The 121896-nt window shown below is 41.7% G+C and overlaps 2 protein-coding genes across 4 annotated transcripts; both read left to right on the top strand.

Annotated features, from left to right (window-relative positions):
• The first annotated feature begins 14162 nt into the window (after positions 1–14162).
• On the top strand, positions 14163–80104 carry znf507 (zinc finger protein 507). 3 transcript variants are annotated; one of them, XM_041192004.1, is made up of 7 exons: positions 14163–14247; positions 41084–43441; positions 44053–44164; positions 49782–49893; positions 70004–70108; positions 73842–73976; positions 75851–80104. In XM_041192004.1, the coding sequence occupies exons 2-7, from the start codon at positions 41147–41149 to the stop codon at positions 76239–76241; spliced, it is 3150 nt and encodes a 1049-aa protein (XP_041047938.1). In that variant the 5' UTR covers positions 14163–14247; positions 41084–41146; the 3' UTR covers positions 76242–80104. The 3 variants fall into 3 exon arrangements, with proteins under 3 accessions (XP_041047938.1, XP_041047940.1, XP_041047939.1); XM_041192005.1 differs by lacking the exon at positions 14163–14247 and adding an exon at positions 34633–34690; XM_041192006.1 differs by lacking the exons at positions 70004–70108; positions 73842–73976; positions 75851–80104 and adding an exon at positions 66063–66397.
• A 1973-nt stretch (positions 80105–82077) lies between these two features.
• Positions 82078–120889, top strand: LOC121280135 (dipeptidase 1-like). The gene is made up of 10 exons (XM_041191814.1): positions 82078–82263; positions 89397–89523; positions 91621–91753; positions 92399–92549; positions 99954–100023; positions 113884–114060; positions 118420–118504; positions 118593–118668; positions 118764–118899; positions 120645–120889. The coding sequence occupies exons 1-10, from the start codon at positions 82136–82138 to the stop codon at positions 120825–120827; spliced, it is 1266 nt and encodes a 421-aa protein (XP_041047748.1). The 5' UTR covers positions 82078–82135; the 3' UTR covers positions 120828–120889.
• The last annotated feature ends 1007 nt before the right edge of the window (positions 120890–121896 follow it).

Genomic DNA, 121896 nt, shown 5'->3' on the forward strand with positions numbered 1-121896 from the left:
CTACTAGAACTATTTACACGTGTATAGTAAAGGGTACAGGCGAGGAGCTATCTCCATGTTTAGGTCTTTACATGTCTCTGTCAACATCACACTGACCCCTGGGTTTGGATCATGTGCCTTCTCACACCACTGTGTACTGTACTCAGTCCCACATTAACCCTGTATGTGCCAGACCCTTATACCACACCTCCCCCCAAGTAATTATCCAATGTATGTGGAGTTCCACTAGTTTACTTCATGTCTTACCTTGTTATCAGTCTCATGCATTTACATTGTTGTTACCACATTATTGCTAGTACAGTATTAGCATTATTACAACATTCTCACTATCCCATCTCCCCCCCTTTAAGTCCTTGAATATACAGGTTCAGGCAGTCTGAAGACCTTATAACCCTTCCATATCTCGTTCACTGTTATGTCAGAAGAGTGGTAGGCTCTGGTTCTTCCTGTTGGCTTGGAGGGGGGACTGGCATTCGGGTATGCTTTCATTCTTTTCTTCCATTCCTTCGTGTTGAACGATACTTGGTCAGTTCAGCTGTCGCATTGATCAGTAATTTCTGCTACTCTAAATGGTTTCTTGTGGGGTGGACAAACATTGTGCTTGTCTCTGTATTGCATCTTTTTCTTCTTTTTACATGTAGGTCATCTTGATGCCCTCCATGGCTGAGGAAGAGCATTCCTGTGGTGAGAAGAAAGTTTAGTGGTACACTCACCTCTGTTTTTTGTTGGCGATGGTGGGAGACTGCTACCAGGTTCCAGCTATCCCTTGTGGTCATGGCATGCTGGCTGGAAGCTGCTGTTTGTGCATGATGGTTGCTGTGTTGATCAGCTGTACCATCATTGGGGCTGGAGGTAGAGGTTTCTCACACTGCTGATCACTTTCTTGTACCACTTCTGCAGGAGGCGTCATAGTTATCACATGGACAGTAGGCTCGTCTGACCACTGGGGGTTTCCTAGGGCCTGCAATGAGAATGGACAAAACTACTCCTCAAAGAGAGAAGAGAATTCAGAGTTGAAGTCCAAGTCTAAATACTCTGCAGTGTATGAGCACTCGGCACCAAGAAGTTAGGGTTGGCAAATGACAGTGGTTTTTTTTGACCTCCCCTGTCGTCCGGAGAAGATCTAAGGCTATGCAGGCATCCTGCTAAGGTGAGAGAAAGGCTGGTTACAGATAATGTACGTCAGCTCAAAGACCTGTTTTCCACCATACTTCAGTCGTTCCAGGATCATGCCAATGACCGTTAGATTTCTCCTGCCTGCCAAGTGGAGTGTCCATCATTCAAAGCCAGTGGTCATTGAGGCATGGTTCCATGTCTGACAAGACTGTCACACTGGCACCTAAATCTAACTTAAAATTTGTTAGAGGCAAGTGGCAAAGATGTCTGCATTCCAGAATGAGAAACCACAATCCTTGATCTCACCCAAGAAGCATGGCTGTGTGTCTTCTAGGTTTCAGCCATATCCCAAGGCTGCTCTACATCTAGGTCCCACCGAGGTGTGTGTTGCTGCACTGGTGGAGGGTGTGGGTGAGCACTTTAATGGGTGTTCAATGGTGCTGCCCTCGGGGTCCTCATCCGAGGTGCTCTTGGCACTGGGGTCGGGGTCAAGATTGCCTGATGGTGATGTGGCCGGTGTGTCTAGGACAGGAAGTGGAGATTATTAGTGCTTGGCAGCTGCATTGAACACAGAACAGTGGACAGAGTAGCATTGAGAGAGGGATGATGTGGTGCAGGATCCTTGTGTTTGCCTCACCATCGTTGCAAGAAAGGTCCAGATCCACTCCAGGCACCTCCAACGCGCAACTCTCTAACAGAGTGAGGACCTTGATGTCTGGCACTCTGCCCCAAGTCTGGGATCGCTCCCGTTGATTGTGTGCAATCTTGTCCTCATAAAGACAGATGGAGAGAGTGTGAGCAAAGCACATGCCAGGCCAAATGAGAAGGATGGCAGGCGTGTGTGTGTGCTGAGTGGAGCCACGGATGAGATGAGGAGGCTATCTCCAGAGGAGATGAGGCCAGTTGGAGATGTGAAGGTGTGTGTGAGAGAATGAATGATGATGTCCCTTAAGCTGGCAGTGAATGAGATGCCAATGAATGGCTGATGGGTTTGTGAGTGGGTGAGTTGAGATTGATGAATTGGTTGACTACCCTGGTGGCACAGATGAGATCATTCATCTGTTTTCTGCACTGGATGGTTGACCTCTTGTGTGCAGCATTGGCTCTAGCCACCTCTGCCACCACCTCCCAAGCTGGAATGGTGAGACTGATGGGCTCCTGCAGCCAGAGCGGGAGCAGAGGATATCATGGCAGGCCTCCACCATGTCCGGAAGGTGACCCAGGGATGTGTCACTGAATCAGGAGGATGCACTCATCTTGGCTTTTGAGGCTGTCTTCACCAGAACAGTCCTGGGTTGCAAGCATTGAGAACTGTGACTGCAGCTGCAGTTTAAATATGGCACACAGCATGAGGAAGGAGCAAAGTAACGGCAAAGACAGCCACCAGTAATCCCCATGTTCCCGTGACTGCATAATTTATAAGGCGGGAAAGGGACGATATGGCGCAAAAACCTGCCACTGCAGCCCATGGGTAAAACATCTATTTTTTCACACTCACTACCACACAGTGCAAATCTGGGGCAATTCCACCCTGAGTTTCATTTCTTACCTAGTTTGGCTAGTGGCTGAGCTCTGGTTTATGCTATTTTATCAAGTTTTCAGACTTCAGTCAATAACTAGCCTTGAGTGCTGAAAGCCAGCTGGTAGGAGAGTGTAACTGCCAACAAGTTCTAACAAATCCATGACAGCTGCTTTATTCCCTTCTTCAATTACATTCCATTTTATTAGCTGCAGCATTTCAACTGGACAGAGCATGTCACATCTTTTTTTAGTTTACTTCTTTAATCCTTTTGCAGCCAATGCTTTTCATCATTCCACACCACTCAGTAAACAGATAAAGAGATCACCAAACAACACTTTGGATAGTTAATGTGGATTTGGGAGAACCCAAAAAGGATGAAAACAGACAAGATAAGTTATGCTTGAATTTGCTGCCTCTTGTAAATAAACAGCGCTGCAACACAATTTACTCAAAACCTGTTCTGAACATATTTGGTTTGAACAGGTTGAAAGTTTGAAGCTGCCAAAAGGCTGAGGATTTTTTGTTGCTGTTGGCTTACTTTGTATGCAATGATTAATAAGGCTGAGCAAGATGAACCATATTATTAAGAAAAAGTACTTTTGCGTGGGTGGTAGATTTCATATAACCTTCATTTCCTTCCGCCATTTAACATCTAAAGTGACTGGTTAATAATAATCATCTGGAACATGTGCGCATTTTATGAGATCTCAAATGATAATTATGATTGGGGGAAGTTTTTGTTAACATTTAACATGAGTAATTTTATTACTTTTGAAAGAGTTTGATCTTATGAAAGCTGATATTTAAAAACCAAAGTACAGAAAATTTGAAAAATTGCCAAACCAGAAATACCCTATTCCTGAAAAACTGAGAATCGTGAGCCTGGTACTTAAGTCAGGATCACACTTATCAATGCCCTCCAGAGATGATCCTGATGGAGTTTATACCATTAGTGGCATAGCAACTTATTTCATGGAACAAACACTGGCTCCAGTAGTATGCAAGGCTTCTTCTCAACCAGGGAAACAAGAACTCTCAATCTCTTTGGTATCATTGACTTTGTATGGTGCAAGCAGAGTTGGAGCCCCTTTTAAGCCAACCAAACCTCCTAGAATTGGTAGGGACATGGGTTAATAAGGTCCCTGCCTTTTTTGATGGATTCCTTCCAACTCACACCAGAGTTATGGCTAAAATTTCAAATTCCAGTGAAATCCATGTGTAACTTTGTGTCCTTGTTTAAATCCCCGGTATGTAATTATTGTTGGCTTCCACAAATTATCAAACGCAATAAACAAACTTTTTGATGAATGATTTCTGCACTGGTGAAATTTATTGTAGATATTTGCTTTTCCTTGTTGTTTATGAGTCACGCAAGGACTCTGATCCTTGATGGGTTATTTACAGTTAACTTCTCCTAACCTTGCCCATATAAATCAACATAATTACTTATCATAAACATTAGTAATAACCTAACCCCAACCTAATGAGAGTACTCAAGCCTGCCGTAGTATAAGTTTGAAATGGCTCCTTATTTAGAACTCATGGATTAAACTTAAGCTAGTTGTATACATCAAATAATAAAAAGAAAAAATCCTATGCCTTAAATCTTACATCACTTTTTAAAGATCATCTTCTACTATGGAATTATCAGCATATAAATATACAGCTCCTGGAGTAGACATCTGGGAGACACCCAATTGTCTGCCACCTGTCGGCAATACTCCATCACAAGATCATTTCTGGTGGTAATTAGGAACACCTGAAAGACCACATTCTTCTATATTAAATTTCTCTAACCAGTAAAATGATCCTAACCCTAAAGGCAAATATAAGTACAGCAGCTATCTGTAACTCATAACACACTGAACTTACTCCTGGCAAATTTAATGACCCAGACCTTGATTGAAAAATAACAGCAAGTTCACAATGCACAACATTATTAGTGTGAGAATCTGCTAGAACAAAAAAGAACTAAACTGTGAGTTGTGAATTGCTCTAATTTGTTGGTCAGTTTATGCCACACTGCAGTTTGCCTGGTATAAATGGCAGCTCACCCTCAAATTCCCTGTTATTTTTAAGAACTCCTTGGATTTGCACGTTAAATTAGAACTAAATTCAAATCTATGCAGAAAGCTAGAGCTGGTACATGCAGCCAATGTCCCAAGCGCCTCTATCACTATCCCTCGGTATGTCCTGTCCCATTAACAGGACAGATCCACCAGAGCTGGCAGGAGAATCATGCTATCAGGAGGGACTGATCCTTGGAGTCCTGAACATTCACTCAGCACTCCGTGAAGTGTCATAACATCAGGTAAAATGGGCAAGGAAGCCTCCTGCTGATCATCACCTACCGCCCTTCCTCAGTTGATGGATTAGTACTCTTCCAAGTTGAACATCACTTGAAAGAAGCACTGAGGGTAGCAAGGCACAAAATATACTCTGGGTGGGATCTTCATTTTATTCAGCAAGGGTGGCTCAGTAGCACTACCACTGAACAAACTGGTAGAGTCCTAAAGGTTATATCTGCCAGACTGGACCTGTGGCAGGTGGTGTGGAAACCAGTAAGAGGGAAAAACATGTTTCATTTCGTCCTCATCAATCTACCTGTCATAAGTGCGTCTGTCCATGACAGTATTGGTAAGAGTGACCACCATATAGTCCTTGCAGCCACAAGGTTCCATCTTTACACTAAGGACACACTCTATTGTGTTGTTTGGTACCACTGCCATGTTAAATGGGATAGACTTAGATCTGGCAGCTCAAAACCGGGTGTCCATGAGGCACTGTGGGCCATCAGCGCAGTAGCAGAATTGTATTCAGCCACAATCTGTAATTTCATGGCCCAACATATCCCTTGGTCTACCATTATGATCAAGCCAGGAGATCAATCCTGGTCAATGAGGAGTGTAAGAGGACATGCCAGGATCAGCACCAGTCATACCAAAAAACAAAGTGCCAAGCAGGTGATGCTATAACACAGGACCAAATGCATGCTTAACAATGGAACCAGCATGTTATAGACAGAGCTAAGCGATCCCACAATCAGATAAAATCAAAGTTCTGCAGTATTGCCACATCCAGCCATGAATGAGTGGTGGATAATTAAACAACTAACAGGAGGAGGAGGCTTCACAAACATCCCCACCATCAGTGATGGGGAAGCCCAGCAGGCAGGTATAAGAGACAAAGCTGAAGCATTTGCAAACATCTTCAGCCAGAGGAGTCAAGAGGATGATCCATCTTGGCCTTCCCACCATCATAGATGCCAGTTTTCAGTCAATTTGATTCACCCGATGTGCTATCAAGAAACAGTTAAAGGGACTGTATACAGCAAAGACTATGGGACTCTGTCAAGACCCCAGCTGTATTACTGCAAATTGGTGCTCCAGAACTAGCCACACCCTTAGCCAAACTGTTCTCAGTACAGCTATAACACAGGTATCTACCCGATAATGTGGAAAATTGCCCACAAAAAGCAGGACAAATCTAATCCAAGCAATAACTGTCCCAACAGTCTACTCTCAATCATCAGTAAAGTTGTGGAAGATTTTGTCAACAGTGCTATCAAGTGGCACTTATTTAACTTCAACTGCAGCTCACCATCAACTTCTCAAGGGCGATTAGGAGGTATGGACAATAAATGCTGGTCTTGCCAGTGATGTTTGTATCCCACGAATGAATAAAAAAAATTAACAGCCTGAGTACCCATTTTAAAACAATATTGTTAATGTAATGTAAATCAATCTGTCCAGTCCAGAAAGGGAACTATTTAAACTGTTGAGTTTCATTCCTGCACGTCCTAAATCCTTGGAGATTTAAAAAGTTAAATTTAAACAAAGAAATCTTAGTTTTCATTTCTGCCTCTTATCTTGCTCAATAAAAGCAATTTGCTTTTATATAGAACCGTTAACAGAGTAAAACGCCCCAAGATGTTTCCCGGGGCATATCAAACAAAATCTCACACCGAGTTATGTAAGAGGATATTCGGGCAGATAACCAAAGACCATAGTCAAAGAGCCAGGTTGTAAGGAGAGTCTTAAAGGAGGAAAGAGCAGAAGAGAGGTAGAGAGGTGGACAAGTTAAGGGAAGGAATTCCAGAATTTAGGACCTCAGCAGCTGAAGGTACGACGGTTAAGGGTGGAGCAACTAAAATCGTGATGCTAAAAAGCTAAAATTGGAGCAGTGTACTTGTCTCTCTAGAAATAGCAGGACAATGCAAATGGTCAAAGACGCAGCAACATGGGCTTTCCCAATACAATTTCCCAATACAAAGTCTTTATTAAAGACTTGCATTTATGTAGCATCTTTCATAACCTCAGGACATCCCAAAGAGATTTTTTTTACAGCCAACTAAGTCTTGAAGTGCAGTCACAGTTGTAATGGATGCAGCCAATTTGAATACAGTAAGCTCTAATAAACAGCAATGACATAACCAGACAACCCATTTTTGAGATGTTAGTTGACACAATTCAGCGCATAAACTTATTATAAATGCTAATATGTTTCCATTAATAATTATCACTTTTGTTATAGAAAGTTAACATTAAAAGAAGTGGACAACTCAGTGAGGTGTGAACAATCTTCTGACTCTTGCTGTCTAGGGAATTCAGGTTTGCCATTGCCTGTCCATGCCAGGGCAGAGGTCTTTCAGAAAACTGGACCCAACGAGTTGAAAGACAAACTTTAGGCAACCATATCCCTAGGTTAACTCAATACAAATGTTGCAAAGGTGTATTTTGTTGTTTACAGATAAAGCTTCAGGGAGAAGTCAAGCCACATTCACAAAAAAATGTACCGTGATTTGATCAGTTATATTTATGGACTACAGTTCCTTTTGAATTGAGCAATTTTTAAATCCAACACACTAAAGCAACTGTTTGAGGGACATTTCAATAGATTAATCTATTCAAAGACCCACGCTGGAATTGTCAAAGCAAGTGCAATCTTCGTCAGACTTCAAACATTATTCTGGGAATGAAGACTATCAAGTCTGTCGACCAAAGTGAAAGTCTATAGAGGAATAGTCCTGCCCGCTCCGCTCCAGGTTTACAAGACTTCAACAGTGTGCCAGCGCCATGCCAAGAAGCTCAACCACTTTCACTTGAGCTGCCTACGGAAGCTTCTGAAGACCAGATGACAGGACAAAATACTGAGGTGCTTACCCAAGCTGGCATGCCAAATGTCCCTACCATATTGAGTTTGCCATAACAGAGGTGGGCTGGTCTTGTAGCCAGAATGCCTGACACCAAACAAATCTTCTATGGAGAGCCTGAGCCACCATGGATTGCATTCTCATGGCAGTCAAATGAAGTGCTACAAGGACATTCTGAAGGCTTCATTTAGAAGTTTTGATATCGACTTTGAGTCCTAGAAGCTCATCCAAGGTCACTGCATCTGGCACAACCAAATAAAAAATACAGTGCAACCTCCATCGAAAGCAAGTGCCTATCAGAAGCAGAGTGAAAGCACAAGGAAATCCCAAGCCAGCAACTTGTCCAAACCTCAATCATCTGCAATGTCCTGTCCTACTTGCAGCAGAATGTTTGGTGCAGATCGGCCTTAGCAGTCACCTCAGGAACTCTACCAAACACCACAGATAATGAACATTTGAATCTTTGCCTCAAAGAACAAACAAGCGACAAAACTGAGATAGAAAGCAACTGACAAGGACCAAAAAGTATACAGAGCAACACAAAAAGCACTGACTGCAGTAGAACAATGTAAATGTAAGCTGGAAATAAAATTCACAATCCAGATATTTCTCAAACTTTGTGGAATTTTCTGGAGTGTTCATATGTCAACTATGTTGCTCCCCACTCAATGGACTGTGAAGCACTTTTGGAATATCTCAACAATGTGAAAAGAATTATATAAATGCACTTTCTTTCTTTAGTAATAAGTACAAAAAATGCTGGAAACACTCAGCGAGTCAATCAGTACCTCTAGAAAGGAAGATTGTGTTCTTTGTTTAGTCAGGTCCTGTAGCAGCTCTCTAAGCTCTATAAAATATCTATTAAAAAATTGCTCTGTCTGTGTATGTGCAGACAGCTGCAAAGGGAATCCTTGGTAGCGACCTTTAGAGATCTGTACTCCTGCGAATTGCCTTTACCATGGCAAACATTATCTGAAATCATTGAGAACTAATGTAAAGAGGGTTAAGTTTCAAATTAATGAAATATGACTGAAATGATGGAAATTCCTAGTAGGTGGGGGCAGCACCTGGGGGCAGCTAGACAGATTGCAATTTTTTCTGTGATTGGACCCTTGAAACAAACTGTCCTGGAGGCTGACATGACCAGAAATATTCTGGTGGGGAAGAGACCATTGTTCACCTCCTTCTGGACTGTGCCTTTGCAAAGAAGGTCTGGAGAGTAATGCAGTGGTTTTTGTCAAGGTTCATCCTGAGCAGCTCTGTGACACATGACTCTGTGGTCTACGGGCTGTTCCCAGGGATGCACACCAAGATAAACATTAACTGTGGTTGGAGGATTATCAACTCAGTGAAAGACGCTCTTTGGTCTGCCCAAAACTTGCTGGTCTTCCAGTGCAAAGAGTTATCCTCGACTGAGAGTTGCAGACTGGCACATTCCAAGGTCCAGGACTACATGCATTAAATCTTGGGACAGCCGCTGCAAAGGTGCAATGGGGAAAGGTCACTGTCTAAGGCTTTTCAGCCATTGTACACTAAGGGTCTGGAAAATTTGTAGAACCCCTCAGCCTGTATGACCAAGAGGAGAGTGCAAGAGGAGAACCCTGGGTCAGCCAGTCAGCAGCAACTAGAGGAAAGCAGAGGAGCTATAAAAACAGCGCAAGAAGTGGCGAGGATTCAAGAGCAGAGGTGACTGAGGGAGTTCGGTGAGGAGGGAAGAGGTGCTCCTTTCCTTTTCTACCTTTCCTCAGAAAGAAGAGTGACAGCCTTGGTAAGTAGAACCTGGTGAGTAAGTTAGAAAAGTGTAATATTTTTAGACAAGTAGCTATACTTGGACTTAACTGAGAAGCACCAGGGATAAGGGAAATTTAGGGCCAACATAATAAAGCAAAGTAAATAATCCAAAGTAGGGTAAAGTTAACATAAGGGAAGTAGAGTTAAGGCATAGCAGGGCAGCTCAATTGAATGGAATGTGTGTCCTGTGATATGTGCGAAGTTATGGACACTACTGGTGTCCCAGACGACCACGTGCAGGAAGTACTGCCAGCTGCAGAAACTTAAGGTCTGGGTTTCAGTGCTCGAGCAGTGGCTGGAGTCACTGTGGTTCATCTGTGAGGCTGAGAGCAACGTGGATAGCACATTTGGAGGGGTGGTCACACCACGCTTAAGGGCCTGGAAACAGAAAGGGAATGAATGTCCACCAGCCAGTACAAGAGAAGTAGGCAGGTAGTGCAGGAATCCCCTGGGGTCCTGCTCACAAATCGGTTTTCCATTTTGGAAGCTGGTGAGGGTGCTGATTCTTCAGAGGAATGCAGTCAGAGCCACTTTTATGGCACCATGAGCAGCTTGGCTGTACAGGTTTGGGGTGGAAGAAGAAAGGAAGAGCAGTAGTGATAGGGGATTCACTGGTTAGGCAACAGACAGGCATTTCTGTGGCCATAGATGTGACTCCAGGATGGTATATTGCCTCCCTCATGCCAGGGTCAAGGATGTCACAGAGCGGCTGCAGGACATTCTTCTTGGGGAGAATGAACAGCTAGAGGTCGTGGTCCGCATTGGTACCAATGATTTAAGTAGGAAGGGGAATGTGGTCCTACAATTAGAATTTAGGGTACTAGGTAGAAAACTAGCAAGCAGGACCTCAAATGTAGTAATCTCCAGGTTACTCCCAGTATCATGTGCCAGTGAGTACAGAAATAGAAGGATAAGGCATATGAATGGGTGGCTGGAAAGATGGTACAGGAGGGAGGGCTTTAGATTCCTGGGGTGCTGGGACTGGCTCTGGGGGAGATGGAACTCGTGCAAGCCGGTCGGATTGCACCTGAACAAAGCTGGGCCTGAGTTCCTTGCAGGGTGTTTTGCTAGTGCTGTTGGGAGTGCTTTAAAGTATACTGGCAGGGGTGTAGGATCCAAGAGAAAATATCAGAGAGGAATATCAGGGTGCACAAAATACTGGGAGGGACAGATAGCACTAGTATAGAGAATATTAAGTTAATAGAAGTTAGGGTGAGGGAGAAAGTAACAAAATCTAAATCAGGGTTACTATGCATGTATGTGAATGCACGGAGTATAGTAAATAAGATTGGGGAGTTACAGGTACAGATTGCCATGTGGAAATATGATGTTGTGTCAATAACAGAGACCTTGCTCAAGGAAGGGCAGAACTGGGTGTTAAATATTCCTGGGTACAAGCTGTTCAGAAAAGATAGGAAAGGAGGAGGGGTGGCTGTATTGGTTAAGCAGAGCATTGCAGTGCTGGAGAAAGAGAATGTCCCAGAAGGTTCAAGAACAGAATCAATTTGGCTAGAGCTAAGGAACAAAAAGGTGCAATTACATTGCTCGATGTAGTCTGTAGACTGTCAGCTAGTGAGGAGGACGTAGAAGAACAAATCTGCAGGGAAATTGCAGAGAGATGCAAGCATTATAGAATAGTTTTAATGGGTGACTTTGATTACCCGAATGTAGACTGGGACATTGGTAGTGTAAAGGGTGGAGAGGGGCAAAAGTTCCTGGAATATGTTCAGGAAACTTTCCTACAGCAGTATGTGTCCAATCCAACAAGAAAAGTCGCACTGTTGAACCTGGTTCTTGGAAATCAGGTGGGCCAAGTAGATGAAGTGTCAGTGGGGGAACATTTAGGAGACAGTGATCATTGTATTTTACGTTTTAGGGTAATGATAGAAAAGGACGATAGGCAATCCAGAGTAAGAATAATTAACATGATGGGGGCAAACTTTGATGGGTCAAGAACAGAGCTGGGCCAGATAGACTGGAATAAAAAATTGGCGGGAAAAATTGTAGCTGAACAATAGGCTACTTTCAAAAAAAGAATTGGTTTGGGCACAGTCAAGGTATATTCCATTGAAAGTAAAGGGTAGGGCAAACAAATCCAGAGTTCCCTGGATGAAAAGGAGATAGAAATTAACATAAAGAAGAAAAAGTGTGCCTAATGCAGGTGTCAGGGAGAAAATGCAATTGAGAACCAAGAGGAATCCAGAAGGTTCAGAGGAGATAAGACAAAGCACATTAGAGAAGTGCAGAGAGATTGTGAGAAGAGACTGGCAGCCAACATATGGGAGAATCCCAAAGTCTTCTATAGGCATATAAATAGTAAAAGGGTGATAAAAGGAAGGGTAGGGCCAATTGGGGACCTAAAAGGGAATTTACACATGGATGAAGGGACCATGGCTGAGGTATTAAATGAATACTTTGCATCTGTCTTTACCAAGGAGGTAGATGCTACCCAAGCCATGGTGACAGATGAGGAAACTCTTTCAGTAGAAGGTTCAAAATTGATAAGGAGGAAGTGCTGAATTGATTGTCAGTACTGAAAGTTGACAAGGCACTGGGACCAGATGAGATGCATCCAAGGATATAGAAGGAAGTGACAGTAGAAATTGGAGGGGTACTGACCATAATTTTTCAGTCTTTCCTAGATTCAGGTGAGGTGCCAGAGTACTGACATGACGTCCTTGTTCAAAAAAGATTGTAGGGATAAGCCCAGCAATTACAGACCAGTCAGTTTAACTTCAGTGGTGGGTAAGATTCTAGAAACAATTATTCAAGATAGAATTAGTAGTCACATGGAAAAATATGGATGATAAGGAAGAGCCAGCATGGATTTCTAAAGGGGAAATCATGTTTAACTAACTTGCTGGAGTTTTTTGAAGAGGTGACAGAAAAGATCAATGAGGGTAATGCTGTGATGCAATGTACATGGGTTTTCAAAAGACATTTGATACAGTGCCACACAACACAATTGTGAGAAAAGTTATCGCTCGTGGAATAAAAGGGACAACAGCAACATGGGTACAAAATTGGCTGAAGAATAGGAAGCAGAGAGTATTAGTAAATGGATATTTTTCAGGCTGGAGGAAGGTTTGTAGTGGAGTTTCCCAGGGGCCGATATTGGGACCTTTGCTTTTCCTGATATATATTAATGATCTAGATCTTGGTGTGCAGGGGACAATTTCAAAGTTTGCGGATGATACGAAGCTTGAGAGTGTTGTAAATTGTGGACAGTGTAGAACTTCAAAAGGACGTAGACAAGTTGGTGGAGTGGGCAGATAGGTGGCAGATGAAGTTTAATGTGGAGAAGCGTGAGGTGATGCATTTTGGTAGGAAGAACATTGAGAGACAATATAAAATAAGAGGTAAAATTTTGAAGGGGGTGCAGGAGCAGAAAAACCTGGGTGTATATGTGCATAGATCATTGAAGGTTGCACGATAGGTTAATAAAGTATATAGTATCCTGGGCTTTATTAATAGGGGCATAGAGTACAAGAGTAAGGAGGTTATGCTGAATTTATATAAAACACTCATTAGACCTCAGTAGGATTACTGTGTATTTTTCTGGGCACCACATTATAGGAAGGATGTGAGCACATTGGACAGAGTGCAGAAGAGGTTCACAACAATTGTGCCAGGGATGAGAAACTTCAGTTATGAAGATAGATTAGACAGGTTGGGACTGTTCTCCTTGGAGAGAAGAAGGCTAAGAGGAGATTTGATCGAGATGTTCAAAATCATGAGGGGGCTGGACAGAGTAGATAGGGAGAAGCTGTTCGCACTCATAAAAGGATCAAGAACGAGCAGGCACAGATTTAAAGTGATTTGCAAAATAAGCAAATGTGCAGTGAGAAAAACCTTTTTCACATGAGTGCTTTGGGTATGGAATGCACTGCCTGGAAATGCAGTGGAGGCAGGTCAATCGAGGCATTCAAGAGGGCATTAGACGATTATTTGAATAGAAACAAAGTACAGGGGTACGGGGAAAAGGCAGGGCAATGGCATTAGGTCATAATGCTCATTTGAAGAACCAGTGCTGATGGGCTGAATGGCCTTTTGTGCCGTTAAAATTCTGCGATTCGGTGATTGTATTGAGACACCTCAGAGAGAAATATGCTATATGAAGGAAAGTTGAATTCTGTTGCCCTTTCTGTGTTTTTTTAATTTGAGATGTTTTTGTCCTCAGGCTATATGTCTGACATGGAAAGTATATTGTAAATGTCAAGAGAATAACAATTGCAGAGGCACCTAGGAGTGGAACATACTGTGTGAAGGCAAGTCGAATGTTATTCCACTTTCTGTAATGTTGAAATGCTTTATAATGTACTTTTACAAATTTGATGAATAAAATATATTCGGAGGGGGAGACCTTGGGTTCAGTAAAACTGACTTCATGGGTCAAATACCTGGAAAAATTGGAGGACTGAAATCCTAGAAGCTGCGTCGACCCGAAGTCAGATGTTAACCAGGAGAATTAAACGGTGGACAACGGTTACCGTGACAACCACAGCCCCGCCTCCACCCACTCCGTCGCTCGCTCCGTGACGTGTCCCAGCGGCTCGCGGCGTACGCAGCATCGCGAGATCCCAGCTTCGTGCATGCGCGTTTATGGCAAGTGGTGGCATTTTGTTCCGACTGAAGCGAGCGTGGAGTTGGAGATAGGGTTTATCAGGTAAAAGAAAAGGAAAGCTAACTTTCTGCTTTGGCTAGTGTCCTAGATCGCCTGTTCTTAATTTACACGGGGCATTCAGAGGGAATACTCTCCATATCCCCTTGTAGAGGGGACCCCGCAACCCCGGCCTTCCCGCGGCCTGTGGGGATGGAGGTGGAGTGACAGGCTGGGCACTCCGCACGGTTGAATGGCAGCCCGGACACAGCGTGAACACCTCAAGTTAAATTCCAGAAACTGGATACAAAAACATTCCCAGATGTAGAAGTGAATGTGATCGGGTGTTTATGTTGGATTAGATTTGCCTCTTGACTGCTCTTTGTTTTCTTATTGGAGTTCACTTTACGCCGAAAGTTACTTTTAATGCAAGTTTAATCTGATGGAAGTGTATCCATCCATGTTGGTAATGAGTCAATTGTCTGTAACTTGTAAACCGAATTACGTGAATACCAAAATTTGGGGATTTAAACCTCTATAAGTTCACTGGTGACATTGCATTTTCTTTGGAAAAGAAACTCAAATCTGTTTCGAAATGTAAATTTCAGGTGCTGGGTTAAATACTCTGCCTTTTAATAGTTAAATTTACTTTGGAGAAATTTAGCATTTGGCATTGCATTTCAATAGGATGCTGGTTATGTAACAATCTGTAAATGTTTCTCGAAAGTGACGAGATCCATTGGGTTAAAGTCTCAGCACGTGGAATCCTTGCAGTTGTTGATGTTTTTTCATAGGAAGCATGGCTCTTTTAACGATTACGGGTGTGCAATATGGTTATTATGTTCCGCTTTTAACTCGGTCTGCTCCTTTTAAGACCGCAGTTCTTCTTGGAGAACTGTTAAATATTTATGCCTACTTAAACTCGTGAGGTCAATCAGAGGTTATTTGTAATTGCTTGTACAGTTTTGGGTGGCATATCAATAGCTTGTTTAAATAGTTGTTTCCCACAGAACTTGACAGAAATGCCATAGACCCTTTTTTTGCATTGATGTGAATGTTGATGTAATGTCATATAATAATCCACTAACTTCCCTTAATCTTCTCTCTTTGACCTCAATTCCAAGAAGTTTGAGGATGTTATGAACTTCTCACTAAAATTGAGATCATCTGTTTAGCTGCCTCTGTGCCACCTCCCCATCCCCACCATCCATTTCCCCTTGCCCACCAAACTTCCCCAAGTCCCCTGCCCTAGCAAGAATTGCATATTTCTCTAGCTTCTCTCTTATCATATCCTCTGAGTTTATCTTATCCATGAAACTCACATCCTGCTCTCTCAACCCTATTCTCACTAAACTGCTGATTTCCTTTCCCGATCCACATGTTATCTGACTTAGTAATTGGCTTGTTCACCTTAAGTGTTATCTCCTTTCCCTTCAAAAATGCCGTCATCACCCACTTCCTAAAATCCAACCTCAACCCCCCCTCCCTCCAAAGTCTCTGCAAACCTCTCTTCCTTCTCAATTCTTTGAACATTTTGCCTCCATGAACATCTTTGCCACTCCAGTCTCTCTCCGATGAGGCTTCTGCCACACCATGGTATTGAAACAGCACTAATACAAGTCGCAAGTGATAGTGTATGACTGTGACCACGAAACATTATCCTTCCTCATCTTTCTGACCTCTGCCTTTGATGTGGTTGACCGCATCCTCCTCTATTGTACGCTATTGTACTAGTGAGTGGGACTGCCTTCATTTGGTTCTGCTCTTATCTATCCAGTTGTAGCCAAAGCATCTCCAGCAATGGTTTCTCTTTCCAGCCTGAGACTGGTGCCTATGAAGTCCCCTAGGAATCTATCCTTGGCTACCTCTTCGTTTTTGCATGCTGCATTGCCTAAAGATGTAACATTAGGTTCTAATGTATGCTGTCAATGCTCAGCTCTGCCTCTAGCACCCCTCTCAACGCCCTCCACTGTCTGAGATAAAAGTAAAATACTGTGGATGCTGAAAATCTGAAATAAAAACAGAAAATGCTGGAAAAACTCAGCAGGTCTGATCGCATCCGTGGAGAGAGAAACAGAGAAACACTGCCTGTTGTGTTGCCAGCCTGCTTGTTGGACACATCCTGAATAAGCCACAGCTTCCTCCAGCTAAACATTAAAAAGGCCAAAGCCATAGTATTTGGCCTCTGCCACAAACTCTACCCTCAGCTCTGAAACCCTACCACATTTAGCCACTGTCTGAGGTGGAATCAGACTGTTCTCTACATCTGTGTTCTATTTGACTCTAAGCTGAGCTTTGAAAGCAGGTATTACTGTAATTTCGAATTCACAGCTATCTGTTCTATTTGTAAACTGGAAGGCTGAATAAAGTAGTTTAAATTGGAATTAATTTTATAAAATTCCATAATAGTCTATTTCAGCACAGAACAGTAAGTGAAATTTTTAACCTTTCTGAACTGAATGTCCCAGTGTCACAACATACCTGGGAAGAATAGGGGAGAAATGGCCTATCTCATAACAAAAAGTATTTCAAAAATTTTCCCCAATCATTATTCTTAAAAATGACTTTTCACTTTGACATTGCTTTCAAAGTGCTTTCTGTGCACTCGGGTATTGTCTTGGATGCAATAGTTCAGAGAACCTAATATTTGGGAATTAAAAATATTAAGGTATGTTCACTTTGGGGGTAACAAATTGTAAAGAAACTGCAGTTTCCATTGATATTTTCAGCTGTAGAATTTTGAAAACCAAGCTTTGCTTATGTCATAATTACCTAAACTGAGCCTTTTTCTACTTTACATCTTATTTTCTCTAGGTTCAGTATATAACTTACAACTTCAGACTACTCTGAATATTTATCTAAAATGTCGACCTGTAGTTTCTTTAACCTTGACAGTAAGTCAATATAAGATTTAGATTATTGGCAGCTGTAAGTAAATGCTATTGATGTAAAAGAGGAGCCAGAATATGCATTTCGGATTACAGAATGAACAAAAATCCTAGATGACTGAATAATTTATTTTCAGTCCGCTACAGCTCTGAAGAATGATGAATATACTTGTTAGTACGTATTAGCAGGTTAAATCTAAATGCATGTAAATTGGAGCTAGTTTTCATACTTTTGAACACAAGGAAGAGCTTTCAACCAAAAAAAGTTATCTTTTTGATATCACAAAATACCATGTATAAGAGTTTTACAGTGAAGTAATTTCCATTAAATGTGTTGTATGCAATGAGTTGTGTTGGGAACTAGAACCTTGAGACAGATTGGATATTTTGCGCACACATTTTTAACACACTCCAGCACAATAACTCAGCCTTGTTAGTACTTAAAAGGATTTAAATTCAGAATCTAAATCTGTTTAGTGGCCGTTAATTAGTTGGTTAGGAATAATTCTTATATTTTTGTTTTTCACAATAATCAGTCCAGTACACTAATAGCTCAAGTAAATTACCAAAGCCTAGAGCTATTAATTATTAATTTTTAAGGGCAGATTACTGTTACAGATAATTAATGGATAAAGATTTATAATCACTGGCATCTTACAGCACGGAAGGCGGCATTAAATTTAATACTCAAATTCTTTGTAGCCATTGACTTGTTTGGCTACCTGCCTCCTTCAACACCCCACCACATTGTCCAGTTCAGTATAGAATCATACACCACAGGAGGAGGCCATTCAACCCATCATGCCTGCATCAGCTCTTTGAAAGAGCTATCCAGTTCATTTCTCTCCCCTGCTCTTTCCCCAAAACACAGCAGTTTTTTTTTCCCTTTTCCAATATATATTCAATAACCTTTTGAAAGGTACTGTTGAGTCAGCTTCTCCCATTCTTTCATGCAGTGCATTCTAGATCATTATAACTCACTCCATTGAAAAGAAATTCTACCCATCTACCCGTGGTTCTTTTGCCAGTTGTCTTAAATCTATGTACACAAGTTACTGACTCAACTGCCACTATGCTAGCAAAACCCCTCAAAATTTTGTGCACCTCTTGAAACTCTCCTTGTTCTTCTCATTCTAAAGAGAAGAACCCTAGCTTCTCTAGTCTTTCCACATAACTGACATCCCCCATTCCCGATACCTTTCAAGTAAATCAATCTCTGCACCTTCTCTAAGGTCTTGACATCCTTGCTAAAGGGTGATGCCCAGAATTGGACACACTGCTCCAGCTGAGACATAACCAATGAATTAGAAAGGTTTACACAATTTGTTGCTTTTGTTCTCTGTCTACAAAGACACTTCTAAGGGAAAGCTGGACAGATACAAGGGAGAAAGGAATCTATTGATAGGGTGAGATGAATTACATCAGGCAGGGCTGTAATTGGGTCTGAAGCACTGGTATAGACCTGTTAGGCTAGAAAGCATGTTTCTGTGCTGAAAATTCTATTTAAGCCTCCATTTATAAAACCAAGGATCCTGTATGCAATTTTTAATAACCTTATCAGCCTGTCCCACCAACTTCAAGGCATGTGAACCCTACCCTGTTTCTATCCTTACACACCCTTTTTAGATTGTAGCAATTAGTTTTTATTCCCTCTCCTCATCTCCTTCCAAATTGCATTACTTCACTTTCGCTGCATTGAATTTTGACTGCCATTTACTGCATATTTCATCTGTCTATTTATGTTGTCCTGAAGTTTGCTATATCCTCCTTGTTGTTTACTTTGTTTCCAAGTTTCGTGTCATCTGCAGACATTGAAATTTTGCCTCCTATAAAATAAGTCCAATTTTTAAAAATATTGTTTCATGGGAAGTAAGCATCGCTGACAAGGCCAGCATTTGTTGCCTATCCATAATTGCCGTTGAGAAGGTGATAATGAGCCGCCGTCTTGAACAGCAGCAGTCCATATGGTGTTAGTTCACTCATAGTGCTATTAAGAAGGGAATTCCAGGATTTTGATCCAGTGACAGTGAAGAAACAACGGTCAATATTGTCCTAAGGCAAGAGTGTGACTTGGAGGGGAACTTGTGGTGCTCCCATGCACCTGCTGCCCTTGTCCTAGGTGGCAGAGGTCACAGGTTTGGAAGATGCTGCCAAAGGGCAGCGTCTTGTGTGAATAAATAGTTGTATAAAAAGAACAGTAGTTCTCAGACCAGTGCAAGGGCAACACTGCACTTTTCTCCATTCTGAAAAACTTTCCCACTACTCACTTCTTTATGCGTCTTAGCCATTTTTTTATCTATGCTATCACTGCCACTTTAATCTCATGGGTTTTAATTTGTTAGCCAGGCCATTATTTGACACTTTATCATATGCCTTTTGAACATTCATATACATAACTTCAACTGCACTATCTTCATTAATGCTCTGTTATTTCAGCAAAGAGCTTAAGAATTTATATTTACAGTTATTTCTATGATTCCATACTGATATTTTAACACAGGCTTTACCCTAGTTATTTTAAATAAGTAAATGATTTCACTGAAATAACGGACAAATATACAAAGCCTGCCTCTGCTAATATCTGAAACAACAATTCCTAGATATTTTGAAATGCTTCAAACAATATTTAAACAGTGGCTATTAAAATATAAACATTTCCATAATTCTAATAGTTAAGGTTACTTGTATATCCTAAGCTTCAGTTAAAAATACAAAAGTTTGAAGGCATAAAATTAAATTTTAAAAAAACTTTAATGGTAATTTCAGTATAATCAACATAAAGAAATGCGATGCGTGGAACTGCATTTAATTTAAATATACATGGGTCTGTGTGTGCTTAGGTAATTAGAAGCCATATGGCTATAGTCCTATTGGCAGGAGGCCAAGAAGCCCTAGTACGGGCAGGTGAATGGCAAGGCTTACAGAAGAGGACTGAGGCATGCAGTATTGGGGGAGTACTGCACATTCGGAGGTGTGCCATCTTTCGGATGAGCTATACCAAGACCCCATCTGCCCCCTCAATTTGAAATAGAGGATTACTTGACATTATTTGAAGAAAAACATGAGAGTCCTCAGTGTTCTGGCCAATATTTTTGCCCCAACCAACACCTAAAAATATTTCTTTGCTGTTTATGTGACCTTGTTGTGCACAATTAGCCTGCTGTGCTTCTTACATTACAACAGTTCCTGCACCTTCAAAAGGACTTCATTGGCTGTAAAGCACTTGGGGCAAATGGGGATCATGAAAGGCATTAAATAAATACAAGTCTTTCTCTTCTTTCTTTCGGACTCAGACAATAGAAAACCCAACGATACAATGACAGCATCCTCCTGTGATCAGGACAAGATCTCTCCAAAGGCAGACTGAGTAAACACTCAGTGAGATGAGGCTAGCTGCGAATTGTTAAGCTGTTTTATTTTCTGTTGGATGAGCACACAGAACAATGGTTCTGATTGGCTTCACTTACTCCTTTCAAAACAACTTGTCTTAACATAATAGAAAAGGGATGAATATACTGCTATCACAGTTCATTGGGTCATCTTCCTTGACTTAAATCTAATTTTCTAATTCTCCTTGTATTTAATTCTTCTTGCAGCCCTTAGCTTCTTGACTACTTCCAGCTTTCGCAGCTGCTTTTTGTCTATCTCTAGTGTCAGCTTTAGTCAAACTGCCTACCCTGTTCCCTGCCCACTTTCCCCAGAAGAGAAGAATTCACCAGCGTAACTTGGCAATAGCCTCTGCCAAGTTCAAATGACTCGCGTTGATGCAGAAGTAATTAGCGTGAACGATCTCTGGATAGCAAACTGTTTACTAGTCTCCAGCGGCTGGTTTAGATAACTCTGTCTGATAACTCATTAACACCTGACAGCACTGCTGCCCCGCAGATTTAACACTGCGAGAGTTAAGTTTAGCTCAGTGGTAGCATTTTAACATATTACATCAAGACGCTTCCATGGTGGCATAGTCTGAAATCCTATTCCAAAACATGAGCTTTTTGTCACAATGAGTTTTGTATTTGCTTAAGATGTAAGTACTTTAATTGTTCCTCACTCCTCAAAACTTTTCTTTCCTCAGCTGTTAACCTAATAAAAGGAAACCCCTCCCCTCATCATTGCCAACATTGAGTTTCTAGTTTTCACTGACACTTTTCCATGGCACATCAGTGAAAGACATTTTTCTCTGTTGTGGTTCCACCCAGCACTTTTTGTAGTAGTCTGACCTGACAGGCTACTTGCTTCTGGCCGCAGTGTCTGCGGTCATGCAGACAATCGCGTCACCCTTTGGCTCTGGGGAAAGCATCAGATCCTTAGCAAGACAAGAAAACACATGGACTGCAGTAGTCCAAGAAGGCAGCCCACCTTCCCAAGGGCAATTAGGGATGGGCAATAAATGCTGGCCAAGCCAGCAAAGCCTACATCCCATGAATAAATGAAAAAAACATCCTGATGTCACCATTAACCTGGAACTTCAATTTAATGACTAAACGATACATATATATATTTAAAAAAAAAATCTTTTTGTTCTGTCACTAATTTGTAGATTTTCTGCCTGAGTCACCATTTTTCTGGAAATTGTTGCTCCATGGGGAATAACATTAAAATTATACCTGTTTGAGTCAATACCTGCTTTTTGTTCTTTTACTGTCTGAGATAGGAACAAGAGTAAGCTATTCAGCTCCTTGAGCTTGTACTTCAACTCCACTTAAACTTATTTGTTCCATATTACTCAATACTCTTACCTAATACAAATCTTATCAATTTCAGTCTTAATTTTCAATTTATCCGGTAAACATAATTTTGAGAGAGCAAGTCCCAGATTTCCACTTCCTTTTACGTGAAAACCTGCTTCTCGATTCTATTCCCAAATGGCCTTGCTCAAATGCCAAGATTATGCTCTCTTGTTCTGGATTCCCCACTACAGGAAATAATTTCTCTGTATCTACCTTATCGAATTCTTTTGTTACTTTAAAGACTTTGACTAAGACACCCCTCAACCTACTAAATCCAAGCTAATATAAGACAAGTTTGCGTGAGCTGTTTTCATAATTTAATCCTTTAATCCCTTGTATCATTCTGGTGAACCTGTGCTGTACCCATCCCAAAGCCAATATATTGCTACTTGAAGTTCTGTATCCAGACCTGAATGCAGTACTCCAAATGGAGTCTGACCAAGACCCTCTGAAGCATTGCTTCCTCACTTTTGATTTCCTTGTGATAAAGGCCATCATTCCATTAGTTGTTGGATTACTTCTTGTCCCTGTGCATTAACCTTTAATTAGTTAAACCTAAATCCCTTTGCTCCTTCCACAGTTCGGTGTCTCACCATTAAGCAGATATATTCTGATTTATCTTTCTGGATTTTTAAAAAATTCATTACATGATGTGGGCTTGATTGCCTAGGTCAGCATTTATTGCCTATCCCTAATTGACCTCATAAAAGTGGTGGTAAGCTGCCTTCTTGAACTGCTACAGTCCTTGTGTAGATACACCCACAGTGCTGTTAGGAAGGGAGTTCCAGGATTTTGACCCAGCAACAGTGAAGGAACAGCAATTATATTTCCAAGTCAGGATGGTGAGTAGCTTGCAGGGGAACTTCCAGGTGGTGGTGCTTCCATGTATCTGCTGCTCTTGTCTTCTAGATGGTGGCGGTCATGGGCTTAAAAGGTGCTGTCGAAGGAGCCTTGGTGAGTTTCTGCAGTGCATCTTGTAGATGGTGGTACAACTCTCTATTCCTTTAGCTAAGTCATTAATGTATTTGGTGGAAAACTGAAGCCCCATTACAGATCTCTAAGGAACACTGTTTATCACATCTGGCCAAATGGAGAATGATAATTTTTCATAACCCTCTCCTACCTCCTAACCAATTACCTGCGTGTATCACAAGGTTACTTCTAACTCCATGCTTTCTCATTTTTGCTAATAATCTTTTGCATTGGAAACAAATACATTCTTGAAACATCATCCAGACACTGCCCTGATGCAAAGTATTTTGCCATTCCCTTAATGCATTTGGGAATGTATGTACACAAATCTTTGACGGTGGCAAGACAATCTGAGAGGATTTTAAAAAAGCTTGCAAGATCCTTGGGTTTACATATAGAGATATGGATCGCAAAAGCAAGGAAATTATGCCAAACCTTCATTTAAAAAAAAACACTGTTTAAACTCCATCTGGAATGTCATGTCCAGTTCTGGGCAGCACTTTTTAGGCTGATGTCAAGCCATTAGAGAAGACGCAGAAGTGATTTACTAGAATGATACCATGGTTGAGGAATTTCATTATATGGTGAGATCAGAAAAGCTGAGATTCTCCTTTGAGCAAAAATGGTTAAGAGATTTGAAAGGTGTTCAAAATGGTTTTAATAGAGTAATTAAAGAGAAAGTTTCCAGTGACAGAAGGGTGAATAATCAGGGGTCAGAGATTGAAAGTGTTTGACAAGAGAACTGGAGGTGACATGAAACATTTTTACAGAGCGAGTTATTGTATTCTGGAATGCATTACCTGAAAGGGTGGGTGGGAACAGAGTTAAGAGTAACATTCAAAAGAGAATGGGATAAATGCTTGAAGGGAAAATAATTTCAGGGCTGTGGGGAAAGAATATGGGGGTGATATTACTTAGATTGCTCTACCAGTGAACAGGCACAGACACAATGGACAGAATGGCCTCTTGTGCTTTATCATTCTATGATTTGATATTGTTAAAGACTTTGTCTGTTAGCTTTAATAGCTCTCGCATGTTTCTTTTTGTATTCCTTTTTTGCACCTGTTTGTGTATCCCTTTTGTTGGGAGTCTCCTCGGTTTCCACTTTTTCTTGCATTTATGTTTAACTTGAAATTGTCTCCTATCTATTTGAACTATCTTTTAGTTCTTTTTTGCTGTTGTCCCTTCTCATTTATAGGTTGTTTTTGAGATTGGAAAAGACAATTGAGTAATGGATTGTTGGGGCTTGTATAATGAAAAATGCGATTGAGCTATTTGCTGTGACTCCTAAGTGATGGTGATACGATATGCAAATATCCAGTCTACAATTTGCTGTATTCTTTTCTGCAAATCCAAGTATTAGGGAAAACTCCCAACATATGTCCAATCGATCTGGCATAAGCCATTTTTTTTAATTTACCCTATCCCTTCTCAGGATATTTGTGCATGTCTGTGTTTGTTACATGCTCATGGTTGGTTCCCTCAAGGTCACTTCATCTCTTTCCAGTAATTGGAAGTTTCAGTGACCATAGAAGTGCGATTTATCAACAACATGTTGCAGATATTTTTAATTTTAATGTTATCTGGGTAATTAGCAATATTTTTCTTCTGACAATGCACAAAATGTATAAAGCAAAGGTAATTCAAGTCAATACAAGTTTATTTGCTAACGGAATATGCATCTGTATAAAATTCGTCAAGCACATCCCAGTGTCACCAGGGTATTAATCCATGTAATGTTGCCAGTAGCCTTAATACAAGCACTTGCTAAATGCCACAGATGTCTCATCACATCTTGTTTTTTATGTTATGGAGTCTCTTGTCCATTATTGAGTAAAGTACCTCTGTGAATTTTTAAACACAAGACCATATTTCAAAGGGTTTTATGGATGTAAGAAGCTACTACATTTGATGAAACAGTTTCAACCTAGCTGCAACATACAAAGAAGTTGATTGCACCATCGTAGGTAGAGAACCTTGTGTGATTCCAAGAAAAAGTAAAACAGGTAGACTGCTGCTTCTGGAATGTATTGCCCAGAACTTATTTGAAGGCTTCCTCTTTCATGAGATAAAAACAAAAAAACTGCGGATGCTGGAAATCCAAAACAAAAACAGAATTACCTGGAAAAACTCAGCAGGTCTGGCAGCATCGGCGGAGAAGAAAAGAGTTGACGTTTCGAGTCCTCATGACCCTTCGACAGAACTTGAGTTCGAGTCCAAGAAAGAGTTGAAATATAAGCTGGTTTAAGGTGTGTGTGTTGGGGGGCGGAGAGATAGAGAGAGAGAGAGAGGTGGGGGAGGGGGAGGGTGTGGTTGACATCTTTTGATGATCTGCTTTTATCACTGCTTGTTTGTCCCTACAACCACACCCTCCCCCCCCCCACCCCACCTCTCCCTCTCTCTATCTCTCCGCCCCCCACACACACACCTTAAACCAGCTTATATTTCAACTCTTTCTTGGACTCAAACTCAAGTTCTGTCGAAGGGTCATGAGGACGCGAAACGTCAACTCTTTTCTTCTCCGCCGATGCTGCCAGACCTGCTGAGTTTTTCCAGGTAATTCTGTTTTTGCTCCCTCTTTCATGGTCTGGTTCAAAGCTGCTGTCTTAAACTCACTTAAACAGCTCAGTTATTACTTAGTTTTGCAATGATTGTACCTGTAGTGAACTCTCTTTCTCCACAGACGCTGCCAGACCTGCTGAGTTTTTCCAACATATTCTGTTTTTATTTCAGATTTTCAGCATCTGCAGCATTTTGTATTTATTTCAATGAACCTGTTAAGTTGTTTAATCTGTTAAGTATCTGATGTTATTAATATAAATCATCCTCTGAAACAAATTGGGCATACAGTGGCAACTCAGTATGTAATTCACAGATGCTGAATAGGTCTATTCATCCAAGGCACACCATTCTAGATTACTTTGTACATAATATTTCACTTCAACTCATGAGCTGCCTTTTGTGATAGGCTTGAGAAAAGGTATTTGAAGAAGCCCAAGTCTTAACACTTATCACAAATCCTTGTTCGTGTTTTCAACTTCATTCATGACTTGCTTTCCTCCCAGATGGGATTCCTGATAGAAAATGGTCAATTTAGGAGATCTCTTGACCTTTTTAATGAACACATCATAGAGATTTTAGCATTCCATTCTGCTTGAAGATCCATGGAGCAATTAAAAACATTTAAAGATCTTATTATATGACAAAGAAAAGATCACTTGCAGAATAACTAGCTCGAGATTTTCATTGCAGTCCAATACATGTATTAATTTTTCAATACAATTTTTATGTGAAGGTAAGATAAAAAATACTTGAGCTTGTCATTTTGGTATTGAAGCATTGAAAGATTTATGTTCTTTGAATTGAACCTCGAAGACTGTTACATTGTAATGACTTGCACCCAATCTCAGCAGTATAGATTTAAGGACATGAGTTGTGTTAAAGGTGTTGAGGTTTCAGAAGCTTGATATTTTGTTAGACGTTACAACGCTAAAAAACAGTGGCAGTATTAAATTCTATACAGGTATACCATCAACCAACTTTTCTCAAGAGAATTCAATCTTTTTTAAGCCACATCACATTTGTTGACATGTAATTCCATCTGCTTTTTTGTCCATTCCACTAGTTAGTCAGTATTTGCTTTCTTTGGTCTCAGAATTATGTACATTGTCCTCTGAAAATTTGGATGCCAATCTCTCTAAACCTATATACAAACTATTCATGTACACAGTGAACAGAAGCTCTTCCAGAACGGAATCCTGTGGAATACCTTGACCCAGTTGCCCCCACTCTGAGAAACTTTCCTTAAGTTTTGCTCTGTTTCCTGCCTTCTCTCAGTTCTAATCTAATGATCTACTCATCTCTAATTCTATACCTTTTATCTTCAATATTGTCATATAGGGCACTTTGCCAAATGCTTCCTGAAAGTCCATGTAAACCACAAGTTTTGCATTCCCCCCCATCCACCATATCTGATTTGTAAAGCACAATCTTCCTTTCTGAAATGCATGACATAACCTCACACTACCATTAAATAACAGTAAAACAACTAACAGAAAAAGTGTAATATTGGTTCTACTGAACATGCCCAGGCTTGTTTACGTCAGTAGGATAGAGTTTTATTGTAGTGGAAGCTGTTTAAAGTGTTCTGAAACCAGCCACGTTTACTTCAACACAAAAACAATTACCTGGAGAAACTCAGCAGGTCTGGCAGCATCGGCGGAGAAGAAAAGAGTTGACGTTTCGAGTCCTCATGACCCTTCGACAGAACTTGAGTGAATCCAAGAAAGGGGTGAAATATAAGCTGGTTTAAGGTGTGTGTGGGGTGGGGGGGTGGTTTGGGTGGGGGGAGAGAGAGAGAAGTGGAGGGGGTTGGTGTGGTTGTAGGGACAAACAAGCAGTGATAGAAGCAGATCATCAAAAGATGTCACAAACAACAGAACAAAAGAACACATAGGTATTAAGGTTGGTGATATTATCTAAACGAATGTGCTAATTAAGAATGGATGGTAGGGCACTCAAGGTATAGCTCTAGTGGGGGTGGGGGTAGCATAAAAGATTTAAAAATATTTAAAAATAATGGAAATAGGTGGGAAAAGAAAAATCTATATAATTTATTGGAAAAAACAAAAGGAAGGGGGAAACAGAAAGGGGGTGGGGATGGAGGAGGGAGCTCAAGACCTAAAGTTGTTGAATTCAATATTCAGTCCGGAAGGCTGTAAAGTGCCTAGTCGGAAGATGAGGTGTTGTTCCTCCAGTTTGCGTTGGGCTTCACTGGAACAATGCAACAAGCCAAGGACAGACATGTGGGCAAGAGAGCAGGGTGGAGTGTTAAAATGGCAAGCGACAGGGAGGTTTGGGTCATTCTTGCGGACAGACCGCAGGTGTTCTGCAAAGCGGTCGCCCAGTTTACGTTTGGTCTCTCCAATGTAGAGGAGACCACATTGGGAGCAACGAATGCAGTAGACTAAGTTGGGGGAAATGCAAGTGAAATGCTGCTTCACTTGAAAGGAGTGTTTGGGCCCTTGGACAGTGAGGAGAGAGGAAGTGAAGGGGCAGGTGTTGCATCTTTTGTGTGGGCATGGGGTGGTGCCATAGGAGGGGGTTGAGGAGTAGGGGGTGATGGAGGAGTGGACCAGGGTGTCCCGGAGGGAACGATCCCTACGGAATGCCGATAGGGGGGGTGAAGGGAAGATGTGTTTGGTGGTGGCATCATGCTGGAGTTGGCGGAAATGGCGGAGGATGATCCTTTGAATGCGGAGGCTGGTGGGGTGATAAGTGAGGACAAGGGGGACCCTATCATGTTTCTGGGAGGGAGGAGAAGGCGTGAGGGCGGATGCGCGGGAGATGGGCCGGACACGGTTGAGGGCCCTGTCAACGACCGTGGGTGGAAAACCTTGGTTAAGGAAGAAGGAGGACATGTCAGAGGAACTGTTTTTGAAGGTAGCATCATCGGAACAGATTCGACGGAGGCGAAGGAACTGAGAGAATGGGATGGAGTCCTTACAGGAAGCGGGGTGTGAGGAGCTGTAGTCGAGGTAGCTGTGGGAGTCGGTGGGTTTGTAATGGATATTGGTGGACAGTCTATCACCAGAGATTGAGACAGAGGTGTCAAGGAAGGGAAGGGAAGTGTCAGAGATGGACCACGTGAAAATGATGGAGGGGTGGAGATTGGAAGCAAAATTAATAAATTTTTCCAAGTCCCAACGAGAGCATAAAGCAGCACCGAAGTAATCATCGATGTACCGGAGAAAGAGTTGTGGAAGGGGTCCGGAGTAGGACTGGAACAAGGAATGTTCCATATATCCCTTAAAGAGACAGGCATAGCTGGGGCCCATGCGGGTACCCATTGCCACACCTTTTATTTGGAGGAAATGAGAGGAGTTGAAGGAGAAATTGTTCAGTGTGAGAACAAGTTCAGCCAGATGGAGGAGAGTAGTGGTGGATGGGAATTATTCGGGCCTCTGTTCGAGGAAGAAGCTAAGGGCCCTCAGACCATCTGGTGGGGGATGGAGGTGTAGAGGGATTGGACGTCCATGGTGAAGAGGAAGCGGTTGGGGCCAGGGAACTGGAAATTGTTGATCTGACATAAGGTGTCAGAGGAATCACGGATGTAGGTGGGAAGGGACTGGACAAGGGGAGAGAGAAAGGAGTCAAGATAACGAGAAATGAGTTCTGTGGGGCAGGAGCAAGCTGAGACAATCAGTCTACCGGGGCAGTTCTGTTTGTGGATTTTGGGTTAGAGATAGAAGCGGGCCGTCCAAGGTTGGGCGACTATCAGGTTGGAAGCTGTGGGAGGAAGATCCCCAGAGGAGATGAGGTCAGTGACAGTCCTGGAAACAATGGCTTGATGTTCAGTGGTGGGGTCATGGTCCAGGGAGAGGTAGGAGGAAGTGTCTACGAGTTGACACTCAGCCTCCATGAGGTAGAGGTCCGTGCGCCAGATAACAACAGCACCACCCTTGTCAGCGGGTTTGATGACAATGTCAGGGTTAGACCTGAGAGAATGGAGTGCAGTAAGTTCAGAGAGAGAGAGATTAGAATGAGTGAGAGGAGCAGAGAAATTGAGACGACTAATGTCGTGCCACATTTACCTATTTTCCCAACAGTTATCTAAGCAGCTGTGGTCTTAGCATGAGTTTAAAAGGTGCACGTAAAATCGTGACTGTACAGCCAATGAACAGACTGGAAAATCTGCTACATATTCATTGATGCCAACTCCTGGAGTTGCAGCAGAGCAATTAACTTTTAAAAGGTAGCCTGAAATAGAAAGCTGCATAAATGGAAGTAAATTCTGCACTTGTATTGCTACTTGCTTCTGTTATTGACTATTATACAACTACCACAGGAAGTATTTCTGGTTTGCAATTTCCATGCCCACCCTACTCCTGAAATGGGAAATGAAGAGCCCTTGTCACAAACAAAAATGTATCCATCCTTTCATACTATACTTAGAATCCTGGTTATCTGGAATAGCTAAGTTAACAGTGGTATGGATGAGGGTTTCAGCAGCAGATAAACCAGAGGTAGGCAGGGAACTACACACTCTTTCTGATGGAATGTGGAATTATAACTTCAGTTCAAGGATAGACAGGATGCCTAGGTTGGAAGAAGCCTGATTCAGGCTGAGACAGTGGCTAGAAATGAGAATAGTCAGTGGCAAGCATCAAAAACAATGGTTTTGCTATTACCAGTAGTTAGCTAATATAAATTGTAGCTTATCCAAGGCTGGATGTTAGGCAGGACAGAGATGGTGAAGTGCTCAAGAAAGGAAAGGTTGTGGCAAGGTAAAGCTTGGTAACATCAAAATACATTTGGAAGCTACCCCAAAATTTGCAGATGATGATTGCAAGGAGAATTATGTAGTGAAGAGAAGAGGCAGGAGTGGATCATTTCAAGACTTTGGAGATGGGGAAAGAAGTCATTACTGGAGATGCTCTGCCTGTGATCTGTTAAGTAAGAGTGGAAATAAGCATGGATGTCCTTCTGAACTTGGACAATGGAAGAGAGAGTAGGGGAAGAAGAATGTTGAAGGGGATTGTAACCTTTGATATGCTCAGCTACCAGAACATTTGTGGATAAAGGATAATGTACGACAATCATAGTCATTGAGAATGTCATTCTTGAGTTTGGATAGGGCCTTTCAATTGAAGAGAAACCACAGGTAGGGAATTGGGATTTCTCAGAATTATAGAACTTTTCCAGTGTAGAAGGAAGCCATTCAGCCCACAAAGTCTGAAAAAGAATTCTACTTAGTCCCATTCCCCTGCCCTTTCACTGTAACTTTGCACATTCATTCTTATCAGATAGCAATCCAATTACCTTTTGAAAACCTCAATCCAACCTGCTTCCACCACCTTCTCAAGAAGACCATTCCAGACTCCAGCCACCCTCTGGATGAAAATATTTTTCCTTGCATCACTTTTACTCCCTTTGCTAATTATTTTGAACCTGTGCTCTCTTGAGTGGGAACAGTTTTTCTCTATTTGCCCTGTCCATACTGCTCAGGATCTTGAATACCTCTATCAAGTCTCCTCTCAGCTTTCTTTTCTCCAAGGAAAACAGTCCCAACCTCTCAATCTATCCTCCTAGCTACAGTTATTTATTCCTGGAATCATTCTTGTGAATCTCTTTTGTACTCTCTCTACTGCCTTCATATCCTCCCTCAAGTATGGCACCCAGAACTGAACGCAGTACTCCAGATGAGGCCTAACTAATGTCTTTTATAAGTTCAACAAGACCTCCTTACTATTGTACTCAATGCCCCTATTAATAAATTCTAAGATACTATATGCTTATTAACTGGTCTCTCAACATGCCCTGCCATCTTCAATATGTACATATATACCAAGGTCCCTCTGTTCCTGCACCTCCTTTAGAGTTTTTCCTTTAATGGATATTGTCTTTCCATATTCTTTCTGCCAAAATGAATTACTTCACACTTTTCTGCATTGAACTTGATCTGTCACTTGTCTGTCCAACCACCAACATGTTGATGTCCTCTTGAAGTTCAAGACTTGTCATCACGGTTGACAATGTTTTCAATCTTCGTATCATCTGCAAATTTTGATATCACACCCGGAACACAATAGCTTAGGTCATTAATATAAATCGGGAAGAGCAAGGATCCCTACGCTAACCCCTGGGAAACTCCACTACAAACCTTCCTCCAACCTGAAAAACAACAATTTATCACTATTCTTCTGTTTCCTGTCGCTCAGCCAATTTCTTATCTAAGTGCCTACTTTCCCTTTTGTTCCATGAGCTAGAATTTTGCGCACAAGCCTGTTGTGTGGCATTGTATCAAATGCCTTTCGAAAATCTATATACACCACATCAACAGCATTTCCCATGTCAACCTTCTCTGTTACCTCCTCAAAAAGCTAGTTAAACATTATTTTCTCTTAATGGATCCATGCTGGCTTTGCTTAATTATCCTGCACTTGTCTAAGTGACTATTGATTTTGTCCCAAACTATAGTTTCCAGAAATTTTCCTATCACTGAAGTCAGATTGGCTGGTCTGTAGTTGCTGGCTTTATCTTTACACCCTTTCTTGAACAAAGGTGTAATATTCACAATTCTCCAGTCCTCTAGCACCACCTTTGTGTCTAAGGAAGACTGGAACATTATCACAAGTGCCTCTGCAATTTTCCCTCAGTCCCCTTGAAAGCACCTCATCCGTTCTTGGTACTTTATCAATTTTTAGTAAAGATAGCCTTTCTAACACATCCTTTTTCTCAATTGTAAATTCTTCTAATGTACCAGTTACCTCCTCTCTCTCCTCGGCTTGGGTAGCATCTTCCTCCTTTGTAAAGATAGATCCAAAGTACTCGTTTAATACCTCCACCGTTTTTTTTGCCTCCACGTGCAAGTCCCTTTTTTTATCCCTAATCGGCCCTACTCTTTCTTTTACCACCCTTGTGTTATTTATTGACTTATAGAAGACCATGGGATTCCCTTTCATGTTAGCTGCCAGTCTCTTTTCATGCTCTCCTTGCTTGTCTTATTAATTTGTTCACTTTCCCTCTGGTCCTCTATATTCAGCCTGATTTTCTACCTGACATCTGCTGTACACGCTCTTCTTCCTTTTCAGCTTCACCTGTCTCGTCATCCAGGCACTCTGGATTTATTTGTCCTCCCTTCCACCTTGAAGGGAACATACCTTGACATTGCCTGCAACATCTTTTCTTTTTGATTCATTTGATTCCAACTCACTCAACTCAGATGCATTCTCATCCCATCGAAATTGGCTTCGCTCCAATTAATTATCCCTGCTTTGGATTGTTCCTTGACCTTTTCCATGGCCAACCTAAATCGTATGATATAATGGTCACTGATCCCAAATGCTCCCCCATTGTTATTTGATTTACTTGGGCCGACTCATTCCCCAGAACCAGGTCCAATAGTGCCAGCCCTCTCATTGGACTGGAAACATACTGCTGCAGAAAATTATAATTCCAGGAACTCATGCCCCTCTTGTCCTTTTGCATTATTCCTATCCCAAGCAATTCGATTCACTCCACCTGATAAGAATTGGCTGAAGGCACTGGATACTGCAGAGGCTACAGGCCCTCACAATAATCCAGCAATAGTACTAAAGACTTGTGCTCCAGAACTTGCCGCGCCCCTAGCTATCTTTTTCCAGTACAGCTACAACACTGGCATCTACCGTTATGTGGAAAATTGCCCAGGTATGTCTTGTACACAAAAAGCAGGACAAATCCAACCCAGCCAATTACCGCCCCATCAGTCTGCTCTCGATCATCAGTAAAGTAATGGAAGGGGCCATCAACAGTGCTATCAAGCAGCACTTGCTTAGCAATAACATGCTCACTGAGGAACCATCTCGCTCAACAGAATCCAAAAATGGAAAAGTGGTCAGAGCGCAAGATAGCCTCTGGGGATTCCTGCATTACCTGCCTGTTTCTCTTAGATACTCTGGCGGTCACCCATTCTGCCAGGGCCACTCAGCCACTGACCTCATTATAGACTTGGTTCAAACATGGACAAAAGAGCTGAAGTCCTGAGGTGAGATGAGAGAGACTGCCTTTGACATCATGGCAGCATTTGACCGAGTGTGACATCAAGGACCACGAACAAAACTGGCGTCAATGGAAATCAGAGGGAAAACTCTGCTGGTTGGAGTCATACCTCGCACAAAGGAAGATGGTTGTGGTTATTGGAGGTCAGTCATCTCAGCTCCAGGACATCACTGCAGGAGTTCGTCAGGGTGGTGTCCTAAGCCCAACCATCTTCAGCTGCTTCATCAATGACCTTCCTTCCATCATAAGGTCAGAAGTGGGGATGTTCGCTGATGATTGCACAATGTTCAGCACCACTCACAACTCTTCAGATACTGAAGCAGTCCGTGTCCAAATGCAGCAAGACTTGGACAGTATCCAGGCTTAAGTTGACAACTGGCAAGTAATATTCACGCCACACAAGTGTCAGGGAATGACCATCTCCAACAAGAGAGAATCTAACCATCACCCCTTGATATTCAATGGCATTACCATCACTGAATCCCCCACTATCAACATCCTGGGGGTTACCATTGACCAGAAACTGAACTGGACTAGCCATATAAATGCTGTGGCTACAAGAGCAGGTCAGAGGCCAGGAATCCTGCGACAAGTAATTCACCTCCTGACTCCCCAAAGCATGTCCACCATCAACAAGGCACAAGTCAGGAGTGTGATGGAATACTCCCCACTGGATGAGTGCAGCTCCCATAACACTCGAGAAGTTGGACACCACCCAGAACAAAGCAGCCCACTTGATTGGCACCATACCCACAAACATTCACTCCCTCCAACACTGATGCACAGCAGCAACAGTGTGTACCATCTCCAAGATGCACTGCAGGAATTCACCAAGGCACCTTGGATAACACCGTCCGAACTTACTACCTAGAAGGACAAAGGCAGTAGATAGATGGGAACACTGCCACCTGGAGGTTCCTATCCAAGTAACTCACCATCCTGACTTGGAAATATATCGCCGTGCCTTCACTGTCGCTGGGTCAAAATCCTGGAACTTCCTTCCTAACAGCACTGTGGATGTACCTACACCACATGTACTGCAGTGTTTCAAGAAGGCAGCTCAGTACCACCTTCTCAAGGGCAAGCGGGGATAAGCAATAAATGCTGGCCCTGCCAGTGAAGCCCACATCCCGTGAATGAATTTTTAAAAAATGGATAATTGAAATCCTATTATAATTACTCTAATTCTTGCACCTCTTTTTAATTTCTTTCCAAATTTGTTTCTCTGCAGTTCTTCCACTATCCAAGTAACTCACCGTCCTGACTTGGAAATATATCGCCGCGCCTTCACTGTCGCTGGGTCAAAATCCTGGAACTTCCTTGGAATGGTGCTATCCAAGGTGCCTTGGTGAATTCCTGCAGTGCATCTTGGAGATGGTACACACCGTTGCTACTGTGCGTCAATGGTGGAGGGAGTGAATGTTTGTGGGTGTGGTGCCAATCAAGTGGGCTGCTTTGTTCTGGGTGGTCTATATATTACACTGATCAATATTATTGCACCTTTCTCATTCCTTACCTCTAACCAGAGGGGTTCCGTCATTGACCCCTCTAGAACATCCTCTCTCCGGTACTATAAAGCCATCTTTAACCAATATTGCCATTCCCCCCCCCCCCCCCCCCCCCCCCCACTTCCTTTCCCACTTTTCCTACCTCTCCTAAACATCCTGTACCCAGAAACATTTAATGCTCAGTCCTGCCCTTCTTTGAGCCAGGTCTCCGTTATAACAATAATAACATAATTTCATTTGTCAACCTGTGCCTGTAGTTCATCAATCGTATTAACTGTACTCCATGCATTCACATACATGCACATTAGCTCTGATTTAGGCTTTACTTTCCCCCTTACTCTGACTCCATCTAATGGCTTACTATTGCCTCTAATTCTATCAAACTCTCCAACTATTCATTTTACCTTGATATTACTTTCAGATATATTGTCATTATCAGTTAATACTTCCCACTGCCTGTTTTTTGCCTCTTCACTCTGAATTTCCCCTCAATCTAGTTCAAATCCTCCCTAACACCATGAGCAAACCTCCCTGCAAGGACAGTCATCCCAGTCCTGTTAAGGTGTAATCTGTCCTATAGCTCTTCCACTCTTTCTCCTCCCCTCCTGTGCAACTGAGCCACCTGTGGTGTCATGAACTTGGATCTTACTACAGCCTTCTGAGGAACCATCTCGCTCACCAGAATCCAAAATGGAAAAGTGGTTAGAGCGCAAGATAGCCTCGGAGATTCCTGCATTACCTGCCTGTTTCTCTTAGATACTCTGGCGGTCACCCATTCTCTCTCCACCTGTATACTACTTAGCCGAGGTGTGACCACCTTTCTAAACGTGCTATCCACCACAGTGACTCCAGTCGCCGCTCAAATTTTTAAAATGTATCCTTTCGGGGATGTGGGTATCGCTGGCAAGGCCAACATTTGTTGCTCATCCCCAATTGCCCTTGAACCGAGAGGCTTGCTACACCATTTCAGAGGGTGTGGGTCTGTTGTGGGTTACATGTAGGCCAGACCAGATAAGAATAACAGATTTCTTTCTCTAAAGGACATTAGTGAACCAGATGGTTTTTCCGCCAATGGTTTCATGGTAACGTTTACTGAGACTTGCTTTTCAATTCCAGATTATTTGGATTTAAATTCCACCAGCAGCCATAGTGGGATTTGAACCCTTGTCCCTAGCTTCTGGATTATAGTCCAGTGACATAACCAAGTACGCCACCACCATCAGACCGCCCAAGTTCCACAGCTCGGAGCTCAAGCTTCTGCAGCTGGTGACACTTCCTGCAGACGTAGCCATTGAGGGCACCTTGTGCCTGCACAACTTCCTACTCATTCCATGTGGCTGAGCTGTACTGACATACCTTAAACTTTATATAAAGTGTTTACCACAGTATTGTATAATATAATAACTCACCTGTCACTCACCAATCGTCTCCTCTGTGCTAAATCCGGAAAGGCCTTTTCTTACCAGCCAATCAACTTACGGGGACTCCTGTGATGTCACTTTTAGATTTTTATCTTAAACTCCCAGCTCTCTCTCTCTCTGCTGCTTTAAGCTCTCGGACCTCTCCAGTTAATTAACAGTTACTGATTAACCTACTCCTGCTGCACCAAAGTGAAAATCAAATGCTGGAGGCTGAAAAAGATTAGAAGAAAGGAGCACCCCCACCCCGGCCTCCCTCAGCAAGCTCCCAACTCACAAGCTGTACTTCTTGCAATAAACCCTACCTAAAGCACCTGTTTCCCCCGTGCTCCGAATTCCCACTTTGAATCAAACTACCAAGTACTCACTCTGTCTCCGCCTCACTCAGTTGTAGTCTCCCTTCTACCTTATTCTCTTTAATTGTAAGGTTCCTGATACCTCCATTAGGCTATTTAGTTTATCCACCATTGCTGCAACACCTGCAGACACTTTTGCAGTTTTTTATATTTAGCTAATTTGCAACTAAGACTTCATTTTTAAACAAAACTTTTACAAGGACTTTTTACCACTTTCATTTTATTTTATTAAATTTGTTATACAGTAACAGCTTGATATTAGCTCCATACTCTTCACATGTATTTTCAGTTGGTTACGAAAACATTAGGTTTAGGGGCTGCCTTGAGAACTCAAGGAATATAAAAAGCAGCCAACTGAGGCTGCTCAGTTTCAGTTACTGGCTGTTTACCCAGAATAAGTGAGTGTCTTTTCTACGGAATCAAACTGTTTCCTGCTTGGACAAGAAAATACTCCTCAAGAACCATGGAAGTCTATCCTTCATTCTGTTTTTAAAGATTAAAGACTGTATTTGATGAGTTGTTTGATCTCTGCAGAGGATCATTATGAAATGTGAACTTAAGGCAGATAATTGGATAAGCTTCTGACTAATCGAATGTAAGATTTCAATCATGCCCCCAAATTGAGTAAATAATCTTGGCTTTCTGGAGTTAATTGCATTAATAATTTGTAGAGTCATACATCTTAATGCTTTTCTGTTGGAGGAGAACAAATTCCTCATGCATATATTAATTTTTGCTTTTTTCTTTCTTTCCTCCCTAACCCACTGACTCAAAAAAAATTAGCAATACGTTATCTCTGTAACAATTAGTCCAATTTGCAGGCAAACCCCTTGCTATTGGAAGTGATGGCAAGCTATTTGAGTTCAAATGCATTTAACTAGAAACTAAACACTTAACGGAGTCCCATGTTGTGATTTGCAATCAATGTCCCTTCTGAAGGTGCGTGAGTGCATGGCCAAACAGCAATCTGGAATGAACCGTGCTCAGAACTTTGAGGAATTTCAGTAACTTTTAAAATGCAAGCTGCCTGCAGACAAAAAGAGTAGTGTTCAGAGGTGTTTGGTGCCTATCTAGCGCAAAGAAAATTTATGTGGAATATTAGTTGCAATCCATTTGTAATTATAGTCTTAGAAGAAAAAATATTTTTTAAAAGGAATGTAATATATTAATCCATATCCGAAGTTCTGGCCTGTCCCTATCATATTTGCTTTTGTACTTGAAACAATTGATTTTGCTCTACTAGGCAGACTTTGTTTTAATTATTTTGCTGAGCCAGGCTGCAAAGCATTTCATAATTAGTGTGTATTTAACCGATGGAATTGAAAGGCATTTACAGAGCAAATTAGTCTTTTGGAAGGAAAATAAGAAATAGGAACAGGAGTAGACTATTTGGCCCCTTCAACCTTCTCCACCATTCAACATGATTATAGCTGATCATCTTGTGTTTCGAATTTCACGTTCCCATCTAATCCTGATGACCTTTGATTCCCTTACCTAACAAGAATCTATCTACCTCTGCCTTAAAAAATTTTCAAAGACTGCCTCCACCACCAGTTGTGGCAGAGTTCCAAAGGCACACAACCCTCAACAGAGAAAAAATTTCTCCTCATCTCTGTCCTAAAAGGGTGACCCCTAATTTTAAAACAGTGCCCCTAGTTCTGGACTCACTCAAGAGGAAACATCCTTTCGACATCCACCTTGTCAAGGCTATTCAGGATCTTGTATACTTCATTCAAATCAACCCTGTGCAAAGTAGGAACTCAAAGGAACATCTTCCAATTTAGTGCAAAAGCAGTAGCTCTGTCCTCTGGGTATAGTTGAAATCTAGCTCGAACATGGGCAATAAAAACTTCTGGCAGCTGACATGTATGATACAATGATTATCGCATTCTGGAACAGTTCTCAATCACTAGTCATGAAGCAAAATATTGTGATTCAATATATAATGAAGTGCATCAAAGCAACCTATAAATCCTGTACATCAGAAGAAGTTCCATGAAAGTAGGCAATCCTTTGTTTTGATTGTTATAGTGGATTTATTATTGTGCTCAGTTACAAAAATGTGGCACTTTCTCTACCTATTTACAATTCAATTATTTGAAACAGAAGTAAAAAAACATTTTAAGACACTGCTGGAGGGAACAACAAAATTAAGGAGGAACATGGAGTAAAATTGTTGATTGGGAAGAGCACGAACCTCCAAAGAGAAGTGATTTCTATTTTTTTTAATAAGGAAAGGTCCGAGATAGTTTGGGTACAAATTTGTGATTTTTGAAGAGGAGGAAGATTAACTGGTAATTCCTATGCATGCCCAGAACAAAAAGTGGAAATTGGAATAGAATTCTTTAAACAAATAGAATGTGGTTCAGTTACTCATGCTATCAAATATGATAAACTCACCCGAGTTTTGTGTTGTATGATTTTCCTGTGGCATCATCACCTTTAAAGTAGGAGTCTATTCCAGAAGATTATTATTAAAAAGCAATTAAATAGTTTCATTGTTAAGGTTAGTGTGAAGCATTTCAACAACCCCATTGTTTTAGAACTTTTAACAACTACTATTGTTATAATGACCACCAATTCCTCCTTTAATGGGATTTGTATGATTTTCAGTGTTTAAAACATTTAATTAGGTTGGCAAATTAATCTGGAGTTTGATTACAAAACAAAAATGGTTGAGCATGTAACATTCAATTTACAAATTAGTAAATGCAACTGTCAGCTTCTACATGTATGCTGATGACACCCAGTTCTGCCACAAGCCCACCTCTCTCTATCTATCATTCTTCTGCCTCTGTCCAACATCCAAATTTTGGTAAACACAGTTTACTCCAGCTAACTTCAGAAAGCTGAAAGCCATTGTCTTCACCTTTCACTGCCCTTTCTGGCCCCGTCGCCGGCTAATGTCTCAGTCTGAATCAAAGCGTTAACAACATCTTGAGCTAAACTCCCATCTGCATATCTTCTTCATTGCAAATACACCTTCCATCTTTATAAGATTCTTGTCTTAACACATAGGCCTCCGACACCCTCTGAAGGCCTCTGAAAGAGACCAACCGCAGACTGAGTGACCGCTTTGCGGAACACCTTTGGTCTCTCTACAAGCATGACCCAGACCTTCCTGTCGCGAGCCATTTCAACACACCACCCTGCTCTCATGCCCACATGTCCTTCCTTGGCCTGCTGCAATGTTCCAGTAAAGCTCAATGCAAACTGGAGGAACAGCACTTCACCTTCTGACTAGGCACTTTACAGCCTTCCAGACTTAACATTGAGTTCAACAATTTCAGATCGTGAACTCTCTCCTCCATCCTCACCCCTTTTTGATCCCCTTTTTTCAAATATTTATTTTTTAATTATTATATATTTTTTCCCCACCTATTTCTATTATTATTTTTAAAATTTATTTCCGTTCATTGTTTTATCCCCACCTTTTAGCCTATTATGATCTTTCCTCCCACACTGTCCCCTCCCCCCACCCCACCCCTTACTAGGGCTATCAGTCACTTGCTCATCCTGTTTTCTACTCTTAATCTCACCATTAGCACCTCCTTTAGCCAGTATCACCACCATCAACACCCCTTCAACCTTCTGTTTATGACATCTTTTGCGATCTCTCCTTTGCCTCCACCTATCACTGGCCTTCTATCCAGCTTCACCTGTCCCGTGCCCCTTAAACAGTGTATATTTCACCATATTTCTACTTCTCTTTAGCTCTGAAGAAGAGTCAGTCAGACTCAAAACGTTAATTCTGTCTTTCTTTCCACAAATGCTGTCAGACCTGTTGTGTTTTTCTAGCAATTTTTGTTTTTGTTTCAAATTTCCAGCATCTGCAGTATTTTGCTGAGCCATCTCCAAACTTGACAATTCCAATACTTTCTTGGCAGGCCTCTCACCCTACTTACTTCCTGTAACAATCTACAGCATTACTATCCAGCTCTTCCCTTCCCTCACATTCCGTTCCTCTGACCTTGACTCTTTTCATGTTTTGCGATCCTTTCGCCCCGTTACTAATCGTTGAGCCTTCAGCCACCTAGGACCCACATTTTGGAATTCCATTCCTTAGATCCTTCTGCTTCTTCACCTCCATAAGATTCTCCTAATGTTGCCTTCTTTGACTTGTGCCTTTTTTTTCTAATGACTCCAGAAAAATCATGAGGTGTTTTTCTCTGTTAACTGTGCTATATAAAGGCAAGTTGTCTGTACCTGGACTTGGGTGTATAACAATGAAGTTTGACAATGTAAGCATAGGAAGTTTGAAATCCTTTTTCAAGGAAAGGATTCCCAGAACCTGTTCTTTGTAAACTATGCAGAATTGGAATTGGATCTGGTGAAATATTAAAATATTTAAGCATATGCTTAGCAGGAATTGAAAAAGTAAGTTTTATTTTTAGTATCCACAAAAGTTAATGGTGGTAATGTATGTTCTTCAGAATAATTAACTTATATGTGGATGTTTAAGAGTTAAATGTTTTGTTTCTTTTGTAGGTACACTGGAAAAATCTAGCAGTGGCACACTGTTAATACCAACGCACCAACAGACTGGACAGTATGATTTCAGATGCTGTTGCAGATTCTCAACCACAAAGCCATGGCTGTACAATAAAACATAAGTGTGATGAACATCTCTTGAAGCAGATAGCAACTCATTCGTTTGTGGATAGTAAAATTGTATCAAAAATGGAAAGGTCAGGCTCATTAATTCGGGTTATTGAAAAATTGAGTAAGATTGTGGAGAAAGGAAGATCAAAGCAGTGTTCTCTAGCTGGTCAAAAGAGGCCTTATTCTAGCACCTCTGACACAAAAAGTGCAGCATTTGAGCACGCTGACAGCTGCGAGAACGCAGTCAAAAAACTTGCAGACACAAACGATGATAAATTAAAGGATGACTCCACAGTTAGACAGACCTATTTTAAGACAGAAGATCTGCCTAAGAATTGTAATGGATTAGATCTGAGGACACTTAATTCTGCAACTACAACTGACACTTCAAAGAGCTTCTGTTGTGCTGTCTGTGGCTTTGTTACTGTAGAGCGATCTGTCTTTTATACACATATGCGCAGCCATAACAATATTGAGATCTACACATGCGAACAATGCAACTTTGCCTCTACAGTTTCCAAAGATCTTGTAGAACACAAATATTTGCACAGGAAACTCACTCGATATCAGTGCAATTTATGCAAGTTCAGTTCACTGACTTTCCCACAGTTAAAGGAGCACTTTGAGCAACATGGAAAGTCAAATGAGGTGGTATTGATGTGTTCTGAGTGTTGCTTTGTTTCAAAAAAGGAAGAGGAGCTTGAAGCTCATATTTGGATCCATCTCGAGGATGCACAGATGCAGAGAAAACAGTTGCCACAGGTTCAGCAGCAATTAGAGTCGGGTGCTATAGGTAGGGCAAAATCGGGAAGTGTTGGTTTGGACACTGAACCAGGCTCAAGAAAGTGGTATACATACGACCAGTATGGCATGTATAGATGTTTGATTTGCAGTTACGCCTGTGATCGCCAGCGAATGTTGAAAACGCATGCATGGAAACATGCCGGTGAAGTAGATTGTTCATATCCAATTTTTGAGGAGGTGTGTGAGCCAGCTACCTCAGCAGTTTCTTCTACAGCTCACACAACTCATGAGGATGAACCAATAATTGTTTTTTCACCAACAAATAAATCTGAAAGTGTGCACTGCACTGGTTCAAATCAATTGCAGTTTTGTGGTGTGGCTTCAGTTACTGCAATGAATTCTTTCGATTGCAAAACCTCGCTATCTGAGACAACTGTGAAAGGTTCTGATATTACCTGTTCAAAAGCACCTAGTCCCACAGTAGTGGAGATTATTGAGGAAGAGTCTCTGATACTGGATTGTGAACAGGAAAGCACAATTCCTGATAGCCTTCTTTCCTCAGCACAGAAGATTATTAGCTGCAGTTCTAACAAGGTGGGACATGTCAACGTTATAGTGGAGCGTGTTCCAGGAGCTGGAGACACTGTTCCAGAAAAGCACTTTCTGATTACGCCAGATATTGAAGTTGAGAAGAGACTTATTTCTGAAAAGTCTCACATGATCTATTGCGAAGATTCTTCAGAAATGTATCAACAAAGTAACAGTACAGCTGAAGTGGAAACAGCTGCCTTGGGGTGGAACCCTGAAGAAGGTGATAATGCTTTAAAACCTCCTGAACCTGTGGCAGTTGATGAAAATGTTCCACCAGCACGAAGAAGAACTAATTCTGAATCTTTGAGGCTTCATTCATTGGCTGCTGAAGCTCTTGTTGCAATGCCAACAAGAGCACCAGAATTAATCAGAGCAAATGCTAAAAATCCTGAGCCTGATACAGGGCAGAGAAATATGGAAGTCAGCACTTCCATTTCTCCAGCTCACAGTTATTCTCTAGATGGCACTAGTAATGACTTTCAGCTTGATAAGGCTAAATCTGGTTTTTCTGAAGTACCAATCAAAATGGGCATCAGCATGTCATTACTCACTGTAATTGAAAAATTGAGAGAAAGAACTGACCAAAATGCTTCTGATGAAGATATCCTGAAGGAATTACAGGATAATGCACAATGTCAACCTTCAAATGATCTTAGTTCACCAGGCAACCTAGTGGAGTACGTAGCCAACACAGAGCGGCCTTACCGTTGTCGCCTCTGTCACTATAGCAGTGGTAACAAGGGATACATCAAGCAGCATTTAAGAGTTCACCGTCAACGACAGCCTTACCAGTGTCCAATCTGTGATCATATTGCTGCTGATAGCAATAATCTGGAGAGCCATATGATAAACCACTGCAAGACTAGAATGTATCACTGCAAGCGGTGCAGTGAAGCATTTTATTATAAGGTAAACTGACTTTAATGAAATGGTTTCATTATTTAGATGTGTTATACTTAATGTGTATATATTGAAACTAAAGTAAAACTACAGCCATTTGTTTTAGCTTTGCATATCATTCAAGCTCAGTGATTCAGTAAAGCATTCTCAAAGATGCTGAATTGTTCAAGGTCCAGTTTGGATTGTAATCATTTGTAAATTTGGGGCACTTTTTTAATTAAACTTAAGATTAAGGAACTATTCTATATTTAACAATAGTTTATATTGTGAATTCAGAGGTTTAATCAGATTTTGTTCTTTAAAAAAATCTTATTTAAAAAAGGATGAATTTAACGTAAAATAATTTTATGCCTTTCTGAGAAATTAATTCAGTTTTGATTTTAAAAATGCTCAATATTCTCATTTGGATTAAAGATGTTATAGTATCGTGTCGATGCATACTTTTAAAAATATTCTTTGCTGAATTTAAATCATTGTAATTTGATAAGAGATTACTGAAATGTTTTCTGTTAAGTGAATGATTACCACGTTTAATTTTGGCCCCATGTAGTTTGTTGGATTCGTCCTATGTAAGTATATGGCGAATTGCCTTTTTGACATTCTGAGCAACTTTCTGACAGAGTCAGCTTCGGAACCATGAGTGTGAACAACATGGCCTGTCTGACATTTCTTCAACAAATGATGAAAATACTGACCGTAGTAGAGGAGGAGAAACTGGAAGTACACAAGAGGGTAATATGAATATTTGCATGTATGCATTCTTATGTGCAAAACGTGTCACTAATTGTAGAGATACTTAGATAATTGGATTTTTCTTGGACCTGTAGGTGAAATTAAGAGAATTTATTTCGGAACAGATGGCCTCCTTTCCAACTAGGCATCTGTCCTTTTAGTGCAGAATGTATGGTTGGGAAAAGGGTGCAGATGTCTAAAGTGGAAGAAGTAAGTTACCACTGCAAAGTTTTTATCTGGCCTTGTTTCAACAGTGATAGACTTTCTTAGCCTTTGGCAACATGATATTTGCCCCTTTTGCCAGTTGATTTATCCAGGCTCTATTGTGAGATATTGTTCAGCCTCCTATCCAAGAGTATCAGTGAGGGATATTTTAGCCCCACAGAGATGAGCAGGATAGTGTTGGGGTGGGGTGGTTGTTAAATTGTTCCAAATGTGAAACCTATCTGCCAACCCACTGCAAATGGGTTAACTAGGGTGGATTTGGGATCATCCAAGAACTTACTCTGGACAGGCAGGTCAGTGATCTCAAAATGTTAATGAGGCTGAATTCCTCAAATTTGACAGCTGTTTAAATTTAAATTTGGCTGGGTTCCCAAGGCAGCTGAAAGAAGGCAGGAGTTGCCAGTGCCTGTGCCAGCAGCTGAGTACTTTTCCAACACTACTTGTGGGGAAGAAGGTGCAAGTTTACTTCCCCTACATGAAACAATGTAACTTCATCTGAAACAGATGGAAACGGGTTTGTACTCGAAAGAGTTACATGGTCCATCATGCACACCTGTTATGACTTGCCTCTGATTCCCACAACAGCGTGATCACCCGACCCCCACACGATCTCTACCTCCACCCCCCCTCCCCCACTGTGATTTCTGGCCTACACCTACTTCATTGCACTTTATAGAACCCTCCTCACCCTGAAGATTCCAGATCCCCCTCCCCACTGCGCCACTATTGCCAGACCCCCTTTCCCTCCCCATCACAATCTCCAGTCCCCAGCAGCCCTCATTGCTTTCTTGTGTTGCTGTCTTTCCCACAAAGCGGCCTGACAGTCTTTCAGTCTGGGTGGGAAAGGGAGTTAAAAAAAAAATTCTAATGAGGTCCTGCCCTTAAATTCAGAAAGACCGCTGTGAACCTGGCATTTCAGGACTTGCCAGCTGCTGATACAGTTCACCACCTCTCTGTAAATATCAGATCTAGTGTGCACTGGGAAGATTACGCACACTCTCAAATGTCACAGTAAGAACTTGTAAAGGAGCTTAATTCTAGCTTTTGTTTCACGGAACAATTTCAAGGCCATGTAACTTAAGTATAAATCTCTTTTTATTGTGAGCTCAGAAAGGATGCTGTTGTAGCTGGTTTGAATGTATAAATGCTATTGACTGGATTAATGCCTGCATAAGCTCAAAATTTTAAAATTTTATATGGCTTAATAGACATTTTGTTAGGTTGTCGGAAAATATCTTCAGTTGCTGTACCATTGATTTGAATGTTGCAGTTGGATACGCATATGGAATGCAAATAGGAATACCAGCTGATTGCATAGACTAATTTGTCATCTACAAAATGTGCTGATGCTAGAATTTAAGACCTTTCCTGATATTGCAGTCCAATTATTTTGCTGAATCAAAGGCAACAAGGTCTGCTACAGGAGCTTCTGTAATCTGCAATGAATACTATCCTCTGAATAATTGTGGTCAGTGGCCATGCGGCGTCTCCCTTTCCAGTTCACGTAAAACTATCTAAATCTCTATTAACTATGTTAGGTACTCCAGTACATAATTCAACTTTCCAAAAACACAAATGTTGAGAGTGAACATGGACAAGTCAAGACATCAGAAGTAATGAAAAATTGTTACTTGTTTCAATATAAACATTTCATGTACATACATCAGCTATAGACTTCAGTACGCTATAAGAGTGCTGTTACGGACTACTGAGCAGCAGTGAGCCACAAATTACTTTGCAGGCCCCAATGGAATAATGGCTTCAATATTTTGACAGTCTGATTGGAGACTCATCTCCATTTACGAAAAGCAGGATCATAGCCTTTTTCATGTCTTTTGGAAGAGCATTGGTTTCCTAGCCTTTACTACTGGATGAGGAGTTGATTGATGACTTTGTGTCCAGCTACCTTTTTTGATAGTTACACTGAGATTTCACCCAATCTGAGAGCTATTCAAGATTTTTATTTTGTTGATGGCTTTTTCTGTTTGTCCATATTTGTGGATTTGAATGAATGTTGGCATAAGCACTTAGAGGTTTGGTTCTGTGCAGGAGGACTGAGACATTTATACAGACAATTAACACGCACAAGCAGCTAAATATTCATTTATCTTTAATTGCTCGTTACTTAAAGTAATTCTAACTACAAGTGGCTACTATGCAGTAAAAATTGGGTTGGCAACACTATCCAGCAAAGTTAAATTAAAATTGTGCAATGAGAAGGGGTTAATTAATCATCTTGTTGTGTAGGGTCCTTTAGGGAACAGTGAGCATACCAGGATAGAATCCTTCATGAGGATGGTAAATGAAGTAGTCCGATCTGAAACTAGGGTCCTAAATCTAAACAAAAAAAATTACAAATGTATGAGACATGTGTTGACTAAGATAAATTGGGGAGCTTCATTAAAAGGCAGAATGGTGGATAGTCAATGGCTAACATTTAAGGAACAAATGTATACATTGCAACAGTTATACATTCCTTTCTGGAAAAGAACACAACAGGGAAAGCAGCCAAACCATAGCTAACAAAAGAAATTAAGGATAGTATTAGATCCAAAGAGGAGTCATATAAAGTTGCTAGAAAAAGTAGCAAGCCTGAGGATTGAGAGCTGTTTAGTATTCAGCATAGGACCATGAGATTAATTAAGAGGGGAAAAATTGAGTATGAGAGTAAACTTGCAAGGGACATAAAAGTGGACAGTAAAAGCTTCAAAAATATGTAAAAAGAAAAAGCTTAGTGAAAACAAATGTAGGCCCCTTACAGTCTAAAATGGGAGAATTTATAATAGAGAGCAAGGAAATAGCAGAGCAATTAAACAACTACTTTAGTTCTGCCTTCACAGAGGGAGACACAAATAACTTCCCAGAAATGCTAGGGAACCAATGGTCTAGTGTGAAAGGGGGATTGAAGGAAATTAGTATTACAAAAAAAATAGTACTGGAGAAGTTAATGGGACTGAAGTCCCATAAATCCCCAGGTCTTCATCCTACATCCCAGGGTACAAAAGGGGACTATAGAAATAGTGGATGCATTGGTTGTCATCTTCCAAAATTCTGTGGATTCTGGAACAGTCCCAGCAGATTGCAGCATGGCAAATATAACCCCACTTTTTAAAAAAGGAGGGAGAAAACAGGGAATTACAGACCATTTAGCCAAACATCAGTAGTAGGGACAATGCTAGCGTCTATTATAAAGGATGTGATAACAGTACACTTAGAAATTATTAACAGGATTAGACAAAGTCAACATGGATTTGTGAACTGGAAATCATGTTTGACAAACCTACTGGAGCTTTTTGAGAACATAACTAGTAGAATAGATGAGAGAGAACCAATGGGTGTGGTATATTTGGATTTTCATTAACTTTTGATAAAGTCCTACATAAGAGGTTAATGTGCAGAGTTAAAGCACATGGGATTGGGAGTAATATATTGGCATGGATTGAGAATTGGTTAGTAGATGGGAAGCAGAGAGTAGGAATAAATGGGTCGTTTTCAGAGTGGCAGGTGGTGACTGCTGACGTACCACAGCGATCAGTGCTTGGGCCCCAGCCATTCACAATACATTTCAATTATTTGGATGAGGGAACCAAATGTAATGGCCTGTAATTTGCATGCTCCCCAGTGTTGGATTTGGGGGGGTACCCCAAAGATGCACTGGGGAATCCCTTTGGCAAGTTCCCAGGTATGGGTTTACACGGCAATTGCCCAAAAGTGCTGACGTCCTCTGAACAATTGCACTGCACTGGGAACCATCTGAAAATGCAATTTAAATTGCAAACTTCGATGGTTCTGCTGGGGTTATACCAATAGTTACCCAGAAAAAGTTAGAAGAATTAAAACCTCTTCTAACTTCTGGGTAACTATTTAAATACCCAGACCAACCCCACAGGACTCCCCCACACCCCTGCCATCCCCCTCCCCAACCTCTAACAATCTCACCTCCCCCTGCCCCTGACATTGGATCCCCCCCCCCGCCCAATCTCCAACCCTGATCCCCACCCTCCCGAACCTCAGACCCCGAACACCTCAACCTCAGACCCCCCTGTCCTCCGAATGCCCCCCTCCCCTCAACCTCTGGAGCCTCCCCGACTTCCAGACACTCTCCCCCCACCAACCATCAGAAACCCCCCTCTGACCTCCAGACACCCCCCCTCCCCCAATCCCTGAACACACATCCCACCCCACCCACCCCCAATCTCCAGACACACACACCCACCCCAATCGTTGAAAGCAAGCATGCAGGCACAGCAAGCTGTTAAGAAGGCAAATGATATTTTGGCCTTCATTACAAGAAGGTTTGAGTATAGGAGCAAGGATGCCTTACTGCAGATGTATCTGTCCTTGGTGAGACCACACCTGGAGCATTGTGTGCAGCTTTGGTCTCCTTACCTAAGAACAGATACGCTTGCCATAAAGTGAGTGCAGTGAAGGTTCACCAGACTGATTACTGGGATGGCAGGATTGTCATATGAGGAGAGATTAGGTCAACTAGGCCTGTATTCACTGGGGGTTTAGAAGAGTGAGAGGGGATCTCATTGAAACGTATAAAATTCTGACAGGGCTGGACAGATTGGATGCATGGATAATGCTTCCTCCGGCTGGGGAGTGTCTAGAACAAGGGGTCACAGTCTCAGGATACGGGGTAGGCTATTTAGGACTGAGATGAGGAGAAACTTTTTCACTCAGAGTGATGAACCTGTGGAATTTTCTACCACAGAAGACTGTGGAGGCCAAGTCACTGAATATATTTAAGAAGGAAATAGTTAGATTGCTGGACTCTAAAGGCGTATGGGGCGAGAGCAGGGGTATGGTGTTGAGATAGAGGATCAGCCATGATCATATTGAATGGCAGAGCAGGCTTGAAGGGCCGAATGACCTACTTATGCTCCTATTTTTTATGTTTCTACAACGATAGCTTCCTTTACTTTCTATCCAAAACTATTTTTTTCAAGCGTTCCTGGATGTTGACCCCGTCTTAAAATGTTGGGCATCCCAGTGTAGCTCTAGCATCCTGAACTGACTATTGTACAACGATGAGCAAGCCTGTTGAAGATTGATATTTACAACAATATTCCTGCTGGCATGAATCTGAGGATGGTAGCAGAAAACCTGTGTACCATTGAGATTGATTAGCTTTATTTTCTGTACTTTATGCTTATATTTAACCACCACCCTGCCACCTACCACCACCACCACCCCACAAAAGGATAGTACCAGCAAGCCCTGACAGTGTCCTGTATAAACACAATTGTATATGCATTAAATAATGAAAAGATACCTACATCAAATGGAAAGCATATTTATAAATCTTGATTATATTGACATCTTGCCAATTCTAAACTAATATCCTCAACAATTCTTAGTATTAATTTTTTGACTCCTTTTTATCTAGAAATGCTGTCACCTCAGAAATTGTACAAGTGTGATGTGTGTGACTACACAAGTTCAACATATGTTGGTGTAAGAAACCACAGAAGAATCCACAACTCTGATAGACCTTACAGGTTTGTGCACTCAAAAAATCTAGCAAGGTACCTTGCTCAATTTTGTAAGCATAGATGTGAATGCATTAGGCCAGATTTTCATAGAATCGATGAATCATAGAATGATACAATACAGAAGGAGGCATTCAGCTCATTATGCCTGTGTTGCTTGTTTGGTAGAGCTATCCAACTAGTCATATTCCCCTACTCTTTCTTCGTAGCCCCAATTTTTTTTTTTTGCCTTCAATTATTTATCCAATTCCTCCTTAAGAGCTACTTTTGAATCTGCTTCCACCTCCCTTTCAGTCAGTGTATTCCAGAAAACAACAGCTTGCTGTATAAAACAAGTTTCCTCATGTCACCTTTGGTTCTTTTGCCTGTGTCCTTAAATGTGTCCTTTTGTTACTCGCCGTTCTACCATTCGAAACAGTTTCTTGTTTACCCTATCAAAACCATTCATGTTCAAAACCAATCTATCATATCTCCTCTTGACTTTCTCTGCTCTAAGGAGAACAATGCCAGCTCTCCACATAGCTGGTACCAATCTAGTAAAACTGTTCTATATCCTCGTTAAGACCTTGACATCCTTAAAGTATGATGCCCAGAATTGAACAAAATACTGCAGCTGAGGCCTAACCAGTGTTTTATGCAGAATTAGCATAATTTTCTTGCTTCTGTACCACATACCATTATTAATAAAGCTAAGAATCCCACTGCTTTTTTTAACAGCTTTTTCAACTTATCCTGCTCCCTTCAAAGATTTATGTACATGCACCCCAGATACCTGTTCCTGCATTCGCTTTAAAGCTGCATCATTTAGTTAATATTTGCCTCATCTCATTCTTCCTACCAAAATGTATAATTTCACATTTCCTTGCCTTAAATTTCATCTGTCATGTGGCTAGTCATTTCACTAGCCTGACTATATCCTTGTTGCTAACTACATTCGAGTTTCATGTTATCTGCAAACTTTCAAATTATTTCCCATCTATCGAAGTCCGGTTCATTAATATATATTAAAAAGAACAGTGGTCCTAATACTGACTTCTCAGAAACACCACTGCACACTTCCCTTCAATCAAAAAACTACTATTCACCACTGTTCTCTGCTTTCTTCCTCTTAGTCTGTAACCACACTGCTACCGTCTCTTCAATCCAGTGCGCTTCAATTTTGCCAACAAGTTGCTGAAAAAATAACACTGTCTGAATGACACGGACTGATTTTTCACTTGCAAATCAGCTAGCAATTTAAGAGGTACCCCATGAATTATGAATCAACCATAAGTTGCTGGGCAGTTAGCTTTGCTCTACCATCAGCTTCGCAAAAACTGCATCCAGCACATAACCTCCTGTGTTTTTCACAAGGCTGCTGCATTTGCACACTAATTGACCATTCAATTCACCACTGAAAGTTAAGCCTAGTAATTAAGTGTAAATACCCTGTTAACAATGTGAAATTTATTAATGACCATCAAATAACCAGTCTTGCACAAAAGTGACGCTCAGTTTGTGTTCCACCAGAGCCACTCAGCTCCTGACCTCATTACAGCCTTGGTTCAAACAGGGACAAAAGAACTGAACTCCCGAGGTGGGAGTGACTGCCCTTGACATCAAGGCAGCATTTGACCGAGTGTGGCATCAAGGAGCCCTAGCAAAATTTGGAGTCACTGGGGGAAAACTCTCCACTAGTTGGAGTCATTCCTAGCACAAAGGAAGATGGTTGTGGTTTTTGGAGATCAGTTATCTCAGCTCCAGGACATCACTCCAGGAGTTCCTCAGGGTAGTGTCCTAGGCATCTTCAGCTGCTTCATCAATGACCTTCCATCATAAGGTCAGGAGTGGGGATTTTCGCTGATGATTGCACAACGTTCAGCACCATTCACGTCTCCTCAGATACTGAAGCAGTCCATGTCTAAATGTAGCAAGACCTGGACAACATCCATGCTTGGGCTGACAAGTATCAAGTTACATTTGCACCACACAAGTGCCAGGCAATCACCATGTCCAACAAGAGAGAATCCAACCATTGCCCCTTGATGTTCAATGGCATTACCATTACTGAAACCCCCACTATCAACATCCTGGGGTTACCATTGACCAGAAACTGAACTGGTCTAGCCATAAAATACTGTGGCTACAAGAGCAGTTCAGAGGCTAGGAATCCTGTGACAAGTAACTCAACTCCTGACTTCCCAAATCCTGTTCACCATCTGCAAGGCACAAATCAGGAGCGTGATGGAATACTTCCCACGTGCCTGGATGAGTACAGCTCCCACAACACTGAAGAAGCTTGACACTGTCCAGGACAAAGCAGTCCACTTGATTGGCACCACAACCACAAACATTCCCTCCCTCCACCACTGATGCACAGTAGCAGCAGTGTGTACCATCGACAAGAGGCACTGCAGGAATTCACCAAGGCTCCTTCGACAGCACCTTCCAAACCCACAACTACTACCATCTAGAAGGACAACGGCAGCAAATAAATGGGAACACCACCACCTGTAAGTTCCCCTCCAAGTCACTCATCATCCTGACCTGGAAATATATCACCGTTCCTTCACTGTCACTGGGTCAATACCCTAGAATTCCCTTCCTAACAACACAGTGGGTGCACCTACACCACATGGACTACAGCGGTTCAAGAAGGCAGCTTACCACCACCTTCTCAAGGTCAACTGGGGATGGGCAGTAAATGCTGGCTCAGCCAGCGAAGCCCACATCCTGTGAATGAACAGAAAAATGTTTTTTATTATAACTGTGGAGTCTCACTCCTTCAGGTTGTGAATTGTTTTACAAGGTTTTACTATCAAATTTAAAATTCTTAAATCTACTTAAATTCTTAAATCTAAATTCTTAAATCTATTTCCTCTCTGTCTCTTTGGACGGAATCTTCCACTCCCACCAATAGTGGGAATCATGGTTGGTGGGGGCACTTATTTGGCATGAGTCAAAAAATTAGTTTCCTGACGGAATGTTCTCTCAACTTTCAAGGCGGATAGAGTTTCCTGATGAGCAATGTCAGGAACCTCTTTTGCATTCATTAGCATCCATTAGCATCTTATGAACACTCATTATAAGGCCAACTCGCTGGAATCACATTCCCCCTCCAAATTAAGTTCCCTGCAAGTGAATTATTGTGAAGTATTTTGCCACCTCTTAACAATTAAGAAAACACACGCACACACACACACACACCCCTACACCTGCTTCTGAACCCCAGCTTCCCGTGTAAAAAAAAACAGAAGGTTCCTTAAATCCTTATTCTATATCAGAGGACAATACATCCAGGACTGAGCACACCCTACTTTCAGGTGTTTTATATTACACTTCTTTTTAACTAAAATGTCCTTTTACAAAACATAAACGTTAAACACAAACATCACATCTCCTCCCCCTTTAGCCAGGAACAAAATCGGTCAGGCGGTTTGCAGATTCAATTTCATCCAGGCAGAAGTGTTGGCTTAGGTATCTCAGATGTACAGGTTTGTCAGTTGAATCAAGTCAAGTTTCACCAACCGGAGCAGATGTTTCCCAGAAATCTTCCACTGACTGGAGACCCTTGGAAATTTGGTTCCTTGGATTTGGCTTCTCTAATCTGGTCAGTGTGTCTCTTCCAGATTCGACAGGAAGATTCAACATCATAGGTCAGTGGTCCTCGAAGCTTGATAATTTTCCCCAGGAGCCACAGTAATTTCGGACGCAAACAGACTGATCCAGATTAAACTCACAAGCTGGTTTGCTTGTATCATGTGACTTTTTCTGATCAAGTTGCCTTGAACAAATCTTTCCTTTCAAATCCGGACACAGCAAATCCAATCTGGTTTGCAGTAGTCTTCCAGACATCAGTTCAGCAAGTGATATGCTTGTTGTTGAATATGGAGTGTTACAATACGTCAAACAGTTCTTCAGCTTCAACTTCCAATCCAATTGCGTTCCCCCCTTCAATATGGCCATTTTTAAAGTCTGGACAAAGCGCTCCGCTTCACCATTCGAGGATGGGTGGGTAAGGCAAGATGAGAATCTGTTTGATCCCATTGTTTTTCAGGAATGTTTGAAATTCACATGATGTGAACTGTGCCATTGTCAAACACAATCTGCTCCGGCAGTCCAAAAATAGTGGAAACGTTCCGGAGAGCATCAGTGGTCTTTGCTGAAGTAGTCGATTCATGGGGATAACATGAGGCCAGTTTGTGCGGGCATCCACCACAATCAGGAACATATGTCTGAGAAATGGTGCGGCAAAGTCCACATGAAGTCTCTGCCGCATAGTGGTCAGGCCAAGCCCACAGGTGTAACGGGGCTGGTGCAGAAGAAGACTTCATTTCTTGGCATGGAAAGCAAACTGATTTTATCCAGTTGTGGCCACCATATGTGTTGACGAGCTAAAGCTTTCATTTTGATGATTCCTATGTGACTGAGGTGAAGTTCTTCTCACACTTATGTTTGGAATTTGAGTAATAACAACCCTGATTCCCTATAACAAACAACCGTCTTGCAGTCAGCTCAAATGTAGTAAGGTTTAAGGTCAGTAGTCACCTCTTGAGGTAAACACCAATCCTTCTGTGTGTACAGGTAAACTTTTGATAGCATAGCATCCCTCTACATTTAAAGTCAAATTTGATCCACTTTAACAGGTAATTTGTCTATCTGGTTCACACCAAAAGCAGTTTCTTCACTTCGGGTCGTGGAGCTAAGGTGTAACGGAAGTCTGGAAACTGCGTCCACATTTCCATGATTCTCAGTAGAGCGAAACGTAATAATTGTACTGGTAAGCAGATCAGATCATTGCCCAACTTTGTAGGTGTGCAGCGACATGTTTCAGGGTTTGTGACTGCAAGCTAAGCAACCAAGTCAAAGGCTTGTGGTCTGTAATTAGTGTGAATTTACGCCCATACAATTATCGGTGGAACTTCTTGACTCCATGGAGTAGTCCAAGAGCTTCCTTCTCAATTTGGGCATAATTTTATTCTGCCTTGGACAATGTATGCGAGGTGTATGCATTGGGCCTTTCACTGCCATCAGGAAACGTGTGGGAGGTGACAGCTCCAGCACCATATCCAGATGCACCACAAGCCAGGCTGACAGGCAACTTTTCATTGAAATGTGCCAGGACTTTAGCAGAAGTGAGCTCCTGCTTGAGTTCCTTGAAACTTTCCTGACAGGCTTGTGACCAATCCCATTTTGCATTCTTCTTCAGATTATTTAATGGTGCTGCTTTGGTAGCCAAAGGGGAAATGAACTTGCCGTAGTAATTCACAAGTCCCAAAAACAAATGAAGCTCCTTAACATTTTGGGCTGTGGTGCATTCACCACTTCCTCTACCTTTCTCGGTGAAATTGAGAAGCAGTTTCATTGATCACATGTCCCAGGTACTTCACTGAGGGCCTCGGAAACGAGCATTTAGATTTCTTACAGTGGATGCTGTATTTTTCCATTCTATGCAGGACCCTGCCTAGGTTCTGTAAATGAGTTGGGAGGTTTTTCCCGGTGATGAGCATGTCATCTCGGAAGCAGATTATACCAGGGAGGTCCTGCAGTATTTTGTCCTTGGCCTGCTGGAATAAGGCTAGTGATGATGCGATTCCAAATGGTAGTCATTTGTATTGATGTAGACCCCTGTGTGCTGATGGTTGTATGCTTTCTGGAGTCTTCACTCAGCTGCATTTGCAAAAATGCCTGTGATAGGTCAAACTTTGTGAATACCATGAAGCTATTAATGTATATGAGATTATTGGGATTTTTTTTTAACTAGAGGGTTTAGTCTGTGGGTGTGTCTTAATTGGATTACAGTCAGCTAGTTTGGGTGCTTTGATGTATACTAGTTTTGAGATGTAAGAGAGGTAGAGTGTATCTGCATTATTTTGAATACAGCATTCAAGGAGGGGAGTGAAATCTGGCACCTAGCTAGCAGAGACCAAGCAATGTTTATATCACTAATAAAATTGGTACTATGAAAGGGGTTTTATTGTTAGAAGAGGTGGAGTTCAAAGGGCTGATGATACAATGAGAATTTACATCCAGTAGATGTGCTGGGTATAACCGTTGGCAGTTTTGTGTGTGCATAGCAGAGGCAATGTAAGATCAAAGCTTGTAAGCCTACTACTTGTGTCTGCAGAAGAACCAAAGTGAAAGGAACCTCATTTTGAATTTGTAAGGTGAAAATGCTTTGCCTGGTATCTGCTTAAAGTTTCTGGGTTGCTGTTGCCTTAAGGGAGATTAGTTTGAGAATTTGTTAGAAGTTATAAAAGTAGTAATGTGTAGCCATGCGTATATATTTAACTTGTGTAAATTAATAAATGTCTCATGTATTTTGATATAAAACTTCTCAAGAACTGGTGGCCTGATTCCTGAATTTAGAGCTGCATCTCAAACATACCACTTAAAAAATAGGTTATGTCGGTTGTTTAAAGTTTCCCTCTGGGATTTTTAAATAACTCAGCTTTACTAACTGCTGGATCATAACAATTGGGGGCTTGTCCAGGATAAAAATATTTCTAATTCCTTGATTGACTTGGAATTGGTGAATCTTGCAGCTATGGGTACGAGAAGCACTTTGAATTCAAGAGTTGGTGAGGTATTTTAGAAGTGGTAAGACTGCAAAATGGCTTTGGCTAAGACTTGTCTGGGAGTATAAGATATAACTCTGATTGGGTTGGAGAAAATAACCAAAAGTAAGTTTACAGAGCTGGCAGATAAGTTAAAATTAGGGTTACCTGAGGATGCTAGGAAATCAGATATAATTAAAACTATAGCACAGCATCTACAGTTGGAAGTGAAACCTGACAATAGTGAGTCACAGCTGGAAGTAGTGAGACTTCAGTTACAAATGAAGACACTTCAATTTGAAAAAGCAATGGAGCCGATAAAACTTGAATTCAAAGCAAAGGACAGAGAAATGGCTTATAAAAGGGAATTAGAAATTGTGAAGATGGAGAAGGAGGAAAGAGAATTCCAATGAAAATGTTGGCAGTTATAAAAGAGATGCCAGGAGGTGAGGAATGACGCATCTCCAGAGTAAAACCCAGTGGGGAGATGTTTAAATTTGTACAAGCTCTCCCAAAGTTTGAGGAAAAAGATATTGAAGCATTCTTTATTTCATTTGAGAAGCTACCTAAACAGACTAAATGACCAAAGGAAAACATGGACATTATTATAGTCTAAGTTAGTCGGTAGGGCACACGACGAACATGCTTTGCTATCAGAAGAAATGTTGGTTTAATTATGATATGGTGAACAAGGCTTTGAGTATAAGATATAACTCTTTTGAGTGCATATGAGTTGGTTCCTAAAGCATACAGGCAGAAATTTAATAATGTGAGAAAACAGCCTGGGCAAACTTAATTGAGTTTGAAAGAGGAAAACAAAGTAATTTTGACCGGCAGATACAAGCGTTAAAACTAGAAACAACTTTTTGCAGCACTTAGGGAAGTAATTCTTTTGGAAGAATTTAAAGATTCAGTCTCTTCGATAGTGAGAACTCACGTGGAGGAACAGAGGGTTGATTCTGTAAGACAAGCAGCAGAGAAAGCTGATGATTATGAGTTAGTTCATAGTTCTGTTAAGGCAACAGCGCTTTTTTTCATCACCCTTTCAAATCGGAAAAGGATAAAAATTGGGAAGGTGAAAGGAAGATAGGTAGTCAGGGAAGAGGAGTAGTAGCTGCAAGTTCCTAGGAAGTTTTTTCTCAAAATAAAAAAGGTGCTGAAGGTAGAAGCTACATTCAATTCCTTTCAGAGCAGCAAACAGGTCCTCAATTTTCAGTAGCAGGCACTGATGCACTTCCAGGAAAGGATTAATGGTGATTTTATACTACATATTCTGATAGACCCATCACCCTTCACTACAGGGACTATTGGAGCTGCCCACTTTGCATAATCAACTTCTCAATTATCTGAAAGTTTTCAAGCCGTTCTTGTTACTGCTCAATTTTCTGTCGCACTGAGTAGGGAACTGAATGTGATTTGAAGAACTTTGGAGAAGCTTTGGCCTCCACAGCAAGTTTGGCTTCAATGTCTTTAATAACTCCAAGACCTTCTTTGGAGACATCAGTATGCTTGTCTAACAAGGACTGCAACATGTGGTTGCAATGCACTTTATTTATTTTGTTTTAATCCAACCAAATTTCTTTTAGCCAGTTTCTGCCCATAAGCGATGGATGATCCCCTTTCACAATAAGCAGCAACCTTGCTATTTGATTTCCATGTTTAGCTTGAGCAGACATTTTTCCAAGAATATTAACAGGCTCACTAGTGTAGGTGCTAAGCTGGAGGAGGGTTTTCTCCAATGGGCATTTCTTGAAAATTTTCTCCCATGTCTTCTCTGATGCAACAGAAGTAGATGCTCCAGTGTCAGCCTCCATTTCAACCATTGCTCCATTTAAGGCAATGTCAACTTTTAGTCCTTCGTCTAGTTTCAGATCAGACTGAATGCAATACAATTGCTCTTCTGCATTGTCGCTGTTAGTTTCACTTTGTCCCATCTGGACTCTCATTACTTCTGTATTTTGTTTCCAAGTAATGCGTCTTTTTAAACTGCCTGTTTATTTTCAAGCATAACTTGCCTGTGTTCTTTGTGATGCCCTTTTCTTGGCGGTAATGCTTTACTGTGAATAGCTTTTGATTTATGTGCACGCTGTATGTGTCTTTTTCTTCCACAGTAGCGACAATCTGCGGTTTTCCACTAATAACCTTCTGCTTTATGCCCTATTCCATTACAGCAGTAACATGTTTGATAGCCTGACTTTACTATTTTAACTTCTGCATTGCTAGAATGCACTTTCAAATCTCCAGCTTGTTTCTCTAACATTTCTTACTTTGCGCAATCTCAAACACTTTCTTCAGTGTCAACTCTTGCTCTGCTAACAATCTATACTGAATTCTTTCATTTCTTTGTCCACAAACCAAGCGATCATGCTACGCTTCTTCCAGATAACCTTTAAGGTCACAATGTTCTGCTAATTTTCTCAACTCAGCCAGGAACTGGGAAACTGACTCACTCTCTCATGTTGTTCTTTTCGGAGAAATATGAATCTTTCGGTAATAATTGCTGGTCTGGGCTCGAAGTGCTTTTTCAAAATGTTCACAAGCTCTTTAAAGCTTTTATCTGCTGGCTTTTCAGGAGCAGTGAGATTTCTCTGTTAATTGAAAATTTTAATTCCGATGACTGTAAGAAACACCTGAGGCCTGCTTTTCCTCTTCAGTCTCATTCGCAATGAGAAACTGTTCCTTTTGCTTGACATAAACTACAAAGTCCATAGTAGCTGGATCAAAAGCCTCTAAAGCCCCTCATAATGATGATTCCATCCTTGTCGCTATTTGAAGCATTTTGTCAGTTCTCAACAATTAAGAACACATACACATACAGTGCTATCTGCTTCTGAACCCCAGCTTCCTGTGTAAAAAAAAAAACACAGAAGTTTCTTTATTCCTTATTCTACACCAGAGGGACTTAGCACACCCTACAGTCAGGTTTTTTATATAACACTTTTTTTTAACTAAAATGTCCTTTTACAAAAAAAAATAGCTGTTAAGCACAAACATCACATATAGTTTTGCAACTATATATAAGTGGTGCACACCTGGCGAGCTTCACTTCATCCACAACTTTGATCTCAGCAGATGCTGCTTTCGTCTTCCTTTTAAACCATCACTGCTACATATCGGGTGCCAGTAGCACAAGCTATGCCAAGGCTGGGCACAGGAGGCATGACCAGCAGGCAGGGGTGTAAGGGAGGCAGTACTGGGGTCAGGAGGGAAGGGCCAGCAGGGAAGGGTGAAAGACTGTCCACCGGGAGCATGTTTAAGAGACTGTCTGGGGCCAGACTGCCCGGGGTATGTTAGAGAGCTCTGCATGGCAGGCATGTCTTAGTCCTGATCTTGAACAAGGGAAGGCCTCTTTGACAGTGACAGTTGTGCACAGAATTGTGTGAAGGGCACGGTCCGTCATCTGTTGCATTTAGCCCTCTGGGTTTAATGCATGCTATTAGGACACAGAGGGCGGAGTCACATTCAGGGGAGGCATTTGGTTCCAGTATGGTGTTAATTCCAGTGTCATGGGGGATAGTGGATGCTCTCATGGGGTGGGTCTCTAAAAGTAAGGGTGCAGCTGGCCTTGAGAAGGGGAGGGGTCAGATTATCGAGGGCCATGAGGATGTCAATATTGAAGGAAATAAGGGGAAGAACAGGAATATCAACATGAATTATAATGTGGTCAAGAGTAATGGGGGTGGCTTGATGGTAATAGGGAGTGGAATTAAGAGGTGGTAACTGGAGGAGACTAGGAGGAACTTGGTGGATGACAGGGAGAGGTTGGAACATACTGAATGCACTCTCAAGTCTCAGGAGAACCTTCTTCATGATTGCTTTTTTGAACTGCATCATTATTGAGCAATCATGAAAAAAATAATATGGAAGGGGTCACTTAGCGGGTGGGAGGAGTTCAGGACTCCTTTTTTGAGTCATGTAAAGGGGCACCCTATTAATTATTTGCTCAAGCTGTGGAGAACCTGGCTCAGCTGAGTACCGTTCAAGGTTCAAATGCTGATGAAGGAGCATTGCTCCATGACTAATGGGATGCATTCCCGCGAGAATCCATTAAATTTTGGAGCTGACTTTGAGTATGTGTGATTGGACCCCTGTTCCTGACAGAGGCATGAAAAAAGGAATAGAAGTGAATTCAGTGGAGGGGCATGGCTGCTGGACATCAGCTAGATGCACACTTCAAGCCTCACTAATTCCAGATAAATGGTCATGGCTGAAAAGGCATAATGCTTAGCCTTGACATAACTTGGAAGAGTTTATGTTCTCTATATAGTGTGTCTAGGCTCATAGAGGCAAGCTGACAATTGACTTACAGAGGGTTCTCACACGTGGCTGTAATAACCCTGATCAAGCTGCTACGTCAGCATGCACAGTCGTGTATGAAGAGGAGAAACAGCCACCTGTGATCCTCCAGGATGTTCTTCACCTATAAGGGGTGGCTTGGGGATGCTGTGTCTAGATGGAGGCCAGGCCAAGGGCTTTGCACTGGTCTGCTGGCTTTGAGATGGTTAAGGGAAAGAATAATTAAGTTCCCAAATTTATTTGTTGACTGATACAAAGAGGTGTGGAGAGTGCAGGCTGCAGGCAGCCCTGCCTTGGTTATTGCACTAATACGAAAAAGAAGGGCCTGTCATTGATTGACACAGGCCCAGGATAAGCAGCGGCGTGCACAGCAAGAGGGAGGAGGGCCCAAGAAGTCCAAGATATTCCCAATGAGGGACAAGTACAATAAAGACTAGTGGCCCGATCAAGGGTATATCGAAGACACTGCTCATATATGGAAATGAGCGAAAGACAATGCCGCAGGCACCTTTGCTTGTTCAGGGATATGGTAGCTCACAATTACCATCTTTTCCATGAAGAACTGATGCTGCAAACACTTGGAGGGCATCCCATGCTTGTGACTTTGAACTGCTGCACTGAGCTTTTTTGGCAGCAGATCCTTTCAGGGCTCCACTGGGCATCTTTGCAGCATCTCCCAATCGGATAAGAGAGATGACAGATGCTCGCTTTACTAGAGCTCACCAGTACTTCCAGTTCCACTTGGATACCTAAAGCCAGGCTGCTAGAGCTGTGGGATTCACAGCAATATCTGGTTTCCTGCAAATACAGGGCGCCATCAACTGCACATATGTGATCTTGAGAGCTGTCTGACACAGCCTGAGAGATTTGTCAATCGTAAAGGATTTCACTCTGAACGCCCAGCTAAATTGTGATCACAGGTGGCAAATCCTACATGTCTGTGCTAGGTACCCAGGGAGCTCTCACGACTCTTACTTCTTGATGCATTCCAGGTGCCACAGATCTTTGAAGGACCTCAGTGCATGCATCTTCCCCCAGAAGATGTGGCCCATGATACCTGTTCGCCATTCACTAGCACTGCTGAAAAGATACAGTGCTGCACATTCTGCCACCAGTTCCACAACAGTGCAGAGATGATGGGCCTCCTGAAAATGCGTTCCTGATATTTGAACAGCTCAAACAGGCTCTCCAACACTCACCACAGAGAGCGCCCAGGATCATCGTTGTTTGCTGTATCCTGCACAACATAGTGCTGCAAAGGGGGGGATGTCTTGCCTGCGGGAGACACGGAGAAGCAAGAAGTTGCCTCCAATGCGGAGGTCATTGAAAGGGATGAATCTGGCGAGGGCCAGGATGTCAACGAGCCACTTGAAGAATCCATAGCACAGGTACGATGCGGCAGACGTGCTCATGAAAATCTGAAAGCTGCAAGATTCCAGGAGGAGTAATGTGCCGACACATTCTCGCAGTTGTTTGTTTCTCTCACCTTTACTGGCTGGAAGGCCCCAGCAACTTTTTCGTCAGAGAATTTCTCTCAAAAACTCCATGCTTTCTTAGAGATTAGGAACATTTCAATACTCACTGTCTGCCTAATGTTGGGTTCATCCTTGGAATTTGTTCAACCACATTTAAATGCATAGCTTTGGCAACATATAACTGCTGTTGAACCTGAACAGCATCCCCTTCTCCCACGATCTTTACATAGAATAGTACTTTAACCCTTGCCCTCACGAGGTAAGTGTGCATGGTAGCTTATAAGCGAGTGGAACTAAAAGTTACCCAGGGATGCACTCCTGACACCCACTCAATAAGGCAGGCTGTCCACGTGGTTTATTCTTTCAGGCATAACCAGGTGGTTGGCCTAACGGGGAGCAGCAGCATGAGAGCACCATTTGTCCCATTGCCAACACTCCTCAATGCAGATTGATGAGGCATCATCTTGCTAATGCCAGCCAATTGCCATTCGCACATCATAAAACCAGAAACATCAACATCTTACTCGTGCAGTTAAGTTTCAAGGTTTGTTTGCAGTGTCCTCAGAGTGCCTCACCAGGACTATGGTTTACTAAGATACAACCGCTCGGGACCCTGCAATTGTCAGAAGCCTTAAAAGTCTCTGTCCTAGATGACCTTTGCGTTTGGGTGAGACCTTTAATACTCACTTTAGAAACATCAGCCAAGGTAGCATTGTTTCCTGCATAGACCCTGAAGAGGCCTTAGAGAATTGGTTATGCATCAGTGAGAGCATTACAGTCCTCAAGACAATACAGTGCACAAGCCATCCCTTTCTGCCATCTCTGTCCTGTGTCTCTCTCCTAAGTTACTGAAAGCCTCTGTCATGCAATGATTTCCTATTCAAGTAGAGTGCTGTACCTTTACCCAAGGACTACTGACACCTTTGCTAAGGATGTATGCAGGTCCAAATAAAATCCATTTGAGCTCAGGAAACAGCTTCAGCAAGATGAACACAGTCAAGGCTAAGGTGCCTGTTGTATCCTTACTTGCCTAGTTCAGCATCGTGTTCACTGAGAATGACAATTCACCCAAGGAAGGACATTCAGCATTAAACACACGCACTACATTTTTCTCCAAACTGTATGGAAGCCTATAGATTTTGATTGCTGCCCAAAGACAGTTTCTCACACCTGAAAAATCATACGAAATGACACTTGGGACAGACGGACCTGATTTAAGTCACCACAGCTACTTGTGCCATCCACAAACAACTGACAGTGCAACAGCAGCAGTAAATGCAATAACTTCGATGAGCACTCCTCCCGAGGCCAAAGCATGGTTACCTGTGATAATTGGCTGACAAGTGTATTGGCCAAGCAGTACAGTTATAGATGATGGGCATTGCCTGATGTTGCACATGTGCCATTATAGACTACTCACTCTGGTGACAAAGTGAAAGAACTGAAGCAATTGAAACTCCTGATGGGACTTCATTGGGGGCCAACATTCTGGATCCATAACCAACTGTGAAACTTTGAAGAAAGTAATAAAAAAAATGGAATCCATGAGACTTGGAAAAAGGGATAGATTCAACATATATTTAGAGAAGTGACAACTATATACAATGAGTGTACACCCATGCCACCAGTGTGCATTCAATACTTTTTAATTTTTCTAACCCTGCCACCATGTCTAGCCCTGACACCAGCTTAGATGGAGGCTGACTACTGTGCCCTGTTGACTGATATGACATTAGCAAGCATCAAGGACCTCCTGCTCAGAAGCAGATGCACCCTCCATGGCCTGAAATGCTGGAGTTGATGGAGTTACTGGCAGAAGGGAGGTGGAGCAGCAGGACACACTTAGAGATGGATGCCCCTGGGGTGCCTGGCTGGTGCTCCTCCTCCCTGTGGGTGCCCAATGGCCCCTCCAACCTTGAGGAGAAAAGGTACCTGAAGGGAGGTCAAGATGCCGTGTCCCCCTATTGCCTAGCCACTGCTGAAATGCACCAATGGCGAGAGCGATAGAGTGCAGATCCAAGCACAAATCCAACTTTTCTTTCCCTGTCTCTTTAGGTATCTGATTTGATATTGAATGCACCCACTCTAATTCAACTCCTCCTTTGTCACCTTTCACAGAATCACAGTGCAGAAGAGGCCCTTTGGACCATCGAGTCTGCACCGACACATGAGACATACCTGACCTACCTACTTAATCCCATTTACCAGCATTTGGCCCATAGCCTTGAATATTATGACGTGCCAAGTGCTCATCCAGGTACTTTTTAAAGGATGTGAGGCAACCCGTCTTCACCACCTTCCCAGGCAGCGCATTCCAGACTGTCACCACCCTCTGGGTAAAAAAAGTTTTTCCTCTCATTCCCCCCTAAACCTCCTGGCCCTCATCTTGAACTTATGCCCCCTTGTGACTGACCCTTCAACTAAGGTGAACAGTTGCTCCCTATCCACTCTGTCCATGCCCCTCATAATCTTGTACACCTCGATCAGGTCGCCCCTCAGTCTTCTCTGCTCCAACGAAAACAACCCAAATCTATCCAACCTCAATTCATAACTTAAATTTTTCATCCCAGGCAACATCGTGGTGAATCTCCTCTGCACCCCCTCCAGTGCAATCACATCCTTCCTATAATGTGGCGACCAGAACTGCACACAATACTCCAGCTGTGGCCTCACCAAGGTTCTATATAACTCCAACATGACCTCCCTACTTTTGTAATCTATGCCTTGATTGATAAAGGCAAGTGTCCCATATGTCTTTTTCACCACCCCACTAACATGCCCCTCCACCTTCAGAGATCTGTTGACACACACGCCAAGGTCCCTTTGTTCCTCAGAACTTCCTAGTGCCATGCCAATCATTGAATACTTCCTTGTCAAATTACTCCTTCCAAAGTGTATCATCTCTCACTTTTCAGGGTTAAATTCCATCTGCCACTTATCTGCCCATTTGACCATCCTGTCTATATCTTCCTGTAGCCCTCTGTTTATTTCTTAATTCTTTAACTCGTTGGTTAAGATGATCCCATTTGCGTACTGTTCATCAAGGACACAGATATCATGTTGCCCTCTGTGCTGTTATCAGTTTCCACTTTCAAAAATTTTTTGGACAAAGGCTTTTAAAGCCTAAACATACATACACTAACAGGCCATGCAGTGTGATGATCTGCTCCAGCAAAATCTGGCCCATTATAATTTTTAATGCTTTACTTTGAAGCTTGAACCATTCAATAAGTGATATGTATGTATACATCCTTTCTTTTACAGTAGAGGGTATATTAAAACATCATCTTGATTTGCTGACTAAGCCAATGATGTTTGAGGCTCTAAAGTTTTTCATATTTCGTGCAAAAAGACAAACTATATTTGTACTATTATACGAACAGAATTGATCTAATCATCTACTAACCTTAAATCTCTTTATAAAAGAATTAAAAACAAGTTAGTATATGGCTAATAGAACGTGTCTCCAATGAAAATATATTTTTCTTTTACTTTTTTCCCACCGACCACTAACTCCATTAGTACGTTTGGATTAAAATCTGCTAAGAAGCATATCCATGGAAAGATGCAGCACATATGTACAAGTGTCACATGGCTGCATTAAATGTTAGACCTCATGCAGACATTAAATCCAAAAGCACTATTTTATACCAATTCAGTTGCTTCGGTGTATTGCCATAATCATGTAGTTCATGTGTTTTAGAGGTATAACTTAGTTGTAGCAATGTAACTTTTAAGTTGGAGATTAAAGTGTTAAATGTAAGATAAATGGAAACACTTGTTTAAGAAACTGGTATGCATCTAATGTGTATGCAAATCAAACAAACGGCTTTGATTACAATTGAAAGGTAACTTGTGTTTATCTTACAAGGTCAGAGGTAGCAGTGTAAAACTTGGACAATCAATGAACCATCTCTGGGCTTGTAATGGAGAAGGTCTCAATAAAAGATGTATGTAGTTCCCAGATGAAAAGAAGCTAGAGGCAGTTGTACACCAAGGGATTTCATTGATAGAATTATTCATGTGAGTTACAGAATCATATTTGTGTTGAAGGTAAAAATAATTAATTTGCAATTGTTTGAACTATCTCAAAGCATGCCATGTTGTCATGGAGTTAGGGTGTGGGAATTAGAAGCTTCTTTTGTTTAATTATCTGGATTTTTTTAACAGAAGGTAGTTACAGTTTTGGTCTGGCATAAGCTGCAGCACGCGGGTCGGAGAGCAAAAGGCGATAAATGTTAGTCAGATCTGCACCTTAAGCAGAGAAAATATTAGCTTTGTCGTTCGCCATGCAGAACATGGGTGGGGCTCAAGCTCAGTTTGGAATTCGTGAGGGGGAAAGACTGGAAGATTTACTTAGTTTGAAGCTAGAGGAGGAAATCTGCAGTGGTCCTCACAGAGCCTTCTGGCAGAAAGCAATCAGCAGAGATAGTTTGGAAGGCTGCAAAAAGGCAGTTGGACATCTGTTGGCAGCCAGGACGAGGAGCTGAGAAGTCCAAAGTTGTGAGGTCTTTAAGAAAAAGTTAGGGGGTCACTTAGCCAAAAGCTTATGAAAGGATCCCATAAATATTGTACCTTGGAGAAAGCTGGAATACTGAGAAGAGTTAGTGAAATTGGAGGGCTGTGGCATACAGTACAAAAGCAACAAAGTTATGGTGAACCTTTATAAAACAATAGCTCGGCCTTAACTGGAGCATTGTGTCAAATTCTGGGCACCACAGTTTAGGAGGGATTGGAAAGGTGCATAAAGATTTACAAGAATCATTCTGTGGATTGTAGAGTAATGGGTTAATGATGATATTGATGTTGTAAGCTTGACATCAAGAGTCAGATAGCCAAGAGGCTCCAAGAGAGCAAGATGCAGAATAGATTGTGTCCTTGGGACCATGTACTTAATTAAAGTCTTGGAAGTAGTGTAAATAAACAATTTCTAGAAAAGTCACTCACAGCCTAAGTTGAACGTCGTCAAAACATGGTGGCAGCACTGAAGGCCACGGTTTAAGAAATGGAGGCCACAAATTGGTAACCCATGGGTGAAGACCTTTAAACAGATTGACTTCGCAACGACGTAGCACAACACCAAAAAGTACCTCGGTGAGGGGACAGTGAGACACTCAAGAATTGACAGCTACTGAACATCCACTACCCTTTCCAACACATCGAGGGTCCGCAGCAAGGACAACAATGGGAGTTCTGGAAGAGATAGTTTGAAAGGTACTGAACAACTTTGGGTTTACAAGGAAAAGCACAGTTAAACCAGGTCTGTACCCTTTTATATGCAATTAGCTGCTGATGTCCTGGTGCAACAAGGTGTCAAGGACACCTCGGCATTATCCTAAGAGGTTATGGGGGCCTTCAATAAGTACTTCAGTTCTAAGAAGAATCTAGTCATTATAGCAAGATTCAACCAGAGGAGCCATAGGCCAGGTGAATCCATTGATTCCTTTATTAACAATTTAAATTGATTGGTTAGTACTTGCGGTTGCAGAGCCTTAAAACACACATTGATTCAAGGCTGCAAGCTTGTCGACATGATGTCAGATTTGTTGCAGTCCAAAGAGAATTTGATCTTGGAAAAGGCTGAACAGAAGAGAGGCAGGCAGAGTTGCGACTACAAAATCGTGATGTAATTCAGGGAGACTTTGAGACTCAGGAGGGGTCACTCCAGTGTGTAGACCCAAAGTTGGGAACCCTGCCCACCAAAAAGCTGCCAAAACCACCGCAAGGGCGGTAAGAAGCCTTCCATTTATGTTGAAATGCTCCAGATGCTGTATCAACACTTAACACCACTGTGAAGACTATCCAGCAGGGGGAGCCAGATGCTTCCTCTGTAGCAAGTTCAGGCATTTTAAACAGTTTTGCAGTTCTAAATCACAATTCAAGGGAAGAAAGCTGGAACATGTTCTCAACCATTTTGAAGTCCAGGTAATAGGAGATGCACCTTTCCAACCTGATGATTTCCTAGGAGAAATCAAGGAAGCCGTTAACAGTTCTTATCTATAGAGTTGGAAGTCCAAGGATTACAGAATAGAACTTAGACTTGGCATCGGGGCAGAAACCTGTCTTATCGTACAAATTGGACTGGCTTCAGAACTGACTTAAGGAGATATAAATCCAATCATCTGACTTAAAGCTACAAGGGTCTGGAGACACTGATCTCAAAGCGAAGGGTCAATTCACTGCAACCCTTAGACATAAGATAAACAAATTAATGAAACCCTTCACACCTTTTAGAACCAGCAAATTTCTCTGCTCAGCAGGTCGGGACGTTTAAGACTTAACTCATTGACCTTCTGTAGATGACTATCAATAGAGGACAGTGAAGCAATGAAGAATTTCCAAAGTTGGTTAGAGGACTGGTCAACTACGGCAGTTGAAGTCCACTGATTATGCAGTATGTTGCTCTTTGTTGTAGAAACACCATCAGTTGGACCATAGGAGAAGATTGCAGGCTAGAAGGTGTGGAAATAGAAAGCACTGAAAAAGACGGTGACCGTCCACTAGAGGAGCTTCTAGATCTTGGTTGGCTCCTTCCTGTCAGAGTTCAAGGTCAACAAGGCAGGCAGCATCTGTGTAGAAAAGATGAGTTAATGTTTTGGGATCCCTTGTCGAAATTCCTTTGGTGGAGGCATACGGAGATGAAGGTCTTGCTCAGGACTGATCATTCAGAATCAGCAAACAAGGAACTGGAGAGGATCCTGAAAATAAGGAAATGGGTAAGAAAGGAGAGGTAGGTTAGAAGAAAGTGAAGCAAAATGAGGAGGCAGGTTATTGTCCAATTATTGAAGCCTGAAGTAATTGCGTCCTGATGGAAAGAAGAAAAGTTGTTAAAAGAGCTGGATAAAATGACGGATGATATGGAACTGAGGACCAAGACAGCTCTGAAATAGTGGATTTTTGATTATGGGTGTATGTGAAAAAGGCAGGGTGAAATTTGAACTGGAATCTAAATTCTAAGTCAGAGCTGAAGACAGATGCTGAAAAAGGATGTGGCTATGAAAGTGGATCTGAGCAAATATAAGATGAGAAGACAGAAAAGAGGTGGTAGTGAAGGTGAACCAAATAAAAGAAACCAATCATCTCAAGGAGAGAAAGAGATTTTCAGGTAGCTATTCTTAGAGGGAGGTGGCAGTGTGTTAAACAACATAAACAGAAAGCAAAAAAAATTGCAGATGTTGGAAATCTGAAACAAAAGCATAAAATCCTGAAAGGCTGAGCCGATCAGGTAGCATCTGTGGAGAAAAGACGAGTTAACATTTCAGGTTGAAATCTTTGTCAAAACTGATTATATGTTATTGTTTATGATTTTGGTACCTTAAGCGCAGTTATTTCAAATGTCTAGAAACATAGGAAGAGGTTTGTTCGCTTTGCTGTGAAATTATAACCAAATGTATAAAGAACACTTTACAACTTCATTACAACCAAAGGCAATCTTTTCCGCCATTTTTGAATTCCTACCTGATTCAGTACATTTTTAAACATTTGCTTTTTGAAAATCCTGTATGCAGTATTCTCCCAAATTTGTAATGAACCAATGGTCCCAGTTATTTTGTTAAATTCTGTTTCTTTTCTTTGTAAAACGGTGAACATTTCTTTCTCTTAGCCCTGGCACCTTTTACCTTGATCAACTCGAAATTAATCCCTCCCAATATTTTGTTACAGAAATAATCTGTTAGCACTCTTAAGCAAAGTGGTGAGGAGTTTTAGTGAAGCTCAGTTCTCTAGTTCATGAAAGTGGAGGTCAGCACTATATTACAGTAAAACAAACATTTAAAGAAACATACTGATGTTCAGGCCCTAATTGATTTACAGGTGCAGTAGCTGTGACTTTGCTACAACAAACCTGAACAGTTTGAAGTGTCATATGAGGCGCCATCCACAGGAACAGCAGGTTGTTCAGTTGCTGGAACAGTACAAGTAAGTGTTGCGAAAATCTATTTCATGATTTATATGTTTTAGAATAAAACTTCAGAAATTAAATTTTTAACTGTATAAAAGGGGGCATCTGGTTGGGAAACTAGTAAAAATAACTCTGATGTAAATGCAACTAAACAAGCCTGTTTTTTACACTTAACGTAGCCTGTGTTTGCCTTGCAAGGTCAGAGTTGATAGTGAATTAAATTGAACAATGAATGATCCAGCTCTAAGCTTGTAATGAAGCAGAGTCTGGAGAGAGGGAAATTACATCCATTAGTAATAAAAATTGTTCATATGGGTTGCAGAATCAGAGAGTTGTGTTGAAGGTAAAATAACTTGCATTTCTGTTTCAATCATCCCAAAGCATGTTACATTGCTCTAGAGATAATGATTCAAAGTGAAGCCTTGGTTAGAAGGTTCTTCTGTTTAATTCATCTGTGTGTGTTTGCTGATAGAAACAGGCAATTCAGTTTCTTTTGAGGGGGTAAAAAAGCTGGAAGGTTTGTTCCAGTTTGCAGCCTGTGGAAGATATCTACCCTGGTCCTCAAGGAGCCTTCTGAGAAAGCAGTCAGCTTGAATAGTTATCTTGCAAAGAGCTGTACAGAAGCTGAGGGATGGGACCAGGGAAAAAAATAGTCCTTGTATGTCCAAAGCCAGGACAAGCAGCTGAAGGGTCCACAGTTGTGAGGTCTTTAAAGAAAATTGGAGGATCGCTAAGCCAAAAGCTAATGAAAGAGTCCCCATGTAAGTCGTACCTCCGGGAATAGCTAGAATACTAAGGAGAATTAAAAGTAAATTCCAGAGGGCTGTGGCCTACCTTTTGGGTTGGTCCCAGGAAAAGTGAATAAACCTTCAAGATTTCATAAGATAAGGGAACTCCTGCAGGGAGTAAGAAGTAGAACTGAGTTCATAGCATAGGCCTTTATAGAAATAGTATTAAGTAAATAGTGCTTACTTTATTTAATTCTTTTTGATATACAGTGAAGTTTGTTTTTGTTTAAAAAGGTGAAATTTTGTGGTGTAGTTCAATTAGTTAATTGCTAGGTGTTCAGATTTCCTCTTTAAATATTAACAGTCCCTAACAGGATCATAACGTAGGTAAGTTCTAAAACAGTTAAGGAGTTGCAGGTAAATAAATAATTGTAATATTCTTTATGATTGAAAGTTGGACGTAAATATGAAGGCCGTCAAAACTGCAAGACTAAATTAAAGATAAATCAGTGTATAGCTTGCATGCATTCAGTCAGTTAGCATACTGTAGGCTGTTCAATTATTGAATTTCAAGGAGCTGCCCTATTGAACTATAAGGGAATGGGGAGGGGGTCAAGATTATCCAATCTTAGTATTTGTTGCCACTAACTTTTCTTTAAATCTGTCCAGACTTGATGGAATCCCAGCCGAATCTACTGCTTGTTATTTAAGAATGTTCATTTATGATGCTAGTCTACCAATACTCACACTTGCTTTTGAACTGTCATACAATGAATCAAAGGTTCAGCAAACGGTACTGCTGGTTAAGTGGAGATATGTAAAATACTATGAGGCATTTTCCTATATTCCCCCTCATCTGGAGATAAATTCAGTTTGAAACACTTAATTCTTGCCTTAATTATTTATCATTAAAACACGGGCAGAATTTTCACCCCCATATCGGGGCAAGAGTAAAGGCGGATGGACACATAAGTTCATGCCACCAGCTGCCATCCCAGTTTGCTGGCACCACCCTGGGCCATTTTCCAGGAGATGGGATCTGGGAGGGGGGCAGCCAATTCAGGTAAGTTAATGGCCCCATAAGCCTCCCCATGGTGTCGGGAATAGGCCAGCTGCATGAAGGCAGGTTCTTGAAGGCCGACCAGAAGGAGTTGGGGGTGGTGGGGTGGTAGTAAGCTCTCCAGGTAGGCTTTGAGCCTCTCCCAACAAATTTGGCCACGGGCTACCCTGTGGAGAGATTTTCCCTCCACAATGCTGGCCCGTGGAGGCATGCCTTTAGAGAGTGTATGCTTTTATGTGCAGATGCCACAATCTGGCGCAACTGAATAGTTTGAGAGTTCAATTTTGGGTGAGGTTTCTAGTAGAAGTAATAAGCAGTGGAAGATGACTAGAAAAAATGTATATGTTTGTGTGATTATGTTACTCCTTTAAAAATCAGTCACTCTGGCCCCTAAATGCTAATAGAAATTGTTGCAATATATTTACCAGCTTTAAGCAGATTCTTTTAATGCATAAAATGTTGATCTTTTTTCCTTTAGCGTCTCTGAGTAATAAGCTCTTAAAACTTCAGAATGTATTTAAATATGGTAACCAAAGAGAAACTTTAAAAGCTTTTATCATTGCATACCTATTTGATTGCATCGTATAATATAAAAGCAAAATACTGCGGATGCTGGAAGTCTGGAATTAAAAACAGAAAATGCTGGTTAAAACCATCGACCACTGTTTCAGGCCACTTCATGCTCTTGTCTAGGCCTGGAAAAATTTATCAATTTTGCCTTCAATTTCCACCCCTCTCCCACATTCACGTCCCAAATCCGACACTCCCCTTCCCTTCCTTAGCCTCTTTGCCTCCATTTTTGCTAACAAACTGTCCACCAATATTCATTACAAGCCCACTGACTTCCATAGCTATCTTGATGACAGCTCCTCACACCCTGCTTCCTGTAAAGACTCCTACTCATTCTCTCTGTTCCTTCACCTCTGATGACGCCACTTTCCAAAACGGTGCTTCTGACATGTCTTCCTTTTTACTTAACTGAGGCTCCTCCTCTACCGTGGTTGACAGCAGCCTCAACCGTGTCCGACCCATCTCCTGCGCCTCTGCCCTCACCCCTTCCCCTCCCTCCCAGAACCATGACAGGGTTCCCCTTGTCCTCATTTTTCAGCCCACCAGCCTCCATATTCAAAGGATCATCCTCTGCCAACTCCAGCATGATGCCACCCCTAAATGCATCTTCCCCTCAACCCCCTCCCCCTTTTTAAATCCAATATTTATTTATTGTTGTTTTCTTTATTTGTTCATTTTTTTATCCCCCCCCACCCAAACCCGACAGGGCCATGTATCCCTTGTTTCTATGTTGTGCTTTCACAGACCGCTGACCTTGATCTGCCATTAACACTCTCTGCTATCTTACCTTTATGCCACTATCAGCACCTACATTACTCTTTACCATTACCATTAATACTCCCTGTGTCTTGTGTCCATGACATCTTTGTGAATCTCTCCTTAGCTGTCATTTATCCCTGATCTTCTATCTTGCTCCAGCTGCTCCAACCTTCTTAAACAGTATAAAATCCATCACATTTCAACTTTAGCTCTGAGAAAGAGTCATATGGATTCAAAACATTAACTGTTTTACTGTTTTTCTCTCCACAGATGCTGCCAGACTTGCTGAGTTTTACCAGCATTTTCTGTTTTGATTACATCGTGTTATGTTTTGGGAATTCAGAGTAATCCTTAATGGATGGATCTGCAATTTAAAAATCTGAGTTGCATGATCTTTGAGAGATCTATTTTTCACTAGATTGGCTGAGCATCATGTCTAAAAACATGAAACTTAGCCAGCAACAATACATTCATTTGAATTTTAATCAAGATTGCAATTTAGATTTGTGACCCTCTTTTTAAGAATCTATTTCTATAACTATGAGACCATCAGGTTATATAGGGCTTTACTAATGTATTTACCTGGATGAAAACCAAAACATAGATCAATTTATCTGTTCTGTTTCTTAATAGGTGTTCTCTGTGTGGTTATGTATGTAGCCATCCTCCATCTTTGAAGTCCCATATGTGGAAACATGCAAGTGATCAAAATTATAATTATGAACAGGTGAATAAGGCCATAAATGAAGCCATTTCACAGAGCAGCAGGTGAGGATAAATGCATTTGATAGTGCAAGCTTTTAATAGTGCCTTTGTTGTGTGCATTTGAGTCAACTGTAGATTGCTGAACACCTTCAGATTTTGTGATTGGACAAAGCGCTGTTTGATCAACTATAATGTGAATAATTTTTAATGCTAGGTTACACTGTTTCCACAGGTAGGAATTTATATTCATGGCCGTGTAGAAGAGAAGAGGGTTGCTTGGCATGGGGATGTTTTTCTCTTTGAGAGGGGGAGGAGATGATCGGCTTTCCAAAGGCTTTGATTTTTGATCCGCAAGAGAGAGATGAGAATGTAGACTCCTAGCTCACAGGCATTCGAGTTCTATTCATTCTCATGGGGAGAGAAGGAGATAGTAAGGGGATTAGTAGGTGAGAGGAAGCTTTCTTCACTGGCTACATGATTTTGTAGATCTGAGGAGGAGAGATTTTTGATGGCCTTCATAGAAGAGTTACAGTACAGAAGGAGACCATTCAGCCCACCCTCATGCCAGCTCCCCTGAGGAGCAATTTGGCTTGTACCACTCACCTGCCCTTTCCCTGTAGTCCTGCAATTTTTTTCCCCTTCAGGATCCTGTCCAATTCCTTTTTAAAGTCACGATTAAATCTGCCTCCATTGCCGTTTCAGGCATTCCATATTGTAACCGCTCAGTGCGCAAAAAGGTTTTACTTCATGTCACCTTTGATTCTTTTACCATCACTTCAATTCTGTGTCCTCTGGTTCTTGACCCTTCTGCCAATGGGGACATTTTTCTCGATCCACTTTTTCTAGACCACATATGATTTTGAACACCCCTATCAAATCTTTTCCAAACCTTCTTTGCTGTCATGGAGAATGACATCAACTTCTGTAATCTAGCCACATACAGAAGCCTCTTATCCCTGGAACCATTCTCATAAATCTTTTCTGCACCATCTCTATGGCCTTCACATCCTTCCTAAAGTGCAGTGCCCACAATTGGACACAATACTCCAGTTGAGGCTGAAACAATGTTTTATAAAGGTTCATTATAACTTCCTTGCTTTTGTACTCTGCACCTCTATTTAAAAATCCCAAGATCTTGTATACCTTTTTAACCACTGTCTCAGCCTACCCTGCCATCTTCAGCGATTTTTGCACATATACCCCAGGTCAATCTGGTGCTGCACCCCCTTTAGAATTGTACCCTTTAGTTTATATTGCCACTCCTTGTTCTTCCTTCCAAGATCCCAATTCCCATTTTCTACACAAAGGGGAAGAAGTTTGTTGCTGGGGATTGTCTTGAATTTTGTATTAGGTAATTATTTTCTGCCAGCTGAGGTTGGGGCCAAGTACACAATTTTTGGTGAACTGTTCAATCCAGCAGGGCACATAATTGATGGTGTTCAGGGACCCAAATGTCATCATACCAGGCCTCTTCACTGTATCCATTGACAGTTGATGTAGCATCAGTGGGATGGCAGTGAGTGGTTTGTTTGGTCCTAAGAGAAGATAGATGTTATGAAATTAAAACTTTGAGGGTAGATATGCACTGGGAAGCTCAAACGTAGGTGGTTTAATCTTGCGTTGTCACCAGGACCCCAACAGGAACTGGAGGCCTGATGAAACAGTGTTGCACCAATTCATAACATAGGGGAGGAAAACCATGTCCCAAGTGGCTTAAGCTAGTATTACATTGTCACAGACTCATTATTAAGAAAACCATATTTAAAATTCGAAAAGACAAAAGTGTCACCAGATGTGGCAATTAACATGGAACAAACTGAAGCATTTTCAAATGGGAAGATGAAAGGAAGTACTATATATAGAGAAAGATAAATGGATATTTTTTGGGGGAAACGTACTGTGGATGTATTTTATATCTAATCTCTAACTTGCTTTAGGTCTCAAGAACCCCAGAGAAAACCTTCAGCTGAGGATGTTGAAGAAATATCATCATCACCACCATCAATTCACCCTATTTCTATGAATTCTGATAAGCTTGTGTCAACTCCAGAGGTGATTGACCTCATTACTGATGAAACCAAAAGCCCTGAAAAGTGCCAGAAGTTGAATTCAGAAATAAATGTCTCTGATACACCAGGAAAAAGTGGAAGTCAGACTCGTGCTGGCATGGAGTACTGTGTCCTACTGTTCTGTTGCTGTATCTGTGGATTTGAATCCACCAGTAAAGAGCTGTTGATGGATCACATGAAGGAGCATGAGGGTGAGATCATTAACATCATCCTCAACAAGGACCATTGCTCCCAGCCTGAACAAAGTGGTTCTGATTAAGTAAACCTGGAGAAACTATATTTACAGTACATATTGCCTCTTTGTGGATTAAGTCATGGGATAAGCTTGTACTAGTATGAACAAGAAGTGAATGTCAACATTTCAAAAAGTTATTTTTGTTCTTTTTAAATGTTGTAAACATTACTGTTCTCACCCTCATAGGAAATTACAAGCAATATCTTTCATATAAATAACCTAGATGCAAGCAAGGTGTTCAAAGATCATTTTGATATTTCAATTTCTCTTACACTGCTCTACACCATGTCCTAAATACTGGTGTTTTAGGTACAGATGGTATTTCTGTATTTATTAAACTTTTTTTTAATATTTATGCATGTAGTTACAAACTGTTACATGGCAGTGAAGTTATTGCATTCACAATGCACTTTGCTCATGGTGCTATTTTATAATCATATCACTGAACAAATCTCTTTTCAGGACAACATATGTGAAGGAGTTGTTGAGTGTAAGCTTTGTCCTTGTTAAGTAGTAGTATAAATTTGGGCTTTGAACAAAGGTTCTGTTCAAAGCTTTAATTCATACCATAATTTTCTGCAGAACTAGTCTTGTTCAAGTCTACACAGGTTTTCCTCTAGTTAGGAATGACAACAGGCTGACTTGAAATACAATAGCGTCTGATACGTGCTCTGCGATTCCACTGCAAATAGAAAGGACTAAAGCCTTGTCTGAGTAGCTTGTCCCACGTTAACACTTTTTTATACATCTTTAAAAGGTTGTCATATTTAATCTGTTTTTTTTTTGTGTTCCATGAATACCCAATTTTATTACGGACAGATTACTTTTGAATTTCCATATAACAATACTGCTGAGTTGTTTCAAAGGATCAGAAAATTGACTTTGTTCCAAACATAGTGCTCGGTGACATTTTAAAACTTTTTCTTTGGAGGAGTGGATAATTGATAACTTATTTTACCCTTTAGTTCAGATCACCACTTAAGGTTTGCAAATATTCACAAGAGCTGTGATGTTTCAGACTGAAATATCTAGGCTTTGAGATCTATAGTTAAGAGATTATACAAACTCTATATGTTAATAGTAGTATTGCAAGTAAAAATTATTCAAAGTCATTTTTAATGGGCTAAGAGTTATAGAACCAATAACTCCTCAGGTTTGTCCTGGGCTTTTGTTGGTCGAGACAGCTACTTACATAAAAATAAATATTAGCAGTTTGAGTCATTGAAACGGTTATAATTCTTGATTTTACTGCTTAAAATTATGATTAAAATAATGCACTGAATCATATGAGCTGAACAAGCAGTATAAGGTACCTTGCTAAAATACAAGTTAAAACTAAAATAGTCCATTTGAGAGTGGAAGAAATCCACTTAAAATTTGACAGTGTAATTGAAGATACAAATTAAAGATTATAAATTTATGCTGAATTTACTTTTAACAAACACAAGCGAACGTTGATGTGAATAAAATTTAAAAGATATAACAATATTTTTACAATGAGTTAAATATTTTGCTTTAATGCAGATATTGTGACTAAATGATAGTTAAGAGGCTTGTGATTTTACCTTTGAATTGACTATTCATTTTTGAACTAATGGTTCAATTTTTAGAACTCTGAAATTTTAACTGTTTAGTTTGAGCAATAAACTGGCCTTATAAACAGCAATTAAAACAGTCAAAATCTATTTAAGCTTCAAATATTTATGAAGGAATATTTTGCTGTTTACACCCAGTAATGCCTAAAGTATGCCCTTTGAGAAATATAAAGACAGCACTACCTTCAGGCAAATATTTGGCTAAACTGGTATTTGGGATGTGAGAAAAGCCAGAAGAAAAGTGTGTTGTTTTCATCATGAACCTTACCACAAACAAGTAAGGGAACAATGCGTTTCAATAAGAATTATTATGTTGCTAAGTTTGTAAATTGGTAAAAAGAGGCTTGCCAAACACTTTCCCATCAATTTGGTGTTTGTTTTAAACTATGAAGATTGTGTTTGAATGAGGATATCTTTGCCTTTGTTACTTGAAAGGAAACGCAAAGGTTATTGTGTTGAACTTTGCCTGATTTTTCACATTTTCAAACCACCGAAGTTCAGCTAACTGGCCTATAATTGCTGGGTTTATCCTTACATCCTTTTCTTAATATTCTAAAATTAAGCAGTGTTTGGAAGAACTTTGAAGCCTTAATGGACTGACTGGACTAACAGTAACATGAAAGATGGTGAGGAAGCAATAACATCCAACCGCTGATATCTGACAATTTGTAATGCCCTATTTGTACTGCTCACAAGGTGAATGGATCTGAAAAATTTTTGGTTTTGTCCCAGTTATACTTATTATATATACAGTATATTAGTACATTATTTAGGCCTCCTATGATTAAAAGACTGATATAACCTGGTTTGCTAAGTGTCCAGTGTTTATATGGCTACTTGCAAACCAGATAGAACTCATTTGGTTTCAAATTCCAATATAAATGAATCTAAGATTTTTAGAAATTAAATTCATTGGTTGTTGCAACCTATTGATGCACAGGGCTACATCCTATTGATGTGAAAATTTTAGAGTTCAACTTAATATACGCAGAGTTCTTGACGCACTGTAGAACATCTGTGCTTACATTGGTAAAATGTCAAAATCTTATATAAATTCTACTACTGACAAGAGAAATCAAAGCCTGTTGTAAGCCAATATTATTTACTTATTTTACTTTCTATGGTCAGTTAAAGTGATTGACACAGGTAGAGGACATAAGAAGTGGGGAGAAAAATATTAAATCAATTGTTAAAGGTAAATAAAAAATTACTTCAACAAGCTGTTGTATAAAGTTCCGTATATTTGAGAATAAATTATGCTTTCATGGCTATAAGGCCGAAAGGATAACAGTAAGGATCTAATATCTAAATATTGGTGTCAGAAAGATTTTTGTTCCTCTTTAAGCTGGATTCAAGTTGCCTAGTAAGGACTTACAAGTACATCCTTATTACTGAACCCTGAATTATTACACGGTTGACTGAAAGATTAAGTACTATGCATCATTGGTAGAGAGAAAACTACAAACTACCTTACTTTACAAAAGTTTATTTTGGGTTATCATGCCACACACAAATGTATGGTAAGGAGAAACTTGCTTTTGCAAGATATTATTTGATTTAACTGTCATAAGTTTTAACCTGAAGTCTTTCCTAATGCAAATGTATTTTTATTCCTGCTACTTTCATATCAGATGTTATGTTTTTGGTTTTTGTTGGTATATGCTTACATTTCAAGTCATATGTGAATCCAGAATATATGAAAGACGTTAAACAAAAGCTACATAAGATGGCTACTGGTACCATACTTGGATATTTTGAAAGCACTTAATTAAAATATAATATATAATTGTTAAAGATCCATGATTGTACAGCCAGGAAAGTTTAAAATTTGATATCTGAAGTGGATATGGAAGCTGTATAAGTAATGTAACATGCCATTTGATATTAAAGGATTATTTTGAATACATGAACATTTTTTCCAGATATCACCAACAACACTAAAACATTTTGTTAGCCAAAGCATAGCATTCTAGAAAACTGACAAGTATCTTTTAATAATGGGACTGTGTGGGTGTGTGTGTTTAGGTATGTTTATCCAAGTTCGATTCGCACGTTAAGCTGCATGCCTTAATGCCAAAAGCTATATGGATCTCTTACTGTAGAATTGAGCAAGCTTTCCTGTGTTAATAAAACCAGACCTGTAGTACCTCTGTAATTATTGTACTTCTTAAAACGTTGTGCAACATTAGATTAATTTATTTTACTTGTACTGTTTGTCATCTATTATGTTTTATTCAGTATACCATTTGTAATTTGGTAATAAATTTTTGTCTTATAAAACTGAAAAAGATACATTCTATATAGTATATCACCTTTTTTTTCACATATTGTGTTATCTCCAAATGCAGTTTTGCTTTTAGTCAGAGGAGAGTTAAGTGCTTGGTGTTCGGAGCTCTTGTGTTGTGACCATAAATTTACGTAGCAAGATGGAACAGGCCATTTGGCCCAACCAGTTCATGTTATTGTTTATCCTCCATAAGCAGTAGTCCTAATCCACTGTGCCCACTCTGTTCTTTATATCACTTCAATCCCCTTTCCTTTAACCATCTATCTATTCTATCCATCGGTGTTGACCTGAGGGTTGAATTTTAGCTGCAACTGTTTGAAAGCTTTATGATCATCTACAAATACATGGTTCTTGCTAATAAATTTTGCAGCTAGCTTGAACAGTGGCAGATTGATAAATGTATTGGCAGAATGCATCCACGTATGAACAAAAAAAATGCATTTTCATTTTGTCAAACCACATACATTGAAAAATACTCAATAGAATCTAAAATTTGTAAGGGAAAAAGGAAACTCGCAATCTCCATTGCAAGCTTTGAACTAGACTTGTAAATTTTAACCTTTCCTCCAACTGAAAGCTGGCTTTAAGAAGCAAAATATTTTTGAATGCTATGCTTAATTCTAAAATGTTTTTACCCGGTCAATGAGTGCATCACGTGATGTTTCATTAATGTCCTCAGGTGTGAGAGGTTTTACATGTTTTACCTGACCTTGTATGTTCTGCTCTTTCACAGCTTGATTACAGGACATATTAACTTTAGAAGGTTCACTCAGCTGATTCCTGGAATGATCCCATGAGGGAAGGTTGGATGGGTTGTGCCTGTATCCCTTGGAGTTTAGAAGAATGAGAGGCTATCTTATTGAAACATAAGACCCTGAGGGGGCTTGACAGGGTGGATGTTGAATGGATGTTTCCCCTTGTAGGAGAGACCAGAACTAGGAGATAGTTTAAAAATAAGGGGCCTCCCATTTAAGACAGAGATGAAGAGAAATTTTTTCTGAGGGTCGTGTATCTATGGAACTCTCTTCCCCAGAGGCCGGTGCATGCAGAGTCATTGAATATTTTTAAGGCTGAATTAGATAGATTCTTGATTGACAAGGTAATCAAAGGGTTTGGGGTAGGAAGGAAAGTGGTGTTGAGCCCACAGATAAGCCATGATTTTGTTGAATGGTGGAAAGGACCGAGGGGCTGAGTCGTAGGTTACTGGAACAGGAAGCAGTTGGCAAATACAAAATCAGGGCAAAAATCAATGACTATGACAGAATGGCTTAAGCTTGGGTCTTGAAACCTACTTACCAGAAACTTAATACAATATTCAAATAATGTAGAAATAAATGTAAGAATGTATTGCAAATATACATTAAAATTCAAAAGCATTTATTTAATAGAAAGTCTTGAGCTGTTTTCAGATGCTTTAAATTCTTGTTTCTTCAACCATCTTATTGTTCAGCTCACACCTAAGTAAGCCACATGTCAGACAGCCTTTGGCAAAATTTAGGTGAAATCCTTATGAATTTTTAAATCAAAGTAATATATCCCCACAAAGGACAAGAAGTGCATTCTGGTGACGTGTCTTAAAAACAGAAAGCTATTTACAGTTTTATAAGTACTTGGATGTGCACTTGTGATGCCATGGCATACAAGGCTATGGGCCTAATGCTGGAAAATGGGATTAGAATAGTTAGGTGCTTGTTTGACTGGTGCAAACTTGATGGGCCGAAGGGCCTTTTTCTGTGCTGTGGACCTCTGACTCTAGGGGCAGAAATCGGCTGAAAATTATGCCTCTAATTCTAGGTCAAAAGTAATCCTTTTAATGCAGGCTTGTGTTACATCCCATCTGCTTTTGTATACTAAACCACAATGTATATTGACAGGATATGCTATTAAAGTCATTATTCTTGTGCTGTCTAAAATCACAAGGGAACTGTTTCCTGTAACAGAAAACCATTGTTTAAAAAAATCTTGGCACATCAACAGAAAGGTCAAACAGCAAGAAGCACATTGTAGTCGTGAGAAATATTAAAAAGTTCGTAGAAATGATACTAAAATCTCTGAACATTTTACTGTTGTTAAGTTTAATGCAGTGTTTTGAAAAACACACAGCTATACTTTCTTTTCGTCAGAAAGCTGAGCGGCTAATGAAAAATACCTCATTGATTGATGGGTAAGTAAATTATATTCCTAATTGTGTCAAAATTGCGTATCACGCTTTAAGGCTTTCTTCACTGATTCGGAAAAATGACAGCTTATATCTTCAAATTTGTTTGTGTAAATAAGTGTGATACTATTTAGATTAACATGAGATATTAATATTAGGTTTCATGACTTACAACAAAAAATGTTTAGACAGATTTTGTACAAACCAAAATCCATTGCCAGTTTGAGTCGTGAGCATAAATTACATTACATGAGTCTGCAATGGCCACCCATACCATCAGATTATAGTCCAGGTGATGAAGACAAAAATTTACTCCATGCTCTCCTTACTTAGGGAAGTCCACTAAAATTCCTACAGGGAAAGAGCATATATCCCATATCTATACTCTTCTAAAATGAAGCATGTTCTGACAAAAATGTAATTCCTTTTGTCTGGGTTCAATTATCATTTTGGATTTCGTATTACTGCCTTTATTATGAACACAATCAATATTAGTTTTGCATGGCTGTTTCAGCCAATTATAAGAATAAACATCCTTGTCTGACAGGCTGAGTCAACTGAATTTTGGAACCAACAAAAAGTAATTTAATCTGTTAATATTCATTGCTCAATTATTGGTGCTGTTACTTCAAATACTACCTTGAAAGCTAGCTGCACAGTGTGTTAATAATCAGCCATCAGAGGTAATTCAAAGCACTTGATAAATAAATCAAGCTATTCCATTCAATTCCAATCATGATTGGATTCCAAGGATGATTAATGCAGCAGTTTTGCTTGATTGTGTATAGGTGGAAGGCATGGGTTGATACCTAGAATGGGAGTGCCACTGAATGTTTGAGTACATTTAATGGGAAGCTTTCTGGCGAAGGTTTTTTTTTATATGTGCACTTGCCTGAAGTTGGTTAGCTAGTCAATCTGTAGCTGGCAGAGAGAGACTGGGCCATTCCAATCCTGTGGTAGCATTTTACCATGTAAAAAAAAAAAGTATGTTTTTAAAAATGCTAAAATAATCAGTGTTTACAGCACAGAACAAATCATTTGGCCCAAACATGCTTGTGTTTATGCTGCACTTGAGTCTCCTCCTACCCTTCTTGATCAGACCCCCATCAACACATCCTTCCTTTCTCCCTTGTGCTTATCTAGTTTCCCTGAACCTTAAATTCTCTGAAACTTAATCTATGCAACTAACCTCAATCCTTGCAGCAGTGAGTTCCATATTCTAGCTACTCTGGGTAAAGACAGCACAGAACAAATCATTTGGCCCAAACATGCTTGTGTTTATGCTGCACTTGAGTCTCCTCCTACCCTTCTTTATCAGACCCCCATCAACACATCCTTCCTTTCTCCCTTGTGCTTATCTAGTTTCCCTGAACCTTAAATTCTCTGAAACTTAATCTATGCAACTAACCTCAATCCTTGCAGCAGTGAGTTCCATATTCTAGCTATTCTGGGTAAAGACAGCACAGAACAAATCATGTGGCCCAAACATGCTTGTGTTTATGCTGCACTTGAGTCTCCTCCTACCCTTCTTTATCAGACCCCCATCAACACATCCTTCCTTTCTCCCTTGTGCTTATCTAGTTTCCCTGAACCTTAAATTCTCTGAAACTTAATCTATGCAACTAACCTCAATCCTTGCAGCAGTGAGTTCCATATTCTAGCTACTCTGGGTAAAGACTTTTCTCCTGAATTCCCTGTTAGATTTATTAATGACTTCTATATTTATGACCCTTAGTTCTGGTCTGGTCCACAAGTGGAAACAGTATCTTCCCCTATTAAACCCTTTCATAATCTTAAGGATCTCTATCAGGTTACCCCTCAGACTTTGCTTTTCCAGAGAAAAGAGTCACAGCCTGTTCAGTCTTTGCTGATAAATATAACCTCTCGATTCAGATATCATTCTGGCTTTTGCACCTTCCTCATACTTCAAAAAGACCAGAACTTCAAATGTGACCTAACCAAGGTTCTATATTATTTTAACATAACTTGTATTTTTCAATTATATCCCTCTAGAAATGAACCCCAGTGCTTTTTTTTTTAACTTTATCAATTTTAATAACTTTATCAAGGTGCAGTAGTACTTAGTGATTTTTGGATCTGTACCCCCAGACCTCTGTTCCTCTTGTTATTATCCTGATAACCAGTTGGTGAAGAAAGAATCCAAAAAGATAGATTTATTCACAGAGTGAAGCATTACAGGTATATATCTCCAGATTCTACTCAACTCTTGTGTCAGTAAGGTCTCTTTATAAGTGCTCAAGTAACCATCCAATCAATGCCCTCCACCTATATGTACCGGACTTCAATTGATATAATTAGCACCTCTACACCATATAGACACTTATTTTCTGACACATATGTGATCTCCTTATTCCTCCTACCAAAATATACTTCACTTGTATATATTGAAGTTCATTTGCTAATTGCATGACCAATCAGCAAAGGAAATGTTTTTTCAGTGCAGTCACTAATGATTTTGAGCAACTGTTTCAGCTCAAAACCTATTACATACCTAATTTTTCCCAGTTCTGATGAAAGATCCTGGATCTGAACCGTTGACTTTGCGCAGAATTTTTCAGTCAGCGTGCGAGGGCAGGCCCGACACACTGATGCGTAAAATGACGCATGATGACATTGGGCATGCATTCCAATGTCACTGCGCGCCATCGCGATATTTTGGAAGGCGGGCGCACTGAGTTCCGAGGTGTGCGTACTTTTAATTAACAGGCCAGTTAAAGCTCTTGACGCATCAATTGACAACGATTTTTCACAGCCCATGCGATTTTCAGTGCATCGCATGGGCACAACAGGCAGGTGGGTAGGCCACATTTTTAAAAACCTCATCCACAGGTGGGATAAGGGGTGAGTGGGCTCGCTAATGTGAGTTGTTAGTATTTTAGTTTTTAAACTTACTGCTACTTGCTTGTGTGAACAGGACAACTTCCATTCTCTTCAGATCTGCTTTGACAGAAAGAATAGGATTCAGTTGAGGACTCTGGAGGAATCATAACACTTGGGGCCTTGCAGGTATCAGACAGCCTTCCCTTACCCTGGGAATGGGGATTGTGCTCTCTGCTGGAGGCACTTCCTCTGAGGAGGAAGAGAGGGCCAGAAGCGGGAGGAGGCCAGGAGTCCATATTCAGCCTCCAGGGGAGCCACCTTTAGAAGGACAAGCGCAGGCACAAGGGCGTGGGGCCACAGAAGATGCCACTATCCTGCCACCAGGGCTTACAGACAGCGATGCAGCTACCTCAATATGTCTGAGGTGCAGTGCCGAAGTAGGTTCCGTCCCTCAAGAGACAGTGACCTCCATCTGTCAGATGATCAGCCGACATCAGCTGCAACTGTGGGTGGATGCCCCATGCCAGTGGCACTGAAGGTCACGGTTGCCCTCAACTTCTATGCCTCTGGCTCTCTGCAGGAGTCAGTGGGTGATCTTTGTGGAGTCTCCCAGTCAGCTGTCCACACTTATGTCAAGCTGGTGACAGACGCTCTGTTCAGGTGCGCATTGACTTTCATTCACCATGGCTCGGATGAGGCCAACCAGGCAGAGTGAGCCAGAAGCTTTGCAGCAATTGCTGGGTTCCCCTGCATCCAGGGTGCCATTGACTGTACACATGTGGCCAACAAGGTGCCAGCAGGTGAGCCAGGAGCCTTCGTCAACAGGAAGGGCTTCCACTCCATGAACATGCAGATAGTGTGTGACCATAGGATGCCCACATCCTGAGAGACTCCCAGGTGCCAAGGCTCTTCAGTGCTCCAGCCCGGCTAGATGGATGGCTGCTGGGTGACAAGGGCTATCCCCTCAAAAGGTGGCTCATGACGCCCCTCCACCATCCAAGAACAGAGGTCAAGCAGCGGCACAATAGGAGCCATGTCTCCACAAGGGTCATGGTAGAGGGAACCATCTGTCTTCTCAAGATGGACTTCCCATGCCTGGACTGTTTAGGGGGCGCACTCCAATAGCCCCCAGATCGTGTGCCACTGATAGTAGTTGCATACTGCACTCTCCACAATCTGGCACTGGAAAGGGGACACGGTGGAGGAGGAAGATGTAGACGCAGATGCTCTGACTGTAGACAATGAGTCCAGTAGTGAGTACGAGGATGAGCACGCACAGGAGAACAGTGAGGGGATAGACGCCGACCCGGGCAACCTCCAGGGAGGCAGGGACACCCCGGAGGCTTTGATCCAACGCTTCTTCAGCTAGCCTACCAAAGATGAGCCACCAACACATGCCAGGGCTGCAGGCTCCATACTCGATACCTGAGAGCAACATTTGCCTTGTCAATAAAGCTCAATGACAAACAAGTCACTCATAATATCATGGGTTCCCCTTCACCTGCAGAACTAATGAAGCACCCAGAGGCTTATTAAGGACAAAAACATTAAATGATTGCCAACTTGCATACAGAAATCAAAGTTCATTAAAAGGTGCTGAACAGCACACCTACTTAAAGACAACGGAAACAGGGAACAAAAGAAAACCACCAGTGATATAAGCCCATGCTGTGCCTAAGGTGATTTACATTTACATTTATGTTTACGGGTGCTACGCCTAGGTGCTACCTCCCTCGCTGGCACCAGCATTGGAGACAGCCTGCTCACTCTGCTGTCCTGTTGACCTTGATAACATTGGCGGGTGTCCTCTGGCCCATGGAGCCTGTTTTGGTCCCAACTGGGACAGAGCAGCCGGTGGCACGGCTGGCATCACCCCAGTCGCCACAACCGCATCAGATGCCACAGTCACTGGCAGAGGGGCAGAGGAGCTACCGCCCTCATCCGGAGCGTCCTGAGTGGAGCTCGCAGAGACGACAGGTAGCTCATGCGCTAACGTGAGGTCGCTTTGGACCTCCCTGCTCACCATTGATGAATGGACACATAGCTGGAGTACAGGGTCCCCAATCCATCTCCCACAATGACAATGACCACCTGAGGTCAATGCCACTGTGAGGGCTTGCAGGTCCGAGCGCATCCCCAGGAAACCCTGATTGTTCTCCTGGAGGAGACTCTCCATGAGAGTAACCACTCTCTCTCCATGGAGGAGGCATTGTGCTTGCCCATGAGGGTCATTGCATTGCTCATGCTCCGCATGGGTTCCTCCATCATGGAGACCATGGCATGCATTTCCTCATGTATCTCCTCCAGATCCTCCCACACCCTGCTGGACTTACAGCATCTGCTGCCTCAGGGACGACTCCAGAGGCAGATCATCAGCCACCGACTGAGCATGTTCCCGGTTCCCAGCACTCCTCCTACTGCTGGTGCCCTGGACACACTCTGCCTCCGCCTGCACCTCAAGCAAGTGTGAAGTCCCCTCACCATTGTACACCACGATACTAGCCGACGATCTTATCCCCACCAAGGTGCTGGTATCTGCGCTGGTGCCTGCCTGGGTGAAAGGGTGTGACAGTTATGCGTTTATAACCTCTGGGCCCTCAGGCGTCAGTGACGGTTCCTCTGCCTCCTAAGTCCAGGTGTGCTCCAGTGAGGCTGAAAAGAAGAACAAGGACATTTGATTAGTAGAAGTTGTTACACTGTTACTGTGCATGCCTGGCACCCGGATCAGGATGCTCCTCCTTCCATTATCAATGGACAACACATGTTGGAGGCTGAAATCAACATACAGTCAACAATGGAATGTTTGCACTGACAGACCTTGTGACCTCAGTGCATTGCACTCTTACCTCCCAGTGGTATCCCAATCTCACTGCGGCCGGTTGACCTGGGCATATGGTGCCTCTCCAGCTCGAGAGCCTCCTACTCGTATCTGGTGAGGATGAGCAATTGTGCCTGCCCTCCGCCATTCTGTATCCGTTCAGCGTTATTGTGTGCTGTCTTCTCCTGAAAAGGAGAGAGGGGCATAGATTAGTCCACCCTGTACCTGCATTGCCATTACAGCCTTGCCACCCCCACCTGAATGAAACATTGCACGGCTCATCCGATTCATGACCCTGGAGCCACCATACACCCACTCCAAGCAGCCAGGGCTGACCCCCTTGCCCAGATGCTGTCTCCATCACATTTGCCACACATGCTCTATGACATTGCAAACCCACGAGCACTACCACCTAGAAGGACAAGGGCAGCAGATAGGTGGGTACACTGCCACCTGGAAGTTCCCCTCCAAGTCACTCAGCATCCTGACTTCGAAATGTTTCAGCACTCCACCACTGCTACTGTGTCAAAATCCTGGAGCTTGCCCCCACTTTGGGTGTACCAGCACCACGTACAGCAGATAGGGGAGGCAGCTCAGCACCACCCTCTCAGGGGCAACTAGGGATGAGTGATAAGTGACCCATGCCAACACAGTACTCACCCTTCCCAATTGCAAGAAGTCATTAAATCGCTTGCGGCACTGCACCCAGGTGCGTATCACCACATTGTGAGAGCTGACCCTTTCTGCCACCTCCCAGACATGTTTTGTTATGTGGGTGGGGGGGTGGGTCCCCCTCCTCCTCCCCCCGTCACTTGGCACAAGGATCTCACGGCGTGCTGCCACCTCCTCGAGGGCAGTGGGGCACTCATCCGAAAACCTCGGGCTGATTGCCCCACTGACCTGCCCTCCCGCCTGGCCTGCTCTCCGAGAATGCTATCCGATATCCTCCTGTCCAATATCAGTGGCAGCCCTTGGAAGGCTGCCTGCGCTGTTTTTGAATAGGCCACCGGGTCGCCTTTGGACCCGGCAGTCATTGGCCTCCCACCGCCGCCCGCCCCTTCCCGCTGATCTCGGGAGCTGCGATTCACGCTGGGTGGGCCATAATTGGCCTGCCCACATAAAATGGCAGCGCGGAGCCGATCGCTGGGGGTGATCAGCTCTGCGCCCAGCCCACCCACCATAAGTAAAATCCTGGCCTATCTTTATCTCACCACAGATGCTGCCAGACCTAGTGAGTATTTCCAGCATCTACAGTTTTTATTTCAGATTTCCAGCATCAGCATTATTTTGCTTTTGTACTGTACCATATACTGTTTGCATCTCTGCAGAAAAATTGGTAACGGCATGGGAACTTACTTGGTTGGGGAAACATTCCATTCTCTGCAACCCACACTGTAATGTATCTGTGTACTAATCTACTGTACCTTGAAATAATTCATTCTCTTTTTTTTTAAAATGGACTTAACTTTCATTATTTCAGACACAATGACATGCCATGGCAGCTGAGGAAGAGAGTACACAATGATCTTTCTGCAATAGACCTCAATACATGGAATGTTACTCAAACCAATATTGAGAAGCTCCGGACTGGTTTGGTTGGTGGTCAGGTAGAAGATTCTTCTTCAGCATCGATGTACAAAAAATAATATTGGTGTAATCTTGTGGGAGGAGGAGGGGTGATGGAAGAGAAGTTAGTTAGGAAAGTATCTGTGCCATTAATAAATTTGCAGCACAGTTGTGAAGGTGATCATTTCAATTCAGCCCTACTCTTCAAGATTTAAAGATTCATTATAAACCAAGCCTTTAATTCAGTGTTGCTCTCATTATTGCTGGAAATCATCTGTGCACAACAAGAAAAGTTTTGATTTTCAGTTAATAATATACATCATAGTCCAGGCTGTGGTAATTCAGCCCATTTCACCTATACTAATGTTCCCTTTAGAGAATAAAGACTGTCCATTGTAGAGCAAGGAAAGAGTGAGGGTACATTGCCTTTCTTGCTCTGCTAGGGTGTCTGAACTTCTTGCAGCATTGGTCTGCTGTACTGGAAGTGAGAAAGTTGGCACCTGGTATCAATGCCAACTCCATCCAGGTGCCATGTATGAGAGAGGGTTCCAGAAGGTTTGTTGGGGCAGACACCCTACAGTCTGTATCTTTATCTCTCTCTTTCCTTCTGGAGGACATGAAGGCCTGAGTCTGCAACATTCTCTGTTCTTCCATGCTTGGACACCATGCCTTGTTGCCACGGTTCCAGTGATTTTTTTTAAGGGAGGTGGAGAAAAGGAAACCCAGAACAGTCAAGTGCTTTTCTTCGTTTAACTGCACATCTATCTATCTGCCTGCATTGTTCAAGTGTAATTTCTATGCACTCCAGCGGTTACATGTGATTTACACATTATTTAGGTCATTCACTACACCAAAGGGTACTGTGATGAGATATTAATGTGTATAATGTTATTGGAAATTATTTTTAAATTGGACTTGTAGCAGGGTCTGTGTGTGTGGCTTAATTGGATTAACACCAGCTAGTCTGGGTGCTTAGATGTTTAGTAGTTTGAGATGTTAATTAGATAAACATAAGGCTAGAAGGTAAAAAGTACTTTTGCATTTGTTGAATGAACCATTCAAAAGAAGGGAGTGAAATCTTATACATAGCTAGGAGACACCAAGCAATGTGTTTATATTACTAATAAAATTGGTGCTATGAAAGGGATTTTATTGCTAGAAGAGGTGGAATTCAAAGACCTAATGATACAATGAGAATTTACATTCAAAGGGAAGGCTAGGTATAAATAGAAAGGAGATTTGCATGCGCAGGTCAGAGGCATGTAAGATCTAAGCAGCCTGTAAGCCCTACAACTGTACCTGCAAAGGAACCAAATCGCAAGGGACCTCATTTTGCATTTGTAAGGTGAAATATGCTTTGCCTGGTGTCTGTTTAAAGTCTATGGGTTATTGTTGCCTTGGTGAAGATTTACCTGGAAGTGATTAATTTGGGGATTTGTTTAAAAGTTACTATGGTAGTCATTTGTAGACCTGTGTATGTATTTAATTAGTTGCTAAAATAATAAATGTTTAATTTAGTTTGATATATACAAAAACCTCTTGAGGCTTGGTGGTTTTACTTCTGAATTCAGAGCTGCATCTCAAACATACCAATTGAAAATATAGGTTATGACGGTTTTTCAAGTTTCCCTCCTGAGATTTAAACAACTCAGCCTTTACCAACTGCTGTGTCATAACAGGTACCCCCTCATAGAAATACTTTTCCTGACTACTAGCGGACTTAAATGTCTTTCCATTGGCATAACTGCAATGCAAATCATTGTGAAGAAGTTCACCTCCATCGTTTTATTACCATGAATAATATGGTATTATGTGCCAAATAACAGATGTTTAAAAGTTCATCTTCAAGATGGCTTTCATCATTACCAATGTTTCAAAAATGTAATAAAAGTAAATCATAACGTGGAACATCATTAGAGATGCATAATCATGAATTATGCTGGGATAAGTACATCTGTTAAATCTTTCATAATAAGCAAATGTGGTAAAGGACAATTACAGTATTTTTTTTAAAAGATAGAAGGAAGGACTGAACTTGGGAGAATGCAAGTACCAATGACTCCGTATTTCTGATTAAATAACCTTGTTATCTGACATTGCTCATCCAATGATATGTATTTCTGCTTTATTGCTCCCAGTTTTGGGTTGCTTTTGTGCCCTGTAATGCACAGAACAAGGATGCCACCCGCCACGCTCTAGAACAAATAGATGTGATAAAAAGAATGGTACAGATGTTCCCAGAAGATTTCCAACTAACAACAACAGCAGATGGTACGTCATTATCGAATCTATATTTGAATGAGAAATGTAAAGAAGTGTTCTTTCCTGCTCAACAGGTGCTATTTTTAATATTTCAATGTCTATGCTTTGCTAGCAAACTGAAGAACACAAGGGTGATGTGGAAGGTCACAAATATTTGACTGCCCTCTTGTTATTCAAAGAACATATGCAGGCAAGATTTGTAATTTGGGAGAGCTGAAGAATTGGGTAATTTAAAAAAATGAACAAATGTGGTACAGAACAATTACAATATTAAAAAAAAGATAGAAGGAAGGACTGAACTTGAGAGAATGCAAGTACCAATGACTCTGTATTTCTGATTAAGTAACCTTGTTATCTGACATTGCTCGTCCAATGACATGTACTTCTGCTTTATTGCTCCCAGTTTTGGGTTGTTTTTGTGCCCTGTATTGCACAGAACAAGGATGCTATCCACAGATTTATATAGTTCATAACTTTGAAATTGTATAGTGCTACCATAGGAGAAATTTTCATTATCTACGAGATGGTGGCGCTTTAGACAAAATACTGCTATAAATTTTAAATACCAAGGCACCAGCAATAAGATTGCAGAAGACTGTATGTCAGAATAAGTTTGTGGAGAGTATATAACGCTATTGATTAATTCTATTAAAGGAATCACGGAAGTATTTAATAGTGGTAAAATAGCCAGCCTTATTGGTATGGAAGGTGGACATGGAATCGACAGCAGTCTGGGAGCTTTGCGAATGTTCTATGAGCTTGGCGTCCGTTATCTGACATTAACACATAACTGTAATACACCATGGTAAGAAAATGCTCAATTATACAAAAGTATAGCGAGTTGTCTCTGAATTGGCAAATGTGGGTTACACACAGCAGCATCATTACTTGAAAGGATGCTGTGGAATAATCAGCTAGCAAGAATGTCTTAAGCAATTCCTGCTCCAGTACAATAGAAACCTGGCCATGCTGTCTAAATCAATGTAGTAACCATGACAAATGTCTAAATCCCAAGTTAGCTTCCTGTATTTTGGAAGTTTAAATAAAAAATGTGTTGTCTAATTTAAAAAACTCAAAATGGTTGTGATAAAAATATCAAGTGGAACCATGTGTCTGCTGTATTTGGAGTGAATAGAAAACAGTGTGCCCATGTCATGCATCAACCATTGCTGAAAGACAGCCAGGAGGCCTATTCTCAAACTTCTGGAAAAGTCACTTTGAAATCTAATATAAAGGGCTGCACAAGTGCAGTACAGAATAATTTTCATTCTTTGCGGGGAACTATTTGCTATCTGCTCAGCGTCTCTTCATGGCTAGGCTTACAAACTCAGACCCGATGATCTACATCCCAGAGTGTTGAAAGAGGTGGCTGCAGAGATAGTAGATGCATTGGTGATAATCTTCCAAAATTCTACAGACTCTGGAATGGTTCCTGCAGATTGGAAGGTGGCAAAAGTAACCCCACTATTTAAGAAGGAGGGAGAGAGACAACGGGAAACCACAGATCTGTTAGCTTGACATCTGTAATAGGAAAAATACTAAAATCACAGAATCACACAGTGCAGAAAAGGCCCTTCGGCCCATCGAGTCGGCAACGACATGTGAGAAACACCTGACCTACCTACCTAATCCCATTTACCAGCATTTGGCCCATAGCCTTGAATAGTATGACATGCCAAGTGCTCATCCAGCTACTTTTTAAAGGATGTGAGGCAACCCATCTCCAACAACTTCTCAGGCAGCGCATTCCAGACTGTCACCACCCTCTGGGTAAAAAGGTTTTTCCTCACATTCCCCCTAAACCTCCTGCCCCTCACCTTGAACTTGTGTCCCCTCGTGACTGACCCTTCAACCAAGGGGAACAGCTGCTCCCTATCCACCCTGCTCATGCTCCTCATAATCTTGTACACCTTGATCAGGTCGCCTCTCAGTCTTCTCAAAACAACCCAAGTCTATCCAACCTCTCTTCATAACTTAAATGTTTCATCCCAGGCAACATCCTGGTGAATCTCCTCTGCAACCCCTCCTGTGCAATCACATCCTTCCTATAATATGGCAACCAGAACTCTCTCAGTACTCCAGCTGTGGCCTCACCAAGGTTCTATACAATTCCAACTCCCTACTTTTGTAATCTATGCCTCAAATGCCGTTTTCACCACCCCACTAACGTGCTCCTCTGCCTTCAGAGATCTATGGACACACACACGAAGGTCCCTTTGTTCCTCAGAACTTCAGAGTGTCATGCTATTCCTTTATGAAGGATCTGATAACAAGTGACTTAGAAAATAATAGTAGGGTTGGGCAGAGTCAATATGGAGTTATGAAAGGGAAATCGTGTTTAACAAACGTTGGAGTATTTTGAGGATGTAAATAGCAGAATACATAAAGGGGAATCGGTGCACGTGGTATATTTCGATTTTCAGAAAGCTTTTGATAAGGTCCCACACATGGGGCAAAACTTTCCTGTTGGCGTGTGGGGGCAGGCCCCACACATCTGCATGTAAAATGATGCGCAGTGATGTCGGGCAAACATCCCGACATCATCGTGCACCATCACGATATTTTGTGGGTGGGTGCGCGATGATGTCCGACGCGCACCTGCCATTAATTAAGGCCCTTGACTCCCCAATTGACGCTGATTTTTCAGCACCCATGCAACCTTCGGGTCAGCGCACGGGCACAACGGGCAGGCTGCTAGGACACATTTGTATAAACCTCATCTGCGGGCGGGATAAGAGGACTCACTGGGGTCGCGAGTGTGCTCTGTCAAGTATTTATTTATTAAAGTTTTCTAAACTTTTCTCTGTGATCTGCAGTACTTCAAAATGCATCCCAGCTGCTTTTTCTGGACCCCTAACCTTCAGATCAGCACTCTGCAGTGAGTAATCTTTTCTGGGCCTGCAGATTTCAGGAAGCCTTCCCTTAGCCTGAGAATGGGAGCTGAACTGTCCACTGGAGGCAGCTCCTCTGAGGAGGAAGGGAGGGCCAGAAAGGGGAGGAGGCCAAGAGTGCACATTCAGCCTCCAGGGGAGCCACCTTTGGGAGGACAGGCGCAGGCACAAGGGGCGCAGGGCCAAGAGGTAGACCAAGGCTGAAGGGGCTGCAGAAGACGCCACTATCCTGCTGCCAGGGTATACAGGCAGCGAAGCAGCTACCTCAATATGTGCAGTGCCGAAGAAGGCTCCACGTCTCAAGGGAGACAGTCAACTATATCCGTCTGATGATAGGGCTTGAGATCTGCGCTAACTGTGTGGGTGGACACCCCATGCCAATGGCTCTGAAGGTCACAGCTGCCCTCAACTTCTATGCCAATGGCTCCTTCCAGGGCTCGGTGGGTGATATTTGCAGTGTCTCCCAATCAGCTGTCCATACTTGTGTCAAGCAGATTTCAGAGGCTCTGTTCTGGCATGCATTGACCTTCATCCACTACCTTTGGGACCAGGCGAGCCAGAGGCTTCGCGGCCATTGTGGGCTTCCCCCACCTCCAGGGTGCAATAGACTGCACACCTGTGGCCATCAAGGCGCCAGCAGGTGAGCTCGTGCCTTCGTCAACAGGAAGGGCTTTCACTCCATAAACGTGCAGATAGTGTGTGATCACAGGATGCTGATTTTACAAATCTGCGCAAGGTACCCAGGCAGCTCCCATGATGCCTACATCGTCAGACACTCCCAGGTGCCGGGGCTGTTCGGTTCTCCAGCCTGGCTTGATGGATGGCTGGTTGGTGACAAGGGCTATCCCCTCAGAAGGTGGCTCATGACACCTCTCCGCCGTCCAAGAACAGAAGCTGAGCAGCGGTACAATAGGAGCCACACCTCCACAAGGGCTGTGGTGGAGAGAACAATTGGTCTTCTCAAAATGTGCTTCTGATGCCTTGATCGCTCAGGGGGCGCACTCCAGCACCCCCCAGATCGTGTGTCACCGATAGTGGTTGCATGCTGCACTCTCCACAATCTTGTGCTAGAAAGGAGGGACGCAGTGGACGATGAAGATGTCGACGGAGTGGCTGCAGATGCACACGAGAATCCAGCAGTGAGTCCAAGGATGAGCATACACAGGGAAATGCTGAAGGGGTCGAAGTTGACCCAGGCATACTCCAGGGAGGCAGGGACATCTGGGAGGCTTTAATCCAATGAACCTTCAGCTACCACGGCACAGATGGTCCATCAGGACAAGCCTGGGCTGCTGGCTCGACTTTACACCTAAGTGCAAAATCTGGCAGGTTAGGAACAGTCACTAGGGCCTTGTTAATAAAACTGAATGTCTAACAAAGCACTCATTACAGTTTTGGAAACCATACACATGCAGAACAAAAGAGGCACCCTCAGCCATAATGATATATCTGAATTTAATATGTCAAGCAAACCAACTTATTCCAAAAAAAGAGAATAGTGTTACAATGCAAAACAAATCATAAGGACCACATCCTTGGCCAACACAAAAGCACCAGTGAAAAACTCGTGGTGTGCCTAAGGTTCCTTATGTTTTCGTTTCCAGGTGCTATGTCTTGGTGCTGCCCCATCACTGGGAGTGGCATCTAAGACAGCCTGCTGAATCTGCTCTTCCTGTTGGCTTCAATGATCTTGGCGGCGTCCTCTGGCCCATGGAGCCAGTGCTGGCTCCGCCTGGGAGGGAGCTGCCAGTACCACAGCTGGCATCTCCCCAGTCGTCATAGCCTCACCGGATGGTAGTCACTGGGAGAGGGGCGGAGCAACTGCCGCCCTCATCCGGAGCGCTCTGAGAGGAGCCCGCAGAGATGAAAGGCAGCAGCTGCGCCGATGTGAGATCGCTTTGGACCTCCCTGCTCACCGTGGATGGATGGGCACCAAGCTGGGAAAGTTGATCCCCAAACCATCTCCCACACTGGCACTGACCAGCTGAGGTCAACGCTGACGTGAGGGCTTGCTGGTCAGAACACATCCCCAGGAAGCCCTGATGAGTCTCCTGGAGTAGCCTCTCCAGGAGAGTCGCCACTCTCTCCATGGAGGACACATGGCGCTCAGACATGTGGTTCATTGCTTTAGCGATCACCCGCATAGATTCCTCCACCATGGAGACCAAGCCAAGCATAGGCTCTTGTATCTCCCCCAGATGCTCCCGCACACTCGGCCGCATTTCCTGCACCTGCTGTGTCGCGGACGACTCCAAAGACCCATCCTCAGGCACTGACTGAGCATGTGCCTGGTCCCCTGCAGTCCTCCGACTGCTGGTGCAATGGGCACTCTCTACCTCTGCCAGCTCCTCCAGCAACTGTGAAGTGCCCTCACCACTGTGCCCCGGGACACTAGCCAATGTTCGAATTCCCACTGAGGTACTAGTATCTGCGCTAGTGCCTGCCTCGCAGAAATGGTGTGACACTGGTGAGACTTCAGTCCCCTCAGGTGTGAGGCTGCTCCTCCTGGCCCTGCTCTGAAAGGAAGAACAAGCAGAGTGGATCTGTTAACGTGGAGACAGTGTCAAAGTGCATCCGTGTCCTCCAGATCATTATGCATTCATCCTTCCATAACCAATGGTCAGGCCATGCTGCAAAATTAAATCAATTAACATTCAGCACTGCAATGTCTGTTGGGAGAACAATGCTGACCCCTCACTGTTGGGCATAAATACCTGGTCGTGGCATCCCAGCCTCACCGACACCAGTGGACCTTGGCGCATGGAGCCTCTCCAGATCCAGGGCCTCCTGCTCGAAGCGGCTGAGAATGGCGATCTGCGCCTGGCCACATGCCAGACCTCGCATGCCCTGCTGCGTTATGAGCATTCTTCTCCTGAAAATGAGAGAAGAGCATTGATTAGTGCAAATTACACGTGGACTCTGTTCGCACATGGCCCACCCCAACCAGAGTGGGACATATCAGGGCTCCAGTGCCTCCTCACCCCGCTGCTGCCGAACACTCTCACAAAGATGTTAGGCCTGTTCACCACCCCCCACCCACCCCGGCCACATGCTGCCTACATTACATTAGGCACCACATGGTATATCCTTTCATAGCAAGGAGGCGCAAGCACGTGAAGTGCAGAGTGCAGCAGATGGTTCGTTGCCACGCCACCTTGAAGGTCCCCTCCCAGCATGTCTTCACCCTGACTTGGACATGCCCTGGAGCTGTAACACTGTGCCTAGGTGCAGCACCTCCAGGTCTCCTCCAAACCAGTCATGTGGGACCCAGTGTAACACATGCTGTGGGGGCAAAACACATCTCTTCATCATCCTCTCAGGCTGACCTCGGCATAGGCAATATCTGCTGGCCCACCCAGCAAAGGACACATACCATCAATGATTCAACACAGTCACTACACTCAGACTTTGGGGGGGGCGGGGTAACCTGCTGGGTTAAGTGACCAATGCCATCATGGTACTCACCCTGCCAGAGCGCAACAATTCGTTGAGGCGCTTGCGACACTGGATCCAGGTGTGCCGCACCACATCACGGGAGCTCACCACCTCCTCCCAGGCACGTTTCGTCATGTGGGGGTGGCCTCCTCCTCCCATTCTGGGGAACCAGCACCTCCTGCCATGCTGCCACCTTCTCGAGGAGGGCAGCAGGCAGTCATCTGAAAAACGAGGGGCACACTGGCCCCCCACCCTACCCTCCAGCCTGGCCTGCTCCACTGGCCTACCTTCTGGACTGGCCTGCTCACCAGAAGCCCTCTGGTGAGCCCCTCCATTTGCCATTGTGAGCAGTCTTGCACAGGGTGCCAGAGCTTCAGATAAACAGTCCTCTGGGTCGCCATTGGACCTGGTGGAGAACGCACTCCCGCCGCTGACCACCCACTCCCGCTATCCTCGGGAGTCGCGCATTACGCTGGGCGGGCCTTAATTGCCCGGTCCATGTAAAATGTCGTTGCTGACCCGATAGCATGTGGCGATCAGGTCTATGCCCGCTCTCGTTCCACCCCCCTAGCCAAACAGAAAATTCAGTGCATGAGGTTAATAAACAAAATTAGAGCACATGGGATTGAGGGTAATTTACAGGCATGGACTGCGAACTGGTTAATGGACAGAAAACAGAGTAGAAATAAATGGGTCATTTTCAGGTTGGCAGGCTGTGACTAGTGGGGCACAAGGATCTGTGCTTGGGTCCCAGCTTTTCACAATCTATATCAATGATTTGGATGTGGGGATTAAATTTAATATTTCCAAGCTTGCAAATGACACAAAACTAGTTGGAAGTGTGAGTTGAGGAGTATGCAAAGATGCTTCTATGGGATTTGGAGAGGCTAAGTGAGTGGACAAAAACTTGGCAGATGGATTACAATGTGAAGAAATGTGAGGTTATTCACTTTGGTAGGAAAAACAGAAATACAGAATATTTCTTAAATGGTGAGAGGCTGGGAAGTGTTGAACTTCAAGGGACTTTTGTATCTTTGTTCATGAGTCACAGAAAGCTAACATGCAGGTACAGGAAGCAATTAAGAAGGCATATGGTATGTTGACCTTTATTACAAGAGGATTTGAGCATAGTAGTAAAGATGTCTTCCTGCAATTCTGTGGAGCCTTGGTGAGACCACACTTGGAGTATTGAGTGCAGTTTTGGTCTCTTTACCTAAGGAAAGATTTACTTTCCATAGAGGGAGTGCAACAAAGATTCATTACATTAATTCCTGAGATGGAGGGATTGTCCTATGAGGAAAGATTAAATAGACTGGGCCTTTATTCTCTGGAGTTCAGAAGAATGAGAGGTGATGTCATTCAAACATACAGAATTCTTACAGGGCTCAACGAGATAGATGCAGGAAAGATGTTTCCATTGGCTGAAGGGTCTAGAACCAGCAGACACAGTCTTAGAATAAGGGGAAGGTCATTTAGGACTGAGATGAGGGGTAGTTTCTTAACTCAGATGGTAGTGTATCTTTGGAATTCTCTATCTCAAAGGGCTGTGGAGGCTCAGTCATTGAGTATGTGCAAAACTGAGATTGATAGATTTCTACATATTAAAAACATCAAGAGAAATGGGGATAGCGCAGGAAAATGGCGCTGAAGCAAAAGATCAGCCATGATCTCATTGAATGGAGGAGCAGGCTGAATGGCTTACTCCTGCTCCTATTTCTTATGTTCTTATGTTGTGTTGAGATTCATTAACATTAGTCCATGATAAAGCATGTATGTTTATTAGCACATTGTGCTACAAAGCAACTACTGACTTCATGTTTTAATTTTGTACCAACAAATCTAGAATGCACCTAATCTAAATATTTTAACTTCTCATTTTTCAGGGCAGACAACAGCAGAGTGGACAGTGGAATTGCAAAGCCCGGTGTCAATGGACTATCTGATTTTGGAAAAGTTAGTAAGCTGTACCTGAGGCTAAAAAAATTCTGCTTTTGATTTACATTAGAGAGTTTAACTGGACACTCCTTAAAGGTGTCTTTGAGAGCCATGCCTAAAGTACATTTTGACTGTGTAGAAAGAAAGCATTTGCAATGATTATTATGTCAAAGTTCTTTGTCCTTATATCCTCATGAAGGGCAAACGGAGTGTAGCCGACTAACTGAGTGAAGACTTGAAGTTTGGTGAGAGGGGACTTTTAAGTGTTAATTTTGCTCTTAAATTTTCCTCTTAAAATCTAATCTAGCCTGTGTAAGCAGGCTATGTTCTTTCTTGTAGTTTATACAGGGTAAACTTGCTCTCAACTGTGGGAGCTGAGTAGTTAATTAGCTAACTGGTTCAATCTTTTTTTTAATTCGTTCATGGGATGTGGGCATCACTGGCTAGGCCAGAATCTATTGTCCATCCCTGATGCCCTTGTTCAGAGGGCATTTAAGAGTCAACCACAATGCTGTGGTTCTGGTGTCACATGTAGGCCAGACCAGGTGAGGGCAGCAGATTTCCTTCCCTAAAGGGCATTAGTGAACCAGATGGGCTTTTACAACAATCGGCAATGGTTTCGTGGTCATCATTAGACTTTTGACTCCAGATTTTTGTTGGATTCAAATTTCACTATCTGCCATGGTGGGATTTGAACCCAGGTCCCCAGAGGATTACCCTGGATCTCTGGAATATTAGTTGAGTGACAATACCAATATGCCACTGCCTTCCTCTTAATGGTTACTGTATCCCCAGTTCAGTTTACTATAGGGGGAGGTGATGGCGTAGTGGTATTGTCACTGGACTAGTAATCCAGGGTAATGCTCTGGGCTCAAATCCAGCCAGAGCAGATGGTGGAATTTGAATTCAATAATCCAGTAAAAATCTGGAATTAAAAGTCTAATAATGACCATGAAATCATTGTTGTTAGTTGCAAGCTTATTTGGTTCACTAATGTCCTTTAGGGAAGGAAATCTGCTCTCCTTACCTGGTCTGGCCTACATGTGACTCTTGACCCACAGCAATGTGGTTAATTCTTAACTGCCCTCTGAACAAGGGCAATTAAGGATGGACTGTAAATGCTGGCCTACCCATGCCCACAACCCATGAATGAATAAAAAAAATGTTCAGGGCTCTTTAGTGCAGCCTTGGCAAACAGTCAACTGAGTGAAGACATGGAGTTTGGTGACAGGGGAGTTGGAAGGAGGAGTTGTTTGTTTTCCCTTTCTATCTTTCTCACCCTTTTCCATCTTTCTTGCCCTACCGAATGGTGAGTATCTGGTAAGTGGATATGTTCTATTATATCCCTAAGGTTTAAAATAGTACACAGTTTGGTGGTAAAGTTAATAAAATATGTAAGAAAGCAATATAAATAAGTGATTATTATATTATGTAATTATTTAAACACATTAAGGATGGCAAGTCATGTGTTGTGTCAAGGCTGCAGCTTTTGGGAGCTCCTGGATAACATTGTGCTCCAGGGCAAACACATCTACAGTAAGTGTTTGCGGTTTGAGGCACTTCAGCTCAGAGTCATTGAGCTGGAGGCTGAGCTGCAGACTTTGACACACCAGGGAGGAAGTTACCTGGATGCTTTATACCAAGAGGCAGTCACAGCACTTAGGATAGGTTTTTCTGATTTGGTCAGTGGCCAGGAACAGGAGGGTGTGACTGCGAGTGAGGCAGCTAAGAGGACCCAGAGGGTATGAGTGTGAGCCTGTGCAATTATCCAACAGGTGTGATGTCCTCTCAGCTTGCTAAGATTAGTAGGGGCTGCAGGGTGGATGAGAAAACTGACCATGGCACTGTTGTACAGGACACCATCCAAGTGGGCGGAGAAAAAAGGAATATATTGGTAGCAGGGGACAGCATAGTTAGGGGGATTGACACTGTTCTCTGGCCATGGTTCATGTAGGTACCAATGACATAGGCAGGATGAGGAAGGAGGATCTGCATAGTCAGTGTGACAAACTAGGCACCAAATTAAGAAGCAAAACATCAAAGGTAATAATTCTGGATTATTACCTGAGCCACGTGCAAATTGGCATACGGCAAATATGACTGGTGTGGGAGAAGTGGGTTCCAGTTTGTGGGGCACTGGCACAAGTATTGGGGAAAGTGGGATCTGTACCATTGGGACGGTCTACACCTGAACCATGCTCGGGTTGGTGTCCTCACGAGCCGCCAATTCGGGAAGTAGAGAGGGTTTTAAATTGAATGATGGGGCAAGGGATCAAATTTGGGGAGATGTGGTAAACCAAAGAGTAGAGACAATGCAAGAGTGACAGGGAGACAGGTATTAAAATGGGAAACGATAAACAGGAAGAGACAGTACAAATCTAAGAGTAAGTCAGTTGATAAGGCTAGGCGCAACAAAAATAAATAAAAGGATAAAACTAAAGGTTCAGTATCTAAACGCATGCAGAATTCAAAACAAAACAGATGAACTGATAGCACAAATAGAAATAAATATGTACAATCTGTTAGCCGTTACAGAGACATGGCTACAGGCGACATAGATTGGGACCTGAATATTGATGAGTATATGACATTTAGATAGGACAGGAAGTTAGGAAAAGGTGGAGGGGTGGCTCTGTTAATTAATAATGGTATTAGTACTTTGGAGAGGGATGACCTAAGTTCAGGAAACTGGGATGTAGGAGTGGTTTGGGTTGAGATGAGGAATGATAAAGGCAAGAAGTCACTTGCTGGAGTGGTGTACATGCTCCCTAATCGTAACTTTACAGTAGGACAGAGTATAAAAGAAGAGATAATGGAAGCTTGCCAGAAAGGTACAGCAATAATCATGGTGGATTTTAATCTACATATAGGCTGGAAAAATCACTTGGGCAAAGGTAGTGTAGATGAAAAGTTCATAGAATGTTTTTGGGATAGCTTCTTAGAACAGCACATTCTGGAGCCAACCAGAGAGCAGGCTATACTAGATCTGGTATTGTGCAATAAGATAGGATTAATTGATGATCTCCTAGTGAAGGCACCCCTAGGTAGCAGCGATCATAATATGATTGAATTTTATATTCATTTTGAGGAGGAAGCGAGTGTGTCCAAGATTAGTATTTTAAACTTAAATAAGGGCAATTATGAGGGCATGAAAGCAGAGCTAGCTAAAGTGAACTGGCAAATGAGGTTAAGGGATATGTTAATAGGAGTTAATAGGAGTGGCAGACATTTAAAAGGATACTTCAGATTACACAGAATATATACATTCCAATGAGAAAGAAAATTCATTGGGGAGGGCTCAACATCTGTGGTTAATTAAAAAAGTTAAAGACAGTGTCATACTTAAAGAAAAATCATACAATTACGCAAAGATGGGCGGCGGGTCAGAGGATTGGAAAAAATATAAAGAACAGCAAAGAATGACAAAAGATTAAGGAGGGAAAAATTAAAGTAAGAGAGAAAGCCAGCTAAAGATGGATAGTAAGAATTTCTATAGATATTTAAATAACAAAGCAAGCATTGGTCCTATAGAGAGTGGGGAATTGATAACGGAAAATAGGGGGATGGCGGATGAATTAGACAAATATTTTGCTTCGGTCTTCACTAAAGAGGATACAAGTAACATCATGGAAATAGATTTAAATCAGGAAATGGAAGGGAGAGAGGAACTCGGGGAAAATTACAATCACCAGGGAAATGGTATTGAGCAACTTGTTGGGGCTGCGAGCTGACAAATCCCCAGGTCTGGATGGACTTTACCAGATGGTCTTGAAAGAAGTAACTAGTGAGATAGTTGATTCACTGGTCTTAATTTTCCAAAATTCCCTAGATTCGGTGAAGGTTGCATTAGATTGGAGAATAGCAAATATAACTGCTTTATTCAAAAAGGCAGGGAGACAGAAAGCAGGAGACTATAGGCCAGTTAGCCTAACATCTGTCATAAGGAAAATGTTAGAAGCTATTATTAAAGATGTTATAGCAGGGCATTCAGGAAAAATTCAAGGCAATCATGCAGAGTCAACATGGTTTTGTAAAAGGGAAATCATGTTCATCCAATTTATTGGAGTTCTTTGAAGGAGTCACATGTGCTGTGGATGTACTGTACTTAGATTTCCAGAAGGCATTTGATAAAGTGTCGCATCAAAGGTTATTGCAGAAAATAAAAGCTCATGGTGTAGGGGTAACATATTAGCATGGATAGAAGATTGGCTAGCTAACAGGAAGAAGAGATTTGGCATAAATTGGTCTTTTTCTGGTTGGCAGGATGTGACGAGTGGTGTGCCATAGGGATCAGTGTTGGGGCCTCAACTTTTTACAATTTATATAAATGACTTGGAAGAAGGGACCAAAGGAATGGTTGCTAAATTTGCTGATGACACAAAGATAGCTGGAAAGTAAATTGCGAAGAGGATGTAAAGAGGCTACAAATTGACATTGGTTAAGTGAGTGGGCAAAGATCTGGCAAATATAGTATAATATGGGCAAATGTGAAATCATTCATTTTGATGGGAAGAATAAAAAATATGCTTATTATCTAAATAGTGAAAGATTGTAGAGCTCTGAGTTTCAGAGGAACCTGGATTTCCTAGTGCATGAATCTCAAAAGGTTAGTATGCAGGTACAGTAGGGAATTAAGAAAGCTGATAGAATGTTATCATTTATTTTGAGGGGAATTGATTACAAAAGTAGAGAGGTTATGCTTCAGTTGTACAGGGCATTGGTGAGACCACATCTGGAGGATTGTGTACAGTACTGGTCTCCTTATTCAAAGAATGATGCATTAGAAGCAGTTCAGAGAAGGTTTACTAGACTAATACCAGGAATGGGCAGGTTGTCTTATGAGGAAAAGCTAGACAGGTTAGGCTTGTATCCACTGGAGTTTAGAAATGTAAGAGGTGACTTAATTGAAACCTTTAATATCCTGAGGAGTCTTGACAGGGTGGATGTGGGAAGGATGTTTCTTCTTCTGGGAGAAACTAGACCTAGGGGGTCACTGTTTAAAAATAAGGGATTGTTCATTTAAGACAGAGATGAGGAGAAAATTTTCCTCTGAGGGTTGAGAATCTTTGGAACTCTCTTCCTCAAAAAGGTGATGGAAGCAGAGCCTTTGGATATTTTTATGGCAGATCTAGATAGATTCTTGATCAACATGGGGGTGAAAGGTTATTGGGGGTAGGCAGGAATTTGGGTTGAGGTTACATTCAGATCAGCCATGATCTTATTGAATGGTGGAGCAGGCTCGACGGGCCTTGTGGCCTATTCCTGCTCCTAATTCGTATGTTCATATGTCAGTCTTCAAACCACTTTGTCAACATTAATCAGTAGTGCTAGAATACAGACTGCAATATACAAAACATATCTGATTGGTATTATGATCCCCGGCTGAGGTTACCACTGGACAAGTCTGATCCCAGGTTGGAACCCAGTTTGATAGATCCAAACTTTTATTTGTTTGGATATGTGGAGAGAAAGTCACCAGAGTCAGCTAATAAACTTATAACAAAAACATAAAATATTTATTAAACAAGAAAATATGAACTATACTACAATACTCCATCCACAACTATACCTTTATAGATGTATACAGATTTGTAAGGATAACACAAGTTACACAAGCCGCCTTATATTCTAATGTTCACAGTAAGTACATTGTTCATGTAAACCAATTGGTGACCTGTGGTCAGACACACCACACTCTGAGGCCAAGTGACAGATGCCACGCCAGACAGATGCTATAGATCTCTCCTCAACTCCCCCAAGACGCTTTTTACACCGTGAGTCAACCAGTCTCACTGAACTCTGTCTTCCACATGAGGGTTTCCAATCTCCACTTCCAAGAACCCATCTTGGAAGCTTCTCCCAAACTGACACTTTCTCTCAGGCGCCTTCTGCAAGGGTTCACCTCCAGGGTTTCAAACTCTCCTTCCAATGTTCCTCTTCCCTGGGTCACCACATGCATTCAAGTTGTCTTCCACATGCTCTCTCTCTCTCTCTCTCCAATGCAGCCGTCAACAGTACACCACTGCTTCACATTTGCCCATAGCAAACAGTTACAGACATTCAGTCATCTCTTTGGACCTTCTTGCCCCTTGCAAGCTATTCTTGCTTTAAATCTGATTTCTTCAGCTTTTGTCTCTTTAAATCTGAAGCATGGAGCCTTTCTCTCTGCCCCTCATTCTTAACTTCATTAACAGGACCTTTTCCAGGGCCTGAATCATCTGGTCGGTGTGTGGGTACGGGCCCCACTTGCTGACATGTAAAATGATGTGCAGTAATGTCGGGCATGTGTCCCGACGTCACCACTTGTCATTCTGATCTACAGTTTGGCAGGCAGGCACGCACTGAAATCGGCTGTGCGCCCGCCGAACTGTCAAAGGCCATTAATAATCTAATTAAACTGGTTGTCTGGGCTGCCCGTCCAACCTTAAGGTTGGTGGGCAGGCAAAGAGCCCAGGCAGCCTTCGCATTTATCATGAAACCTCATCCACGGGGGGAATGAAGGTTCATGAAGTGTTTATAAATTTAATAAAAATTTTATTAAAATTCATTGAAATGTCCCAGCTCATGTGACATTGTCACATGAGAGAATGTATCTGAATTAATTTTTTAAAATTTTAATTAGTTTGATTATGAAAAATTTAAATAAATTAATCTCCTTGAGGCAGCTCTGTGCCTCAGAGAGATTTCTGCGCTCTTTTGCACGCACATGCAAAAGAGTGCAGGCCCAAACTCAGCCTCCTCTCTCCACCTGCACAGGGAGCACTCAGTGCTTCCGGGTGCGCATCACACTGGGCGGGCCTTAAATGGCTGCGCACCTGCCCCTGCTTAACCCTCCCAACAGGGAGAAAATTCTCACCTAGGTTCCCATCCTTCCTTTGACTAGAAGGTTTGCTTGGGATTTCCCCTGTTTCTGTCTTGTTTCTTTGGCCTTGGGACCTTTTGGCTCTTTTGGGAAATCTGCTCTCACTCTGCAGTTCCCTCTCCCAGTGTCCAGTCTCTCTGGAGTCCTGGCTTTAAACTGAACTCAAAACTGCTGTTTCTGTGTGGAAGGCACCTGCTTCTTTGGCTCCCTGTTGCTAGTCAACAGCACTTTTTTTTTCTACTCTTGTTTAACTTAGCTGCCACAGTCATAAAACTCTCATCAGAAATGCAGGCACCTTTTAAAGTGAAACTAAAACTCAATTTGATCTTTCTTAACACAGATGCAGAAATACAATTCAAACTTAAACTTCAAAGCTAAAATTGATTCCTAACACCCACAAGTACAAATATAACTTACTTAAACTGTCTTTATTTCCTAACATTAGTGTGAATAAGCAGAAGAAACTAATTTGTTCATTTCAACCTTACGAAAAACTTTGTAACAAAGCTCTGATCACAACCTTGCAATACTACCTGCATTTGAGAGTGGTGACAACGGAGTCCAGTGTTGCAAATGTTACACATCTGTTCAAAAAGTTAGGGGAGAGATGAATTTGGTAACCATAGGCCAACCATTCTAACATCAATGGTGGGGAAACTACTAGAGACCAATTTCAAGGGACAAAACTAATTTTCACTTGTTGACGAGCCACTACGGATTTGTAAAAGGCAACTTGTGCCTGGCTAATCTGGTTTTGTTCTTCAAAGTAACAGAAAGGGTTGATGAAGGTAGTGCTATTGAAAAATAGAAGCAAATGGTATTAAAGTAATAGTATTTATTTTGGATACGTAAATAGATAAAGGATAGGAAGCAGAAAGTAGAACGCTGAATAGATGTTTTCGCTCATTGCAAAGATGTATGAAGTGGGGTTCCCCACGGATGGTATTTGGATCATAGGGCAGAATCTTCTGTTCAGCAGGCCCCGCATGCCAATGCGTAAAATTACATGCAGGCCCCACCCGCTACATGCGCGAAAGAGCACAGGCCTCGACTCTCTCTCCTTCTCCCACCCGCACAGGTAGCACTGAGCACTTACGGGTGTGCGTCACGCTGGCGGGCCATGCACAGCCAATTGCGGGTGGCAACCAGCTCCGCGCCTGCCCCCGACTGGCCTGCCCAACGGGGAGAAAATTCTCCCCATAGCTTTTTTTGTTATATATGAATGACCTGCGTTTGGGTATAGAGAGTACAATTTAGAAGTTTGTGAGCGATCCAAAACTTAATAATGTAGCAAATAGTGAGGAGGAGGATGTAAACAGACTGGCGAAATGGGCAACACAAATGGTAGATATAATTTAATGTTGGTAAGTGTGAAATGATGAAATTTGGGAGAAGCGAAATGGAGAGGCTCTATAATCTAAATGCTACTACTGAGACGGAATGCAAAAACAGATTGAGAGATCTTGCGATGCATATTCACAAAATCTCAGAGGTGACAAGGTAAGTTCATAAGGCAGCTAAGAAAGTATATGGGATACTTATCTTTTTAATTAGGAGCATTAAATATAAAGCCAAGGCAGCCATGCTAAACCTTTAGAAGTCATGAGTTATGCCTTAGCTGGAGTATTATGTACAGTTTTGGGCACTTCACCTTTGGAAGGATGTCATGGCTATGGTTTACCAGGGTACCGGGGATGAAGGATGGCTCTTTATGTGAGAGATTGGGGATGCTGTGATTTTTTTTCCTTAGAGCAAAGAAGGTGGTTTTAAAAAAATTAATTTACAGGAATGGGCATCGCTGGCTAAGCCAGCATTTTTTGCCCATCCTTAACTGCCTTTGGGAAGGTGGTGGTGAGCTGCCTTCTTGAATTGTTGCAATCCCTGTGGTGTAGGTACACCCACAGCACTGTTAGGGAGGGAGTTCGAGGATTTTGACCCAGCAACACTGAAGGAACGGCAATATATTTCCAAGTGAATATGGTGTGTGGCTTAGAGGGGAACTTCCAAGTGGTGATGTCCCCATGCTTCTGCTGCCTTTGTCCTTCTAGATGGTAGTGGTCGTGGGTTTGGAAGGTTCTGCCAAAGGAGCATTGGTGAGTTGCTGCAGTGCGTCTTGCTATTGGTACACACTGTTACCACTGTTCGTTGGTGGTGGAGGGAGGGAATGCTTGTGGAAGGTGTGCCATCAAGTGGGCTGCTTTGTCCTGGATGGTGTCAAGCTTCTTGAGTGTTGTTGGAGCTGCATTCATCTAGGCAAGCAGAGAGTATTCCATCACACTCCTGACATGTGCACTGTAGAAGGTAGACAGGCTTTGGGGAGTCAGGGGGTGAGTTATTTGCTGCAGGATTTCCAGCCCAGGATGTTGATAGTAGGGGATGGTCATTGCCTGGCACTAGTGTGGCACGAATGTTACTTGTCAGCCTAAGTCTGGATATTGTCCAGGTTTCGTTGCATTTGGACATGGACTGCTTCAGTATCTGAAGAGTCGTGAATGGTGCAGAACATTGTGCAATCATCAGCGAACATCCCCACTTCTGACCTTATGATGGAAAGAAGGTCATTGATGAAGCAACTGAAGATGGTTGGGCCTAGGACACTATGCTGAGGAACTCCTGCAGTGATGTCCTGGAACTGAGATGATTGACCTTCAACAACCAGAACGATCTTCCTTTGTGCTAGGTATGACTCCAACTGGAATCAGCAGAAAGCTGTCCCCTAATTCCCATTGACTCCAGTTTTGCTAGGGCTCCCTGATGCCACACTCAATCAAATGTTGCCTTGATGTCAAGATCAGTCACTCTCACCTCACTTCTGGAGTTCAGCTCTTTTGCCCATGTTTGAACCAAGGTTGTAATGAGATCTGAAGCTGAGTGACCCCACCGGAACCCAAACTGAGTAGTGTGTAGGTTCTTGCTAAGCAAGTGCTGCTTGATAACATTGTTGATGACCCCTTCCATTACTTACTGATGATCAGGAGCAGACTGACGTGGCGGTAATTGGCCGGCTTGGACAGTTCCTGCTTTTTGTGTACAGGACATACCTGGGCAATTTTCCACATTGCTGGGTAGATGCCAGTGTTGTAGTTGTACTGGAACAGCTTGGGTAGGGCGTGGCAAATTCGGGAGCACAAGTCTTCAGTACTGTTGCTGGAATATTGCCAGGGCCCATAGCCTTTGCCATATCCAGTGCCTTCAGCTGATTCTTGATATCACATGGAGTGAATCGGATTGGCTGAAGACTGACATCTGTGATGCTGGGGACCTGTGGAGAAGGCCAAGATGAATCATCCACTCAGCACTGACAATACCACTGCACCATGAGGAAATGGGGAAAAACCAGTGTAAGAAGTAAGGCCAGCTCTTTCAAAGATCTAGCTTTGACACAACCAGTGGAATGGTCTCCTTGTGTGCTGTAAGACTCTGTGGGCTGAATCTCCCTAGGCCCTTGGAGATGAAGGAGGCATGCAAATTCTCAAGACCTCAGGCTGGGTTGTCGACGAGTTCCTGCCTCCAGCTGCTTTACCTGGGGCAGGCTGTGTCCAATGCCAACAATCCACATTTCCGTGTCGACATGTCAGTTAAGGTCGTTGAGTGAATTTCATACCACACGGCCTTAGTCTGCAATGGTTTGAAAAGTGGGCAGGAGCCTATTGGAAGATTTACACTGAGAATTTCTTATAGGGGGTCTCATAATTCATTTCTTCCAATTCCTTACTGCATACTTTTTTCAGAGGGATGAATTGCAGAATAATTCTGAATTATTTGATTGGAACGGATCTTTTTGAATGCTATCAATCTATCTAGAATGAATCACCAGGGCAAATGGCTTGGGGTCATGAGCAAATTTATTAATGATTCCATCCTTTGATAATACTGTGATTCCATCCTTCAGAAGTACTGTGAACAGCAGTTGAACCAACATTAAATTGTCTTTTTCAGCACTACATGCTATATAAGCAAATTTTCAATTCAGCTAGTTAATTTAGATATTAACTTAATAATTTATAATATAAATTACATTCATGGAATATTCTACTTCCACTACTTTAGCTGTCTTTGCAAAGAATATCTGTAAATCTACTGTTTCTATTGTTTTGCAATCTTGTGATTTTTGTGTTTTTTAGATGAGTAAATGCATTGCATAAAAGATTTCAACTTTTCCACATTATTGAAGGTCTGCTGACTGGTTTTACATACTCAGACTCATAGGGCAGAATTTTCTGCCTGTCAGGCAGGCGGTGCAGGAGTGGGCGCGGACCCGATCGGCGCCCCCCATCGGGTTCGCACCGCCATTTTACGTGGGCAAGCCAATTAAGGCCCGCCCAGGGTGATGCGCGCCCGGAAGCCCTGAGCACTCCCTCTGCAGGCGGGGAAGGTTTCCTGAGTCTGGGAGAGCGCGCTTTTACACATGAGCGTGAGGGAGCGCAGAAACCTCCCTGAGGCACAGAGCTGCCTCAGCACGATTAGTTGAAGTCCTGAAAATTTTAATAAAGAAAAAAAATTTAAGACATATCCTCTCATGTGAAGATGTCACATGAGCTGAGACATGTCTTTGAATGTTAGTAAAAATTTTAATTAAACTTTAAATACCTTCATGAAACCTCATCCCGCCCATGGATGAGGTTCCACGAACAAAGCAAAGGCCGCCTGAGCTCTTCACCAGCCCGCCAACCTTAAAGTTGAACGGGCAGCTCCGTTAAGTGTTTTAATTGATATTTAAATGGCCTTAATAGGCCTCTGACAGTTCAGTGCATGCGTGCCGCTGAACTGAAAATCTGAATGACATGCGGTGACGTCGGGACACACACTCTATGTCACCGCGCATCATTTTACGCATCAGCGAGCGGGCCCCTCCTCCGCTCGCCAACCCGAAAATTCAAACCATAGGAGTATTTTACATCCCCCCCCACCACCCCACCACCCCGCCGGTGCGTTTTTGTGGGGGGTGCATATTAAATAGGATGGGTGGCTAGCCCACCACCATCCCACCATCCCCGAGCTATCCTCCATAATAAGGTGTCAGCCTTAGGCTTATTGAGGTCCTTAACTGGCCAATTAATTGGTAGTTATGGGGCTAATTCTGCTTCAGCCACCATTGTACAGTGAAAGGTGGAGAACAGTGGCCAGCCCCCTTTTCTACCAACTCTGGTGAAAAGGCAGGAATGTAGGAGGGTATCTCCTTTAGAGTTGTGCCCTATGTGCACTGGGGGCCTCCCCCAAGTGACCCCCGGCCTCCAGAATCCACTTAATCTTAACCCCCGGCTCCCCCCACCCCCAACCTTCGAGTCCCCAAACACTCCCTTTGCCCAAAAAGTCTGGATTTACCTTATACCCAGTTATGGGCTCCTGGTCAGGGGCGGCGATGGTGTAATGGTATTGTCACTGGACTAGTAATCCAGAGATCCAGGGTAAGGCTCTGGTGACCTGGGCTCGAATTCTGCCATGACAGTTGGTGGAATTTGAATTCAATGAAAATATGGAATTGAAAGTCAAATGATAAGCATGAAAATACCCATCTGGTTCACTAATGTCCTTTAGGGAAGGAAATCTGTTGTCCTTACCTGGTCTGGCCTACATGTGACCCCACAGCAATGTGGTTGACTCTTAAATGCCCTCTGAACAAGGATAATTAGGGATGGGCAATAAATGCTAGCCTAGCAAGCAACACCCACATCCCTTGAATGAATAAAAAAATAGTCTCAGCAAAAGCCACTATTGAGTTCTGACATTGCTGGGACTACTCAGCTGCTGGCCAACCAGATTGGCTAGCAGCTCTCGAAGGTGGGAAACTAATTTTACTTTAGTTGGAGACAGTGCAGCATAGGTTTACCAGAATAATATCTAGACTTGAAGAGTTAAACTACAAGATGACGTTAAACATTTTCGGAAATTTAGAAGGTTAAGCAGTGATTTGATTGAAGTTTTCAAAATATTAATGGGAACAAATAGAATGAATTGGGAGAACCTCTGCTGGTTAGACAGTAGGAACTCAGGGCCATAGTTTTAAAAATTAGTGCAAGACCTTTCAGGTGTGAAATTAGGAGATGCTTCTCCACACAAAGGATGGTAGAGGTTTGAACTTTCTTTGAACAGCAATGGTGCCAGATCAATTTAAATTTTAAATCTGGGATTGATAGATATTTGTCAACTAAATATATTAACAGAATTGAGGCAAGGCAGGTATATGGAGTTAGGTTGCAGATCAGCCATGATGTCAGAGAATGGCAGAACAGAGCTGAGAGGCCAAATGGCCTACTCATGTTCTATGCTCATATCCTCCTCTAATGGCTCTCCTCCAATGTCGAGCATGGTGGAAAACTTGTCTACCCAATCATCATGAATGTATGTCTAGCAATGACTTTTCTCTTGTACTTACATGGTTATCTCTAGAAACCCTCAAGGATCCATCCATGGTCTCTGCCTCTGCACCTTGGTAACATTATTTGCTCATGTGATGAAGGGAGGGGCTTGATTTTAACTTGTCATTGGGTGGGACACAGGTGGCAGTAGCCCGCTGCCTATTTAAAAACCGATCCAATTTTACTTCCTGTAAACTTTTTGGCTCCCCCACTGCCTCAATTTTAAGATACATAATGTTGTTTAAATGGTTTCAAGGCCTCACCTGTCCCTACTTCTGTAATGACATTCCATCCCACCAAAACTCTCATCCTTTAACTCCAATCTCTTCTTGATCTCCTCCTCCTTTTGCCTTTCCATTGGTGACAATGTCTTCTATCCGCTAGGCTCCATACAACTGCAATTCCACTCCTAAACCCCTCTGGCTCACCACCTCCCTCTTGTTCTTAAAGACTTTTCTTAAATGGGTCTCAACACTCCTCCTAATGGTTACTTCTACATAACTAATGACAATGGATCCATGTTTTCCCCTATATTTCTGCAAAGCACCTTATGATGTTTTTCCTACATTAAAGGAGCTACATAAACACAAGTTATTATTGTTCATACAGAAAAGGAAATGCCAGACCATTGTCAAATGTTTGCTTTGTGCTTTTCAGAAAGTTGTGAAAGAAATGAATCGTCTGGGAATGCTGGTTGATCTGTCTCATGTCTCTGAAGATACAATGTTGGCTGCACTTGAAGTATCAGCTGCTCCTGTCATTTTCAGTCATTCTTCTGCATTTGCCTTATGCCACAACTACAGAAATGTGCAAGATAATCTTCTACGTAAGCTGGTATGAGTAATCAGGTGCAAACTTAAATGTTCTATACTACTATTTAACATTTAAAATAAATACATTGAACCAGAACTTGCTAAAAGAATAAAGACAATTGAACAATGCATGTTGATATTAATGTGAAAATTAATCAGCAACTTCAGGTGTACGAGTGAGTTCAGAATCTCTAGAGCTGGTTGATCGGTTTATGAAATCTTTGTTGCTTTCTTCGCACAATCAGAAGTTCACCCTTGACCTCCCCATTATTTTTAAGAACTTGCTGAATTTGCCTATTAAGCATGCCACAAAGTTACATCAAGTAATCATTAGCATAATTTCCCTTCAAATGAACGACATGATAACTGAATTATTTTTCTTTCCCTTCCTGTTTCTTTTACTCTCTCTTAACCCAATTTTTATTTGTCTCTCTTTATTTCAATGTTTATATTGAATTTAACTCCAATTCACGATCCTGCTCAGTACTGCCTCGGTTTATTTCTCAATTTTTAAATCTCATTGGTTCAGGAGATACACTGAGCTGAAAGGTGCAGGAAATTGTCTAATTCTAACTCTTTATTCATCTATTTGAAGACAAATTTTACCTGCATTATTTGATAGCAGTTTGTCATAGGCAGAATTGCATTTAGAGTTTGAGATGTCAGACACTGTAAAAGCAAGGCTTTGAGCAATTTAGTAGAGATGCATCATTGCCTTGCAGAAAATTATATACAATATGTGAAGTTGTTGTGTTTTTTACTATATTCTTCTTCCATCTCAAAGGTATGTGATGAGGGATTATGTCATGACTGATAATAAAGGGTGGCAATCACATACAATTTCAGATGCTGTGGTATGAACAACAATAAAATTGGGATTCTTTTTACTAATTGTTGCAGGAAATGTCATAGCTTCAGCACATTGCAATTACATAATCGGATTACTGTGGATAACTATGATAGACAGCAATGAAATACATATATCTCTATGCTTTTGAAAATAATAGTTACTGATGGGGGAAGACATAGACTGATTCCTTATACATACACTATAATTTGTGACACCCTGTCCCATAACCATGGTTTCCTTGATGCTGTCATAATGGCGTGGTGTTTGCATGAATCTTTATTTTCATCGGCTGGTCAAATTTATATTTAACTTTTTTTAAAAGGACTTTTTAAAACAAAGATGCTGACTTAGGATGGCTGCCACAGGTTACCTGATACATCTAGTATTACAAGTTGGTTCGTTCTGGAAGTTTCCAAAGTGAATTATAGTCAGGATATGTCAAGGCAAACCTCCTATGGAATTTCACATATGGGGAGAGAGGTCATGTGACCAGAATAACCATTTCTCTCCTAGTTGTTCTCAAGTTCAAGACCCAATGTGTTACATTGTGGAATCCATCACAGAGATAGAGAATTTTAATGAAAAGAAACCTCAGGTGTAATAACACAACTTTTGGAAAAGATGGGTTATGGTTTAAAAGAGACTGTTTCCGAAATTGCAGTTTACAACAGCCTCAACCCCAGTGGAATTTCAAGACCACCATGAAAAAAACTACTTCAGCAATGAACAACAGCAAAGGCCTCAAACAGCAAGCTGTCAATTCTTCACCTTTTCTCATTTTAACCTGCTTTACTGTATAACTTGTAATTTTGCATGTTTGTGAGTGTGTGTTACAGAGGTCAGGAAGTGGGTTTATCTTTTTAAATATTGTTATATCTTTACCTGGGTGGGTTTTTAGCTGTATAAAAACTAACCCCTTTGTGTTTAAACTCGAGAAAGCCTGTCGGACTGAGCTCTTTTCAATCAACAAGTAAATGGTTAAGTACAGGCACTGAATTAATACCTTCATCCTTATAAGTTACAAAAAAAACCGTAATGATTAATCAAGGATTCAGGGAAAAGAAAGGTCAAGTCCTGACATCCATCCCTCCCAGTCGTAACCATGCTTATTGTAAGGGAGAACAATTTACAAGTATGGGAAAGACAACCTATGAGTCTTTGTATCTGAGTTTTTGTGTCAACAACTAGCACAGCATGATCGGTGCAGTGAAGTTCTCTGATCAAGGCATGCTGTATTTTTGTCTTTGCTTTCAGACTTAACAGACTATAGAACTTTCCACCTGCCCTAGTATACAGGGAAACCCTTTCCACATCTGTAGGGAAGTCAAAGATCAGGAGCATGGCAAAGAAACTAACAACCAAAGTGTGGGCGAGGACACAGCCCTGTTTCGCTCCATTCTTCACCCTGAAACTGTCGGAAGTGGTACCGCTAAACTGTACGGTAAAGTGCATGTCGTCATGAGAGGATTGGATGAGACTGAGAAGGTTTGGTGGACAGCCAATTTTTTGCAAAATCTTGTAGAGTCGTGGCCTGCTTATTGTGTTAAATGTTGTAGTGAGATCTACGATCACACTAAATAATACTCCACTGGAAGTGGTTAGAAAATTCTGCTACCTTAAGTTCATGATGGCAGATAATCTCTTGATAATGTCTCTTGATGCAGATCTTGATACATGCATAGTGAAAGCTTTGGTCAACTCATGAAACGTGCATGAAACAACATGGAAACACACTTCAAACTAAGACACTGGTTTACGAGGCCTGTGTTTTCAGCACCTTCTTGTATGGCTGTGAAACATGGAGGAAGCCCAATAACTTTTATCTTTGCTGTTTGCAGCACATTCTGGGCATCTCATGGAAAGACAAAATCATGATTGTGGCAATCGTCTCAAAGGCAAATCTCCCAAATACATTGGTACTCATCAAGCAGAGGCAACTTTGATGACTCGGGCACACTTGCAGGATGCAAGATGCATATATATCCAAGGAATTTCTATATGGACAGCTAGCCAGACCCAGAAGACCATTAGGACACCCAAAGCTCCACTTTTAGGATACTTGCAAATATGACATGAAGGACCCAAACACTGATTTTCACACCTGGAAGACACTATCCAACGACAGAGGGAAATTGTGGCATTATTTGTGGTCCAGAGTGTGCCACCAAGATGAGCAGTGGCTACACTTGTGATAGAGCCTGTCTCTTACGGATTGGTCTCTTCATTTTACGTAGATAGAAAGATGCCAACAAAGAAACTATAACTTATATCCATCACCTTATGCCTTACAAGCAACAATTTACCACAGCAGCATTACAGACATTGTATGTTAAAAATACAAACATGAACATAAGAAATAGGGGCAGGAGTAGACCATTCCGCCTCTTGAGTCTGCTTCACCATTCAAAACGATTATGACTAATCTTCAACCTTAACTCCTCTTTCCTGCCTGCTCCCCATATCGCTTGATTCTGAGAGATTAAAAATCTATCACTCCCATCTTGAATATACTGAACAATGGAACATCCTCAACCCTCAGGGATAGGCAATTTCAAAGATTCACAACACTTATTCTCCTCGTCTCAGTCCTAAATGATCAAACCCTTATATTAAGGTTGTCTCACAATGTCCTAGATTCCCCAGCCAGACGAATCAATCTCTGTCTACCATGTCAAACCCCTTCAGAATCTTGTATGTTTCAGTGAGATCAACTCTCATTCTTCCAAACTTCAGAGAATATAGGCACAATTTATTCATCCTTTCATGATAGGGCAACCCTTCTTTTCAGGAACCAATTTAATAAACTTTTGCTGTATTGTCTCCAAGGCAAATCTATCCTTCCTTGGGTATTAAGTCAAAAACTGAGCACAGTACTCCAGGTGAGGTCTAACCAAAGCCCTATGCAATTGTAGCAAGACTTTGTTTCTTGTATTTCAGTCCCTTAGGATAAAGGCCAAACTGCCTTTGGCATGTTTTAGTTGATCACACATTACAGTTAAATAGCTAATTTGACACATAGGGTGCTTTATTCTTTAGAAACCTAAATGTGTATAAATCATGCATGCTAAAAGATTGCACCAAAACATTGACCTATCTTTCTTTTTCGGGTACAGATTCATCCATTGTGCATTTCATTTTAGATTTTTAATAGTTGTGATTTTCTTTTTATCCTATAAACATATACCATTTTACCAGGCATATTAACTAATGAGCAATTTATTTCTGAATTTAAATAAATCACATTGGTTTAATATTGATATTTCATTTTTGTAGATGTTAAAGTTTTAAATGATTCAGTCCTTCAGACAATTTGCAAACAATGGATTGAATTGAAATGTAGCCCATATCATATATTAATGGTAATTACCTAATGCAGTGCTGGGTTATGCCAGGATTAAGATGTATGGTACTCATGATTCTATGGCGCTAGTCACTGAATCATGCCAACTAAGCTTTTTATTCCGATCTCCTGTGATTTTATGTTCAAATACAGTTTAATTACACAAATTGTCTACTTTATTTATTTTTCAGGCAAACAATTCAGGCATCGTGATGATAAATTTTTATCCTAACTTTATTTCTTGTAATGAAACTGCTACCTTATCCCAAGTGGCAGGTTAGTATGACCTGTGACCATTTTGAATGATAACAGCAGATGAAATTCTCCTATGTATTTACTAAATTGTTTACTGTTCTAATTTTAGACCATCTTGACCACATTCGAAATGTAGCTGGTGTAGATCACGTGGGCATCGGCAGTGATTTTGACGGTTTTGAAAGGTACCTCAGTGGCAGTTGATTCTGATCTTAAGCCTAGAATTATTTCTTTGTTGAAACAGGAAGAAAAATAAAGTATCTTTGTTTTGTTTTAAAAGGGGTCCTATTGGTCTAGAAGATGTTTCAAAATATCCTGATTTAATTGCTGAGCTTCTCCTACGTAACTGGACTGACAATGACATTAAGAAGCTGCTTGGTTTAAACTTTCTACGAGTTTTTAAGAAAGCTGAAGAAGTGAGCAATTTTTTGTGAACAGGTTCACGAAACTGCATTCCGTTATTATATATAAGATGCATAAGCTCCGTTCTGTTTAATTAGAAATTGTAACAATACACATTACAATGAGTTAATTTAGTTGCATTTTAATAGCATTTTTAATGCAAGCTATTTATTTCCTCATTGAGCCCAAATTTTTCTCAAACCAGATGTAAAGCAGTTTTTTAAACTAAGGGTACTTGGTTGGTTGTTGATACTTATTTTTGGTGAAGCTTAGGTGATGATTTTTCTTGAAGGAGTTTTTTTTATTTGAATTTATCATGTCTCTGGCACAGGACTTGCTCCAGAATTATGCCTGTGTTGTTCTGTAGTTGGTCACAAGGGATTGTATAAAAACAATAAAGTGACTGCCTGATTATTTGCAACATCAGCATAATGGACATTGGTCCTCAATGTATACAGAACAGTAGACAGAATACATATCAATCTATTTTATTACTGTATATTGGAGATCTTTAGAAAATTAAGCACTTTTAACTTCTGAAAGAATGAATATAAGAATGTGTTTGATCTCTCCATTGGGATTATGTTCCAGCCAAATGAAAATTTCTAGGAATAGGATCTCTGTTGATACAGAGGGATTTCTGAATATTTTAATGAGCTTGATAAAATCTTAGAGCCTTAGATAACATCTATTTAAGTAGTCCACCCAAACTCTTGACAATGTTTCTATTTTAATGCCATTCATAGATAAATGTGCCTGTAATGTTTTCATATGGAGAAATATTTTCAGTATAACTAAGACCAAAATTAATAATGATCCATTTAAAACTAGGATGATTACTGCGGACTGCAAACAAAACAAAAAAATCAGTTTCCTCTCCATATTCAGATTTTTTACTGTTTTTATGCAAGTCAATTACTCTTACAACATACAGGTGTTATAAATACATTGGAGGAATTGCTGATGTGAACACATTTTAACCTAACCTTTAAATATTAAGCATTCAAATATGCATTTACAGAAATATAATGCAATTCTCATTTTTTCAACATTAAGAAAATGTTTATTAAAAGTTTTACTCAGGCAATGGAATGCAAAACAAATTGGTCACCAATGATGGTGATATTTTCATGGTAACCAATGTAGAACAATACAAGGAGAAAGTCTCAAATGATACTGATAGATGTTTTGTACAAGGATTATTGTCACTGCTATGAGGTTTCCTTGCCAAAAGAGTTAATTCTGCTGATTACTAGAAGAAATATAAGCCCTCCATTTCCATTTCAAGCATCCATTGTTTTTCTTGGACTGGAAATATTACAAAAATACATAGTACAGCATTATAAATAGTAAATTTCTTAGTATTTAACAGTGTTAAAATCAATGGCCCAGAATTTGCTGGAATGGGGCATAACTCCTGTACCCTATGGCTCAAAAATGTTTTGCTCATTAGACTTAACTTTCTGTCGCCAGTTTAATGGGCAATTAATCTGCAAATGCAGCAACATCATGAAACTCTGGGAGGTTAAGTGCAAAATGCCCATTTTTCAAATTGGGCAGCAACTTAAGGCGATTCCCAATTCACAAGTTATATCTTCTTTCCTACAAGTTGCTGTCAATTTGCACATTAATGGCAGTGTATGCCATTTGGACACTTCTTTCCCTTACAAATTCGGGGCCATTATATTTAAGATTTTCTGTATTAAACTGAATTACATCACAAATTGTAAGATTAACCAGGTATTTTTGTGTTTTACAGGTGAGCAGAGAGCTTCAGAAAACCAATATGCCATCAAATGATGTCATTCATCAGGATAAGGTGCAAAGCCCATGCAGAACATTTCTTGGCTACCCATCTGCAGCTCCTTGCCATCGCTGCACTTTTATTCATATTATCAGCACAGTCATGTTCATTGTTTCCTTAAAATCAATCAGAACTTAATGTAATAATTAGGAAGATGCAATATTAGAAACAGATTTATAACATTAAATATATAGAACAGACATAAGTTCGCTAAAATACTATTATGATTGTACCTGATGAAATGAGCTAGTGAGAAAAAAGATATATCTATTCATATTACTAACACCATGTGTCTTACCAAGTAGATGCCCCCAAACATCTATCTATCTATATATATATATATATATATATATATATATACACACACACACCCTGAGAGCATTAGTTGTTATTCTTGCATTGCATCACTTGCGTGGAAATTGAGAATTATTTTCATTACGTGCCAAAATATTTGTTCACAAGACTGATAAATACAGTTAGCTGTGGCTCAATTGGTACCAAACTCAGCTTTGAAGCACAAGGTTGTTGGCTCAAGTTTCACTCCACAGAGTTGAGCATAAAATCTAGACTGATACTCCAGTACAGTACAGAGAGAAGACTGCTGCACTGGCAGAGATGCTATCCTTTTGATAAGACGTTAAACTGAGGCCTTGTTTGCTAAGGTGGAAATAAAAGATCCTTTGGCACTATATTGAAGAAGTGCAAGTGAGTTATCGCAATATCATGGTCAATATTCACATCACAAAAACAGATAATCTGGTCATTTTCACATTTCTGTTTGGGGGAGTTTCTGACTGCAAATTGTTACCATGTTTTCTACATCACGACACTGACTACATATCAAAAAGTACTTCATTAGCTATAAAGAGCTTTGGATTTCCTAAGATTTTGTAAGATGCAATATAAATGCAAATCTGTTTTTCACTTTGATTGAAACTGAAGCCATATAATGTCTTGAGTGCATTTAGCAAATAAGGCAGCCATAGATATATTTTCACTCTCTCAAATAGAATACTGGAGGTCTAATATCTAACGACAAAATTCTCAAATCCCACTGGTGGACAAATTACATTCTTTCTGCATGTGTTCAATGAGATTAGGATACAATTAGTCTCAACTTGTTTCACAAAACAGGCAATAATGAATTGGGAGTCCCTTTTACACACCTCAATTTTATCTTTCATTGATTGTTAGCAGATTCCCCATA

The sequence above is a fragment of the Carcharodon carcharias genome, chromosome 7 (genome assembly GCF_017639515.1).
Source record: "Carcharodon carcharias isolate sCarCar2 chromosome 7, sCarCar2.pri, whole genome shotgun sequence".
Lineage (NCBI taxonomy): Eukaryota > Metazoa > Chordata > Chondrichthyes > Lamniformes > Lamnidae > Carcharodon > Carcharodon carcharias.

Excerpts from the sequence above, each read along its gene's own strand:
- znf507 (XM_041192004.1), top strand. The coding sequence starts at position 41,147 with ATGATTTCAGATGCTGTTGCAGATTCTCAACCACAAAGCCATGGCTGT. Across the intron at positions 49,894-70,003 it reads AACTCTGATAGACCTTACAG|GTGCAGTAGCTGTGACTTTG; the intron begins GTTTGTGCACTC and ends ATTGATTTACAG. Across the intron at positions 73,977-75,850 it reads GCCATTTCACAGAGCAGCAG|GTCTCAAGAACCCCAGAGAA; the intron begins GTGAGGATAAAT and ends AACTTGCTTTAG.
- LOC121280135 (XM_041191814.1), top strand. The coding sequence starts at position 82,136 with ATGATACTAAAATCTCTGAACATTTTACTGTTGTTAAGTTTAATGCAG. Across the intron at positions 82,264-89,396 it reads AATACCTCATTGATTGATGG|ACACAATGACATGCCATGGC; the intron begins GTAAGTAAATTA and ends TCATTATTTCAG. Across the intron at positions 118,505-118,592 it reads TACCTTATCCCAAGTGGCAG|ACCATCTTGACCACATTCGA; the intron begins GTTAGTATGACC and ends TTCTAATTTTAG.